This window comes from Dryobates pubescens, chromosome 34 (assembly GCF_014839835.1).
Source record: "Dryobates pubescens isolate bDryPub1 chromosome 34, bDryPub1.pri, whole genome shotgun sequence".
NCBI lineage: Eukaryota > Metazoa > Chordata > Aves > Piciformes > Picidae > Dryobates > Dryobates pubescens.
Genome location: NC_071645.1, coordinates 3,565,493 through 3,671,494, shown reverse-complemented (window position 1 = coordinate 3,671,494; position 106,002 = coordinate 3,565,493). Strand labels below are relative to the sequence as shown.

Here is a 106,002-nt window from a genome sequence, read left to right as displayed (position 1 = left end):
ACCTGTGACCTCACCGGTCCCTAAAGTGAAACTGGTGGGTGGCAGGACTGGGGGCACTTCACCCTGCACCCCCTCCAGTGCTGCCTCACTCAGTGTCTGTGAAGGGGAAAGATGTACATGGGGGGGAAGCAGACAAAGGTGGATCCCTGGTGCAGTGATGCTACAGGTGTACTGTGGGCAGGATTTAATTGCCCAGGAAGGGGAGGCACCTAGGATGGTAAAGCTTCTCTGATGGACACTGCTTTAGTGCAGTAATTGCCAAGGCTGCTTGAAGACCCAGCTGTGCAGTTTAAATCCTTGGAAAAATACTCTTGTGTGACTCTATCTTGTAGCACCAAGGGCATGGGAAGTTTGCTCTGCTCTGCATACAGGAACCCTGGCAAAACAACTAACAAGAGAAAGGTAATTCGCTGTGTGTGATTTGTGGCTCTCTGGGTAACAAAGAGCGTTGGTGAGGGGGCTGTGAAAGGTTTGCTGAGCACCATAGCATGGGACAGAGGAATGTCTACAGCAAGGAGATCTCAGAGGACTGGGGGCAGAATCTGGGTTTCTCAGATCCCCTTTCAGGTCTGATTATTTCAGGAGCAATCTGGGCAATGGCAAAGCTTTTTGTGTCTCCTGGGTGTGTGATGTCCAGCAAGATTTATCCAAGCCTGTTGTAGGCAGAGCCTCTTTTCCTGATGTAGCCTGGTGTGATGTAGCTTTGGCAGATCCTCTCTGGCACTTCTCTGCAACTGCAAGTGACTAATGCTGTCAAAATGAGCCGATGCTAACAAGAAATATGATCAGGAAACTGTGTGCATTTGCAGGACATGGGTTTGAGGGGAATGGACAAAACTCTTCTAAATAAATTAGGCAGCTCACTTCTAATTTATTAGAGCCCATTTCCACTAAACTTAGAAGTGCATCATTCTGTTAGGGTCTGTTTGATTGAGGAAAAGCCATAGGCTTTTATCCTAATATAATCAACTTGACTAGAAAACAGAGCAGAAAGTTTAATGTAGATTTGAAAGGAGAGTTTCACTGGCTGTTAAAAGCTGCTGCTGGATTAAGAAATCTAGATCAAGAGGATGTGTTGTAAGCTTGGCTTTGGTTTGGAGTTTGTGCTTGCAGCTTCATGCACCTAAGCTTGGCAGTAAAATAGCTCTAGGGATGAAAAACAAAAAGCCACCAAGCAGTAGGGAGGCTGAAACCCCCTGCTTCCGAGCAGTAGGGAGGCTGAAGCCCCCTGCCTTCAAGAAGTAGGGAAGCTGAAGTCCCCTGCCTCCAACCCAGAGGGAGAACTCCATCCCTGTACAGCAGAGAAGCAGACTCGAGAAGGTTTTGTGCCATCTGCTGTCCGAAAAATGAATTGCAGCTTGAGTGGAGGGAATTAAAAATGAGCTCAAATTCCCCTGTATTCTTGATGCTTCCGAGGCTTACACCCCATCTGTGTGGGCATCCCAAAATGGGATGTGGTGAGGGCAGCACTGCAACCCAGACTGTGGAACAGCCCTGACTCTCTTTTTAGTGGCCTTCCAGGACATGAAGGGGGTCTAGAAGAAGGTTGCAGAGGGACTGTTTATAAAGCCTTGGAGTGATAGAACAAGGGGCAATGATTTGAAATTGGAGAAGAGCAGATTTAGATTGGATTTGAGGAGTGAGTTTTACACCATGAGGGTGTTGGAACACTGCTACAGGTCGCCCAGGGAGGTAGTTGAGGTCCCTGTAGGTAGGTGAACAAAAATAACAAAACCCCAAACCAAAAAATAAGCAAAAATGACACAAAAAATTTTAACAAAACCCAAACAAAAAAAGGAGCAAAAATAACAAAACACCCCCCAAAACCCCAAAAGAAAAAATAAGCAAAAATGACAAAAAAAACCCAAAACCCTAAGCAATAAAAGGGGCAAAAGTGACAAAAAATTAACAAAACCCAAAGCAAAAAATGGGCAAAAGTTACCCCCCAAAAATTAATCAAAACCCAAAGCAAAGAATGGGCCAAAGTGACCCCAAAAAATTAACCCAAATCCAAAGCAAAAAATGGGCAAAAGTTACCCCCCAAAATTAATCAAAACCCAAAGCAAAGAATGGGCCAAAGTGACCCCAGAAAATTAACCCAAAGCAAAAAATGGGCCAAAGTGACCCCAAAAAATTAACCCAAACCCAAAGCAAAAAATGGGCCAAAGTAAACAATCAGAATACCCCATCCCAACCCCTAACATAATAAACATCATGATACAAGTTTATACTTCTAATGATTTTTGTGTTTCCTTTATAATACTCCATTGATAACATCGAGTTTGCAGAGGTGCCCACAGAGAGGAACTTCAGGCAATCCATTTTGGTGTGGGAAGTAACCGAGAGGAAGCGGCCCTGTGTTTTCTGCTCTGTAGCGTGGATGGGTCATGAAGATTCCCCAGGGAGCAAGTGCTGGAGGGAAGTGGTGAGAAGTGAGCAGCAATTTCAGTGTGTCTGCAACCAATCACACTTACTGCTTGACTTTAATCTCTGTTGTGCATTCAGTCATTCACTCTTTTACGCTCGTCTGCTATGGCTCTCATTTCAGGTTTGTTTTTAAAGCTGAAGTAGTTTCCTCTGTGCTTAGGCTCTGCACCGAAAACAAACCAAACCACAACCCAAATCTATCCGTGCCCCCTTTCTAAACAAAGAGTTTTCATGCAGCATTTAGACTTGATGGTCTTTGAGGTCTCTTCCAACCTTGGTGGTTCTGTGATTTCAATGCATTTGAGGCTGTGAAGCATCACAAAGCTCATTTCCAGCTCTGGGTTTAGACGAGGGTGAGTCAGCTGCAGCCCAACTCCACTCTCTGCTGCCCCTCTCTTTGAAACGAAGGTGAATTACAATCGGGCACTAAAAGCTCACCCTAGTTCTGCATGCATTCCTTACAGCAGGACTGGAAGGGCTCAACCCTGCCCAGATGTGAGTCCTCCAAATTCCTCAGGAAGTCAGTGGCAGGTAGTGAGGAGCAGCCTGGTTTGTGTGGTTTCATCCCATGCCTGAGTATGTAATGAGAAATCTTCCTCTTGATTTCCCTGTGCCCTGGACCCACAGGACCCAGAGGGAAGAGCTGGCAACCCTTCACATCATAGTATCATAGTATCAGTCAGGGTTGGAAGGGACCACAAGGATCATCTAGTTCCAACCCCCCTGCCATGCAGTGCAGTGCTCAGGAGCTAAGCAGAGAGGCTGAGTTTGTCACAGTGCTGTTATCCAGCTCCCTCCCCTGTTTTTTCTGTCCCAGGAGCTGCAGCTAGCACAGTCAAAGATGACAGTCCCTGAGGTATTGCTCTTGGGGTGCTCAGCACTGCAGATCCAAACTCATCTGGTGGGAAGCAGCGTTTTAGCATTCCTTCTACCCTCTTTGTTGTGCAGAATTCTTCTCTGAAGAGAATTCCTGCAGAATTCTTGTAAACAACCACAGAGTTGGGGGGATGTAAATCACCACTTTCATAGTAACACTAGAAGCTAACACCAGAGGAGGGGAGCAGGCTCCTGCCACCAGCTGACTTCTTTCTGAAAGGGTGAAAAGGGAAATATGTGGTTTGTGTGTGGGGTTTTTTTCTGTAGCTATGGCCTGGATCCTCAGTTTGAGTGTGCAGTGTCAATTTCCACTCGTGGAGAACCTCAGAGGATTTAAATGTTGGGCTGTAGCTGCCAATGTAAGGGAAATGTGTGGAACTTTAGACCTGGCACCTCTGCTAAACTGGAAAGGCAGCCCCAAGCAGAGCTTGGGCTGGGGGCATGCTGCAGCCCCTTCCCACCCACTTCAGCAGAGGGAGAGACAAAGCCCAATGATACGGACAAACTCTTGATCAAACCTGAACTTCTTCAAACACCCTGGTTTTGAGCTCTTGGTGCTCAGTATCATCCCATCAGCTGCTGCCATGTTCACATTTGCTTCTGCACTTCGATCTCTTGTATTTTTCTAGCCCAACCTTTAAGTTCTGATTTATGAAAATAGAATCATCAATAAGGTTGGAAAAGACCTCAGAGATCATCAAGTCCAACCTGTCACCCAACACCTCCTGACTAACTAAACCATGGCTTCTAGTGCTGCATCCAATCCTTTTTTGAACATCTCCAGGGACAGTGACTCCACCACCTCCCTGGGCAGCACATTCCAGTGGCAAATTACTTTCGGGGAAGCACTTTCTCCTCACCTCCAGCCTAAGCTTCTCCTGACACAGCTTGGGACTGTGTCCTCTTGTTCTGGTGCTGTTTGCCTGGGAGAAGAGACCAACCCCTTCCTGCCTACAACCTCCCTTCAGGGAGTTGTAGACAGCAAGAAGGTCTCCCCTGAGCCTCCTCTTCTCCAGGCTAAGCAACCCCAGCTCCCTCAGCCTCTCCTCACAGGGCTTTGCTCCAGACCTCTCCCCAGCCTCATTGTCCTTTTCTGGACACTCTGAAGTGTCTCCATGTCCTTCTTAAATTGAGGGGCTCAGAAAATACTGAACAAGCAACTTATTCTTGACAGATCTCCAGCTTTATTCCTTAACTGGGAAGAGAGGAGGCAGGGGGAAGCCTAGGAACTGCTTTTTACCTCCTATGCCCTAATTAAACTGTTGGGATCTGATGCAGCTCACAGTGAAGGCAAGGAAAAGACTCACACACACTTCAGATAGATCAAGTCTAATGTTCTTCTGGGACAAAACACTGATGTGACATTAAATACACACTGAGGAGCAGCAATGGGTTGAAAGTGAAGCAGCATTTGTTTTGCATTCTTGACATCTCAATTAAAAACCTTTAAAGGAACATCTTTTATTCTTTCCCTCCACCCCTACCCCCCAGTAAGCCATAGCAACATGAGACTACTTTAACACAAAACCCTTAGGAGAAACCAAAAGGCTAGAAGAAAAGAAGATATTACTTTTTCCTTTCTGAGATTCTTGACCCCTGGAAAACAAAAGAAACTCATTTGAGAGAAGACTACAATTGTCAAAATACTCTTCCCAGACATCCAAAAATAGACTTTAATTATTTTATTGGTTTGTTGTTTTTTAAAAGAAGAGAGTGTTTTAACATCTACCTTCTCCAACACAACACTCTTTTCCTGGATCACTTACTAGATGCAAAGATCAGCTAGTACAATATTCAGATTGTGCATTCAGGTTGAGTTCCCTCCCTGTTTCATGCTTCTGCCTCAATAAACTCCTTTTATGATGTTCCTTAAGTGGAGCAGGGCCTGAGCAGCCTCTGCTCTTCCCTATAGGTGGTATTTGATTACCCAACTGCATGAGCAGCCTCTGTTGTTCCCTATAGGCAGTATTTGGTGCCCCAACTGCATGAGCAGCCTCTGTTGTTCCTTATAGGCAATATTTGGTGCCCCAACTGCATGAGCAGGCTCTGTTGTTCCCTATAGGCAATATTTGGTGCCCCAACTGCATGAGCAGCCTCTGCTCTCCCCTATAGGCAATATTTGGTGCCCCAACTGCATGAGCAGCCTCTGTTGTTCCCTATAGGCAATATTTGGTGCCCCAACTGCATGAGCAGCCTCTGCTCTCCCCTATAGGCAATATTTGGGGCCACAAAGGGCATCTTGCTGACCAATAGCATGAAACAAAAAGCAGTCCAGAGTATCACACATGCATCAGGAACCACATTTGTTTTGCTGTGATTGTCATTCAGCTGTCTACTTTTAAACTCTTTGCAAAGTTGCAGTGAGTAAGCATGGAGGAACACAAGCCAGAAATGCTCTTCAGAATGTCTGTACACAGCCAAAAATAGTTTAAATTACAGTTAAAAACTAAAGTGACAGCAGTAGAACTGCATGGGAGCAGTTTCTTCTGTCAGCTCATAAGTTATTTCCCTGACTTTTCAGTATACATCCCTGGTATAATAATGCACTTATGAAGAGCCCACTGTGTATTACATAGTCATAAAGGTACAAACAATGGCCTATTGTTAGGGATCATGACAAGGGACATATTGCACAGGATGAGATCTCTGCTGACTCCAAGTATCTACAGAATCTGGTGTCCTCTCCCAGGCAAGCTCAGTAAAACCCAGAGACAAAGCTGAGCTAAAAATCCCTTCAGACTTGTGGCACTGCAGCTGCTGCTGAGTGCTTTGCCTTGTTGCTCAAGGAGGTCCTGGATGCCCCTTCCCTGGAGGTGTTCAAGGCCAGGCTGGATGAGGCCTTGAGCAGCCTGGGCTAGGGGAAGGTGTCCCTGCACATAGCAGGGAGGTTGGAATTGGATATCTTTAAAGTCCTTTGCAACCCAAAACCATTCTGTGAATTCAGGAAGAAGGGGCTGCAGTTTATCACTCCTCATTTGTTCTGACTGCTGACAGTGCAGCTCAGTCAAATCCTACTGAAGGTGAGACCAGTCCTGCCCAAGACTTGATAGGTTAGAAGAAACCAAGACAAATCCAATTGTGATCTTGCTTTGAATAATAAGCTTCTGTCATTGTTGGCCAGCTTGAAGTTCTGTGCCATACAAACACCTCAAATGAGGACATGAACACTTCCTGCAGAGGAGGAGGGGTGCCTAGGATGCCAGAATTTCTTTCCTTGCCTTTGCTGCTCTTTATGGGAATACAGACTTATGGCCCACCCAAGAAAGGAGGATGCCTTAATGTTTCTCATCCTATTCAAGTACATTTTTAAGTACCTTCTGGTAAGATCCATACAAATGCCTGCAGCAACTTCTTGACCCAAGACTGATGATTTAAGACAATATTAACCTAAAAGAAACCTGTCCTGAAGCCAGTTTATGCAATAAACTACCCATTGGGGAGGATTCTGCACTCTCCTGTGAATTGGCACCTCGCAGACTGTTGCACTAAGAGGACACTTCTTGTCATGTCAAAGGGTTTAGCTACAGGTGGAAACCCTTCTCTCCCCCTTCTCCCCAAATCCTACCCCTTCCCCAGCTGCATAAATAGCATCTTAATAGGCCAAAACTTCTTGCTCCTAAATTGAAGTGAACTGTTTTTCCCAGCTCTGCTTTGATTTTTATGATAGGTGGCACTTAGGAATTAAGGAAGCAAAGCATGCAGCAGCAGAAGTTGCATTTCAGTGTCATTTTCATGTCATCATTACCTCCTGAAGAAAGCTGCTTACTGCAGACTCTCACCAGGCATGAGGGAAAAGCTCACAAGGGACAGAAAGCCACCACTGTGTAAATGGCCAGCACAAAATGTCAGTAAAAAGAGGGAAAAGCTTTTCCCTGAAGGGAATTTAAGTGACACTTTAGGCTAGAGCTGTGCACAAGGGTGGATTGCAATAAATAAAGGGCAAAAAACCCCACCCTCCTCCCAGCTTTCTAAATCATCCAGGTTTGGTTGGAAAAGGCTTATTTCATCTCCACTTAAAAGAAACTGCTCCCCAAACTGCTTTGTTGACAATGGGATTATCTTTTTGCTGTGCAGCCTTCATCTGTAACTGATGTGACATTCAGAACCTCCTTCTGACGTGGATCAGCACCCATCAATCTTTGCATCCATGGTATGCCCAGCACATCCCCTAACACAGAACTCAAGTAGAGGAGAGGCAGAATCTGATGCTGCCCACAGAGGCAATGCTGGAATCTTGTTTCCAGCTGGTGGTGATGCACTTTATGGAAGGTGCTGAGAAGCTGGGGGTTGTGAGTGAGGTGGGGGGGAGGTGTCAACACGTGGTCCTGAACAAGCCTGCTAATGCTTTGCAAAAGTAGATGTTGAAAAAACAAAACAAAACAAAGAAAACCCCCAACCCTGTCTCCTGAATGCTCCATTTTTACACAGTGCTACTTGTTTCTAATGTGGTGCAGAAGGCAGTGAAAGATATTGGTGTTATCAGAGCTCCATTCAAGGTGGGAAAGCCTACCTGAGCTACTGACTAAACAGAAACTCCCTGCAGTGCAAGACCTTCAGTCTGTATTTTAGTATATTGTTGGGGTGGGTTTTTTCCCCCGCCCCTGAATCTCACTCCCTTTTGTATTCCCCCTTGTATCTCACTCCCTGCTTGTAGATGAGAGCTGTTGTGTGACTGTGGCTGTGTGAGAGATGCTAGGACACCTGTTTGTGTGACTTTTTCCACTGTCAATAAACACAAGAAAGAGACATTCTCCAATGCTTAGGAAGGCCATGGGTTTTCCTTGCTTTGCCTATTCCTGCAGTAAGGTTTCTCTCCAGTTAAAGCCTCCAGTTGGTCCATGTGTGAGAGGGAGGATAGGGGGGTCGGTGAGCTGCCAAACACCTGTGTCTCCCAGTTCTTCGCACGAACAAAACCCCAAGTATGGAATCTGTGTGAGGAGAGAGGGGAAATAGAATAGAACACAATTACCCAGGTTGGAAAAGACCTCTGAGATCATCAAATCCAACCTATCACCCAACACCATCTAATCAACTAAACCATGGCACCAAGCATCCCATCCAGTCTCTTCCTAAACACCTCCAGTGATGGGGACTCCACTGCCTCCCTGGGCAGCACATTCCAATGGCCAATCTCTCTTTCTGGGAAGAATTTCTTCCTAACATCCAGCCTGAACCTCCCCTGGCACAGCTTGAGACTGTGTCCTCTTATTTTGGTGCTGGTTGCCTGGGAGAAGAGATCAACCCCCACCTGGCTACAACCTCCCTTCAGGAAGCTGTAGACAGCAAGGTCTCCCCTGAGCCTCCTCTTCTCCAGGCTAAGCAACCCCAGCTCCCTCAGCCTCTCCTCACAGGGCTGTGCTCCAAACCCCTCCCCAGCTTTGTTGCCCTTCTCTGGACACCTTCCAGCAACTCAACATCTTTCCTAAACTGAGGGGCCCAGAACTGGACACAGGACTCTAGGTGTGGCCTAACCAGTGCTGAGCACAGGGCAGAATGACCTCCCTGCTCCTGCTGGCCACACTATTCCTGATACAGGCCAGGATGCCATTAGCCTTCTTGGCCACTTGGGCACACTGCTGGCTCATGTTCTGCCTACTTTCAGCCATTCCCCCCAGGTCCCTTTCTGTTTGGCTGCTCTCCAGCTACTCTGGCCCCCCAGCCTGTAGCACTGCATGGGGTTGTTGTGGCCAATGTGAAGGCAATGAACAGGGATTGAGGTGAGCTCCTCCGAGGGCTGAAGTCCTGCTGTGGCACTGAAGCAGATCTCTGTCTTCTCTCTCTCCCTCTCACCAAAGCCCATTTTCAGCAGGGTGTGACAGCCAGACTCTGTGTGCTGCTGTGCACAACAGAGGGCACCCTTGTGATGCAGGTTAAACCTGGGTCAGCTCAAATTGGAGATGTCCTGCTGGCTGTCATGATCTCAAACCCTGAAGGTCAGCACAGCTCTGGAGGGAATATATGGCTGTTAGTCTGGCTCAGGTGTCTTCAGATCAAATATGAGTTATGGATATCTCAGAGAGCTTCTGCAAGGCTGGCAGTGGGCAATGCCACCTGCTTAGCTGAAAGGCTGGTAGTGGGCAATGCCACCTCCTTAGCCTGGAAGGAATGGGTTGTCCAGGGAGGTGGTTTGGGTGCCGTCCCTGGAGGTGTTTAAGACCAGGCTGGATGAGGCTCTGGCCAGCCTGATCTAGTGTGGGGTGTCCCTGCCCATGGCAGAGGGGTTGGAACTAGATGATCCTTGTGGTCCCTTCCAACCCTGACTAATGCTATGATACTATGAAGGCTGGCAGTGGGCAATGCCACCTCCTTAGCCTGGAAGGCTGGCAGGGGACAATGCCACCTCCTTAGCCAAGGTGAGAGTATAGCAGTGAAGGCAGCAGGCTTCATAATGTCATTAAAAGCTCTTTAAAGTGAAATGAGAAGGGGAAGTGCAGAGCAGAAGTGCTCTGTTAGCTGCGGTTAGGCTCTTTTCAGCACTGGAGGGCAGTGTGGGAGCCTCTGCAGAGCCCCAGCGTGTACAAGAGCGAAGCAGAGTCCCTGCAAGCCCAGCTGTAGGTGGGCATCCGATCCCATGCTATCTGTTACAGAAGTGCCACGTTCAGATAAGCCTCTTAAACCAATCTGCTTTGCTCTCCTGACTCGCGAAATGGATGGAACTCGCTAACGGGCAGAAGGATCAGATGAGAGGAACAAAGTGTCCTCTGCCTGGTTAAGCAGCTTGCAAATTCCTTTTGCCTTTGTCCAGCCAGCCAGCCAGCTTTCCTCCTGCCTGCTAATTACCTTTCGGACCATCTGTACAAAGTCCTTGGAGTTCTGCGGCGAGAGCCCTTGGAGCTGGCAGGTACAAGCCTCCAGGGAGGACGCATGTGCCACGATCAGGATGTTGTTTCCTGAAATAAAGGGAGAAATGCAGGCTCAGGAAAGGGGGGAATGAGGCCAGCTTGTAGAGAGCACCGAGGTACTCCCCTCAGCCTCCTCATCTCTGGACTGAACAGCCTCGGTTCCCTCAGCTGCTCCTCACCAGCCCTGTTCTCCAGACCCTTGCCCAGCTTTGTTGCCCTGGTGGAATAAAAGATTCGTAAGATCATAGGATTCTATGAATCCTGCATACGATTCATAGAATCACAGAACTATTGAGGCTGGAAAAGACCCCTGAGGTCACCAAGTCCAGCCTATGACCTAACACTACCACATCAGCTAAACCAGGCCACCAAGTGCCCCATCCAATCTTAAAGACCTCCAGTGATGACGACTCCACCACCTCCCTGGGCAGTCCATCCCCATGCCTAATCAGCCTTCTGTGAGGAAGTGCTTCCTAATACCTAACCCAAAACCTCTCCTGGTGCAGCTTCATACTGTGCCCTCTTGTCCTGTCACTGGTCACCTGGGAGAAGAGCCTGACCACCACCTGACTAGAACTTCCTTTTAAGTAGTTGTAGAGAGTGATAAGGTCCCCTTTGAGTCTCCTCCAGGCTGAACAATCCCAGCTCCCTCAGCCTTTGAAGAAGGGAAGATTGGTCAGGAATATCAAAATCCACATCCCAGGGTGCCTGTCTTGTTTTTCACCCCCTCTGTGGCACTCACCTTTGCCTTTACATTCACTGATGATTTCTTTTGTTACTTGGTAGCTTCTACTTATATATGTATCATAAGATTCAGAAACCACTAACTTGCTGACAGGAATATGAGGTCTGTGAAGAGAAAAACAAGTGTGGTAGACTGGGAGAAGTCCTTAAGTTTAAAGTGCAAGTTATGCTTCATCTGCAAGGAGCTGCTTCTCTTAACTCTTTCAATTCCCCCAAACTGTGTCTCTTGTCAGGACCACCACGATGATTTTTAGCCTTCCAGATGGAGATCTTTACCATTCCTGCAGCATTAAGATTGCTCAGTTAGCTGGGGAGGGTACATGGCACTTACTGAGGCACATATCCTCTGATCAGCAGATTTCAGGGTTCACCCAGCTACCTGAAGTTAGTGAGTGGCAGGAGAACAAAATTTGTCCCCAGCAGGAGTGGGTGAGCAGGAAAGGACAGCAGGACAAGGACAGCACAGACACAGCCACCTGCAGACAGCCAAGTCAGTTCTGCTGGCTGGGAGCTGTGGTCACTGCTGCCTAAGCCTTCTGTGCCAGGCTGAGGTCTGCACTGGGCTACCACAGCCTCCAGCTCAGAGGGTGGGCTGACAACATCTGTGTCTGAGGAGTCTGGGCAGGTACAGGGTGGAAATGTGGAGTGTGGAGAAGGCAGCTGCTGGCTCTTTTCACTGCTTGTGCTTTGATGGTGAATGGCAGAGGCAAACTGCTGCTTTGGCCATCTGTAAAGATGAGTTGCTGGGAAATGTCTGGAATTAAGCAGCCCCCTCCTGGGCCCAGGGCGTTTCAGTGAATTGCCTGGCAGGGCTCTGGCCAGTTCTATCATCTGGAGTAGGCTGATGTGCAGGGAGAAGCAGAAGGCTGTATTTTTGTGCTCTGGTACAAGTAAAAGCCCTAACTTTTGCCTCCATCCAGTGATCTGATCTGTCCATAGGAATCACCCTTATAAGGGGAGAAAGAGAGCACCAGGAAGGCTGTCTCCCAGTCCCCTATTTAACCAGCTGACCACACAAGGGCAGGCTGAGTCTTCTGGTGCTGAGAATATTTGTTATGGTCTTCCCAGAAGGCATGTGTTTTCTGCAGCAGAGCCTCTCCTGTGGTCCAGCTGCTCTGCTGAGTGCCAGCAGGGATAAATACAGTGTAAAGAATTCTATTTAGGTACCCTCAGCAAGTTGGAATTTCAGCTGGAGACCAAGAGGATGCATGACAAGTCATTTATGGTATAATTAGCTATGAAAAAAACCCCAGAGAGTTCTTTTTTTCTCCTTTTCTTCCATTTTTCCTCCTTGTTTTTAATGTCTCAGCTGCTTCTGTTCCACTTGAGGGCTTTTAAACACACAAGTGCACTGGGACACCAGGCAGCACGAGTGTTTCTGGTGATCCCCTAAACCACAGAAGGCCAGCCACAAAATATTTGTCAGCAAGCCCCACGTAGGTGGAGATATGCTCTGTGTTGTTGTTTGCTGTTGATCTGACATTTCACAGCTCACACTGAGACTGAAAGTGCTGCAGGACTGCAGAGCAACGCAGAGCTCAGCAGTGAGGGGCAGTGGAGGACTAAACTGTGTGACTTGCCTGGAGTTTCCTTCTTTGTGGGAGCTCTTTTGGGTCTGGCTTGTAGAAGTGAATCACAAGTTGGGAGAGTAGGAAGCCTGAACAGATCATCTTGACTGTTCTTTGCCACATGACTGTTTCTGCTGGGTTTTATTTAGCCTTTCTCTCTGCAGCTTACAGTAAAAGGCATCTGTGTGTTAGGCTGGAGGGCATCAACTGCTGTGCTGCTGCGCTGGGGAGTCAGAAGAGTCTTGACTTTCTCTCCAGCCTCAGGCTGCAGGTTGCTCCCAGCAGCCCTGTGGAGCTTGTTGGCAATGACATTGGGAACACAGAGGTATGGACATATGGCTGGATAAAAGGAAAGCAGCAGAGGCTGGCAGCAAGGGCGTGAGGTCAGGACGTGGAGCCAAACCAGGCACCAGGGCAGATGTGGGGGTGGTTGGCAAGAAGGCCAAGCTTTGGGAAGGTCAGCTCTGTGCTTTTGGAGCAGCTGTCAGGGCCCCTGCAAGCTGAGCAAATTCTCTTTGTGCTTCCCTTTCTGCAAAGCCTGAGGACAGATCAGTGGTGCTTAGCTGTTTGCCATTCAAATGGTTTTTCCCCAGATGTTTAGTTTGTTTGCTTTCAGCAGCTGGGGTGGGTTGGTTGTTTGTTTGGGGAGTTTTTGTTGAATACCCTGGAAACCTGAGTAAAAAACCTGCTATTTTTTTTTTTCTACTAAGAAGTGATTAGCTCTTTGATAGAAAACTTCTGAATTTTGCTGTCCCAGGACTCTAAATGCCTGACAGATGTAGACAGGTTCCCCAGGGTGATGCAAAACTGAAGTTCCACCACCATGATAATAATGAGAGACAGACAAGCTTTTTTTTTCCTCTGGAGAAGGGCAGGTGGGAATGAGCCCATGGTCCAGTTCAGCCTGTGGATATGATGGTCAGGGAATTGGGTCAGCAAAATTAGTTCTGTTAGCTGAGCCCAAACTCCTAAGCTTTAGTAATTAAAGCAAAAATCTGTTGAGGGTTTCCTGGACACCTGAAACATGCAGAGGGTGGAAGGTGTAATGGAAAGAGGGCCTCCATGATCAGCAATACAGCTGCACCTTGCCAGTGACCTGGGATATCTGGTTTATAATAAACCATTCTCAGGTGATGTTCAACACAGAAGCCTCCAACCTGTTCCAAGTTTATTCTGGGAGCCTCAGCAGCTCTTTCAGTCGCTGCTTCAAGATTCAGCCAAGTGCTACTCTTCAGAAACAAAGCCAAAAAGCAATGCAAGACCCTCTCACCCCCCCCTTTCTGCTACCTGTAGGTTGTATCAACGCTTAGAGTAGCTGCAGCTAAATCCACAGGGGGTATCCAGGCAGGTAGTGTGTTCCCAGAGACCCACTTGGTCCATTCAAACAAGCCTGGCTCTACTCGAATTTTCAGGTTGTTCTCTTGCTGCATCCCTGGGAAAGGGAGAAAGGAGAGCAGATATGAGTGGAAGTAGCTGGGGAGGGAGGCAGCAAGACTTTGCAGCTTTAATACTTCAGTCTGAATGGAAATGATCTTTTCTTTTTCCCTCTCTCTGAGTAGTCAGTTGATTAACAGCAGGTATGAAAGGTGAAAGTATTTAATATAGGTCCTAGGCATAGTATATGCCAGGGAATGTAAATCCCTTGGCCAGCAGCTGTGTGCAATATACTGACTGTTTTGGAGCTGGTTTTTTGGCTGTTTCCAATGCCAGGGCATCTTGTGCCTCTTTCACTACTTCCCTTCCCAGTGCCTGCAGTAAATTATTCTTACTGATGGCAGCAATTGCTGTGGGAGCAGCTGCAGGAGCACAAGCAGGCAAGGGCACAGGGCGTGCTGAGCTGGATGTGTTCACCCATCCCAAATGCACATCTGGCTTCTGCAGGGGGGGGCAATAAATTCCACCCTGACCAGCAGCTGGTGGTGGTAGGCCCAGCATGCTGTTTGCCTAAGCACTTTTCACACCATGCAATTAGAAAAGGGCTCCTTCCAGGCAGTGCTGTGCTCAGGTAAAGTATATTCCCATGGAAATAATCCTCAGCCTGATTTATCATTTGCTTGAGTCTCCCATGCCAGGGTTCCTTTTATCTTTCCCAGAATGTGAGGAGAACTCAGCCTTTCCTACTTGTTGGGTTATAGAATTGTTAGGGACCTCAAGGATCATCTAGTTCCAATCCCCCTGCCATGGCCAGGGACACCTCACACTGGATCAGGCTGCCCAGAGCCACATCCAGCCTGGCCTTAAAAACCTTCAGGGATGAGGCTTCCACCACTTCCCTGGGCAACCTGTGCCAGTCTCTCACCACCCTCATGGGGAAAAACTTCTTCCTAACATCCAATCTGAATCTCCCCATTTCTAGTTTTGTTCCATCCCCCCCAGTCCTGTCACTCCTTGACACCCTAAAAAGTCCCTCCCCAGATTTCTTGTAGGTGCCCTTAAGATACTGGAAGGCCACAATTAGGTCTCCTCAGAGCCTTCTCTTCTCCAGACTGCACAACCCCAACTCCCTCAGTCTGTCCTCATAGGAGAGCAGCTCCAGCCCTCTGCTCATCCTCGTGCCCCTTCTCTGGACACCTTCCAGCACCTCCAGATCCTTCCTGTAATAGGGGCTCCAAAACTGGACACAGTGCTCCAAGTGGGGTCTCACTAGAGCAGAGGAGAGGGGGAGAATCACCTCCCTCGACCTGCTGGCTATGCTTCTCTTGATGCAGCCCAGGTTGTGATTTGCTTTCTGGGCTGCAAGTGCAAGTTCTTACCTTTCAGGATGTTGTGTGCTGTCTGTACACACCGCAGGGATGGGGAGCTGTAGATGTAGTCTACAATGGTATTTGTTTCTAGCAAGGCTTCACCTGCAAGCAAGTTTCAACACTCATGAATAAAACCAGACACTAACACCAACAGCAGCATGAAGGGTACCTGCCACCCAGCCAGGAGCTGAAGCAGCTTCCCAGGAGCACTGCTGGTGTTTGGGGAAAGATGCGTACCCATCAGATTGATTTCAGCAGCGTGCTGGGTGCTGTGCTGTGCACAGCTGTGGACCCAGGAGAGGTTTGTCTGTGTCTGCTGCCCTTTCCCTGCATGCTGCACGTGGAGCAGCAGCTTTGGCTCCCTTTCTGCTGCTCTTAGATTTAACCAGAGAGCAAAGGAAAACTGTAGAGAGCTTGAATTTGATTTAGTTTCATTTCTAAGCTGTAAATCAGAACGATTCAACTTGACTGGAGTTCAACTTAATGCATTAATGCTCAATTCTCCACTAGTATAAATTACCATCTCATCACACAGGTGGGAGATTGCTGGAAATGAGATAAGAATCAACTCCACCATTAAGGTTGTTAATATTCTTGCAACGCCTAAGGGAACCAAATGAGAAAAGGAATCTGCTCAGCACTGCACAGACTTGCAGCAGGGCAGAGTGATCTGTGAAGAGGCAGGACAAAGAAGTGGGAGCAAGAAGGGGGTTGTTAACCTTAACTTCATGTGTTTAACGATGGCTGTAACTATGTCAAACAGCTCCATAAATCTCTGGAGAGAAGTGGGGCCGTTTAGGAGGAGCCACACATCTCGCAGCCCTCTTCGTTTGCTTTGGTCGTCAGAGGAATTATGGCTCCAGGCAACCTCAAGGTCGAGGCTGTGCTGCAGCAGCAGTGGGCAGCAGTTGCCTGCAGATGGCCAGCGTGCCACAGCCAGCCTGGCAGGTTGATGGCTCCTGGGTCACGTAGGCAGCTGCCTACTCAGACCCATTTAATGATCTCAGCGAAGTGTGCTGTGACTGCTCCCAGATTCACCTTCTGTTCTGTGCATCCTGCGAGCCCCTGATGCCACGTGGCTGGCAGTCTGAGCAGCCCTGCTGCTGCACAGCCATTTCTGTTTGTTTCAAATGCAAGTATAATTTTAGCTGCCCCAGTTTGAGTGTGACCAACACCAAGTGCTCTGAAGGATTTGCATCTGAGAAGATGCTAAGTACTGATCTCTGAAGCTTGTGCCTTTAAGGCTCCCCTAATCAAATGCTCCATAACAATTTTCTGTCTATGCACCACCAGGCTCAGAAGGCAGAGATGAGGATGGGGGTGTGGAAATGATTTGGACTCTGTTTTTGCCACATAAATGTAAAGAAGGCAGGCTGGTAAAAGCAGACTGACAATCTGAAATTTGAGCCTGCACCTTGCTGCACCAAAGTCACAGAAGAAAGCAGATTCTGCATGAGGTCACTGCCACACTGCTGCATTTCTCGCCAGCAGCTGGTGATAACAGCATCTTCCAGTGGTGCAGATTTACAGGGTGGTAGGAAATGCTCTGCAGCCACGCTGCTGATGGCTCTGATTTCGTTCTGTGTCCTAGATTATCTGCTTTGCTGCTTCTTCAGCTGCAGCAGCTGAAGGAGACAAAGTTTCCTTTGAATCACAGAATCATAGAATGGTCTTGGTGGGAAAAGAACTCTAAGATCATTGAGTCCCACCATCAGTCTAGCACTACCATGGCCATTAAACCATGTCCCAGACTGCCATGGCCACACTTCTCTTCAACACCTCCTGGGATGGTGACTCCACCACCTCCCTGGGCAGCCTGTTCCAATCCCTGACCATGCTTTCAGTCAAGGTTATTTTTCCTAATACCCAACCTAAACATCCTGTGGCACAATTTCAGGCCCTTTCCTCTTGTTCAGTCACATATTATTAAGGGAGAAGAGACCAACCCCCACCATACTGCACCTTCCTTTGAAAGAAGGAGCTTGCTGGGGAAGGTGAAGGGACTTGGCAAAGGCTCTTGAAACATCTAAATCCTCTTAGTTCAAGGCATTTGCACTTTTTTCTTTCTCTGGCTGGGTGTGTGGGAGGGAGATATCAAAGCTTCCTGGGCAAGTTCTTGCCTGAGGAAGACTACTTACCAACCAGCCTTGCCTGTGTGCAGCCCAGCACGGTGATGGGAGCATCTTTCTCATAGTCCCTGAAGCCGCCGCTTCTCTGAGGTAAGCTGTGAGGCATATTCAGGTTACTGCGCATGTACCTCCCTGTGGGAGCAGAATCACTGCATCAGAGAGAGGCAGGCAGCACCACACCTGCCCCAGAGAATCACAGAATGGTCTACATTGGAAGGGATCTTAAACGTTATCTAGTTCCAACCCCCCTGCCATGGGCAGGGACACCTCTTGACTTGATTTGGTTGCTCAGGCTCATCCAGCCTGACCTTGAGGACCTCCAGGGAGGGGACATCCACAGCCTATTCCAGAGTCTCACCACCTTTGTACTGAAGAACTGCTTCCTAAGTTCCAGTCTAACCCTGCTCTCCCTCAGCTTCAAACCATTCCCCCTTGTCCTGTCTCTAGGCACCTCTATGAAAAGTCCCTCCCCAGCTCTCCTGTAGCCCCTTCAGGTGCTGGAAGGCAGCTCCAAGGTCCCTCCAGAGTCTTCTCTTCTCCAGACTGAACACCCCCAACTTCCTCAGCCTGTCCTCATAGCAGAGGTACTTCAGCCCTTGGATCATCTTTGTGGCCCTATTCTGGAGTTGCAAAAGTTTTCCTGATGGTAATAAATGCTTGCACTGGACACTGACCAGCAACATCATAGCTTCATTTCCAATAAAAATGCCCTTTGGCAACCTTACTTTAATGAAATCTTTCCTGCAATAGCTTCCCAAATATTAGCAGATGCATTCACTCCCTGGCTTGTTTCTGCTTCTGACTGCAGCCCTGCTCTGCCACACAGAGCTGCTCAAGGCAGTTCTTTTGTGTTAGGAGACCACAGCTCCCATCTAAGCTTTGCCCCAGGCAGTCACCACTCTCCTTCCCTCATCTAAACCTAGAGGCCAAGAGCCCTGAGGGAGCTGGCTCACCTTTGGCATCAAAACACTGTGACAACCAGTACTTCCCAAACACGACATCCATCCTCTCCCCGTGTCTGCAGACAAACAGGCAGCGTTTCTGAGGCCCTGGCTGGCTGGTTATTCTCAAGGGCTGGAAGAAAAATGACAGGATATTTGACCTCCATCAAAGTCCAAGGGTTCTGCTGAGGTCTGATTTACTAACTGGAGTCAGGACCTCCTGCTTCATCCAGATGTGAGTACAGGAAACTCTTCTGAAGTTGGTAAATTTATGCTGGTATAAAGCTGCTAAAGTGAACAGAGGATGGGGCCCTGCTGCACCATGCTAAGAGCAGGATTGAGGGCAGCAAGGTCATAGATTCATAGAATGGCTTGGCTTGGCTTGGAAGGGACCTTAAAGGTCATCTAGCCTGCAAGGACACCTCCCACCAGCCCAGGTTGCTCACAACCTCCTCCAACCTGGCCTTGAACACCTCCAGGGAGGGGACATCCACAACCTCCCTGGGTAACCTGTTCCTGTGTCTCCCCACCCTCACTGTCAAGATTTTCTTCCTAATATCCAGCCTCAGTCTCCCCTCCTCAAGCTTCAGGTCATGTCTTGTGTGCCTGTGGTTAATCGTGTCATTGGGAAGCTTGTAGAGAACTTTAACTTGTAACCTGTGCTACAGGCAGTGAAAGGACACCAGAGGGCAAGCTGGCAGGGAAAACTCTGCTGCTGGAATCTTGCCGCTAGAGCTGTGTGTGATTGATGTGTGTGTGGCCCTACCTGCACGTTCTGGCAGATGATAGTGAGTGGCCCTGCATCACCAGGTCCTTGGTCTTCCTGCTGTCTTCTTTCCAGAGCTCCATCAGTGAAGGCTTGAAGGGATGGGGAGGATGTAGTATTCAGAATTGAGTAGGACCTGCCAAAAATAGAAAGATGTTGGCTTTGGGAACGCTTTGGACTTCTTCTGCTCAGGCTGCAGTAAGGAACTGATGATAATCACTCTTGTCATGTTATTACTTCTTCATTTGCATTTTAGTGCTGCCTAGGGAGCACCTTGCTGGGTGAGGTACACACCTGAAGAGACAAACCTCATTTCAACAGACTTTCTGTCTCCTTGGAAACAGTTTGATAGAATCACAGTTCCCAAACTTTGGTTTACAAGGCTCTGTCAACCATTTCTCATGGAAAATCACAGAATGTCAGAGGCTGGAAAGAGATCATCTAGTCCAGCCCCCTGCCAAAGCAGGATCACCTCTACCAGGCCACACAGGAAAAATGCCAAGACCTTCCTCACAGCCCCAGGATGCTCACTGACATCCTCTGGGGACCAGCTGCATATTACTTACATGGTCTTGTGGACCAAAGTTTGGAAACTAATTGCTGTAGGGAGTTTTCACTCTCCTTTGTAGCATAAGCTCTTGCTTCAACAGGAAGCTGGGGCACAGTCCTGCACACAAAATAGCTTGTAGCCACTGTTGGGGACATGGCAGACTCAGTCTGGGTTGTTGTCTCTGCATTGTTCAGTTCTGTCTATTCCAATTGCCATCTACAGTGGGGATTTATTCTCACCAGTGTTTCCTCTTAAGTGAAGCCAAAGGGCTAGGATAGATCCCATTCTCCCTCTGAATAAAGCTCTCATATCCAGACCTTCAATGACTTTGACCTAGACCCTCAGGAGTAAACTCCTGACAGGCAATTACAGAAGCTGCAGTGACTCTGGTGATTCAGTGCCACTGTTTGGGTTATGTTTGCTTAGCCACTACCAAAAACCAGTTATCAGACAGTGCACGTGGTCACTCACTTTGGAAGAAAGAGCTGCCAATGCCTGCACTTTTCAGTGCCTTACATTTGTCAGAAGTTGCTTCTGACTAGTCCCTAGTTAGGATAAAATCTCAGAAGGGTGTTTCATAGCTGTTAAAAGAACACCAAGTTTCTCTACCAATGGAATGAAAAATAGGTCATCTGCATTTTTGTGGAGAACTGAAATCATATGATCTGCATCTGCTTCAAGAAGGAAAAAACACCACACTGTTGGTCCTGATGTTGGTCCCTTAGCCTGTGTGACTTGCTCTGCAAGACAGGAGTGACACCACTCCTGGTTTTATCAGGCAGGGAGCAGATTCAAACCCAGAGTCTCTCAAGGCACAGCTTTGTTTCATGGGCTATAAATCTGCCTCAAAAGCAAAGCCTTAAGCTTGTCTTCCTAGTGTGGCAGCCTGTTGGTCTGCAGGGACATCTTTTTGTTGTATGTTTGTACACACAAAGTTCTGTGTGCCAGGTAGAGCTCTTGGGGCACTGAGAAATGAGCCATAAAACCCCATGCCCTGCAAAGCTCAGCTTCTGCCTGAGCTGTGCAACAGAGAAACCTTTTTGAGATGCAATGAGCAGGATCTAGGTATCTAATTTTGCTGTATTAAATATAGAACAGTATTTTGCCTGTCATATCTCACGTGTGGTACAGCCAGGGTGCTGCAGCCCAGCCTGAGCTGTGTTTTCCTGACTCAGTAACACAGGATTTTCACTTGAAGAATGCACTCTTTTGTAATGAGGAAGGAGAGCTTCATGGCTGTTTCTCCTTTCTTTTTCATCCTCTGCAGGATGTCTACATGAAGGCAGCACAAACCAAGCCCTAGGATCACAGCATCTTTGGCCAACTGCAGCCTCAGTCCAACACAATGAGCTGGGTCCTGTCTCCTGCCCCTTGACAGCTCTCCTGCAGTCCTGGTGAGTACTGCTGTGCTTACTCTTGTGTCCATGAAATGAAGGCATCTGTGTGCTGTTCTTTTACCACAATGATCCTACTGTGAATACTGTGACCTAGGCAGCAGTGGTGCTTAGCTTGCTGTGTAGTTCTGACCAGATGACTTTCTGTAGTGCAATATTCCCTGAGGGAAGCCCTGGTGCAAAATGAGGCTGTTTCCGGCTATGTGACAATGTTGTTTGATAAATGCTCTGGATTGCAAGCTCCAATTCATGATTTATAGTCTTTAGTAGTAATCAGGGAAGGGGCATTTCCTTTCTTTGCTTGTCTGGAGGCAGAGGTGCTGGAGTTACAAAACATTTGGCTTTCCTTATAGCTGCTGCTGCTGCAATAGTAACTCCTTCCCATGCTGCTCCCTAGGCCTCAGAACTCTTCCAGGCACTGTAAGAAAAACCAGGCTGCTGCAGTGGATGTGGGCTTGAGAGCATTTTGGCTGAGCAGTTTTAGGGGAAGTAAGGATGGTCTTGCTGGATTACAGAGTGGAGGAGAGTCTGGATTAAGTCCTGCCTTCATACAAACACTCTGATTGACTTAGACCATGTGTCTTGATTTTAATTTCTTTGAGCCCTGGCTACTGGAGATCTTTTCTTTCCTTGTGCTGAAAGATGAGCTGGAGTTCAGTGGTGACAGGCTCAGTGGAGACGGGTTTGCACTCTTTGGCAAATACACAGATGAAAGCCCTTTTTATTAGTTGTGTTCATTTCTTAGAGAGCAGGCAAGACAAGAAAAGATGGTTGTGACAAGAGGGGTAAATGAGTGATCTCTTGGTATGCTAGTCCCTGCCTGACAGACTTCTGGGTTGGGGAGGACTCAGGGCTAAGCCAGGGCTGCCTTACAGAAAGGCACTGGCTGGTGGCAGTCACATCTGGAAGCCAGCCTGCAAGCTACGATTGCTCTGTGCCTGCTCTCCATCTGTCACTCACCATGCTGCATGTATTAAGCCAGAAAAGTCACAGGCAAAGAAGCAGCCTGCTGCCCTTTCTGCTCTTTTTGTTTCCTGCATTTCCTTTGATTTGAGGAGCAGCTGGATCAGTTTCTGTTCGAGTGCTGGGTTAGGTCAGTTCTGCTGGCTGGCTTGTGCTGACATGGGTTACTGAATGCTTTCCCTTTCTGCCTAGACTCTCCCTGCACAGGTCTTGCTTTCCCACTGAAATCTGAAACAGTACCTGTCTGTATTTTGTTCTGTGTCTCCATCCCTTCCCTTTGCAGCCAACCTGCTCACTGGTGTGACTGCAACCAAACTTCTGTACTTGCAACAGTGCTTAGCAGAGGGGCAGCAGACAGGAATGTGTCCCCTCTCCTTGTCATCTTCTGTTCTTGCATACCAACTATTCCCTGATTTGTCAAAGGTATTTGGGTGTTTAGAGGTGCACACAGCCCTGCATTAGTGCCCAGACTCACCCCTCAAGCACTAGGTTTTTACTGCTGTTTAACAAACTCATCAAAATCAAGAGACACAAGGCATAACCTTATTCAGAAGATGAGTCTGCATTCTCCTCGAAGCCAATGCAGGCAGGCAACTAACTGCTTCTGAAAATCCTGCTAAGTATCTTAAGAAACATTGCTTATCCCAACTCCTTTTCCCCAGGGTATTATACACAAAGGATCTTGCTTCCCAAATTAATGCTCAAATTTAAACCTTTCTGATCCCAGTCCCATCGCAGAGGTGTCTACACAGCAGTGGCTCTGCAGTGGCCATCTGCTCTGTTAACCAGCAGCAGCAACTCTGTGAGTAATAGTTGCTGTAACATCTTAGCTGAGTAAATCACATCGTCCTCTAATCCCAGGCACCGGGGACAGCATCTGCTCTCCCTTTGCTCAGGAGAGGGGACTTTGCATGCCAGTATATTCCCTGCCCAAGCAACCTTCTCGGCAGCCCCTGGGAAATTCTTCACTTACCCAAGTGAAATCACAGCTGCTCAGCCCTCTTTTTACAGCAATGGAAGCTGGCCTGAGCAGCTTTACCTACCCATGAAACACCCAGGTCCCACATTCATCCGCCTTCGTGATGTAATTTTCAGGCAGTAGCCCGGAGCAGCCAGTTGCAAGGGAAATGCCATAAATCCAGCCCTCACTTGTACTGGTTTGTTCCACTGGGGACATGAAAATAAAATCCCCTGGGACCAGCTCCAGTTCATCATCATTCTGGGGGGTGTAAGGATAGATCACTTGCAGAGTCTAGGGGAGAAACAGAAGCACAAATGAATGAAAGGTTTGTTAATGGAAGGGAACTTTCAGCAGTGAGGCAGGAGCACTCCCATAGTGCAACTTCGACTTTAGCAAGGTGTGAACACATCTCCTTGTAATGCAGCACCTTGTGCTTTATCCAGGGAAGCTTTACCTTCAGGGAATTCCTGCCACTTCTCACTCTGCTCTTGGAAAGGTTTTCTAACTATTTACTGCCCCTTACCTCTTTGATTCTTTCACAACCAGGAGGGGAAAGAGGGATGATTTTTTTCTTTTAGTGAGCAAAACCACCTGCTTAACTCTTAAGAGCCCTGTTAAAATGGAACCAAATTCTTCCTGGGACGTGGTATTTACACAGCTCTAGTGGTCAGTGAGCATTTTGGTTTACCTCTTGCTACTTGATCTGAAAGAGGAGTTGTCCTTGTTGCTATTGCCTTTGAAGACAAGACTCTGTGACATACTGCTCTCCAAACTGTTCCTGAGGATGCTCAGGAAGAAACACAGCTGATGAGAGCTGCTGGGATGTGGCCACATTATTTTCTTTGTCTTTCCTAACATGGACAAGATTAAGTTAAAGGGTAGGGGAAAGAACAGTGAGTAGAGTTCTGTAATCTTCAGTGGAGCATGAGGAATCCACATGCATTAAGTCTGTCAGTAATTTTCCTTGGCAATGGCTACAAGAGCTCCCCATTTAAAAGGAGAACAAACATGGTACTGTCCCTGGCCAAGCCTAGCTTCTGCAATGGCACTGTGCAAAATAAAACCATAATCTGCTGAGCAGCTCTGATCTCCTGATGGTCTCAGCCCATTTGTTCATTAATCCTCCTAGACTGCTTCTGGTCTCTTCAAAGGAAGATGGAAACTAGTCACCATCACCTGATACCAACACTTTCACACATGGCTGCCTGAAGTTAGATATGCAAAGATGTGAGCTGGTTTCCAGCAGCAGCTCCCTTTGCACTCAGTGAGAGTGTTGACTGCTTGCAGCTTCTAAAGAACAAGGCTCTGCGGATAGGGAAGGAGGCTGTCATGCATGGGAAGCATCACTTGGGCTGGGTCAGAGCATTATGCAGGAGAGACTTAGCTCTCCAGAAACTGTGGCATCTCTTTATTCTGTGGTGTATTACGTGCTGGACTAAAAGAACTTTTTTCCCACTCCACCACAGGTTTTGTGTCTGATTCTGAACTTTGGTGGAGTTAATCACCCCAACCTTAGGGGTCTAGTTAGCTTCTTAAGCCTGAGCAGGCACCTTGTGGATGTAGAAAGTAGAGCTCTTAGATGGGTCAGATGAGTCACTTTCTGGAGGTGCCCATTTCTCCTCAGACCAGCTCAGACTTAGAGCTTTTAACTTGGGGATATTTAGAGGGAGGTGAGATGAATCTCACATGTGGTTTCTCTACACCCAAGATCCCAATCTACAAAATGGAAATAATGTATTTTTCTTTTTCTGCATATTGTGCTGGAAAACAACATTATTAAGAAAAATATGTTAAGACATGCAGATGTGGGAGTTATGGGATCCATGTGAGTAATGGAAGTACACAGGCCAGGAGGGGAAATGCATGAAATAACATGAAGTTTAACTAAATTCTGTTATTAATAACCATCTCAAGTCTGTACAGAAGAAATGGGTAGCAGTCAGGCTAAGGTACTGGCCTGGTTCTTCAGAGGTCAGACCAGCTTATGCTGAGCTAACAGGAGAGTCATTGTTAGAATTAATTAAACCAGCAGGACATTGTTCCCACAAGAAGCAAGAAACAAGGTGGGGGGAAACAGCAAGTCTAGACAGTAGGAGTGAAAAAGCACAAAAAAGGCAGGGTGGATGTTGGTTAAGATGACTGGTGGGGTGTGGGACATCTATATTCTGGGTGTCCTCGTGGGACCTGAGGCAGATTCCTTACTGCCTGCATAGTCTGCGCTGTGTACCCATACAGCTCTCATTCATCATCTGAACGCTCTTGAGCTGCAGATGCAGCTCAAACAGCCTACAGCTCTGCTAGGTCCTCTTTTATTTTAGTTTATTTCTTCTATTTTTTTTTTTTGCAATCTTTGGACTGGAAGAAGCTCCAAAGCTTTACCTCATGGTTAACGAAGCGTATGTCCCGGGAGAATATGGCAGCGACCCAGTCGCAGCCCAGCTTGACATCAATGTTCTGTGCTAACTTCTCCAGCGTGGGCAGGTGGCTGGTCTGGAAGTGATAGGCCAGTGTCACGTGGAGCTGCTTCTTGTGGGGCTCCACATGAACATCTGCAACGAGAAGATGTCAGCTAACAGCAAGTGACTGTGGATTTGAGCAGCTTCTCAAAGTTGTAAGAGAGTCTATCGCCTCCGGGCAGCAGCTGGGAGCTGAACTTCACAAGATAGATAGCTCAAGGGGAACAAATTTTGTAGGCCAGTATCTGAAAAGGCTTTGGGAAGGCTCTCTCTCTGCCTATTGCTGCCTTCCCAAATGTGCATTTGTAAAGGTAGCAGCTGTTCCCTTCCACTTCTGGAGGAAGAAAAGTTGTAGGTTGCTGTCAGGTGGAAGCACTGCATTTCAGAGGTGTGAGGAACCCTGCTCTCAACCAGGGGCAGAGACTTGCAGCTGTCCTGCATGGTTTCCCTCAACATGAGGAGGAACAACTTCACTGTGAGGGACACAGAGTGCTCGAACAGGCTGCCCAGAGGGGTTGTGGAGTCTCCTCCTCTGGAGACTTTCAAGACCCATCTGGATGCGTTCTTGTGTGACCTGTGCTGGATTCTATGGTTCTGCTCTGGCAGGGTGTTGGACTCGATCTCTGGAGGTCCCTTCTACCCCCTAACATCCTGTGAGCCTGTTATGGGGTGACTGTCTAGCATGGAAACAGCCCAGGGACTCAGAAGTTGCTGTATCTTGATGAACTTAAAGATCAGGCTAAGGCTGTGATAATGAAGCACTAAACCAGTTGTGCTGTGATTAGTCAAGGCTGAGCACTACAGCAACAGAGTGGGAGGATTAGTCAGGGAGCTATTATAGTGCACTAATGCTGTCCTTACTCTTAAGTTTGGAGGTACTCAGAGGACACCCAGAGAATCAGTTCAACAGTGGAGACCACTGGTTCTGGTTATCTCCCCTCCCTGGTTCCTCATGGGCTCCCCCATCTGGAAGCAGCAGAGGACCAGGCGATGGAGCCATGTGTTGGTAGTGGGATTTAAAAAGGTTCCCTTCTAGGTAGCCAGAGCACTTGGGGTCTTGCCACAGAGCCCTGTTTGCATCTCAGAAATGCAGCAAAAAAAAAATGAGCACAGCCTTTATGTGGCTGAGGAAAGTTTTGTGGCAGTGGCTTGAGGTGGTGAGTAGAGCAGGAAATGCTCAGCCTTGCAGACAGAGCATCTATCGGAAAGGTTAAGGAACCACCAAATGTCAGCTTCCCTTTAAGGAGATAACACATGAGATTAAGTGCAAGGTGATCTTTGAACTGAGTAAGCACTGAAACCCAAAGCACCCTGTGAGGTGTTCCTCTTGGGCTCTCAGTCTTCAGGCCACTTCTAAAAAGTACTGACTTACTGAGCTTTGCTTCTTCCTGCCATGGAAACTTTGGTTTCTCAGAATGCCCAGGCTTTGACCAAGCCACGAGCTCTTTGAAGTCACTCACCTGCTTTAGAAGCAGCCTCTGCAGCAAAGTCTGCAGCAAACTTCTTGAGCACCTCAGCACTTTCTTCCTTGACAAAGAGCCCAATGAAGTTTGAGGATGTGTAGAGCTCCAAAGGCAGAGGGGCAGGGAATTTGCATTTCCACCGCATCACAGTGGCCTGCAGAGCTTCAGTGAGAGCATCAACCTTGCTGTCCTCACACTGCCAAAGGGAACAGGAGAAGCCTTTCTCAGATGGAGAGTCATTCCTTATGCCTCTGTTTAGCTCTTGGTATAAAAGGAGAGGGTTGGGTGTGTGGGTGTGAATGCTCTACCTTTGCTGTAATGCAGTGAGAAAAAGCACAGGGTGCTACAAAAAAGGTACATTGAGAACTCATCTGCTCCTCCCTTGTCCTCAAATCAGGATCAGCTATCCCCAAGTAACCTTCCTAACCTCCCCTTCCCTCCTCCCAACCTATTTCCATGTTATCTATTCCTTAAGGTTAGGAGAATTTGGTTTTCTGCTGCTACTCTCCCCTGGAAACAAGCTGCTTAGAGTCCAGAAACCTCCTCAACAAGCCCAGGCATCAGCAGTAGTGGTGGCAACCCTCCCTCCAGCCCCCCAGCACAACCCCTTCTGTAGCCACTGAATGAAGTGTGTCATGTCTCCAGGCTGAGCCTGGCAAGCGCTGCTCATGAATGCATGCATAAAGGCAACGGAAAGAGGAGCACTGGTTTACCATAAAGAACTGGCAGAGGGTGATGTGTGGGAAGATGTTGTGAGCTTTGTTCTTCCCACAGATCTGCTTTGACTGCTGCCAGAACTCAGAGAGCTTCTGAGCCAGGGGACCGGTGGGGCGCAGGTAGAGGACGTACTCCCGGGGCAGGGTGTCATCAAGGAATGGGTCACCCACATGGGAGAACAGCCTGAGGGGGAGAAAGAACTGTTAGATTGGCAGATAAAGACATTGTATTTTCAGCAAAATCAACTTCCCTTGCCCTCACTCCCTTTTTGCTCTCCTTTTAGGGAACAAACCAGCTCCAGCAGGTCAGGCAGAGGTGCCTTGTCTCACTTGCAGCCCATTACCACTGCTAAGTGATACAGAAAATTGGGTTTTAGTTTCAGGCTGAGGCTCTGAAGATCTAACCTGGGTCACTGCTTCTGCCTTTCAGTGTACAAAACACTGGGAGGAGAGCACTAGAAATTGCTCAACACCTCTGAAAAGGCAGCTCTCAGTTTTCTGTTCAGGTGCTAGGGCGGAGAGCAGAGTGGCTTCTTTCTCTCACCTCTTCTTTTGCTGTTACTCAGGATCACAAGCCCTCAGACAAGGCTTGTTTCTGGGTTGCTTATTTACAGCCCTTCATTTTGAGAGTGCTTTTCAGATAATGCCCCTGTTTTAAACACATCCCACACCCTAATGGCTTAATCTTTAACATGAAATTCACTGATTCCTTTTACTCTTTTTTTGTGTCTGAAACATTTACTACTTCATACCAACCAGTCGCATGCTGCTTGAACACTTCTTCCACCTGTGGATGCCAGTGCTTTTTGTCTGGAGAGAGAGCAAAACAAAAAGAGCATTTCAGTGCTGCTGGATTGGATGGCTGTGGTCACATCCACTGCTTCATCCTGGGTCCTTACTGGGACTGTGTTTGGAAACCTGTGGGATATGCTCTCCAGACTGATTCCCTCAGCCCCCGGGCTTGCTTTTCCCCATGGGGCTTGCTTTTCCCCATGGGGCTTGCTTTTCCCCATGGGGCTTGCTTTTCCCCATGGGGCTTGCTTTTCCCCATGGGGCTTGCCTGCTCACACTCTCTCCAGCACAAGGACATGAAACTGTTGGAGCAAGTCCAGAGGAGGCCACGAAGATGATCAGAGGGCTGGAGAACCTCCCCTGTGGGGACAGGCTAGGAGAGCTGGGGCTGTTCAGTCTGGAGAAGAGTAGGCTCCAGTGAGACTTCCCAGCTCTCCTGTAGCCCCCATCAGGTACTGGAAGGGGCTTGTTACAAGGGCTTATTGTGATAGGACAAGAGGGAATGGATTGATGCTTGAGGAGGGCAGATTTAAACTGGAGACTGGGAAGAAATTCTTCAGAGTCAGGCTGGTCAGACACTGGAACAGGATGCCCAGGGAACTCGTGGATGCCCCCTCCCTAAAGGTGTTCAAGGCTAGGTTGGATGAGGCCTTGAGCAACCTGGGCTGGTGGGAGGCTACCTTGCAGGCAGGTTGGAACTAGATGATCTTTAAGGTCCCTTCCAACTCAAACCACTTTATGCCACCTGCCAAATTACTTTATGCAGTCTGAGTGGCAAAGCCATGCAACCTGCCCCTTTGTGAGGCAAGGACTTTTCCCTGCTTGGCCCAGTGTTTTGCTGCCTAGTGAAGCACCAGCTATTGGCATTTAATGACCTCTTTGCTGGTCATTTGCTTAACGTGACAATTAAAACGTTTAGCTCTGGAAGTGCAGAGGCTGAGGACACGAAAAATGCAATTGCCACCAGAGGGCACAAACCAGAGGTTTTTCAGGTTACAAGAAACTGCCCACATTTGCTAGCTCCCTTCATTTCTTGCTACACTGCAAGTGCTCTTTTGCTTATTTCCCTTCAGGCTGCCTACAAATCCCTTTTCACTCCAGCTAGGAAGACTCAAGCCTTCTGTTCAGCAAGCTTCCCAGTTGCAGAACAAGCCAGCACAGTGCTGTTTGACTTGTAGACACAGAGTAGTGTTTTTTCAAATGCTTGGTGTCAGCATTGAAATGCAGCTGTGGATCAGCTCAGCTCAGACTGCCAAACTCAGGAATTCACCCAGAATCCAAGTGGCATAAGTATTTAGCAAAAAAGTATGAATGAAGGAGGCAGAAAAAGGACAGAAACCTTAGGGCCATGGGGTAGAAGTCAGCCCCTCAGGTGCCATGAAGGCAAATTCAAGATCAGTGTTCCATATAAAGAGAGGCTAAGGGAGCTGGGAATGGTTAGCCTGGAGAAGAGGAGACTCAGGGGAGACCACCTTGCTCTCTACAACTACCTGAAGGGAGGTTGTAGCCAGGAGGGGGTTGGTCTCTTCTCCCAGGCAACCAGCACCAGAACAAGAGGACACAGTCTCAAGCTGTACCGGGGTGGTTTAGGCTCTAGGTGAGGAGAAAGTTCTTCACAGAGAGAGTCATTGGAATGTGCTGCCCAGGGAGGTGGTTGAGTCACCGTCCCTGGAGGTGTTCAAGAGGGTATTGGATGTGGCACTTGGTGCCATGGTTTAGTTGTCATGAGGTGCTGGGTGACAGGTTGGACTTGCTGATCCTTGAGGTCTTTTCCAACCTTATTGATTCTATGATTTTATGCACCATGTGGGATCTGCTGCAGGAAGATGCTGCTGGCTGGTTACAGGAAGTGAGTCTAAGCAATGGAAGAGGATTGTGGCTACAGAGTCCAGCCCATGGCTTTAGGATTAGGGCAGCCAGGACCCTCCATAACTTCCTTTTTTTCTGCCCATAGTGCTGTGCAGGATGCTTGCTGCTTTCTGTCACCCTTTCTGTCTTGCAGTGATGACTTTCAAAAGCACTCTGATAACCGTGTGGGAATACTCACTGTTACCCACCACCACCGAGACATGTGTTGTTGACTCAGCTGTGTTTCAGCTCTGCCCTTGGCTTCTCCACCCCTTGAATATGCAGATTTTTGTTCATTTTGAGAGTAAGAGGAAGGTAGAAAGATAATGTTGCAAAAACAACCAAAAATCCAAAAAGGGGTGGGGGGCTGTGTTGCAAATGGGTGATTATGAAAATACTTCCTCCTGAAGCATTTTGCTGCCCTTATCTGCCAGCACTCATTTGAGATCAGCAGATTGCTAGTCCAAGCACCTGCCTTCTGGAAGGATGGATCTTGCATGGTCAAGGTTGTAGCTTGGTCTGTTCTGTCTTGCTGACCTTCCCCTAGCCTGGCTCCCATGCACGATGCAAAACAGCCACTGCTTTGCTTTGCTTTGAAGAGCAGTTCAGACAAGAGCAAAGAGCAAAAAGCTCTCCCTTGCACAGGCTGGGACCCTTTCAGGGAGGCTGCTCCTTCAGCCAGCAATGTCCAGCTGCCTCAGCTGGCTTACTGTGGATCATCCCTGCCCTGGTTTCATCATCCCTTTCTGTTAAGTTGCCTTTGCTCAGTTCACCTCCCCTCTTGCCTGGATTGTTTATGCTCTTTAAAACACAACTCAAATGTGACTCTCCTAACTATACATCTTGCTACTGAAGCCTGTGTTGCATCCTAGGCAGTGAATTTCACCCTCCCAGTAAAGCTCTGGCTTTGAAATGAGCAGTTTCTCCTGTTACAAAAAGTGAGGGCTGACAAGCTGGCTCTCACTCCTTATTTACTCTCTCCAGACCCCAGAGCAGATCTCTGAAGGAGTCATGCACAATCTAGCAGGACAGATGGTTCTGCCACCCACCCTTGTTGACTTGTTCACGTAATGAATTGATGTTTCCTTGGAACAAATCACACAATAGAGCTCTGCTGGAATTGACTGCAGCTCCTTCTCCACTGCCTTTGGACTCCTGGGACCCCAAAGAGCCTTAGAAAATATTAGACTGGGCCCCACAGACATTTGTTCATCCATGGTTTCAAAAGGTGCTTATCTCTTCCATGGGGACACTAAGCTCCCTTTTCAATTTGATTCCCAGTGCAAGGAGGAAACACTGCAGAAAACAAACAAAAGCCAGGATACATTTTGATCACAGGACCTGAAGCTGAGAGACTTTCTTCTTTTCTTTTTTCTTTTTAATGTAGTGCTGGGAATGGTGATGATCACTGATAACCTCTGCTTAGGCACAAAACAGGGCATGCATGGAGTCCCTCCCAAACACCTTCCTCTGCAGCCACCAGGGCAGAACCTGGAGAGGACCTCCAAGTGCTCCAGATCAACTCTTTAAAAGCTGAGTACTCAAAACCAGTCACACCTATGTTTGACCACCTACAAAGTGGCCTGGTTTTTCACAACTGCTGAGTGCAGGGAGAGCTGGAAGGCATATTCTGCTCCTGAGAAAATCAGGTCACTTAATTAGGTGACTAATTATGGCTTAGGTGCTCGGATTCACTCGTGCTGGGCAGCAGGTTTGGGCTGCAGTATTGTAGCTGGTGGTGATGCAGATGCACAAGAAAAGGAAAACAGAAAAGGCCAGAAAATAACTTATTTTTCAGAATCTACCAAACTGGCATGGTACACTAACCTAGCCTGGTCATGCAAAAATTGCAGCTGGATTCAGTCAGGAGGTGTAAAGCTCTGTGCAGTATTACTAGTCCCTTGAGCCACCCAATTCCTCCATCTCTGAACTTCTGCTGCCTCTGAAAATCTTTTAACAATGCACAGCAACATGCAGAAGCAATTTTGAACTGACAGCAAGGAAGAGGCTGTGTTCAACTGCAGGCCTGGAGATGGAGAGTTTAGGCAAGGGAAAAGCAGATCCTAATAGTGCTTTCAGAAAGCACTGCAGTTACTTTAGCTACCACAAAGAATCAGAGGGGTTTGACTCTTCAGCCTCCATGGCCTCCCGGTGACACTCTTCAGTATCAAGTCACAAGGAAAGTCTTTCTCCACTCAATCACTGGTTAAAGAGCATGAAAATATTTCTAAGAAGTGGCCCAGCCAAACAGCTGACCCCTTAGCCTGAAACATTGCAGCAGAACTGCTGTTGCTGCCCTGGCATACATATTCCTATGTAAGTGGTGCCCATCCCAACCCCAGCCCACTTAATAGGAGAACTCACAGCTCTGCATGCTGCAGAAGTTAACTCATTACTGCTGAAGGGTTTTTGACTTCCTGCAGTCTCAGGGTAGGGGGGAAAAAAAGAAGAAGAAGAAGGAAAAATGGCAAAGAAGAAAAAAAAGGCAACTGGGGAGAATCAATTCAGTTAGGAAATATATATCAATAAACATAAAGTGTAATGGCATAATCCCATTTACTTCAGAGGAAATGGCTGTAATGGGGAATGATGCATTGACCATAAAGAGAACCTTCTGTCTCAGAAGTACCACGCAGAAATCCTCCCTCTCTAAGAGCTCAGCTTTCTTTTCTAGTCCAGGTTAAAGAAAGGAGGCTGTGTATGGCTGCCAGAGGGACTGTAGTGTTAAGGGACTGAGGTGGGGAAAGTTAATGCAAGCAGTACAAGAGCAAGGGTTGGGGGTGAACAGCTTTGAACTGGGGTGGGAAAGAAGAGTGTGTTTGTGCACCATGGCTGGACTGCAGGGGCCAAGATGTTTCAAGGCCACACCTTGAATACTGTGTTCAGTTTTAGGCCCTTCACTAAAAGAAAGACATTGAGGTGCTGGAGTGTGTCCAGAGAAGGGCAACAAAGCTGCTGAAGGGTCTGGAGTACAGGGCTGGTGAGGGGCAGCTGAAGGAACCGGGATTGCTCAGCGTGGAGAAGAGGAAGCTGAGGGGAGACCTCATTGATCTCCTCAGCTCTCTGAAAGGAGGTTGGACTGTGGTGGGGGTTGGCCTCTTCTCCCAAGGAACTATTAATAGGACAAGGGAAAATGGCCTGAAATTGTGTCTGGGGAGGTTTAGGTTGGAGATTAGGAAAAAATGGTTTCCTGCAAGAGTGGTCAGGGATTGGAACAGGCTGCCCAGGGAGGTGGTGGAGTCCCCATCTCTGGAGGTGTTCAAGAAATGATTTGCCATGGCACTTTGGGACATGGTTTAGTGGCCATGGTGGTGGTGGGTTGATGGTTGGACTGGATGATCTTAGAGGACTTTTCCAACCAAACCAATTCTATGTTTCTATGAGTCTATGCTCAAGCCCTCAGAGCTGGACCTTCAGGCTCATACAGAGCAGAGATTGCTGCAGGCAATCTCCTCTCCGCTTCACATTCAAATAGACCAAGGCTGAGTCACACAGCTGATCTCAACCCTCGGGTCCAGAGAGCCTGTTTGTTCTCCAGAAGCAATGTCTAATTCATGAAAAGTTGGCCCCTCTGGCTGCTGCTTTAGGACTGAATTTCCCCATCTCCACTGGCTCTCCCTTTGCTATAATAAGAAGAGATTCAAACCCTGCTGTCAGCAGAGCTGGCCTCTCTGTGTGCAAGAGGGAGCTTGCTCTGCTGCCTGTTCCTGCTCACAAAGGCTGTAGAAAATGCCAGCAGCAGCCTCCACCTCTGATCCACCTACAGTTGTCTGCCTACAGAGGCACTGAGGGATTTGTGAATGAGCAATGGAAGGATGCAGGCAGGCTGTAAAAGAACGGGAATGACTAAACCTTCCCTTTTGTTTTGCACCTCAAGCCTGGGCAAACTTCTTATCTGCGAACAAAACCCCTCGGGGGGGATGAATTCATCATTTCAAGTAGCCTCTGAATCTTTGGCCCATAAAAGATTGAGCTGTGCAAATAAAGGTTTGTTGGGAGCTGCATTAAGCATGATGGAAGCACTTGGCTCTGCTCATCGTTGGGCTCAGTTTGAAGGGCTGCCTGACATGATAAGATAGGAATTGTGGATCATGATTTATGCCAAAGGAGTTTGAAAGATGAAGGCTGTCAAACAGAACATTTCCCCCTCCCCCCTCCTTAGGATTATAAAAGAGGCATTTTTATTTTGGCTTGTGTGTGTGTGTATAAAGTACAGATCTGTGTGGGACAAAAATACATTCAAATAGGCACATGGAGCTTTTTTAAGCTCAACTTTTTATAGCCTGTGTTGGGTTACAATGAAAGAATAGAAAGGGAGATGCTGGCTGGCTTCAGGGAATGGCAAAATCCACAGCTCTGGGAGAGGTGGCTGTAGCTGCTCTTTGGAGCATGCCTGTGAGCCCAGGTGTGTAGGTCAGAAGCCCTCCCCTTTATTTTACAAGTCAAACTTGGTCATGGGTGGGAGGTCCTGAATTTAAGCCCTGCTGTATGGCAGCGCTGTGTGTAGGGAAGCAGTTGTGCATTCCTTGCACAAGCAGGGGAATTCCCAGCCTTTTGTGACTGTGTGTGTTTGTTTCCACACTTCCCATCAAGTGACATTTACATAGGCCTTATTTTTTTTCCCCAGTTGTCATCAATTGTTTATATCATTAGCAGCACAGTCTGCTGCAGGCTTTCAAGGACAAATTCTACACTCGAAGCACAGTTTTGCAAGCAAAATGTCCTTCCATCTGATGGCTCTTGATGTAGGGCAAGATACCCAAATTGCAATTAATTGACCCTGTGTCTCATGAGTTGTTTTTGTTCATAGATCCATAGAATGGTTTGGGTTGGAAGGGATCTTGAAGACCACCCAGTTCCCCTGCCATGGGCAGGGACACCTCCCACCAGCCCAGGTTGCTCAAGGCCTCATCCAGCCTGGCCTTGAACACCTCCAAGGAGGGCACATCCACAACCTCCCTGGGCAACCTGTTTCCAGTGAGGGTGGGGAGACACTGAAACAGGTTGCCCAAGGAAGCCATGGATGCCCCCTCCCTGGACATGTTCACGGCCAGGTTGGATGAGGCCTTGAGCAACTTGGGCTGGTGGGAGGTGTCCCTGCCCATGGCAGGGAGTTGGGACTGGATGATCTTTAAGGTCCCTTCCAACCTAAGCCATTTTGTGAATCATAGAATTGTTAGGGTTGGAAGGCACCTCAAGGATCATCCAGTTCCAACCCCCTGCCATAGGCAGGGACATCTCACACTACATCAGGTTGCCCAGAGCCACATCCAGCCTGGCCTTAAAAATCTCCAGGGATGGATGAGGTTTCTACCACCTCCCTGGGCAACCTGTGCCAGTGTCTCCCCACCCTCACTGGAAAGAATTTCTTCCTAATCTCCAGCCTAAAATCTCCTCTCTTCAAGTTTAAATCAATTCCCTCTCATCCTACCACTACAGGCTCTTGTAGAAAGTGCCTCCCCAGCTTTCTTGTAGCCAGCTTCATGTACTGGTATTCTTTCTGAGTGTTCTACACAAAGGAATGCCCACAGGGAAGTGTTCTGGCCTGCTGAGTTTTCATGTGGGTGATTCAAATGAGTTCCTCTGAATTCTCAATATGCAGACTTACAGTTGGTCACCAAAAATCATATGATACCATTTCTGTTCTTATTTGGGTGACCTTACTACTATAAATAGGGACAGGACAGGAAGATATCACTAGGGATCAAGTTCCTGTTTAGAGTAGGGGGTTGGGTAGGTTTCTTTACTGCTGTTTAAGGAGGGGAGGGGGGGAAATCAAATAAATTTGGTGTTTTAACCCAAGTGCACAGCAGAGGAATTACTTTTTCTCCCCTTCACTGAGCTTTGGTCTCAAGTCTTTCAAGCACCATCTTCTGTTGCTTTGCACCCATGCTATTGGACATGAAGTCTTCCTGCTGTTTAACTGCATGCCTCCAACTGCAGCCACATCCCTCACCAAACGTGAGGTCACTGCTATACCCTGAGCTCCCCTTAGGAACAGGCTGTTCAGTACAACATCCCCAATTTAGGTCAGTGCATGCTGTAAGCAGATCACAGCTCTGCACAGACCCACATCTTGCCTGAGATACAGGAACTTCCAGAGGAGGACGGGGAACTGCTCGGTGGCTACGGTGACTGCAAGATTTCAAACTGTGCTATATCCTGTAGGTCACATAAATATTTATAGAAGGTGCCTGACAGCATGAGAGGGGCTCAGTAGCTCTCTTCCTCCTCCTTTCCCAAGGGCTGGCTGCTTACTCCCAGATACTGAACACCAAGCTCTGGTAAGAGGAAAGAGAGAGAGAAATGGCAAACCCTCTCAGAAGTGAGTTTGGGCAATGCACTGCTTTGTGTTTCCAGTTTCATTTAAAATGCTGGCTGATTTAGATTTCTCTTTTAATCTAGAGGCCAGTCCAGCTGGCAAACTGCAGCCTGGCCACATGATGATGATGATGATGGTTATTTTTAAGTGCAAAGAGTGACGGCCTGGGCGTGTGGCTCTCTTTTAGGTGTTTATTTTTCTAAGTTATGTAAGATTTTGCAGGCGGATTTTTTTGCTTCCCCCCCCCCCCCCCCCATTCCTCCCCTCCTTTCTTCAGCACATGTACACTAAGTCATTCCCCTCAATCCTCTGCTTAGCTGGCTTGTTACAGCAAAAGAAAAGGGAAGTACAGACTCATAAAAAGCCTCCAGGACAAAGGCAGGAATGTAGCAGCCATTTAACGTTTGTAAAGAGATAGAGGGTTTAAAAAGGAAGCAGGATATTATTTTCTGCAGAACAATAACACTACAGCTTTTTATGAGGCATGGCCTTAGATGTCCAAGCCCTGAGCTCCCAGGTGCCAGCCATTCCACCAGGTCCCCCCACGTGCTGGAGAAGCAAGGCACAGGTATTTCGGCTGGGCTGAATGGAGGTTGTAGTCCAGTGGGGGTTGGTCTCTTCTCCCAGGCAACCAGCACCCAAACAAGAGGACACAGTCTCAAGCTGTGCCAGGGGAAGTTTAGGCTTGAGGGGAGGAGAAAGTTCTTCTGAGAAAGAGGAATTGGCCATTGGAATGTGCTGCCCAGGGAGGTGGTGGAGTCACCATCCCTTGAGGTGTTTAGGAAGAGACTGGATGGGGTGCTTGGTGCCATGGTTTAGTTGATTAGATGGTGTTGGGTGATAGGTTGGACTTGATGATCTCAAAGGTCTCTTCCAACCTGGTTAATTCTATTCCATTCCAAAACTCTTCTGCCCCTTTATTCTCCTCTTCAGTTTCAGATGCAAAACCTTGCCATAGATTCAGATTCATAGAATGGTTTGGGTTGGAAGGGACCTTGAAGATCATCCAATTCCAACCCCCCTGCCATGGGAAGGGACACCTCCCACTCATCCAGCCTGACTTTGAACAACTCCAGGGAAGGGGCATCCATGACCTCCCTGGGCAACTTGTTCCAGTGTCTCATCACACTCCCTAGAAAGAATTTCTTTCTAATACCCAGTCTGAACCTACCCTCATTAGTTTTGCTTGCACACTGTTTTCCTTTTTGCTTTTTGGATGCCATTTGTTGTCTGCCTTCTTAGTTCTCTTCCTTGCCTCCTTCTGTGCAAATCAAGAAATGTTTGTTTGAGCAGGAATCCAGAAGGTGGAGATAGAAGTAGATGATGTCTCACAATTTCCTAATAAAACCATGAGAGCTGGCAGAACCTCAGCTGGCTGATTTGGAAAGGTTCACAATTTGGGGGAAAGAGTGACAGGGTTAAGGAGGAGAGGTAATAACCTGCTGCTCTTGAAGAGTTCACAGAACTCTGAATATTAGCAAAATAGCCAAATGTAGAGGATGCAAAGACACTGAAAGAGAAGGTGGTTGTAAATTGAGCACATTCATAGAATTGTAGCATTGTTTTTGGCTAGAAAAGACCTCAAACATCAGCAAGTCCAACTACTGACCCAACAATACCATGGCCATTAAACCATGGCCCCAGGTGCCATGTCCACACCTTACTGAACAACTCCAGGGATAATGACTCCACCACCTCCCTGGGTAACCTTATTCCAAAGCCTGAACAATCTTCTCATAAAGAAGTTTTCCTTAATAACCTAAACCTCCCCTGGCACAACTTCAGGCCATTTCCTTTCGTTCCATCACCTGATACTATGGAGAAGAAAACAATTCCCATCTCACCCCAACTTCTTTTCAGGGGGCTGCAGAGAGCAATGAAGTCTCCCCTCAGTCTTCTCCAGGCTAAACAACCTCAGTTCCCTCGGCTGCTCCTCACCGGCCCTGTTCTCCAGATCCTTCACCTGCTTTGTTGCCCTTGTCTGGACATGCTCCAGCAAATCAGTGCCTGTCTGTCTCTCAGCAGAGGCTTGTCCCCTTCAAATGCCTAATTTGAATACTAGCCAGAATGCTGCAGAATGATCAAGGTTCCATTATTCAAACAGTGCAGTGCAGGAGAGCAGAAGCTTTCATCCCAATGCTATTAATACATTTTCAGCTAACCAGGAAGACAATGTCTTTGCAAGGAGCCAAGTTAGAGGTTTAAGTATGCTCAAATGTACCATCTGGAGTTCCAGTGATAGCCAGGAAAGGAAGCAGTTGTCATGCTGATTGGAAATAAATAAGTTCCCTTGCAGTGTTCAAGACAAATGTGATGCTTTCTTCTTTCTACTTGCTTTTCTTCCCAGGCAGGAATGAGCTGGGATGGAAGAGAGATTTGTCATCCCTCTTTTCTGTGTTGAGGTCCTTTCAGGGCTGGCAACCTCTTCTTTTTTCTCATCATGGGTGGGTTCTAGGCAGAGTGTGGATCTGCCACATGGCTTGCCAGAGTGGGAAGCTGGGCCAGGTGGCTGCTGATGGCACGAGGTGCCTGGTGAGCACTGCTCAAAAGCTGCATCACAATTGTCTTGCTGCCCCTTCATCAGCACCTGCCTCTCCATCTGTCACCTTTCCTCTGAGTGGCACAGCTCTTTGTTTGGAGGCCACTGTTTCGGCAAGTGGCCACAGTGCTCAACACAGATCCAGCTGGTAGCACCAGGACCTGCTTCTGAAACAGAGGAGTCGCCACGGTGCTGGAGCATGTCCTGCACACCCCAAATCAGAGAGAGTGAGATAGGAGGTGGAGAGACAATGAGCTACCCAATGCCACACAGGTGATGAGAAAGGGCATGGTCTCGCTGTAGATGCTCTGGTGTGCTGTGATCTGCCTGCATTGGGGCTCCCTGGAAAGACGATCGGGAGGCTGGAGCACCTCCTCTATGGGGACAGACTGTGGTCGTTTGAGGCTGTGCCTTTAAGAACAAACACTGCTGGAACACACTGGCTAATGTTTTTGGTACTAGAACCAAAACATTCTGATATTCTAAACGAATTTCATTGGTTGATAAACAAAAATTCAGCTTTAGATTGTGAAGCGGTTGGAAAATTTTTTTTTTCCTCAGTTCAGTTCGGTTTGGGAGTTGGGGGAGTTTGGTGTTTCAGCCTGTTCTCCCTGCCTGCTTCTTCTGCGAACTGCTGGACTTGGCCTTCAGATAAGCAAACACTAATCCTGCATGGGCTTTTGAAGCTTGCTAACAACTCTTTTCCTTAGTAACTTGCCTTTCTCTCTCTCTAACCCCTTTTTGGGGAAAAAGGGAGGTAAGGGGGGGAGAGCTAAGCCCTCTCTCAACCTACCACACAGGCTATGAGAGCTGGGTCTGTTCAGCCTGGAATAAGGAAGGCTCTGGAGAGAACATACAGCAGCCTTTCAATACCTGAAGGGGGCTATAAGAAAGCTGGGGAAGGAGTTTTTGTGAAGGCTTGTAGTAATAGGATGAGAGGGAATGGATTGAAGCTTAAGGAGGGCAGGTTGAGACTGGAGATTAGGAAGAACTTCTTGACAGTGAAGGGCGGTGAGAGAGACTGGAATGGGTTGCCCAGGGAGGCTGTGGCTGCTCCCTCCTTAGAAGTGCTCAAGGCAAGGTTGGATGAGGCCTTCAGCAACCTAGTCTAGAGGAAATTGGCCCTGCCCATGGCAGGGGTGTTGGAACTAGGTGATCTTTAAAGTCTCTTCCAACCCATTCTGTGAATCTCCACTTGCTTTTCTGTGCTTAGTTCCTTAAGGCAACCCCACTTGACTTCTTTGCATGTAGCTTTTTTTTACTATCACACAGATCTTTTGGAAGGGGGCAAAAAAACCAAACAAACCAACAAACACCAACCAAACAAAAAGAAACCCTAAAGAAAAAGGCCCAAGTAGCAATTTAAAGTGCCGGTGTTAACATTTTCCAGCTTCTTGGGGTTTCAAAACAGGAAGTTTGGGGGTGGTGCAGTTGCACAACTTGCCAGCAAGCTGCAGTTCTGTGAGCTTGGTGGCACTGGACTGTACCAGGAACTTGCTTGAGTCCTGCAGGGCCAGCAAGGCCCTTTTTTTTTCCCCCTTTTCCCCCCTGTGAGGGTGACAGAGCACTGGAACAGGCTGCCCAAGGAGGTTGTGGAGTCTTCCTCTCTGGAGATATTCAGAACTCGCCTGGATGCCTTCCTGTGTGATCTGGTGTAGGTGATCCTGCTCTGGCAGGGGAGTTGGACTGGATGAGCTTTCCAGGTCACTTCCAGCCCCTGAAAACCAGGGATTGACACTCTTGAATGTGTCCAGAGAAGAGCAACGAGGCTGGGGAGAGGCCTCGAGCACATCCCTGTGAGGATAGGCTGAGGGTGCTGGGGCTGTTTAGCCTGGAGAAGAGGAGGCTCAGGGGAGACCTTATTGCTCTCTACAACTCCCTGAAGGGAGGTTGTAGCCAGGTTGGTCTCTTCTCCCAGGCAACCAGCACCAGAACAAGAGGACACAGTCTCAAGCTGCACCAGGGGAAGTTTAGGCTGGAAGTGAGGAGAAAGCTCGTCACAGAGAGTTTTTAGCCATTGGGATGAGCTGCCCAGGGAGGTGGTGGAGTCACCATCCCTAGTGGTGCTCAAAAAGGCTTGGATATGGTGCTTGGGATCATGAGATCTGTGGTGACAGGTTGATGATCTTTGACGTCTTTTCCAACCTTATTGATTCTATGATGCTGGGACTAATTCTTAGTGTGACACAAGGAGGTTTGGATGTACTGCTGCTATTAGTAGGAGCATTGTGGGTTTAGCTCCTTTTGACTGCCTGTGGAGAGTTTTCTTGTTCTCCAGAGGGAGCAAACACCACAGCTATGGGAAAAGTTTTCCCAGCCCCACAGAGAGGAAGCTTTTAGAGATAACATAGATCAATGTCAACAGGGTATAGCTAAAGACTGAAAACAGAGCATTGAGCTACTCAAGTGTGGATCTCATGGTGAAACTTGTGATGCAAACTTCCTTCCAGGTTAGAGTCCAGGTCTTTGTATGATACACATCCTCAGAGGGAGTGTTTAAATGTTTGCCTGAACCTGCTCAGACTTGACTGCAATGAGATTTGGGCCACACCATCCACTTAATGCAAACAAGCAGCACTCCTGAAGCTTTGTTCAAAGAGGGTGAAGCATCAGGTTTGGGCTTGCATAGCTAAATCCACTCACTGTCTCCATCCTTTTCCATCTAGCAGAATATATTACAACTAAATCTCACTACAGCCTCCTAATTTACTCAATTTAACATCAGACTTGGTCAGTGCATGAGTTGGAATTGCCTCCTGCCACGAGAGAAGGTGATGGTTGATACCAAAGCAATGCTATTTTGTGGCTAGTCTGAATATCTGTTTGCTAGGGATGGAAGAGTTAAATCATAGAATCATAGAATCAGGGTTGGAAGGGACCACAAGGATCATCTAGTTCCAACCCTCCTGCCATGTGCAGGGACACCTCACACTAGATCAGGCTGGCCAGAGCCTCATCCAGCCTGGGCTTAAACACCTCCAGGGATAGGGCCTCAACCACCTCCCTGGACAACCCATTCCAGGGCTTCACCACTCTCATGGTGAAGAACTTCCTCCTCACATCCAGTCTGAATCTCCTCACCTCCAGCTTCATTCCATTCCCCTTAGTCCTATCACTACCTGACACCCTAAAAAGTCCGTCGCCAGCCTTCTTGTAGGCCCCCTTCAGATAGTGGAAGACACCCCTGTCCTGACAGCTGGACAGCAAGCTTGATTTGGTATTCTTGGCACTAGTCAGGTTTTGCAGTATTTCCTGCATTTGGAAGAGCCTGGTTGTGTTCATTCTGACATTTTATTCTCTTCTCAAGCCATCGTTTTCTCCTCTTTATGGGCAATGACTGTTTAGCAGGAGGAATCTTACATGTTGCATACAGCAGTGGACTCTCATCTTTGCTGAAAAGGCAAACCCCAGAGACAGAAAATGGGAAGTAGATGCCCAGCAAGAAGCTAACCACAATCTCACACCTAAAATAGACTCACGCAAAGCAACAAGAAGGAAGTCTAAGAAACTAAGGAAGGTGGAAGGAAGAAGGGTGGAGTGCTGAGATAGTTGGGTTAAAGGGAAAAAGAGACACTCAAAATAGCCTCCTGCTCTAGACAGCTCTGTTCAGGAAATCTTTCAAGCCTTGCTTGTTTTCAATAATCTAAATACTTAATGGTATTTCAGATAATTATTCCTCACTTACTGTTTCTTGCCCTCCAGGTAGGAGCAAATTATGTCAATATTTGTATGGGAGACCTGGGCAAGAACCCTGAAGGGCTGTAAAAAATGGGGGAAAGAAGCAGTAATGCAGTAGATGATGAGGCACACACGGCTAAAACACAACCCCTGAACAGTCTTGGGGTTGGGAGGGCCACAGTATCCCATCTTGGGGTGAGAAATTGCACACAGACCTCAGCCTCTAGCCTGAGAGGTTCTGCAGTGTGTGGTTAAACCAGTAAACTAAAGCTAACGATGTCAGAGTTTCCATTAGGGGGAAAAAAGGTTAGTAGCAGCTGAAATTCAATTTGGGTCTGCATTTGGTCTTTTGAGATCATTCTGTGGTCTTCAGCTGACACAAGCCTTTGCTAGTAAACCCCCAGCCCAGGGCAAAAGGAAAACTGCAGTTAGATGAAGCTGTAACAAAAACTCAGGTGGAAATATTAAGGGTAACTCAGCTTTGGCTTGCTGCTTCCAATTCCTGTTGCAAGAGGAGGGAAATTTAGGATAGGATAGAATAGGATAGGATAGGATAGAATAGAATAGAATAGACCAGACCAGGTTGGAAGAGACCTTCAAGATCATCGTATCCAACCTATCATCCAACACCATCTAATCAACTAAACCATAGCACCAAGCCCCCCATCAAGTTTCCTCCTATTTAGGCTGATGTGGATGCTTTTGAGAGCTCTGTACATAAAAGGGAGGTGGGATATACACTAAAGTGAGATGGGATACCAAAACTGGAATGAAGAATTGCTGTGTTGGTATCTGTCCCTTACCAGCCTCAAGTGGCAGAAGCTATAGAAGCAGAGTACAACAATTTTGCTGCCACACCATTAATACCAATGAGAAGGGCAGAAACTCTTGGTCAGACTTGAAATCCTAATACCAGGTTATATACTACAAATACCAGGTTATGTATTACAAATTACACCCAGCTCTGGAGATGTTTAAGACCAGGCTGGATGAGGCTCTGGCCAGTCTGAGCTAGTGTGAGGTGTCCCTGCCCATGGCAGGTGGGTTGGAACTACATGATCCTTGTGGTCCCTTCCAACCCTGACTGATTCTATGATTCTACCTAGCCAAAAGTGTCTGGCAGGGTTTAGGTATGGAAGGGTTAAAAAGAAAAAAGCCACATTAAAAATATGTTTGAAGCCTAAAAGGGAACAGGAAATGAAGAATTGTGATAAAATGAGAAACAATAAGATAAAGAAGGATCTGAGAATGTAATGAGAAAATGTTACCACAGAGTGGGAATGTTTCCCTGCATACTTAACTGATTTTACTTTCCAGTCACTATGGTTTGGTTTGGGTTTTTTCTTGACACAGTCTCAAGCTGTGCCAGGGGAGGTTCAGACTGGATGCTAGGAAGAAATTCTACACAGAGAGAGTGATTGGCCATTGGAATGTGCTGCCTGGGGAGGTGGTGGAGTCACCATCATTGGAGGTGTTTAGGAGGAGAGTTGATAGGGTGCTTGGTTGCATGGTTTAGTTGATTAGGTGGTGCTGGATGATGGGTTGGATGCGATGATCTTGAAGGTCTCTTCCAACCTGGTCTGGTCTATTCTACTCCACTCCATTCCATTCTATTCTACTCCATTCCATTCTACTCTATTCTATCTGCTCATATTCTTGCAGAATATGTGAGGGAATTGCAAAAACTCAAAAAGAAAATAGGAAGACCTTAATGAGACCTGGATTTAGTAATTATCCCTGCACCAAAGAGTCCTTATGCATCTATTTAACTTCAAGCATGTACTTAAAGACTTCAGTGAGGCAGAAGCAGATGCCAACTGCTCTTCTGCAAAGCATGTGCTGGAAGGCTATTGCAAATCAAAGCTTTGAGTCTGTTCTTTCTTCTAGCAGAATTTCTAAGGATTTAAACCAAGAGTTTGCCTTGATAAAAGTAATTAAGTTTTTTTTCCCTGTTCACTGCAAACCTGGGGATTTGATGCTAGCAAAGAACAAATGGATCTGCATTTGCTGCAGCAAGAATGTATTTATAGTTCCCACTCCCTCACAAAGGGTTCCAAAGCAGCACACCTGACCCAGGGACTGTCACTGCCTTCAGCACATCACTCCTTCAGCTTCATCCTCTCTCCACAGGATTCTCCTTGACCCAGTTCATAGTCTGTAGTTAAGGGCTTGCAGATCTAGCAGGTGTCATGATGCATTGGTTATTCTAGTGCTTAGTTCTCATGTTTACTGAGGAATAACTTCACCCTTCTGTGCTCCAGGATGGCTCTTTCTTCATAGATTCATAGAATGCTTTGGGTTGGAAGGGACTTTAAAAATCATCCAGTTTTAACCCCTCTGCCATGGACAAAGACACCTTCCACCAGCCCAGGTTGCTCAAGGCCTCATCCAACCTGGCCTTGAACACCTCCACGGAGGGGGCATCCACGACCTTCCTGGGCAACCTGTTTCAGTGTCTCCCCACCCTCACTGTCAAGAATTTCCTGCAGTGCTCTCTGCAGCTGCATCACTCTCTAGGACCTGGCACAACAGGGTTCAGGGACCTCAGCAAGGGCATCACCACAGAAGATCATAGAAGATGAGCTTGCCAGGTCTCTCCCCCAATCATTCAGTCTCTTCTGAGCCATATGAGTGAATGCAAGCAGCACTAGGTCTTAAAAAGTGCTCAGCACACAGTTTCATGTGGCCTCAAGGGATGGCAGCTCCCAGGGGCTAAGCACTGCTGAAAACCTGCAAGCTTTCCAGCACAGAGCAGAGTGGTGCTCAGCTCCTGTGTTCTTCACATCAAGAACTGACGTGAAGTGGGTCCCACAGCTGGGTTATGTTACATAACTACTCCTCCCTTCTCCTCTCACCATCATCACTTTAATTTCTGACGCTGAACAAGTCAGGCACTGGGAGCAGTGGACTAGAAGCAAGGAAGGAGATAGATCCTACTCCTTTTGTCTCAGAAAAGCTTGTAGTGTATGAGGCTCAGAGACATAACCTGGCCTCTCCTCTGCCTCTTCTACTCACATGCTTGGCCAATGTGACTACTGATGTTTTGTGACTGCTCAGGTACCTAAATAGTGAGAGATCTGGGGCTTCCATTTAGTTAGGTTTGGACCATAAGGCTTCTCAAGTGAGCTGTGCTGTCTGAACACAAAATGTTAAGGTTTTGTTTTGTCCTGATTTTTCCTTTGCCACTCACCAAAGGCAGCCAGCACCTTGCCTCAGTGCTTGCATCCCCCATGTGGAGGCACACTCCATCCTATTGCCAGGGCTGTGTAGGAGCCCAAGCCTTGGATGCTTGCCTTGGAGACCTTGTTATCCAGATTGATCTTTTCAGGCAGGTATTGCCAGCCAGCCATGCACACTAGTATCACCTCATTCCCATGGCATAGCTCTCCCCCACACTGGAGTATCACTACTGGTGTGGGGGTGTGCTTCTAAAATTATTCATGCTGCAAATCTTCTACAACTGATCCCCATCTTATCTGGGGCTTTTTTTTTTGTCTGTGTCTGATATCTTGAAAGCATACTCAGAAGTACAATTGATTTTTATTTTCTTTTTCCTTAAATGCAGAAGGAAGGGCAAGGTTTTGAGATGTTTACAGTTCTGCATAGATTCCTGCTTGGACAGACAAAGCTGCATAGAAATTACTCCAACCTGCAAGACAGAAAAACATTCACTGTGCTAAACTGTATCGAGACCATGAGGCTTTCAGAAGAGCTCAGCATTAGCCTAATTTTCCTCCCAGTGGTATTGAAAGAAGCAGAATTAGGCTAGAGCTGAGCTTCTGAAAGCTGTACCCTATCTTCCTCGTGCTACAGTTGTCTAAAAATAAGGAGTCCAATTAAGTCAACAGCAGTGCAAAGTATGAGGGAATGTATAATTAATTAAAAAACCCAAAGGCTGTCTTACAGCACTGATCAGCATTTAGCAATCCTGCCACCAGCTCTTACTCTTCTCATTCTTCCTTTTTAATCAGTGATTATTGTCGAATCTCCTTACATTATGATCACAGATTCCGGTAGGATTTCAATCTGACTGTGGCCCCTGGGAGCAGTAAACCTAGCCCCAAGAGACAAAGGAGAAACTCCACTAAGGGAGGAAGGGAAACATCTGTTAGCAGCTCCAGCCATGGTCCTGATACCTAACTGGAGCCCTGGTGAAAGATAATAATTTGTTTATTGTAAAGTCCTGATGACAAACTAAAGCCTGAGAGATAGGAAACTGCATATCCAAAGTCACTTCTTAGAGCTCTTGCTCTCCTTGGTGCTATTATTCTGTATCCAGCACACCCAAAACCAAATGGGGTTTGCTGGTCCATCAGGGAGAGAAGGCTGAGGGGACACCTCATTGCTCTCTACAGCTCACTGAAGAGAGATGGGGGTTGGTCTCTTCTCCTAGTAAGAATCATAGAATCAATAAGGTTGGAAAAGACCTCAAAGATCATCAACACCTGTCACCCAACACCTCATGACTACCAAACCATGGCCACATCCAATCCCCTCTTGAACGCCTCTGGGGACAGTGACTCCACAACCTCCCTGGGCAGCACATTCCAGTGGCCAACAACTTTCTCTGGGAAGAACTTTCTCCTCACCTAAAATTCCCCTGGTGCAGCTTGAGCCTATGTCCTCTTGTTCTGGTGCTGATTGCCTGGGAGAAGAGACCAACCCCCACCTGGCTACAACCTCCCTTCAGGGAGGTGATAGAAGAGGAGGAAATTGCCTGAAATTGAGCCAGGGGAGGTTTAGGTTGGAGATTAGGAACAACTTATTTGCTGCCAGAGTGGTCAGGCATTGGAACAGGCTGCCCAGGGAGGTGGTGAAGTCACCATCTCTGGAGCTGTTCAAGAAACCTGTGGGCATGGCACTTTGGGACATGGTTTAATGGCCATAGTGGTTTGGGGTCAGTGGTTGGACTCAGGGATCTCAGAAGGCTTTCCCAGCCAAAACAATTCCAGGATTCTTTGTACTCTTCCCGTGCAGTGTGAAGGGAGCTGGAGAGGATGTGCTCTTCTCAGTTATCCTGGCAGGAATCCCCAGAAAGTGTGCTGGATTCACAGCAAATCTGGAGGGACTCCATCTGGGTTGCTGGGAACAGAATCTGGCTTAGGAGTGCCAGCTGTTAATGGGAAACTGTAAGACAACATGGAACGAGGATCCACATCATGCTGCTCTAGTGGCTCTTCCGTGGTCTGTGCCTACATTTCTGTCTCTTTCCTCTACCTTGTTACATTTCAAGTTGGTTCAGTTCCTTTGGGGTAGCAAAGATGGACAGTTTAAAAGCCTTACAATAGGACAGCAGTGTCAGGATAAACTTTTGCCTCAAGGAAAGGTTGAGGGAGATTCTCCAGCAAACCAGCAGTGGTGGCACCAATTGCTCACCCTGTGGGTAGTCTGAGTGAAGTGAATGAATCTTGTGGTGGTGGCAACTTCCCCTTTAAACACAGTCATTGACACCATAGATACCTGCATCTACAGGAGGCACTTGTAGGGCATGTTTACTTTTGGAGAGGGCAGGCATTTAAAACAGGTCAGATGAGAGTAGAGTAGAGTAGAATAGAATAGAATAAGCCAGGTTGGAAAACACCTTTGAGATCATCGAGTCCAACCTCTCACCCAGCACCACCTAATCAACTAAACCCTGGCACCAAGCACCCCATCCAGTCTCTTCCTAAACACCTCCAGTGATGGGGACTCCACCACCTCCCTGGGCAGCACATTCCCATGGCCAATCTCTCTTTCTATGAAGAACTTCTTCCTAACCTCCAGCCTAAACTTCCCCTGGCACAACTTGAGACTGTGCCATCTTCTTCTGGTGCTGCTTGCCTGGGAGAAGAGACCAACCCCCACCTGGCTACAACCTCCCTTCAGATAGTTGTAGGCAGCAAGAAGGTCTCCCCTGAGCCTCCTTTTCTCCAGGCTAAGCAACCCCAGCTCCCTCAGCCTCTCCTCACAGGGCTGTGCTCCAAAGCCCTCTCCACCTTTGTTGCCCTTCTCTGGACATGTTCCAGCAAGTCATCATTTTTCCTAAACTGAGGGGTCCAGAACTGGACACAGGACTCAAGGTGTGGCCTAACCAGTGCTGAGTACAGGGCAGAATGACCTCCCTGCTCCTGCTGGCCACACTATTCCTGATGCAGGCCAGGATGCCATTGGCGTTCTTGGCCACCTGGGCACACTGCTGGCTCATGTTCAGACTCATGCTCTCTAAGTGCCTGTTTCTCCTCCTTGCCTGGAAAAGGAGTGAGGTGCCTATTCCAGACATGGACATCACCTACTGACATGTAAAAGCTCTCCTGCCCTTTGTTGTTCGCTGCTTTTACTGTGACTCTGCTTGCTGCACTCTCTCCTTTTCTCCTGTGCATATGGATCACAAATTCCCCATGGCACTGTAAACTCCTGGAGTGTGTGATGCCAATGTGATAGTCTCTTGGGACCTTTCAGCAGTACTGTCACCTAAATAACACTACAATACTTTTCAGCTAGTACATACAGAGAGTTGGGGGGGAAGAGATCAGTTGTGAGACAGAAACTACTCATAGTGCATTTATACCCTTGCAAAAGAGCTGAGGGGGAAGATCTTTTACCTTAAGCCATGCAAGCAGCTTTTATGTGTGATTCACAGTTTCTTTATCCCCAACTAAATAGCCCTTTCTCCAAAGCATGACAGAAATTGCTAGTAAAAGCTCACCCATCTCCAGCTTTCAGTGTAGCAAGTTTAGATCCCTGCTGCAGAAGGGTGTAGAACAGCTCAAGGAGGGTAGATTTAAGAATAGATTTAGACTCCTAGCTTGAGGAGGGCACATTTAGACTCAATATTAGAGAGAAATTCTTGACAGTGAGCATGGGGAGACACTGGAACAGGTTGCCCAGGGAGGTTGTGGCTGCCCCCTCCCTGGAGGTGTTCAAGGCCAGGTTGGATGAAGCCTTGAGCAACCTGGGCTGATGGGAGGTGTCCCTGGCCATGGCAAGGGGGTTGGAACTGGGTGATCTCTAAGGTCCCTTCCATCCCAAATCATTCTCTGAAAGAGGGGTAAAAAGGACTGTATTCCTTCAGGGCTCTCTGAGATTTCAAAATGGCTTTCAGGCTTGTATTTGCACAAACACCTGCCCTGGGCTCTGTCAGAGTGGTGTGTCTGGAAAGCAGAAGGGATTCTTTTTGGTTTGAAAGGCAATTTCACATAGCTCCTGCCTTGTTGATTTGCAACATCCATTTTGGATCTCCAGGCATGTGGGAAGGAACTGTTCAGCGCTGCAAACCTGACTGCCCTGCATGCAAGACTTGTCTAGTTTGTTTAGTGTCCACCTGAAGGATTAGCCCCTCAGATAAGTCCTTCAAATAGATTCAGGATTCTAGGATGCAGCCCTCCTGCTGCCAGATTTAAACATAAAGATCTCCACCAGGGGTTTTTTTTGTGTGTGTGTGTGTGTTGGAAAGAGTCATTTTCACTCTTCTGCTGCCTTTGCTGCCTGGACACTGGTTTCCAGCTATAGGCTGCTGCTCTGAACTAACTCATTTGAAGTTATTTTTGAGATGAATTATTACCCTGGAGTTGCAGCTTTCCCTCTTTCTCTCTTTTTTTTTATTGATGCATAATTTAGATTTTAGCCTCTTACAAATTCCATGCCTCAAGGAACTGCTGATGCTTCTGAGAAAGAACCAACAATAACAAAGCTGTACAAAGTATTCTTGGTGGGGACTGTTCTGGATGCAAACACATTTCTGCTTCTCTTGACTCTTCCCTGGTTTTATCCCTGGGGTGCTGACATCCAGACAGAACCTCTACTGTTACTGTGTCCAGTTCTGGGCCCCTCAGTTTAGGAAAGATGTTGAGTTGCTGGAAGGTGTCCAGAGAAGGGCAACAAAGCTGGGGAGGGGTTTGGAACACAAGCCCTATGAGGAGAGGCTGAGGGAGCTGGGGTTGCTTAGCCTGGAGAAGAGGAGGCTCAGGGGAGACCTTATTGCTCTCTACAGCTACCTGAAGAGAGGTTGTAGCCAGGTGGAAGTTGGTCTCTTCTCCCAGGCAAGTAGCACCAGAACAAGAGGACAGAGTCTCAAGCTGTGCCAGGAGAGGTTTAGGCTGGAGGTGAGGAAAAAGTTCTTTCCAGAGAGAGAGTTGTTAGCCATTGGAATGTGCTGCTCAGGGAGGTGGTGGAGTCCCCATCCCTGGAGGTGTTCAAGAGGGGATTGGACGTGGCACTTGATGCCATGGTTTATTCATGAGGTCTGTGGTGACAGGTTGGACTTGGTAATCTTTGAGGTCTCTTCCAACCTTGGTGATTCTGTGATTTGATAATTCACCAGATTTAGACTGGAAATGAGGAAGAAATTCTTTCCAGTGAGGGTGGGGAGGTTGCCCAGGGAAGTCATGGATGCCCTCTCCCTGGAGGTATTCAAGACCAGGTTAGATGAGACCTTGAGCAAGCTGGTCTGGTGGGAGGTGTCCCTGCCCATAGCAGGGATTTGGAACTGGATGATCTTTAAGGTCCCTTCCAACCTAAACCATTTTGGGAATCATGCAGTCCTATCTGCCATGCTTCTGAACCTGCAAGCCATTCCATGCTGTACCCTTGGTGGCAGTACTTAGTTGTTCTGTTTTACTTCTGCTTTCCTTATCTGTGTTTTAACGATGAATTATTTGCAGTATTTCCAGCAGTTTGGAATAGGGACACTAATTGCTATTTCAGATCAGGAAAGTGGCCTCCTTCCAGCAGACAGCAGAGTTAGTGATATTGCAGTGTCTTGAATTTAATCTCAAGTCAATTTTCATAGACTCAGAATGGTTTGGGTTGGAAGGAACCTCAAGGATCAGCCAGTTCCAACCCTCCTGCCATAGGCAGGGAAACCTCACACTACATCAGGTTGCCCAGAACCACATCCAGCCTGGCCTTAAAAACCTCCAGGGATGAGGCTTGCACCACCTCCCTGGGCAACCTGTTCAAGTGTCTCACCACCCTCCTGGGGAAGAGCTTCTTCCTCACATCCAATCTGAATCTACCCACTTCTATTTTTTTCCCCATTCCCCCTAGTCCTGTCGTTACCTGACAGCCTCTATGAATCTACAACTGAATTCCTTTTGTGCTGCTCCTCAGGTTAGAATAAAATAAGGATTGGCTGCAAACATCTAAAATGGGATGTTTTTCTAAGTATTGAAGAGCACATCAGCAGGTTTTTAAGCATGCAATTTATAGGGGAAGTGACTCAACTGAAATGATGCACTTTAAAAAATCAGCAACGTGTTGAGGGCATAATAAACTTAGAAGAATTTTTATAGCCCTTGCATAATTTGTATTATTATTATTACAGAGTTCCCCAATCCTGTAATTTTACTTCCTTTATTTTTGCTCTTTTTAATGGCACAGCTCCTAATATCAAGTGATGGCTTCAGAATCAATGAGTCTCATCAGAAAGAGCCAAGTCAATCCACATCTTTCCTGGCTGGGGTGAAAGGCTTAAGGAAACAGCTGAAGTCTATCCTAAAACCTTAGAGACCACAACAGACTCAAGTTTTAATGTCCTGGTTATTAAATCTTGCTGTCTTTATGCCACCCTCATCAGCTTCTATCCTTAGTCATAAGCCCTAATTTTCACAGTCTTCTGTTGGAGTAGGTACAAGAAGGAGGGGAAAAGGGATTACAAACTCCAGTGCTTCCATCTCTCAAACTTTGTGGCAGTTCCCCACAGGAGTTAAAAATGCCTGGCAGTTTATGCTGAGTTGATGGCTAATTTTCTGTGTATCTCCAGCCCATGAACAGGGAGAGCTGCAAGAGCATTTTGCGGTGCAATCCACTACTACTTAGAAGTCCTCATCATTTTCCTCCTCTCTTCTCTTAGCTCAAGATGCCTTGAAGACACTACTCATACAGAAAAGTCTTTTGTTGCCTGTTCTTGCTGACAGAACCTTTTCTGTGAGCATTCTGGTTCACTGGTTCTCCTCATAGGCACAGGCCCTATGAGGAGAGGCTGGGGGAGCTGGGGTTGCTTAGCCTGGAGAAGAGGAGGCTCAGGGGAGACCTTATTGCTCTCTACAACTACCTGAAGGGAGGTTGTAGCCAGGTGGGGGCTGGTCTCTTCTCCCAGGCAACCAGCACCAGAACAAGAGGACAGTGTCTCAAGCTCTGCCAGGACAGGTTTAGGCTGGAGGTGTGGAGAAAATTCTTCCCAGAGAGAGTTGTTTGCCACTGGAATGTGCTGCCCAGGGAGGTGGTGGAGTCACCATCCCTGGAGGTGTTCATGAAAGGACTGGATGTGGCACATGAAGCCATGGTTTAGTTGTCAGGAGGTGTTGGGTGATAGGTTGGATTTGATGATCTCCGAGGTCTTTTCCAGTCTTATTGACTCTATGCTTCTATGATTTGGGACCTGCTCTATTAGATCAGATAGAAATCCTATGCAGACCATTCTTTTTTCCTCTTCTGTGACCAGCACTGAGCACTCAAAGCCAGTATAAAAGCAAGCACTCAGACATCATCTTCATCTGCCCATACCCTTTGCACCTTCCTAGCATTCAGCAACTGGCAGTTTAAGTCAATGACTGTAAAGGATTTTAAAGGTCCCTTCCCACCCAAAGCATTCTATGATCCTGTGCAGTATTTCTTGAGCCAAAAAGTGCATCTGAATGCCTGTGAGATGATCTCTGGCCACACATTCATTCTCCCCCTTTACAACATCCTGACCCTGTAACTTACACCCTGTGCTTATTTGCTGCTTGGAAAAGTTTTACCTTGAGGTTGTTTTAAGCCTCCTGCACCAGCTGTAGGATCCAGGCAGACTCTTCCCATTGCTTGCAGCCAAAGCAATGTGTAAAATGGTAACTGAGACCATCAGGCTAATGCACTAGGGAGTTACAGACCAAGTGATGGAGGACCTTTACTAAGACCAGAACACATGATCCTGGGTAAAAGCCAAGTAAATGACAGCCTCACACCTCGTCCATTTCCATCAGGATTAAGCTTTTTATGTAGCCTGGAAATCAACTTTCTTCCTGTCTGGGAACTGCAGGATTGCAAACAGAACCTGCATTTCTTTTGGTCATTGTTGAAAAGGGCTGCAAATGTTCCTCTTGCAAACTTGAGGCTGTTGTTAGGGAGTGGGGTTTCTGATGGGAAGAGGAAATTCTGATCAACTCTTCTGCTTAACATCTCAGCCTCTCCTTGCCTTTGTAATGGAAACTACCTTTTGGTAGGGGTGTCTGAAGGGTCACCTGGAGGCAGGTTGATCTTGTTACCACCCCCCCCACCCCCAGCCTGTCTCTGGAGGAAGAAAGGTAACACCACTGAATAAACTCCCTTCTGCCTTTGACCCAAAGGCTGCAAACACCCTTCACAAAGGGGCTGGAATTTGCTCCAGGAGGAGTCAAACAATAACCTTTCCATGGATTCCATCACTTCCCTAATAAACAAAACACGATTCCCTTTCAAGCTTATCTGTGTGCCAAGTTCTGTGGTTCCAGTACAATAGCTGCATTGTTCTTCTATGCTAGGGGCTAAAATGTATTTTGGTAACTGCTGCTCTTTATAACACAGTTGTCTGGTGACAGTTACTCCAGCAAACCATTAACTCCTTCAGGACCTCTTCCAAGCAGGCTGAGGAAGCCTCAGGACCCAGGCAACCAGCACCAGAATGAGAGGACAGTCTCAAGCTGCACCAGGGGAAGTTTAGACTCGAGGTGAGGAGAAAGTTCTTCCCAGATAGAGTTGTTAGGCATTGGAATGTGCTGCCCAGGGAGGTGGTGGAGTCACCATCCCTGGAAGTGTTCAAGAGGAGACTGGATGTGGCACTTGGTGCCATGGTTTAGTCATGAGGTCTTGGATGACAGGTTGGACTTGATGACCTTTGAGGTCTTTTCCAACCTTATTGATTCTGTGATTCTATGAAGTTGGTTTCTCCCACTGAGCAGAAGAGAAAATAAGATAAACTTGGGGCTCTCAGTGTTAGATAACATGTAAATTGTGGTGACTCAGAGAGGGAAATCAGAGATAAAAATGACACAAGGACTTATTTAACCACCGTCTTATGATTCTTCCCCTGTACATGAGTGTAGGAGATACACTCACACATAGTTCAGAATAATGCTACTATTTGGCCATCCCCCCCACCCTGCAGCTGTCTTGGAGGATATGAGAGAGAGAAGAAAAATGTACATGCATATTCATATTTGCTGCACATTCCCCACTGAGGCATGAATGAACCCTGCAACACTTTCAATCACTGGTGCAGTGGTGACAACTACACCAATCCCCACAGTCACTATGCTCTCATGAAAAACCTTGCTGGTTTTTGCTAGAGTGCCTGGGCTGCTAATGAGAGAGTCCCATTTTTTCAGCTTGGTTTAAAAGAATCATAGGGTGAGACCTCACCTGGAGTACTGTGTACAGGTCTGGAGCCCTCAGTACAGGAAGGACATGAACCTGATGGAGTGGGTCCAGAGGAGGGCCACAAAAATGATAGGATAGAATAGAATTAACCAGGTTGGAAAAGACCTCTGAGATCATCCAGTCCAACCTATCACCCAACACCACCTAATCAACTAAACCATGGCACCAAGTGCCTCATCCAGTCTCTTCTTAAACACTTCCAGTGATGGTGACTCCACCACCTCCCTGGGCAGCACATTCCAATGGCCAATCTCTCTTGCTGGGAAGAACTTCTTCCTAACAGCCAGCCTAAACCTCCCTTGGCACAGCTTGAGACTGTGTCCTCTTGTTCTGGTGCTGCTTGCCTGGGAGAAGACACCTCCTGGCTACAACCTCCCTTCAGGGAGTTGTAGAGAGCAATAAGGTCTCCCCTGAACTGCCTCTTGTCTAGGCTAAGCAACCCCAGCTCCCTCAGCCTCTCCTCATAGGGCTGTGCTCCAAACCCCTCCCCAGCTTTGTTGCCCTTTTCTGGACACCTCTGCTATGAGGACAGGCTGAGGGAGCTGAGGGTGTTCAGCCTGGAGAAGAGGAGGCTCCAAGGAGACCTACTAGCAACCTTCCAGTACCTGAAGGAGGCTACAAGAAGGATGGAGAGAGACTGTTTACACAGGCCAGGAGTGACAGGTTGAGGGGCAATGGCTTCAAACTGGAGAAGAGCAGATTTAGATTGGATTTTAGGAATAAGTTCTTTACTGTGAGGGTGGTGGAACACTGGAACAGGTTTCCTAGGGAGGTGGTTGAGGCCCCAGCCCTGGAGATATTCAAGGTGAGGATTGACAAGTCTCTGAACAACCTGCTCTAGATGAGGATGTCCCTGACTGACGATTGCAAGGAGCTTGGACTGGATGACCATTGGAGGTCCCTTCTGGCCCAGACCAAGAAGTCAGTGGGCGATTCTATGCAGTGGAAAGACTGGAGACACAGAGTCAAGGTGATGGTTTCCCAGGCTTCCCTCCTTCAATGAAACTACAAGAACCACATGAATCTACGAGAGCTGCTTGGCAAGAAGGCCAAAATAGGCAGAATATCTGGCTCCTCATGGCAGGAAACACTGAGAACAAGGTTGGGTTGGGGCTTTTTTCAGTGTGTGCATGTGGTATTTTTGTAATTCAAGCTCAAGGCATAGCCAAACTCTGAAAACAACCCAAAGAGAAGAGCCAAATATGTTAACATGAGCTGGGGAGTGATTCCAGCAGTGACTTGAGAGTTTAAGGACAGGAGATATTTCTTCCTCCTCAATTCCATGCCCACATCCTAAACTAGGTTAAGGATCTTGGGAGGGGAAAAATAGCTGGGGGTGGGGTGGGTGGGAAAGAGTTTCATTACTGAAGGACAGAGGTTCATCAATAAGTACCAAAAGCTGTGGCTGGATTTCTAATAAAAGTGCATCACAGTCTAAAGGAGTTTCCACGTTACTCATCCTGCCCACCTCCCCCAACAGCACAGAATTGGTCCCTGTAGTATCCTTTCATTTGCTTCCTGCAGCTCAGCATCCAGAGGCTCAAGAAATGAGGCCAGGCAACCTGGCAATTAGAAATGTTCTTCCTAATATTCTGCCCTGATTTGTCTTTGCTCGTTTTCATGCATTAGCCTTTATGAACTTCGGGAGGCAACCTTAATTGCATTCCCTGCTGGCAGCCTAGGGAAGGGCTTTTATGGATTGAAAGCAGGGTTTGAAGGCACAGCCTTTGGCAGTCACATCAAGGGAGCATGGCCACTAACTGGTAAACAGCACTGGGCTGCTAGTCTTGTCCCAGCTCCTTCCCCCAGTGCATGATGCTCCAGCAAGGGCATAAGATTCATGTCCCTGTCACTGAGCCAATGTACATTTTATTATTCCACTGTATGCACAGTGCTTACTGGCTTGTGACCTTGATGTCAGAAGGAGGCTTTATGGTTCTACCAGCACATGCATTATTAATGTAAATATCATAACAACTAGTTGTGGCCTGAAAATTGTGCCAGGGGAGGTTTAGGTTGGAGACCAGGGGAAATTTCTTTATGGAAAGAGTGGTCAGGCATTGGAACAGGCTGTCCAGGCAGGTGGTGGAGTCTCCATCTCTGGAGGTGTGAATGGAGTGGAGTGGAATGGAATGGAATGGAATTAACCAGGTTGGAAAAGACCTTTGAGATCATCAAGTCCAACCTATCATCCAACACCATCTAATCAACTAAACCATGGCACCAAGCATCCCATCCAGTCTTTTCCTAAACATCCCCAGGGATGGTGACTCCAGCACCTCCCTGGGCAGCTCATCCCAATGGCTAAAAACTCTCTGTGAAGAGCTTTCTCCTCACTTCCAGCCTAAACTTCCCCTGGTGCAGCTTGAGACTGTGTCCTCTTGTTCTGGTGCTGGTTGCCTGGGAGAAGAGACCAACCTGGCTACAACCTCCCTTCAGGGAGTTGTAGACAGCAATAAGGTCTCCCCTGAGCCTCCTCTTCTCCAGGCTAAGCAACCCCAGCTCCCTCAGCCTCTCCTCACAGGGATGTGCTCCAAATCCCTCCCCAACTTTGTTGTCCAACATCTGGACACCTTCCAGCAAGTCAACATCTTTCCTAAATACATGGACACGGCACTTTGGGACATGGTTTAGTGCTCATGGTGGTTAGGATGACAGCTGGACTAGATCTTAGAGGTCTTTTCCAACCTAAACCATCCTATGATGAAAAGCCAGGAAGGACTTCTCACTGTCTCATTTGGAAGAGGAAAAAAGAACCCAAAAAAATCAACAAAGCTTGGTTGGTGATTTCTTTGCTCACAACTTGCTAGGGGACAGCACACCCCCAGAAAAGGCAGAAAACTTCTGCCATTGCTTTCCCCATCCTGCTGAAAGAACTCAGTGCCCTTATGGTGGGATGCTGCATTCCAAGGCAGTGAGGCACCACAGAGTTATCACGGCACAGATAAAAGTCCCCAGCGCAGTGCCACAAATGTGACCTTGAGTTTTCAGCTACGGCTGGAGTTTGGCAACCCTCTGTGGAAATGCTACAAGGAATCACAGTCTAAATGCACAGCTAGTTAAGAATTCATGCAAAGTTCCCCAACTCCTGTGAAATTCCTCTTTCCTTTATCCAAATGCTGCCCCTGCTCACATCAGTCCCTTTCTATGCCTTTACAGGGACCAAGGTGTCTCATCTTTCTGCCAGCAGTGAGTCCATCTGACTGGTGTAACATCAACTGGTTCTGTCCCCTTCTTCTGCCTCCATGCTTAGATGAATGCAGATTCACAGATTGCATCAGGTTGGAAAGGACACCCCCAAAGGTCATTTTGTCCAACCCCCCTGCAGTCAGCAGGGACACCTCCAACTAGATCAGGATGCCCAGGGACACAGCAAGTCTGATCTTGAATGTCTCCAGGGACAGGACCTCAACCACATCCCTGGGCAGGCAGTTCCAGTGTTTCACCACTCTCATTGTGCAGAACTTCCTCTTGATGTCCAACCTACATTTCCCTTTTTCCAGTTTCAAACCATTGTCCAGTTAAAATACCATTGCAGAAGAGGTGCTGCCCTTGTCTGCAGGCTGGGATGTATGGTGGGTGTCACCATATAACATAATTTCTGTTGGCCTTTTGGTCTGGCCCCAGAATGTGACATGTGGGGAGTCTTGCTCTAGCAAGTACCTGGTGAGTTGTCTAGGAAATATTCAGAGAACCACTTCCTGTGCTATTGCCAGGGTGTGATGAGCAGTACTGCTCACTTTGCATTCATCTGAGCCCTGAAGGACTCAGCAAAGAGCAAACAGCATGTGGTACAACCATTTTGTTAAGAGAGGGAAAAATCCTGATCTTTAAAGCACCATTTTCCCCTGTTATAAATACATGGTACAGAAAAGCTAATTATAGCCCCAAGGCTGACAATTATCAGTGACAAACACAAACCTCCCAAACAAACCCAAGAGTTTCTCATTTTCAGGAAGTTCTAGAAATGCTCTTTTAATGGCACACCACCTGATCTGCCTGTCAGCTTGCTCTCCTGCTGATGCTCACCTAGAATGAATCACTGCTTAGAGGGGAAGCAGAAAGCGAGGGAGAAGTTAAGCCCTGGCAGCCATCTGAATCCCAGGCATCTTGCTTTACTTTCCCTTTCTTGGTGGCAGATGGTAGCTCTGCAGAGGTGTTAAATCTGCTCATAACTAATAGGGTGTTGTTTCTTTGAGTGCTCCAGCTATTTCCCCCTGGAAGAATCCATCAGCTCTCACTGTAGCATGGCACCACCCAATAGCTAATGTGACTGGGGAAAAAAAAGAATCCCACCACCTAGGTCCCCAAAACCCCTATCAAATACAGAGTAACAAATCAAAGCTGTTTGCTATACTTTCTCCCATCTCATGCATTGTTAGTTTAAGAGCTGAACCCACTCTGCCATTCCCCAGGGCTTTCACAGGCAGGCTCCTCAGGCATGCTAAAATATGCAGGCTGAGAGAGATGCTTTGGTTCCTTCAGGCCCAGAGCTGCTGTTTGCTCAAAGGATAAGACACAATCCCTGCCCTGAAGTACTCATGGCTTAAAGAGAGAATGGAGTAAACAGTGCATCATCCTCGGGACCTCCTAGCATCAAAGGGCACAGGTCAGATGCGTTATATAGGTCTCAGTCCCTGTTCTACTAAGCTTTCCTTTCACAAAGCAGTGTCACTTCTGCAGCAGCACTGACATTTTGGTTATTTCCCTTTCACATAAATAGCACAGCCTTTGGCTACATCTGAGAGTGTTCAGCCACCAATTAGGTAACTCTGTATTGGCTCAAGCTGCTGTAAGGGATTGAAAGCAAAGCTAAAATTCTTTCCCTTCAGTATTTCCCCAGATTGTAATCCCATAGACTCTGGCAACCCCTCACAGTCTCAGATGAGTGCAGGATGTGATGAGGGGCAGGTGGTGGTTATAAAACTGCTCAGTACTTGGCCATTTACATGACTTTCAGTTTCACTTCAGAACTGAAAAGTAATCTGTTTGCGTGAAGCTTTTTCCTTACCATCAGCAGCTGAATCTCCTCTCTACTACTGCCACTGCACCTGCTAAGAGAAGAACCACCAGAGATCACAGCAAGGCAGATTTTGAATGCTGCTGAGCTTTGAAGTGGCCCAGGTTTAGACTTTCCTCTACCTTCCCAGGACTGCAGGGAAGAGTTTCAGTTTTAATCCCAGCATCTGGTGTGCATTTGGTTGCAGAATACAAAGGTTCATTCATTCTACACATGCAGATTTCAGCCTTCACTGTCAAAGTGCTTCCACTCAAACTCATCTGGGTAGAGTCCTTATCTTATCTTGATAGCCCTGCAAATGTCCCTGAACATTTTGGCCTCTCCTGTTTTGCCAAGGGTCTTGTAAACTATTTGAAGTGACCTTGTTGTTAAGAAAGAGGGGTAAAAGTGCAGCTAGCAGGAAGCCTCTGGTGGTCACAGTGTGATTTTGTGGCCTTTTGTTGTCCTCACCTGCACGCCCAGCTCAGCCTGCACACTGCCTGCTGCTCAGGGGACAAGCCCCAGCTCCTCCAACAAGCTCTGTTGTCAGGCGTGCAGGATGAAATGAATAGACAAAAGGGACACCAACTAGAAGCAAGGAGTTTTCCCACCCACAGGGCAGATACAATGACACTTTTTTTCTGCTACCAGAAAGATAGCCCAGCTGTTTATTAGTCTTAGTTACTTTTAAAACGTAGGGGCTGTGACCTTTCCATTCAGGTCGAAGGAAATCAGATGGCAGGGATCCCAGGGATTTCACAAGCTGGCTCCTGTTCAGGCTCTAGACTCTGTTAACTGCAGGACAAATTCTGAAGGCCTTCCAGTTTCTTGGTTGTGCAGACGTAAGCTCACGTGGGGGTACTCTCTGCTGGATCAAACTGCACAGACCAAAGGGGCAGGCTTGGCTTCCAGCTATGCCAGCGTCGTTTCAATTAACCTTTATCATCCATCAAATAATAAGCTCAGCTCAGAATCAAAGGAATCAGGTGCTGGAATTTGCTTATCCCACACTTTTACGTGATGCTGCAAACCGGTTTAGAGCTCTGTTCATCCCAGAGATGGCTCAGAGACAGAACACATGACTGGCTTGCCTGATAATGGCTCACTCCTGTGCTTGCTGACTGGGTTTTGGGATGTTCAAGCTAAGCTGAGTTCAGAAAACTTTAATACTTGAAGTATGGCACAGCTCTCATTACAGCCTGGGAAACAGTGAGCAGCACGCAGGAGACAAGATTCTTAGGCTGAAGCATTGTGCTGATTTTCTTTTGTTTTGTCTAAAAGGGGAAAGGAGGATTTCCCACTTTTACTGAATCACAGAAATCACAAAATGGTTTGAGTTGGAAGAGACCTTAAAGATCATCTAATTCCAACCCCTCACCATGGGCAGGGACACCTCCCGCTAGACCAAGTTACTCAAGGCTTCATCCAACCCCTGGGCAACCTGTTGCAGTGTCTCACCACCCTCACTGTCAAGAATCTCTTAATCTCAGTCTAAATCTGCCCTCCTCAAGCTTCAGTCCACTCCTTCTTGACCTACCAGAACAAGCCCTTGTAAAGAGTCCCTCCCCAGAGCCCTTCAGGTTCTGCAAGGCTGCTCTAAGGTGTCCCTGGAGCCTTCTCTTCTCCAGGCTGAACAGCCCCAGCTCTCACAGCCTGTCCCCATAAGGGAGGTGCTCCAGCCCTCTGATATCTTTGTGGCCTCCTCTCCAACAGTTCAATGCCCTTCTTGTGCTGGGGGCACCAGAACTGGATACAGTTCTCTGGGTGGGGTCTCATGAGACCTTTTTGCTTCCCTTTAAAAGCCAATGCAGCTATATGATAGCCACCAATCTCTTGTTTGTCTGGACTCTTGCAGTAGCTTGCCTCCTCAGTTCTCTCCATTTCCTTCAAAAATCATTAAGATCAGACTCTTCTAAACTGCATTCACAATGATTTGATTACAAGTCAGGACTGTGCTCCCATTGATTTTCATGTGGCTTTGCAGCATTGTCTTTGAAATCACTCCATAATATGCTCATGGCCTCAGCACAGTACTTGATGGAGTTACAGCAAGCAGAAGCCCAGCTCAGATGAACTATGGATTTGTTAATAACCATTGAAGGCCAGGATTAAAATGCATCTGACCCAATACTTCTTGTGCTGTCAAAACTTATACAAAGATTAATAACTTAGCTTCTGTCAAATGCACTTAAAAAATCAAGGGCATGCCCTGTCCATGCTTTTACCCAGGTCTATCCATCTAAAAAAACAGAGAAGCAGCATTCACAGGAGTGGCTGAGGAATAAAGGGCTTGGGTATCTTTGGGAAGAGTGGGATTGAAGATCACAGAATCATAGAATGGTTTGGGTTGGAAGAGACCTTAAGGATAACCTAGTTCCAACCCCCTGCCATGGGCAGGGACACCTTCTACCAGCCCAGGTTGCTTAAAGCCTCACCCAACTTGGCCTTGAACACCTCCAGGGAAGGGGCAGCCACAACCTCCCTGGACAAGCCGCTCCAGTGTCTCCCCTCTCCCCTGCTGCCACTGTAAAGAATTTCTTCCTAATCTCCAGTCTAAATCTATCAGGGAATGATAGACAACCTCCCTTCCTCAACCAGTAAAATTCAGTCCTCTTTGCTGAATCTTTGCTACACTCAGGTTTGGATGCTTCTCACGTAACTGTGTTTGACTGAGTCACCTAAAATAAAAGCTTAGGAGACTTGGGGATCCTCTGGAGTTGACTTAAATGGTTTAAACATGAGCAATCTCAAGTACTTTTCAGATAATGCATTACTGAGTGGTGGAAATTACTGGCATACAGTGTTGTGGAGGTTAAAGTATAAATGCATTAAAGAAAGGCAATTTAAATTAGGCCTGGCTTAATGGTGGCTTTCAAGCATTGGGGCCAAATGCAAAGTTTAGCTCAGGAAATTTCCAAGTTGCTGACTGGCACAGACTTAAGAACAGAAGAACTGCTTGGTGGTATATTAAGCTAAATGAACCTTTCATCTACCAGGCTGTGCAAGTCTTATCTTTTTATGCATGCACATTAAAGGAAGGGCAAACCATTCTTCTTTACAGCCTGGCTGAATGATTTCTGACATCCCTCGTATCACAGCGGGCCAGGACTGATGGCTGAGTTCAGTGTGACAGCCGTGGCAGAGCCCCACTGGCAGCAGGGGATTTGGACTGCTCATTTATCTCAGGGCAAACGAGATCAGAATTAAGCCCATTCATTTCCTGAAACTACTGGCTCACATCCTGTATGTGCTCAGCCATGCAATGGTGTGCATCTCTGAGATGAAACCACAGAAAAGGAGGCCTCAGAAGACAATGCAGACACACCACTTTCCCCCAAGCACTGCCCATCTTAATAACAGCCTGGGGATTGTTTTTAAGCCCTGTCCTATATATTGTTTGCCATCCAGGCCACAACTTGCAAAGCAGGGGTGAAACAGTAATTACAGAGTCATGCAGAATGCCAGGTTAGAAGGGACCCCAAGGACCATCTGGTCCAGCCTTTCTAGCTGATAGTAGAGTTGCAGTGAGCTGCCCCAGCACCCTGGCAAGCTGAGGCTTAAAACTATTCAGTGTAGGGGGAATCCACTGCTGCCCTAGGGAGATGATTCCAATCTCTAACTGTTCTCATGGGGGAAAATTGTCTTCTGGAGTCCAGTGGGAATCTCCCCAGCAGTAACTTGTCCTCATCACCCCTTGTTTTTGTTCCATGGGACTCCTTGTCAAAAGGGAGTCTCCATCCTCCTGGTAGCCACTCTTTAAGTATAGGTCCATGGTAGTAAGGTCTCTCCTAGGGTTTTTTTTTTCTCAAGGCTGAACAACCCCAGCCCTCTCAGCCTTTCCTCATATGGCAGGTCATGTATCTTGCTGTGCAAAAGTAAGGCTATATTAATCAGGCATCAAGTTCCTATGAGTGTGGTCAGGAAGAGATCCCTCATCAGAACAAACATGCTGTAGGACAAGTTTGTGTTTCTGCTGCTAGCCCTTGCACAAACTTTGCTTTTGGTCTGCATTGCTTAGCACTGCAGACCCTCCCCTGTGGTCCACATGGCTGGCATGTGTTTGTTATTCAGCTTTTGTAAGTGGTGTTTGTCCATCAGTCTCCAGGTTGTCTGCTGAACCAACAAGTTCTCATGGCTTCTACTGCTAATTCTGATGGTTTGGTTTGTGTTGTGGAGAGGAAAAGGGAGGGGGGTGGGGAAAGAAAGAAATCCACACACTGGCCACGAATTGCTGCCAAACTTCAACTGTATATACTTCATTGTATATAATGTACAGACATATGCTTGTGTATGGGAATAGAAACCTGTGCAGATGCCTGCTATCTATAGTAAGTAGCCATAGTGCTGTGTATTTTCACAGCTTACTAGCCCTAAGTAATCTTGGGGATTTCCAGCATTATAGATATGTTGTATGTGAAGAGAGATAAAATTGCCTTAAGGTGTTTTGGGGTGAGCTATACAGTTGCAGAAGGGTTGCAGAGATGGAAGAAACTCTTTCCTTCCCTCATTCAGAAATACACACAGGAGACAAAATGCCCTTGTGTGGTACCATCACAATGTCCAAAGGGTGATAGGGGAGGCAGAGCAGGGAGCACACTCAAGTACAAGTGTTAGGGTGGAAAAGGAGGCCTCCACTATCTTCTAGATACTCTTGTGCTTCTGTTATGCCTTGGAAATGGGTGAAAGACAAAAGTGCCCCAGGGGCTGCTCTGACTTTGGCAAGGAACCATGAGAAGTCACAGCAGTGTTAAAACTTGCAGAGCTCAGAGGGGAGAATTCTTGTTTCTCTCCTTTGAGTGTGTCACAAAGAGGAAGAAAGAGGAAGACACAAAAATCCTGTATTTCAACATTTCTTTTCTTCTAAGGTGGGCCAGCTGTCACCAGAGCATATTTCTATAACCAGAGGTAAAAGCAGAAACAGCCACTTGTGGCAGATTTCCAGCTCCAGACTTATGACCTTTGTTTCCTGCCCAGAGCAAGGACAGTTGTGTGCTGGGCTCTGTCCGGCACGCTCCCGGGAGAGGGAAGGGATGGAGAGGAAGCCAAGGACTGTGTTTCTGGGACAGATTCAAAGCTACTTTGCTGGGAGCTATCACGTCCTGGAAGCACAACATTCTGCAGAAGCAGAGACCCTGAGAAGGGCAAAAAAAACCAGCAGTGCACTAGCCCAGGCAGAAGCTGCTTGTGGAGCATGCCTGGAAAGCATTAGCACCGGGGAGGAAAGGTTGGCCACATGCTTACACTGATGCTGATTGACTTCTGTAGGGAGGGAAGGTGGTGAGGGATGTGCTCTGCAGCTGGATGGGAGGTCACAGTGCTTATAGCCTTCTTCACATCTGCTCATCACGTTTCTCCCAACGCCACTCAGAGCCAAACCTCTGCAAACACATCAGCTGGCCCTGGAAGCACAGCGAGGCAAAAAGGGCATGGGGCTGGATGCTCGCAGTGATTCTGCTTGACCTCCTGAAAGTCAACCCCTAGTCCCTTCAGTGCTTTCTGGGAAAAAAAAACCTGCCTCAGTAAAGCACATCCCTCTCTGAAACCCAGAGGGTTGGGTTTCCTCCTGCCTTTTGCTCTCTGTAGCCATTTTGCAGGCATGCAAAGTGGGAGCAGGGCTGCTGCTGTTCTGCCAGGCTGCCTGCTCCGCTCAGCTTGCACAGGGAAGGAGAGAGCAAAATATTTCCCTTCCTCGGTCCATCCCATTCACTGAAATCAATGGCATGTAAACATGTGTTTAGGGCTTTCTTGAATGGGAACTTAAATGTCCTTCCCTGCATGTCTTAATAGATCCCATTCAGCCATCAGCATAAAAGCTTCATTGTCACCCATTACTGCAAACATTTTCACCACCTCTGCTCAGCCTGCTCTCCTGACCAGCTGAAGCCAGGCCAATCTCGCCAGCCGGGCTAATCACATTTCCTGGCCGAAGCTGGTTTATGGATGGCTTGGATATCACTAGCACACGAGGGAGGGAGGAAAATCAATGCTTACAACCCGATTCAAAGGGCTGCTGAATTCAAGGGAACGATTCCTATTCAAGCCAGCACACTCTGAATGAGGCTGGACAAAAGGAAGCTTTGATAGCCATTGATTTTTGAAGGGAAAGGAGCTGCATCTTTTGCTAGGTTTGAAAATGAGTTGTTTAAAGGTAAAGGCAAAATCCATGCTAGCTTGGAGAAGGTGATTATGGCTGTGCAGAGGCTGCAGTGAAGAGACACAGGCAGGCTCCAGTCTCTAATGAAGAGAATTGAGAGGAGCTGTGCTGGATGTACAGAAGTACTCTGCTGTGAGAAATGAGACAGTGAGAACTGATAATGAGAACGAAGAACTTCCTTTGATTATTGCTTCTCATTTCCTATAATGCAATCTACATCTTTAAAGAAAGCTCTTCTGTTACATGTTAGATCCCCTTGCCTCCTCCACGTGGTTAGGAGATCTTAGGCACTGGTATTGAAACAGAAAGGTTAACCTGGATAAAGTAGAAGATAAGCCTATTTCCTTTTTTTTTCTGCTTTATATGCTACATTAATGCATTGTAACACCACAGGTATGAGTGGAGCCATTTCAGAGGTACAACAAAATTTGGCAGGCAGAAATGTGCAGAATGGTACAGGGTAGCAGCCAAGAGAGAGAATTGCTGAGAAGGAACAGAAGGTGATGGCTGAACCCATCCTGAGCTGGTCCTGGGGACTAGGGCAGAACTGTTACCTGTGGTTTCTTTTAAAAAAGCTAGCTGGAAAGAATTCTTGTTTGGCTGGGTGCTGAAAATGTAGCCCCAAATCTCCTTTGAGAACAGCTATTGAATTTGTAGGTTGTTAGACATGCCATCCCAGCTTGTAGATACAGACTGGATATATAGATTTGGCTTTGGAGTAATTGCACAGCCTTGATCTGTCACAAGGAGGTACTGATTTTGGAGCTACCATTTGAGTTGAGCAGGGATTTTCAAAGACAGGGAGCATAATGCATCAGGGCTGGATGTTTGAGCACTCACACAGTGCCTGCTTTTACCTGTTTAAAACTGAAGCCAGGTTTGAAAACATAAGAAGCTTAAGCTTTCTGTACTTGCACTTTCTGTGTCTGTGAAATGGGGATGGTGATAACACTTGCTGATGGCAAGTGATGCCTGCTGATGGCAAAGAAAGCTGCCAGAAATTTCTCTGCCATCCTCACACTGCAGTGGATGGCACAACACTCATGGTTATTACAGGGCAATGTGTCTACTTGAAACCCTCTTCCTTTGCAAGTGGTAGACTTAAGCCCATGCTGTTGGCCATGTCCCTAGGTACAGCACTAATTCATAGAATCAAGAATGGTTTGGGTTGGAAGGGACCTTAAAGTCTACAACTACCTGAAGGGAGGTTGTAGCCAGGAGGGGGTTGGTCTCTTCTCCCAGGCAAGCAGCACCAGAACAAGAGGACACAGTCTCAAGCTGCGCCAGGGGAAGTTTAGGCTGGAGGTGAGGAGAAAGTTCTTCCCAGAGAGAGTTGTTAACCATTGGAATGTGCTGCCCAGGGAGGTGGTGGAGTCACCATCCCCGGAGGTGTTCAAGGGGAGATTGAACGTGGCACTTGGTGCCATGGTTTAGTAGTCATGAGGTGTTGGGTGACAGGTTGGACTTGATGATCTTTGAGGTCTTTTCCAACCTTATTGATTCTATGATTCTAAAGATCATCCAGTTCCAACCTCCCTGCTATGAGTAGGGACATCTTCCACTAAATGAGGTTGCTCAAGGCTCATCCAACCTGCCCTTGAACACCCAGGGAGGGAGCATCCACACCTTCCCTGGGCAACCTGTGTCTCCCCACCCTCACTGTGAAGAATTTCTTCCTAATCTCCAGTCTAAATCTGCCCTCCTCAAGCTTCAATCCATTCCCTCTCATCCTATCACTACTTGTAAAATCAGTGCCAAGTAATGGAGTTGTACATTTCAGAACAAACAGGATGCACATAGACACATAACAGGAAAAAAAAACCCAACACAAACCTTCTTGATTAACACCCAAGGGGAAATGAAAATTAGAGATACTAATCCAGATAACCAAATCAAGTGGCTCTAATGTGGAATGGCAGTTAACTAATGGTAACAACAGCAGAGAGCTAAGAACAAAACTCCACCCTGAGCCACAGTATTTAAGCCCAGAATTGTTTCAAAGGCCACAAGCTAGCTGTGAATTTATGTGCCTGAGTAGCTCAATTAGAGCCAATGGAACTATTCATCTGTTTGAACTTGAGCAACTGTGTTTGAATCCTTTGCCAGATTGGCACCTCAATCCATCCCAGTTTCCTCCTTGAATGTAGGGCCTTGCAGGGGAGCCTGTGGAAACCTGTGTGAGTCCTCAGAGCATGCTGTTCAAAGGATGATGTTCCCCCTGCCCAGCATGCTGCTGCAAAGCTCGACTTGGCCTTCAACTTTGCAAGCCACAGGGATTTTTCTACCCAAGGTCTACCTTAAACCTACTCTTCAGCAGCAGAAACAACTCTGTCCAAACCGTGCAGGGTGTAGATGAGCTGCTGCAAGGATTTTTCTACCCAAGGTATACCTTAAACCTACTCTTCAGCAGCAGAAACAACTCTGTCCAAACCATGCAGGGTGTAGATGAGCTGCTGCTAGGATTTGCCAGGGTTGGTTTGGGTTTTTTTAAGAATAAGAATAAAACAGAATTAACCAGGTTGGAAAGGACCTTTGAGATCATTGAGTCCAACCTATCACCCAACACCATCTGATCAACTAAACCATGGCACCAATCACCCCATCCTGTCTCTTCTTAAACACCTTCCTGGGCAGCACATTCCAATGGCCAATTCCTCTTTCTGGGAAGAATTTCTTCCTCACCTCCAGCCTGAACCTCCCCTGGCACAGCTTGAGACTGTGTCCTCTTGTGCTGGTGCTGGTTGCCTGGGAGAAGAGACCAACCCCCACCTGTCTGCAACCTCCCTTCAGGTAGCTGTAGAGAGCAAGAAGGTCTCCCCTGAGCCTCCTCTTCTCCAGGCTAAGCAACCCCAGCTCCCTCAGCCTCTCCTCACAGGGCTGTGCTCCAAATCTCTCCCCAGCTTTGTTGCCCTTCTCTGGACACCTTCCAGCAACTCAACATCTTTCCTAAACTGAGGGATAAGGGAAACAAAAAGCCATAGTTTTCAGGAATTTGCATTCAATGGCAAACTTGTCTCTGCTTTGACACATCCCTTAGGGCAAAGAGACAATTATTTAGTCACAACACTCAATCCCATTCGTGTAATCTCCTCTCAATTGTTCAACTGCTTCAAATACTTCTGTGATTAGAGAAGATACTCCACAAATAAACCGGCGGCGTGCTCTCGACGCTCGCAGCGAACGTGTCGCAAGTAAGGGAAAGATAAAGCAGCGTGGCAAAAGGATTCCTTCCTCACCATTACTTACCCAACCTATGAAACCACAAGATTTCATGTCTCCTATTGAAAGTCACATCAAAGGTCCTGCAAGACTTGGGGGATATGCTGCAATCCCCCTGAAATAATATTTAGTAGGTGGAAAGTTGAGCTGGATGCCTGGGACAGCGTCTAATTGCCACATGAGAGCACATTCTTGTGTTATTTATGGCCTGAGATCTGAACCCAGTACTGCAAGACTTTCTTTGTGCCCTCAGGCCAATACCTTATGATGCTTTCATGCTTGTTGGGAGGTGTTTAACTTGCAGAGATCTTTCCAAAGTGGTTGCTGACTTTAGGTAATCCGTTTTGGCTCTCTGAAAGGGGCTTCGTTTCCAGACACAGCAAAGCACTCTGCTCTCATAGCTACGTTTCTTTTGGTGAATCAACTCTCATTTCCTGCCTGTCATCACATTTGAGCTGGGTGGCCTTGGCTCTACCCATTTAAAGTTCATTTTGCAGCAGATGGGCCTATCTAAACACCAAGTGCAAGCAAAGCAATCAGCAGTTGGTCAGAGGAGTTTCCTAGGGGAATATGAGAACATGAGCCTGCCCTGTGCTCTTGGTTGGGCTGACTCACACAATAAGCCTGGTGAGATGTCTCTTGGGCACAACAGTCCCTTGGACACAGCCTGGGCTGGAATCACAGGGGTGATGTGCTGGCAGAGGGCCCTCTGCAATGCACTTTCAGAGGGGTCAGATGACATGGTAATAAGGTCTCCCCTAAGCCTTCTCTTCTCAAGGCTGAACAAACCCAGGGAGAGCCATGAAATTCAGGCTCATGTGGTGTAGAGTAGGGGAAGCAAGTGTCTGAATTACCATTTCTGAACACAGGAGGTTCCACTTAAAAATGAGGAGGCACTCCTTTATGGTGAGGGGATGGAGTTCTGGAACAAGCTGCCCAGAGAGGTTGTGGAGTCTCCTTTGGAGACTTTCAAAACCTACCTGGATGCATTCCTGTGCAGCCTGCCCTAGGTGACCCTTCTTTGGCTGGGGAGTTGGACTCAATGATGTCTAGGGGTCCCTTCCAACTCCTAACATTCTAGGATTCTGTGACTCTCTCAGCCTTTTTTCATATGGCAGGTTTTACAGTCCTCTGGTCATTCATGTCCCAAAAGGCAAAGCCTCCTGATAGTGCACATCAGCACAGCACCATTTACTTTGTTGGAGCACAACTAGTACACACCAGCTGAGGATCTCACCTACAAATAACCCAACTTACACTGCTGTGAAAGCTTCCTCTAGAGAAATAAGGACCTTAAGGACCTTTTTTTACATCATCCAGGTAATGCAAAGAGCCTGTGTGTAAATATGAATCTCCCAGAGCTTCTGGGAGAAAAATACAAAGCTCAGGAGCTTCTTGCCTATTCACAGCACATAGACAAATGGTGAGTCCAGCTCTGTGCCACAGCACAGCTACAGCTGCCATGTGCTGGGGAGCACCACGGCCCCTCCACACCTAATCACAGAATGTTAGGGGCTCCAAGGGACCTCAAGAGATCAACCAGTCCAACCCCCCTGCCAGAGCAGGATCACCTAGAGCAGATCACACAGGAACTCATCCAGGCAGGTCTTGAATATCTCCGTAGAGGAAGACTCCACAGCCCCCCTGGGCAGCCAGGCAGCACGGGTGCAGTTCTCTCCCCAGGTGCCCTGCTTGTTTGGGTCTGAAACACGTCAGCCAAGCACAGCAGGCTGGGGAGAGGATGAGTCAGGATGAGTCCACAGAGACTCAAATCATGCAGGCTTCCCGCAGCGGGCAGATAGGTTGTGCTGCGATGGCAGCTGATGCTGTTTCCTTCCAACATTGCACTGATTACAGGCTCAGTGCTCCAGCAGCACGGCCATGGGCTAGGCTGATTAATGCACTCTCTGCTCTGAGTTAGCCCTGATGTGTGCAAGAGGCCTCCTGTGTGGGGTGAGCTGCACAACTGGGACCTCTAACACCAACCTGAAACCAGCTGTATGAGGGGATATTAGGGCTTGTTTACTCACTCCTCAGTGGTATTTCCTCCTTTCTCCCCCTAAGGTAAAATCTTTCCCTGCAAATGGTAAGGCCAGCCTGCATGAGAACTATCCATTTCATCACCCAGCTCCCCAAAGCTCATCAAATGCAATCTCTGAGGCAGGATTTAACTCTCCTGACTTTGGGGGTTAGTGTTTATTCCTCCAATTCCTGCCCCAATGCTGCTGATCCTCATCAGGATCAAAGGGCTTTAACCAATACTTAAGGAGTGGCTATCAGGAGGATAGGAACTCCCTTTTTACAAGGAGTCCCATGGCAAAAAAACAAGGGGGGATGAGGACAAGTTGCTGCTGGGGAGATTCCCACTGGACTCCAGAAGACAATTTTCCCCCATGAGAACAGTTAGAGATTGGAATCATCTCCCAAGGGCAGCAGTGGATTCACCTACATTGGACAGTTGGAAGCCTCAGCTTGTCAGGGTGCTGGGGCAGCTCATTGCAACTCTACCATCAGCTAGAAAGGCTGGATCAGATGATCCTTGGGGTCCCTTCCAACCTGGCATTCTGTGAGTCTATGATTTATGGTGCAGGAGGGGGTTGAAGAGGCTGTAAAGGGAATATCAATGTGTGTCTGGTAAGGTGTAAGTTACATTTACTTGAGGGCTTGCTTCCATTTCCCCCAGACTACTGTGAATATGAACCTGACCCAATCTTTAGTTTGAGATCTCTTTGAGCAGTGCCTGGGAGAACTGACTGCATCTTATCCATGAGTACTGTATTGTGACTTGACACTTGCTAGGACTTGGCAGCTACTCTCAGAAGGAAATATTGATTGTGAAGAATAAATTCAATGCAATAGTAGAACAAGGGAGCAGGACATCATTGACACCATTTGCAACCTCCAGTTCTGAAGTGCCTTTTGTTTTGAGTGGATGGCAGATGTTAATTAAGGTGCTCTCTGTGGCATCAACAGACTTGGTGGATCATCTCATTGTACATTTTTCTGCTTGTAAGATGGGAATGACATTTATTTCAAAGTAGCTGCTCATACCAGTGCCAGTCCCACACAGCTGTGAATTTCACCCAGAAGGCTAACTCTGTGTAGCTGTGGGTAACAACTGGGAGTAAAGGCTTTTGGAGGCAATGCTGGGATCAATGCCTGTCAGCAGGAGATGATACTGTCTGCTTCTTCATAGAATTATAGAATCAACAAGGCTGGAAAAGACCTCAAAGACCATCAAATCCAACCTATCACCCAAGACCTCATGACTACTAAACCATGGCACCAAGTGCCATGTCCAATCCCCTCTTGAACACCTCCAGGGATGGGGACTCCACCACCTCCCTGGGCAGCACATTCCAAAGGCTAACAACTCTCTCTGGGAAGAACTTTCTCCTCACCTCCAGCCTAATCTTCCCCTGGCGCAGCTTGAGACTGTGTCCTCTTGTTCTGGTGCTGCTTGCCTGGGAGAAGAGACCAACCCCCACCTGGCTACCACCTCCCTTCAGGTAGTTGTAGAGAGCAATAACGTTTACCCTGAGCCTCCTCTTCTCCAGGCTAAGCAACCCCAACTCCCTCAGCCTCTCCTCACAGGGCTGTGCTCCAGACCCCTCCCCAGCCTCGTTGCCCTTCTCTGGACACGTTCAAGAGTCTCGATGTCCTTCTTAAATTGAGGGGCCCAGAACTGGACACAGGACTCAAGGTGTAGCCTAACCAGTGCTGAGTACAGGGGCGCAATGACTTCCCTGCTCCTCTGGCCACACTATTTTTGATGCAGGCCTCTCCCTAGAGACATTTGCTCTTTCTGACTCCTATTTAGATCGCCAGCTCTTGGAGCAGGGGAGGCTGTTTTACTTTTCTTTTTGCACACTGGCAGCACAACAGGGTTGTGGTGTACAAAGATCAGCTGCTTCTTACCGGTGCCACGGAAGGGAAAAGCGCTGCTGCTGCTGCATCTCAGTACAAACTCAGGGCTTGACATTTGGGCTGTGAAACTTTAATTTAATCACTCTCAGCAAAATGAGGAAATGCTTAGAAGAACAACTGCTACTGGAAGCAGCCTTCCAGTACTTGAAGGGGGCCTACAAAAAAAAAGCTGGGGAGGGACTTTTTACAAAGCTTGTTGTGATAGGATGAGAGGGAATGGATTGAAGCTTGAGAAGGGCAGATTTAGACCAGAGATTAGGAAGAAATTCTTCCAAGTGAGGGTGGGGAGAGACTAGAACAGGTTGCCCAGGGAGGTCATGGATGCCCCTTCCCTGGAGGTGTTCAAGGGCAGGTTGGATAAAGCCTTGAGCAACTTGGTCTAGTGGAAGGTGTCCCTGCCCATGGTGGGGGGGTTGGAATTAGATGATCTTTGAGGTCTCTTTCAACCCAAGCCATTCTTGACTTTATCTATGCCCCATATTTCCAATGCCATGCCATGTAATTCATCCTCCTTCATGTTCTGTAGGAATGCAGCAGACATCTTGCTCTCAGCCATTCAAGCAGCACGTGGTCAAGGGCTTTGCTGAATCAGGCCATTAATGAGATTTGTGCCACGTAAGAACTTGCTCTATTTCATTAGGTAGAGGAGAAAGAAAAAGGGAGAAAAAAGAGACATTTATACAAATCAGGAGATGAAAAAGTCTGAAACACACCTGCCTCTACCCTGGCAATTATCTGACCGTCCCCAACAAGGACTGATTAATTCTGCACTATGGTGAGCTGCAGAGCCCAGCTCCAACACTGCAGGAAAGGGAGAAAGTGCCACTTGCCGTGCGTTTGATAATAGCAGGGGGGTGAGGGGTGTGAGTGAAACACAGTTAAAAGCCCTTTTGATGTCAGGCTATGGAATGCCAGGGGTGTTTCTGAGTTGCCTATCTTTGGGAATGCTTTTGTGTTCCTGGTGCAGAAGGCAGCTATCCCAGCTTTGCTCAGGACTGCTGTTTGCTCAGCCACCTGCATATCCCTTCACTAGCACTCTCCTGCTGACCTGCTGACAGGGACTGGCCTGCAAGCTATTCAGGCTGGCAAGGACAGGAGACTTCAGCCTCAAGGACTTGAATTTGGTGTCTGGGGAAAGCAAAGACATCAGACACATCTCCTGTCATTCATTCCGGGTTCCAGTGTATAATTGCTTGCTTTCTGTTGCAATTTTATGCTGCTGCTTGGTGGGTGACAGAAACCACTCAGGTATTGACAATATCTGTCAGGATATTGTCACATCTACACATTCAGCTCTGCTTTCTGTGCTGATCTTTATTCTTTTGGGAATTCCTGTAGAAAAAACAACAACCACTAAACAGGAAGGCTGAGGCTCCCCAGGGAATGGAGGAGCAGTGGCTCCTACTCCCTATGTGTGCAAGATCAACATCTCCTCGCTGCATTTCATGAGCTGAGGATATTTGGGAGGGCCTTAAAAAGTGCTGCTTTTTTTTGCTGCTAGGACTTGTAAAATTGAGGAGAAATATTGGGAGAGTGGATTTGAAAGGGCAGCACCTGTTGTCTTAAGAACACAGACAAGGGGTACAAGATGTCTAAGCCACTGTTTATGTAGATTGTCAGCTGCTTTGTCGTGGGGACTTCAGCAATTCCCTTAACCCATCCTATTCTTTCTTACTGGCTTTTTTCCTCCCTTCCACTTTGCCCTGCTCTCTAGACTCACTCTTTGTGCACGACTGGGCACCATAGGATGTGGTAGGGGCAGAATAATGCCAAGCAAAGCCAAAGCCTATTCTTTTCAGGTCTGTTTATACAGGGAGTGAGTAAGACATAGGCGCCACGGAGCACCCCATTGTAATGCACAATGCCTGCAGCGAGTCTTGGTGATGGAATCCAAAACACTGTCAGCTGCTAAACTACAGCTCTTTTGATGACTCTGCTTGTTGAGGATAATTAGACTGGTGCAGTACAGACACACACACACGGATGTCTCTATTCTTTTTGCAATTGCAGAGCACATGCTGTGAATCCACTACGAGCACCAGTTAAAACCTAGGGCAACGTTTTCAAGTGTGAGCAGGACTTGGGAGTCTAAGATTCATGTTCAAAGGTGACTTGAAAACACAAGTTCCATCAGGAGCCAGCAGGCTTAGCACTTGACATTTACAAGCACCAATTTTTTTCCTCTCTTTGCATTATATTTGAAACTTGTGCTCACGATCTTTCAAAGAGTGGAATTCCCCTCTGACTTTCTGACAGCCTGTTTATTCAGGAGGTCCCAAGGGTTGGCAGCACCCTTTGAGAGGCTCTTGCATAGCAAAGTGACAGCAGTAATCTAGGGGTAAACTTCCAGAGGGCTCTACAAGGAAATGATCCAGAATCCTGCAGAACCAGGCCGTCATGCTGCCACTGTCACCAAGTCCTCAAGGCGGGGAAATAAGCAGCTTCTTATACAAACAAGGCTCCATTCAAATGGTCCATGCTGGCTGGCTGAAATCAGGAGTTTCTCTAGTGAGTCTTTGTCTTGAGAATCTCATCTGTAAATTTAAACTGGCTTCTGACAGTAGTATCAGGTCTGTGGAGTGAGAGACTAAAAGGGACAGCGTAGGAAAAGATAACGCTGGTATCAGTAGCACTCAAAACTGATAGGTAGCTTGAAAGGGAGTTGCATACCAAGGATCACGTTATTAACTACTTGAGTTTTTGACACAGGAGGCACAAAGCAATTTTTCAGGCTCTGGCAGTGACATATTGGCTCTGACTGTGCTTTTTGAAGGTCCTTTCCTTCGCAGTATAGAGGGTAGGATCAGGAGCTTTGCTCCAAGACAAAAATAACTCAGAGAGAAGCATGAGCAAGTGTTTTCTTGTCACCATGTCATTTTAATACCAAAATGAATGAAGTACTCAGGGACCAGGAAACTTCCTGACATCTCTTAATAGTGTTTGCCAAAGTTTGCCCTGAAGAAAACATCTCAGAAATCCAGGGATTGCTGTCTTCTGACTAACTTGCCACTGAACAAGGAACTCATTGCATGTGGTGATGCTGCTTAGACATTTAAACATGTCAACAAAGAATGGTTTGTGAAGGCACTCTAGAGGTAGGATTTTTTTTCTCCTCTGAACATGTGCAACCATTCCTTCTGGGCAGCTAGCACTTCTGCAGCAAGCACTGCAGTGACTTGCTGACCTTGGCTTTGCTGTGAGCACTCTGTGCAGGGATGCTCTGTGCACAAGGATGCTCTGTCCTTAAAGTGCTTTCTTGATGTTTGTGGCAAAGACTTTTCCTTTGTCCGTATCAGACCTGAATATCTGCTTGCTCCACTTCTCCCAGCTATCAGATATGATTAATGGCAGTTATGTATACAGCATCCTGAATCACTGAGGTAATATGGAGAGCTCCCGCTGCCATTATCATTTTAGAGTGGGATCTTATCACAGGAATGACTTCTTCAGCCTCTGATAAGGTCTCTCCGTTTGAAAATTTTAGACAATGTCATGGAAATAGAGGTTTTCTTTAGACCTCATATCTAAAGCTTGTGATTAAGCTAATAGGCTGAAACTCTACAGATTTAGGTGCCAAGCACCGGCCCAACTACAGATCTGACAAATATATCTAAGCTTCTCTGTGCCTCAGTTTCCAGACTAGACAGTGGAAATAAAGAGCCCTCTATGACTTATCACTTTAGATCTTTTAAAAAAGGAACTAATTGATAGAGATCTTCCCCACAGCAGTGGAACCAATGGCACATCACAGTCTGCAGCAATCATCTCTTGGTCTCACAGCAGAAATCTGCAATGAAGCCAATGAAAAGAAAATCCATATGCAGAGCAGCCATGGGACTCAGTCCCAAATGTAGGCTCGCTCAAGTCTTTCTGCAGTGCACCTTCCTGGCAGCTGCTAACTCAATTGCAGTATCCATGTTCAGTTGCACAGTGCAGACCTGTTGGATCCCTTCCAGCACAGATGTACAAAATTGTTCAGAGGCCTCAGTGCTGAACCTAGGAATTGCAATACATGAACTAGACTGGTTAATTGCTCTGACTGTTGCTCAGGTTACAATGCCTTAAACCCCAGCATGGCCAAAGAGCTGCGTACCTCATCACTGCTGACAAAAGGTTAAGCAGGCACAAAGAAAGGAAAGGTCACAGTAGGGAAAGTAGGTCGTGTCCAAGTGATCTGCCAAGGAGTGCACCTCCAGCAAGTTCTTCCTCTTTCACTATCTGTAGACTGCAAACAGATCACAAACACTTCTTAGGGAGCTGCTACCTAAATTTGTGCCTTGGTCTGACGGCTGATATGCAATAGATGCATCTTGCTTACTTTCTTTATTGCACAGTCCAGTGGTTCAATTCAAGCCCAAACCTCACTGTCTTAAATGACGAGCACAGAAAGAGCATTAGAGGAAGCTTTTTGCCTAAGCCCCTGCAGCTACACCACCTGAATTTTCTATTCAGCAGCTGTAGATTTTCTCCAGTGCTGTTAACAAACTGGGAAATGCACTGTCAGTGTAGCTTTCTAAACTGTTGCTTCTAGAAACATTTCTGTTCATAGACTTCTTCACTTGGGATGGGGTTTCACTCACACACTGGGCCAACACGAGTCTATGTGAATCATGAAAACCCTTCTTAAGCTTGGGCTCAAGTGAGGCTTGGGGGATACCTATGTTTCGGGCTGTTCCTTCGTAGTAGAGTGCATTTCAGCCAAGAATATTTGCAGAAAACTATTACCTTGAAGGCAAAACTGTGAAGGAACAGAAACCACTTCAAAATCTAAAGACTATCTGCAGCACTTTTTTCCCCCATGCAGTTATTTTCCCCAATCCAATTCAAAGCCTAGAGGACTGAGAGACTCTGCAGCCTTTCTGTGCTGAAATACTGCTGTGTTGCTAAGTCTGTTACTAGGCAAAACATGTTTTAGCAGCCTAGAAAACATTTTCAAAACACAAGAAAAGATTTTGCTGTTTGTAAACTGGATCTGAGCTTCTTTTCTCTGAGAATAATGAAACTCTTCATACTCCAAAACTCTCACAGTTACTGAGAAACAAAATCGAAATCCAACTGGCTTGGTTCTATTCAGGAGCAGGGGAAATGTGCTACAGGTTTGTGAATTAAGTCCTCTTCAGAAAGGGATCCAGGGGTACTGCATGACAGCTGGCTGAACATGAGCCAGCAGTGTGCCCAGGTGGCCAAGAAGGCCAATGGCATCCTGGCCTGCATCAGGAATAGTGTGGCCAGCAGGAGCAGGGAAGTCATTGTTTCCCTGTACTCAGCACTGGTTAGGCCACACCTTGAGTCCTGTGTCCAGTTCTGGGCCCCTCAATTTAAGAAGGACATTGAGATACTTGAACAAGTCCAGAGAAGGGCAACGAGGCTGGGGAGGGGTTTGGAGCACAGCCCTGTAAGGAGAGGCTGAGGGAGCTGGGGTTGCTTAGCCTGGAGAAGAGGAGGCAACCAGCCTCCCAGGCAACCAGCACCAGAACAAGAGGACACAGTCTCAAGCTGCACCAGGGGAAGTTTAGGCTGGAGGTGAGGAGAAAGTTCTTCCCAGAGAGAGTTGTTAGCCATTGGAATGTGCTGCCCAGGGAGGTGGTGGAGTCCCCATCCCTGGAGGTGTTCAAGAGGGGACTGGACATGGCACTTGGTGCCGTGGTTTAGTTAGTCATGAGGTGTTGGGTGCCAGGTTGGACTCGATGATCTTTGAGGCCTTTTCCAACCTTATTGATTCTGTGATTCTGTGGTTCATGTCCATGAACACAGAGTGAAACCTAGCTGGTCTTTTGTGGGAGGGAGGAAAGAATAAATGTGTAGTATAGGAAAAGCAGTGAGGTTGATTCATGGTAAACTATACAATATTCCTGTGTATCCTATTTTTATGAGGGGGAAGTGTTTGCAATCATGTATAGTGTCAGCAGATTCACCCAGGAGCACAACATTACACACTGAACCAAGACTGTGGACCTGTCTGTAGAAGATGGTGCCCCTTTTTCAGGCTGAGATGATAGGAAGGAATATCAGGTCAGTTTTGGAAAGCTTTGCCACCTGTGCTGAGCCACAGCTCATCTCTTACACTTCTCACTGAGAGCATGGCAAAAAAACCCCAGCAGGATGACTGTAATTTAAGTGGTGTGTTTATGGGCAGTGTTTTACCCAGCTTGAGTAATGACAGGGGCCAGAGAATTATCTTCATTTTTCTAGGTCTGGATCTCTTTTGAACCAGTAGCTTGGAGCTGTGGGTTTGAATGCAGAATTGTATGCAGAAACTCAGGGAACATCTTTCAGTTTTGTAGGTTTATCTATTCATGCACATATGTGCAGCCAGCATTAAAAGAAAGCAAGCAGACATTTGGTTTTTTCATAGCAGAATTTTAACTTCCTGGTTTGGAGAATATTTTGGAGGAGCTTGAATTCTGACAAGAAACTTTTAAAAGCTGTGAACCCCTCACAGATTCTGGGGCCACACTGATTTCTGCACCATAGAGGCCACAGGATTCCAACTGCTTATCTCTGTGTTAGCTCCAATAGTTTAATTATGGGGCAAATATCTTCTTCCATAGAATCAATAAGGTTGGAAAAGACCTCAAAGATCATCAAGTCCAACCTGTCACCCAAGACCTCATGACTACTAAACCATGGCTTCAAGTTCCACGCCAATCCCCTCTTGAACACCTCCAGGGATGGGGACTCCACCACCTCCCTGGGCAGCACATTCCAATGGTAAATTACTGTTTCTGGGAAGAACTTTCTCCTCACCTCCAGCCTAAACTTCCCCAGTGCTGGTTGCCTGGGAGAAGAGACCAATCCCCAGCTGGCTACAACCTCCCTTCAGGTAGCTGTAGACAGCAATAAGGTCTCCCCTGAGCCTCCTCTTCTCCAGGCCCATCACTAATTTTGTATGGTAGGGAGATTTTTAAGTTGCTTGTACATACAGAGTGGTTGGAAGGGATCCCCTGTGGTTTCAATGGTGTTTAAACTACACTGTGCTCCCCTTCCATTTACTCTCAGGAAGACTATCAACACCTGTGTAGGGATTGCCACACAATAGCAAGAGGTGCTGGCAGTCAGATTAGACCTGTGTGTGCAACCACTGACTGCGCCTCATCTTCTTATGGATCTGCTATATTTCAGGGCACCTGGGAAATAATAGCTGTGTGAAATCTCTGTCTTCTCTATCTAGAGGAAACTTGTTCTTGTGTTTAGGGTCTTGAGACACTGGAGATCTGGTTAGACTTTTGTGTGACCCTGGGTAAAATGCTTGTCTCAGTGCTTGCATTGCAAAGAGGCAATCATAACATCACCTTTGCCTTCCTTCCTTGTTTAAATCAGATGCTACCTGAGATAGGGACAGCCTCCTCCTGTGTGACTAGACAGCATGTAACGTAATGGGCTAATTGCAAAGAGAAAAATATAATGTTTGTGTGCTGGCAAGACCCCCAACAAAGCACAACAGCTCTTCACACTAAAAGTCCAAAGTGATGACATCTTCCAGTGGTTTGAGCAAGTGGCATCCACAGGTGAAGACATCCAAAGGTGGTTTGTACATCACTGCATCACCACTGTCATTTAGAGTAGCTGAACTGGGGCAAAGAGGCAGACAGCCACAACAGAGCTGCTCTTCTGCTTGTGCCAGCAAAGATTTCAGTGGGGGAGTGGGGATGTTGCCATCAGTGGAGCCTGTTAACTTCAATACCTGCTCTCAGCTTATCTTAGCTCACAAAGGAAGGATATGTCCTTTGGTGGAGCTTTTATCCCTACTCCCCCATAAAGCATATGCAGGACGGACAGATAAAGGCTATTATAATAATGCCTTAGTTCGAACAAAGGATCCATGGGCAGTTTTGCATAAACCCTTATGACATTCTCTCCAGGTTTCAGCCTGGCTTATACCTTCTACTAACCATCCAGTAATACCTGGAAATCATATTTTGCCTTTTGATTATTCAAGCCCACATAGGGTAAAAGTGGCTTGCTCCAATTAATACAGAACCAGGAAAATAAAATGAACATGAGAATCCTCAGCTCTGAGCTCTACCTGCTGTAATGAACTCTAAGCATGGAGAAGTATTATCAAATAATTAACTGTTCCAGTTTTGAAGAGACAAAAGCTGACCTGGCCACTGGTAGGGGCGTGAGGTACATGAAGTTACTCGAGCTGAATTAGAAGCTGAAAGTTAGGCAATGTGAGTACAGGTTGGACTTGATGATCTTTGAGGTCTTTTCCAACCTTGTTGATTCTATGATTCTACTTCCCAAGATGTCAGTACTGTCTTGATACTGTATCTGAAAACAGCACTCTTGTGATCTCAGGTAGCTCCTGTGTCTCTTTACCCTGGCTTCAGCAGTCCTCCCTGTCAGTCCCCCTGGCTCTAACAAGAAGCCAGGAGGCCACTGAAGGCATTTTGTGACGTGCCTGACAGACTAGTCTGACAACTTGGGAGCTTTGTTTTGCATAAACCATCCAAACAGATGGCCACCACTTCTAAGTATCAGCCTGGCTTGTATTTGTATGCAGCATCTACAGGCACATAGCTGCAGTCCCCTGTTTTGCTGAACTCTCTGCTTCTATATCTATGGCTTTGGGATAGAAAACAGGGCTGTGGGTTCTGAGAGGAGGCTCAAAGGGGCTTTACTGTAAGGCTAGTTCTCAATACCAGCTTTGGGAAGCAAAGGTGTTTTCACATCCCTGGCAACTTGGTCATCTCTTTCATTCACACTTGCAAAGTAATATGCTGCCAGTTGAAGAGCAGCTCTGTGAAGCAGTGACCTTTGGGCAATGTCCTTTTGCCATGCAGTCCTATCTGCCATGCAGTCCTATCTGCCATGCTTCTGAACCTGCAGGCCATTCCATGCTGTACCCTTGGTGGCAGTACTTAGTTGCTCTGTTTTACTTCTGCTTTACTTATCTGTGCTTTAACAATTAATTATTTGCAGTATTTCCAGCAGTTTGGAATAGGGGCACTAATTGCTATTTCAGATCAGGGAAGTGGCCTCCTTCCAGCAGACAGCAGAGTTAGTGATATTGCAGTGTCTTGAATTTAATATCAAGTCAACTTGCATAGACTCAGAATGGTTTGGGTTGGAAGGAACCTTGAAGGTCATCTAGTTCCAACCCCCCCCTGCTACCATGGGCAGGGACACTTTCCACTAGACCAGATGGCTCATGGCCTCATCCAACCTGCCCTTGAATACCTCCAGGGAAGGGGCATCCATGACCTCCCTGAGCAACCTGTTCCAGTGTCTCACCCCCCTCACTGTAAAGAATTTTACCTCAAATTATATTTACAATAAGTACTCTGTGCAGCTGGGGATATTTTACCCCTTTCTCTGCCTTGTTCTCTGGGTTTAACTTTCCCTATCTCGTATGCTGAAGCTTTGGGTCTATTTTTTGTCAAATATTATAGTTTTCTTGGGCAAGTCTTTGAACCATAGACAGCTCCTCAGCTAGCAGTTAGGTAAGACCAGGGCTGTCAGCCTTGATGGCACTGTTGTAACTAGTTTCATTCAGAGATCCAAGCTGTTTTTATCTCTAGCTCCACTGAAAGATGCACATCTGGGTTTTGAAGCGAGCAGAGCATGAAGTCACCAGTCCCCTACTATCTACATTTGCATTCACTGTACATAACTGCTGTATGTTGCTTTCAATAGATATCTACAGATCACTGGCAGACAAAGCACAAGCAGGACAATGGAAAACATACATCAGATTCTCTGTGTGTGCTAGGGCAATCTCATGAATCCACAGATAACATATGTCCTCATGCATATTTATTTCAAAAAATGCCCAAAGACAGGCTGCAAAACCTCTGCTTTCTGACTAGCATCAACAATAAAAGGAAAACTTAAGCAGATCAAGGAATCATCCAAATCCCCACTGGGTTCATTTGCACCCTGAAGTGCAAAGTCCCACTTCAGGAGTCACTACGTTTAAACCTGGGGAGTCATTATTAAGTTAGCATTAGGTTGCTGCCTAATTAATTTTAAGCATAAGCACATGCAGGGAGATTACACCAGGGCATTGCTAAATTGGGTAAGAAAAACCTACCACTTTGGACTAGGGCAATCTTCTTCTATTGCTCCCTTCCCCTTTTTTGTTGGCTTGTACACGGATTAAAGGAAATTTCCCGGGTGACCGAGTGAGCCAAAGCAGTTGTGCCAAGGGCTCCTCATTTTCAAAGTGCAGGAGCGATGGGCTCTGATTGCAACTGCCGAGGCAAAAATTGCCTCCCCGGCCATCCCAAACTTTCCAGGGTTGCCTGCGCCGTGCAGTGCAATCTGGCTACTCCGGGCAGCGCCCAGGCCCTTCAGCACCCTGCGGGACGGGACAGGGGGGGGACGCGCCCCGGGACAGTACCTTCCACCCCCCTAACGCCACCACCTCACCATTTCCCTCGCCCCCCGGAGCCGGGCCAGCGCTCTTGCTTGGCTGCGGCGGCCGCCGGGAGAGGGGACCCGGCGCATCCTTCGGCCCGTACAGCATCCCCGGGCCGCTCCGGCAGCGCATCCCCGGGCCGCTGCCGGCGGCACAATCCCGGCCGCGCCGAGCCGCTCCCGGCAGCGCATCCGTCCACTACCCGGGCCGCTCCCGGCAGCGCATCCCGTGGCTGCCCTGCATCCCCGGTGGCCGGAGCTCCCTCCCGCGGTCTCGGCGCGGCGCCGGCCGCCGGTGGCGGTCTGGAGCAGCGAAGCAGAAAGGCGCCCGTCGCTTCTCGCCGCCGTAAAACGAAAGGGGGAAGAGCCGCGGGGGGAAGGGGGCCGTGCGGCGACTTACGCCCGAGCTTTGGGGAAGCCCATTGACAGCAGGATCTCCAGCGACGAGCCATGTTTGATGGTCCCCGCGCGGTGCTGCCGGTTCCGCCGGGGGATGACTTTGCTGTACAGCTCCTCTTTGGCAGCCATGGCGTGCGGTGCGGGCTGCCCGCGCTGGGCCATCACGCAGCCATCGCCGCCCGCGCAGGGCCATGCACACCCGCAGCGCCCAGCGCCCCGCCGGGGGCCGCGGCCGGGCCCTGCCTCCCTCCCCGCTCCGCGCCCAGCCCAGCCCAGCCGCTCGGCCCCCGCCGCCACACGTGCGCGCCCCACGCAGCCCCACGCCGGCACCGGAGCGCCGAGGAGCAGCCGCCCGCCCCCGTGCTTAGAGCCGCCTCCGGGCGGGCGGGGGCAGCCCTGGCCCCGCTCCGGCCCCCCGAGGGGTTGCGGCGCTCACCCGCTGCCGGCCGCTACTCTGGAGATGAGCCGCAGCAGGGGGAGAAGGAGGCGCGGAGTGAAGCGAGGGACGGGGGCCGCACGGAACGAGGGATGGGGATGTGCGGAGTGAGGCACGGGGGATGCGCGGGGCAGCGCCGCTGCTGGAGCGGATGGGAGAAGCGAAGGCGTGCTTTAGGAAGCTAATACTACTGCACAGACGAACGTTTGTTGTAATTTATTTTTCTTGTCTTTTGGAGGAAAAGCTCAGTGCAATATGGACCAAACTGCACAGGGCAGAGAGCAGAAGGCAGGCAGGGTGCTCTGCATGACAGTGCTTGAGAGGCTCTCTCCATCACTCGGCATTGCTTTGGTTTGGTAGCACTAGTGGTTAATCCAGATGTAGTCGGATGCTCCCAAAATTTCCCCTTGGTTCGCGTGTTTCTGCATCCTTCTCAGCCCTCTCCAGGCTGTCACTTGAAGTTCGGGCCTCGGAGCGTGTCAGCTCCAGGGCAGTCCCTGCCCCTCCCGGTGTCAGGTCTGCTCCCACGCAAAAGCTGCATGTTCCTACGGGCAGGGTGAGACAAACATCGCTATTTTCTTCCCTGTTGTATTTCAGTTCAGACTTCGCTTTGGTATCTTTGGGGTTGTAAACCAAGGGGTTTATTTGTGACAACGGGGCTCCTTCTTCCCTCTTTTATTTTTTTTTTTCCTTGAGGTCCTCCTCTTCCCTCCTTTACCATGCACCCCACAGCCTCTCTGCTTTCCCCTCATTGTTAAGGACAAGATATCAATACTGATCTTCCCAGAGCAGGCTCAGCTCAAGGGTTATAGAGAGCAGTATGAAGTTACAACCCTGTAAACAAACAAAACCCACTAAGAAATATTTTTTTTTAAGGTACAGCAGTTTACATTGGGGAAGGAAAGCAATGCTGGCAGAGACAAATCTGTCACTACAGTTATTAGCGTTAGAGAAAACAAACAGCCCATTTCCATTTTGTTGTCTCAATGAAGCCAGAGAAGGGGAAAGCTCCCAACTATCTACTCCTTCCCCTCCCATGCCAGTTTATTTTCTGCTGCTTTAGCCAGAGGCATGAAGAGAAAGGAGCACATGCTGCAGCCAGCGCTCCCATGCCACACTGGGGGCTGTGTTCCCACCAGGACAACAGGCCAGCAAGTCATCCTCACACTGCCTGAACTAACAAGCACCATGAAAATTCAAGCTCCAGAAGGACATTGCACAAAGCACTGCTTGTTCATTTCTTGAAGTCACTTTCAAGCCCTTTGATGTTGCGGAGGCCCTGAGTCTTTCGTTTACCCCCACTATTAATTGGCAAGTCCTTCGTTAGAGTCTGTGTGTGAATCCAAGAAGCGTTTAATCACGGATTTCAGCCATGGCAGACATTTTGCAGCTGTGAAATCGGGATCAGGCACCTAATCTATTCTCTTTTAATGGAGGAGGAGAGTTTAGGATCGTTGTTAACAATATTTGTGCTGAAACATACATTGTCAGAGCCCCCAGAAGTGTTGATCACTGATGAACTCCTGTTTATCACTGATGAACTCACGTCCAGCCATGCTAGGGGCACCACAAAGGCACAGCTAGTTGTGGACCTGTGAAAGCACAAGATGGAAATACCAAGGTAACACTGACCCCCACCTCCCTAACAAGCACTTGCAGACAATTCCCAGGAGAATGTGATCAATGTAGAGGGATTTGCAGCCAGCAGAAACCCATGAGGGGTGTTGTGTTTTGACTTCACTCGCTATGCTTCACTCATGCATGGATTTTTGCTCCAGCTGGATTACTCAATCAGGAAATAACCACAGAAATGTAGTTTGCTATGGAAGTAGCTTCCAGGGGCTTTGCCCAGATGAGAATCTCTTTCCTTGAGCTGTGACAGGTTCATAGCATCCATATAAAAAATAATCAAATATCCACATTATAGAAGTTATAATACTGAAGTTTTGATGGTTGGATGAACTGCTGTAGCTAACTCCACTGGAAACATCAGAGGTGTTAGAGCAAGCAAGAAGGAACACAACTGGGATGTTACGTATCATTTGTAGTCCATCAATGGGGCTGGCTGCACACTGGCTTGAAAAAGCATCTCAAGGCAGCAGCAGCACTTCAAGGTCCACTGCTAAGAGAAGTGCCTCATGTCCTTGGAACTTTGGGGAGTGCCTCTGCATCTGATCTGGCTGTGCTTTATTACTTGGAAACCCTTTCACTGGGAAGCAGTCCCTGTATTTTCCCCCAGCATTTAAATATGTGCCTTGAAATAATGCTTCCTCCCACTTTCCCCTTTTTTTTCTCCCAGCTAAAAATGGGAGCTGTCAGAGTGATCACATGAGGAAAAGGAGAGAAAATAAAAGTAGAAAGAAAATTTGTTAAACACACAGAAAATGGTGTTTGAGTCCCCAGATTAGCAATAATTGGGGGGAGGAAGGAAATATATGAAATGATTGTGCCTGAATGAAATCTGTGCCATGCAGTTGATTTAAAAATGCTGAGAGAGATTCACCTAAAATCTTCCTGATATTTTTTGCTGCTTCTCCCCACCCCCCTCCCCCTTGCTGTCATCCTAGACATTTCTGTGTGCTTAAATAACTACTGCTACCCTTTCTCCTGACTCCAGAGCAACAACTTCCAGGTGCCCAAAGCCAGGCAAGTGTGTGAGTTCCTGTAGCAAGAGGCTTGCCTCTGCTCTTGGTGCTCCTCTAACTTTTTTCCTGAGTGAAACTCCAATGTGATCTCTTTTACCTACAGGAAAATGCATCCTTAGGGGGGTTATTTATATCATTTCCTTCAATGCAACACAGAAATAATAGGGGGGGGGGGGGGGGGGGGGGGGGGGGGGGGGGGGGGGAGGGGAGTGATGTATTTAAAACTGCCCCACTAGACAGTGAGTGGGAGTGTTGCTGTATACTTCAATAGGAAGAGGTCAGGCTCCTGAGGAATTGGAGCCAAATTTAGCCATCTTCCCAGCCTGATACAACCTCCTCTCATTTGCATGCAAAGGGTTGAGTCTAACAATGGCAGCACTCTGAAATATACCAGCACAACAGCAGGAAACAGAACAAGGAGTTTGCTTTCCTCCTTCCTCACCTCCCTGCCTTAAAAAAGGGGTCAGATGCTTTCAGAAAGTCCTTGTTCAAGGCTCTGCTTTTGAATTATGACCAATTGAAATGCATTATTGCCCCCAGAACGGGGGAAGGAGGGACAGGGAAAGGGAAAGGAACAGGATGTGGAGGTCTTCCTGGGCCAGCACCTCTTTTGTAGGAGCAGCAAGGCAAAGACTTGTCCCTTCTTCCTCCTTCCCCCAGCGAAGAGAAAATCTGCCCTAGGGCAAAGCCTGAGCAAATGCTGAGCAGTGAAGGACACAGCAAGATTGCAGTTTCCTAGACTTGGAGCCTGGTCTTGCAATGATTCCCACACTTCAACCTTTTTACACACACAGTTATTCCGCAGGGCAACTTCAGGCCCATCAGCAGATGGGAGGAAGGCTTCTCCCTCACCTTGCTTTGGCAAGTCCATCCTTCAGTTATTTGCCTGCACATTGAAGTGTGCACACAAACCTTTGGGACAGAGCATCAGAATGTGCAAAATAATTAAAAGTGGAATTGAGTCCCTCCTCAGCACTTTCCCTCCTCTTCTTCTTGTTTCTTCTTATTGTTTTGTCTCCTGAGTTCCCCAACAGCAAGAAAAGATGATTTATCACCGAGAAAAACGAACAGCTGCCTCACACTTGATTCAGAACAGCATGCAAATTGAGTACAAAAAAAAGTAATATTAATCAGAGTTTTTACAGAGCTAAGACCAAAGAATCTTCAGCAGACTTCAGCCCTTTTCCTCTGCTGTTGATCATTGCTCTGTGGGCAGTGTTTTGTGACTGCTTGGGTTTCTGTGTTTTAACACCCATCTGAGCATGTTTGGAAGAACTGCTGAGCCTTGGTGAAAGTGGAAGGACAACATTCCTGTGAGCAGCTTAATCTTAAAGCCTAAAACACCTTTGTCCAGCTATTTTACCTGTCTGGGCTTTGATAATTGAGCTGGAATGAGCATTTCTCTGTGGTTCTGTTCCACAGGGATAGTTTCCTTCCTTTGCTAAGCATCCATCTGCATAGGTACTTACATGAGCCTCCTCTTCTCTCATCACTGCAATATTTGAGTCCCTCCAGAGCATTTAAAAATAGAAAGAGCATCTGGTTTATAGGAGAACAGGGTTCTGTACTTTATGCAGAAGGCTGTGAAAGGACTTTCTCACCTTTCACTGTATCTACCTCACCTCAAACTTCTGTCATGAGATTTGGGCTCTGGGAGGATTCATGAGGGCTGCAGAGCACCCCCTAAGGACCAGAGAATTTTTAGCCATCTTCAGCTTTTATTGCCTTGAGGCTGTAACTCCACACTCTGCTGCAAACCTGGAGGTGTGGGGGTGGATTTGGGCCCAGGGTTGGTCACAGCACTTTTGGCTTCATTAGAGAGCAGCTGTGGCTTGGAGGATCCAAGCTGGTCACAGGCACAGGAGAATTTGCTTTTCTAGCTTGGATTTCCTTCCAATTTGGAGTGTATTCTCCTCCTTACAGACAAAATTTCATCATAATCTCTTTCTTTGTGCATAGAGCTGTGGAGTCAAGCAGGACCATCAGGTATGTCAAGAGGCAAAGTGTCCTTCAGGTATTTCACTTTGAGAGCAGAGGGCAGGAGATGACGTCTGGTGCAGCTTGATTAACTTCCAAGCCCAGATTTCAATGTAAAAGAAAAATAAAATAACAGATGTATTTTTAAATGCTTTGAGCATTGAGGGAGGATTCTGTGTGAGGGAGGAGTCCTGACTTTCTTGCTGGATGTGCCTAGGAAATGATTTACTGTGCCAACTCTTCTCCTCTGGAGCCCAGTTCTCTCAGTTCAGTGGCCCCACGGAGGGAGGATACTCAGGGTACATAAGAGCAGAATTTGCCTCCTGGGAGGGGTTGGTAGCTTCATTTGGCAGACTCAGCAAAATGACCTTTGAGGGGTCATTGAAACATGAACAAGCCACAGGAGAAGGAGCAGTGCAAAGATGGAGTTCACCTTCTCTTAACCTGTGCAGCACTGCATCCTTTCACATCTTCAGCAAATAGCTGCACGTTTTGAGTTTCTCCTTACAGAGCTGCTTGCTGCAGCAGTGCAGCTGGCCAGAGGGAAGTGAGTTCAGTGTGCTGTGGAAAATGCTTGCAGCCCCTCTTCAGTCACATAGGTGGGACTTGCAAAGGGAACTGAAGCCACCAGTGAGTGGTGGTGAATTCACAGCACTTCACTGGCATGAAATCCACCAATTCGGGGCTTGAGATGCATGGTTAACTAGTTTCTGCCACAGTCTGCTCACTGTAATCCTGGTCCCTGTGAGAGGAAGAACAGTTGAGCAAACAAGATGAATAGACTCCCAACTTCTAGCCCATGTGCAAGAAACATCTTGAGCATTGGCTATCTTATCTGTTGGATTTCATGTCTGTTTCTGCTATGCTTGTATGAATCTCCTGTATCGTGATGATTATTTATTCGCCTGGGAAGGAGCCAAGAAATAACAAGATACAATAGAAAGCTGCTGGGATTTCCCCAACTCCCACACACAGTAAATATGCTGAGCTGCAGGAGCTTGTACAAAGTCTGCAGCATTTCTGCAGAGGCCTTCCTTTCTTTTTTGACTTTTGCTTTTGTTGTAATTGTTCTTGTTTGTTGCTGGGATTTGTTTGGCTGCATTCCTGTCCTCGTGAATGGGACCACTGTCAGATTACGTGAAGAAAACCACATTTGTTTGACATAAGGCTGAAAAAAAAAGGAAAGGGAAGGAGGTGTTTATGGCCACTTGAAATCTTCCTGATTATTTTGTAGAACTGTTTGAAAAGATCTGAAGATTGGTGATTTGCTTTTGTCTCCAAGAGAGGCAATAAGAAGCTAAAAGCAGTGGAGTGATGCTGAGGACTGGTTTGATTCCTTTTCTCATTTTTCTTTCTCTCTTTTTAACTTTCATTGAGTCATAGCATTGTTTTGGTTGGAAAAGACCTCTAAGATCATCAAGTCCTAAGATCATGGTGGCCATTAAACCATGTCCCAAAGTGGCTTGTCCACACAAATTGGATCCTCTGTTTGGAGTTTTTTAGAGGGCTGGAACACCTCTCCTATGAGGACAGACTGAGGGAGTTCGGACTATTCAGTCTGGAGAAGAGAAGGTTCCCAGGAGACCTAGTTGTGGCCTTCCAGAATCTGAAGGGGGCTACAAGAAAGCTGGGGAGGGAGTTTTAAGGGTGTCAGGGAGTGATAGGACTGGGGGGAATGGAGCAGAAATGGGAGTACATTCAGACTGGATGTTAGGAAGAAGTTCTTCCCCATGAGGGTGGTGAGAGCCTGGCACAGGCTGCCCAGGGAGGTGGTGGAAGCCTCATGCCTGGAGGTGTTTGCAGCCAGGCTGGATGTGGCTGTGAGCAACCTGCTGTAGTGTGAGGCATCCCTGCCCATGACAGGAGGGTTGGAACTGGATGATCCTTGAGGTCCCTTCCAGCGTTAACAATTCCATGATTCTATGGTATGAGCAACAGCTTTTGGGTGGAGAAGAGAGTGAAAGTGCTTACAAGCAAAAGTGAAAGTGATTAATCATGTTTCACGAAGTTCATTGAAACAGAAATAATAGAAGTGCAGTAAAGCAGGAGTGGCATTGATAAGCAAAATTAGGGGGAAAAAATACTTCTAATGTAGTCATCAAACCTGCTTAGGAGCATAAAGGGCAATGAGGCTGCAGAGAGGCATCGAGCACAAGCCCTGCAAGGAGAGGCTGAGGGAACTGGGATAGTTTAGCCTGGAGAAGAGGAGGCTCAGGGGAGACCTTATTGCCAGCTACCTGAAGGGAGGTTGTAGCCAGGTGGGGGTTGGTCTCTTCTCCCAGGCAAGCAGCACCAGAATAAGAGGACACAGCCTCAAGCTGTGCCAGGGGAGGTTTAGGCTGGAGGTGAGGAGAAAGTTCTTCCCAGAAAGAGCTGTTAGCCATTGGGATGTGCTGCCCAGGGAGGTGGTGGAGTCCCCATCCCTGGAGGTGTTCAAAAAGGGATTGGATGTGGCACTTGAAGCCATGGTTTAATAGTCATGAGGTGTTGGGTGACAGGTTGGGACTTGATGATCTCTGAGGTCTTTTCCAACCTTATTGATTCTATGATTCTACGATAAAAGACCCATTTTGGTTTATTTCGGTTTTTTTTCCTGTTTATGCTAATAATTTAAGCTGGAAACCAGCACTTGAATAATGCAGATCTTTTAATGAGAGGGGAGGATTACTTTCCATGTAGGTGTATGGCCGTTACAGATACATTTCTGGAGCTGGAGAGGAGCTTCAAGCTGCAATTTCAATATGAATGAACATCATCCAACATCCTGCTTCAGCTGCGAGCACTTGCAATTTATTTCCTATTTAGATCTTCATTAGAGGAAGGGCTAAAAGCTAGAGGCTGTTCTCTGCAAATTAAATTCTCCCCCTCTCCCCCCCCCCCCCCCCCCCCCCCATGTGGCTCCACGTGGAACTCTTTGCAGTCATTTACTTGAAACGCTGCAATCAGAGCATAAATTTCCATGGTGCTTTGATTTCAGCTGTCTTCATCTGACTGAACGATGCAGCAAATTAAATATGCTTAGTCAAAACTCTAATCTCTGCTAATAACACTTAGCATAAACCTTGCTCTTGTCATCCACCACAAAAAAAAAAAAGGAGGAGTAATTAAGATTTACTGGGTAAGGCTGGCTGCAGCCCTAGAAGCCTACACACATGTTTAACTTCACCACCCAGCACAGCCTCGTTGGACTCCCAGTGATAAAATTAAGTCCATGCATCAATGTCTGCTGGACTGGGGGCCAAGGTAAGACTCGGTGCCCTACTCAACACATCACATAAAAAGGAATGTGGTGCTTTGTCAGTGCTTTGTAGCTTTGCTTGTTCTCCCCTGCTCGTATGAAGTAGCTTGCAGTTGTGTGATCCTACTTGTGTTTCTTGTTAGGCTTTTGAGGGATAAACAAAACAAGGCAAGCAAACAAGGAAAGAAAAGAGTTCCTGTTTGCAAATCATTGCCCATCTGTTTCTCATTCCATTTGACTCCAGGGAACATTTCCACACTGTATACACCTCATTTTAAAGAACACAGAGTCTGGATGAAGGCTTTGAGCTTCCTACTTCTAATGTGGACTCCTATTTCACTTGAATCTGTGTAGATGGCCCTTAGCCTTGTAGGAATCCTTGGTGTTATGCTGAGTTAGAAGTAACCCCAGAGTAATTCAGGACATAGTTTAGACTAGACTAGACCAGACCAGGTTGGAAGAGACCTTCAAGATCATCGCATCCAACCCATCATCCAACACCATCTAATCAACTAAACCATGGCACCAAGCACCTCATCAAGTCTCCTCCTAAACACTTCCAGTGATGGTGACTCTACCACTTCCCTGGGCAGCACATTCCAATTGGCAATCGCTCTCTCTGTGAAGAACTTCTTCCTAACATCCAACCTAAACCTCCCCTGGTGCAGCTTGAGACTGTGTCCTCTTGTTCTGCTGCTGGGTGCCTGGGAGAAGAGACAAGCCCCCAGCTGGGTACAACCTCCCTTCAGGTAGTTGTAGGGAGCAAGAAGGTCTGCCCTGAGCCTCTTCTTCTCGAGGCTAAGCAACCCCATCTGCCTCAGCCTCTCCTCATAGGGCTTGTGCTCCAAACCCCCTAGTTTAGTGGCCATAGTGGTGTTAGGTTGGTAGTTGGACTTCATGGTCTTAGAGGTCTTTTCCCACTGAAACAATTCTGTGATTCTATGAATGACAACCATGCTGTGTGCTGCTGACTAACGGAGGGGACAGTCCCTGGTGCAGGGGCCGATACTGCACACCCAGTGATGCACAGACCTGCTCAGAAATGGGAAAGGGTAGGAAATGGAAGTGTTATTGCCTGGTGGTCTCTGTGGCCAGTTCAGGAGCCAGGGGTGGGAGAGAGCTGAGGGGCCACTGAGAAACATGAACCAGAGCCACTGATGCTGCTGCTCAGGTGTGTTCAGCCCAAGCAAACTGATCAGCTACTTCAGAGAAAACATAGTAATGAAGCATCAGAGACTTTCATCATCTGAGAAAGGGTCTTTGGAGAACTTCTAGGGGTCCTAAAGTACAGCTGTCCTTTGGGTGTTCTGGAAATGCAAAGGGATCCTGCAGGAATCCTCTTTACAACCTAAAAATCATTTTTGAAACAGGGTGTGCTTGACACAGGGACTTGGAATCCTTCTGTAGCATCATTAAGATGGAGAATTGTTGTGGCTGTGTTCAAAGTACAGTCTGAAAGCTCATTATCTCCATTAAACCTGGTAGGATTTCCTGTATTGACCTCTGAAATACTGGATACAGAGTCCAGTGTGGCTGGATTCAGATTCCTGCTCTAGGGTCTAGTGACATTGTCTTTTTAGAGGCATCTGTCAGAGAGTACCTATTGAAACAGTTTGCTTTAGACAAGAAAAACTTTGGATAATTGCAGAAGTACCTTCCTGCAGTCCAGCTGAACTTAACCTTGGGTTTAAATGGCAACACTTGTTTAAGTAGTTGGAAACTGTGGCTACCACACATCCTGTACTCAGCTGCAGCTTGCAGTGTTGTTCAGGAAAATGGCCCCCTTCGAGACATGTAAAGTAAATTAGATTGTTCATGGCTCCAGGCATAAGCACAAGGGGAGGGAGGAAAGGCTCTACCATGCAATGACCTATCTCTTCTATGCCCTTGTCCCCAGTGTGTGAGCACAGAGCTTTAAGCCCAGCCTGAAAGCCTGTTGCTCTTTCCCATGCAGCAGGTTGGATTTTGGTGCTGCACTTCCCTCTTGTGTTTGCTGATAATACTGAATTTCCTCTCTGCCTGCTTGCAAGGCATGCAGAGAGCCTCAGGGGTGTCCTCTCAACTCCTGCAGAACGGTGAGCTGTTTACCCTTGCTTGATTGTCACCTTCCTTAAGAGCTGCTGGAATAATTCCCTATGCCCTTTTGGACAGGTTCCTGAGGTGAGAGCCCTGGCTTTGTGCACTGACTGTAGCATGAGATGGTCCTGGCCAGCTTGTTTAGCACATGGCTGAGGTCACAAGCAGATGAGCTGTCCCTGGGACAGTGCTGTTTTGACTTGTTTATGAAAGAAAAGGCCCTGTAAGGGAGCAGAGATTTCTTTCCTGTCCTTTCATATTCCAGTCCACAGAGTTTAACAATGCCTGTAAGCAGTGGCAAAGTCAAGGCCTGGTCCTAGAGCTCTTAAATCTGAAGTAAGGTTGTATAATCTTTTTAAGGCAAGAGTTGAAGCAATGAGATTTGCTATCACCAGTTGTGCTCCTGCACATTTGTCTACTTTTTGCTGTAAAGAAAAAACTGTGTGGTCAGTGAAAACCCCAGAACTGAAGTGACTCCAGTGCATTTCTCACCAGCATGAATAAGGAGGTTGGAGCTGCTTAATTACAGGGTGACTGAAAGTGGTCTTTTTTCCCTAGCTTTGCTGTTCCCAAGCTGTTTGCTGGAGGTTGAAGTCTTTGACACACTCACAGAGATATTTCAAAGCAGGGAGCTACCGTGGTCATGGAGGTGTTGGGTAGGAGGTTGGACTTGATGATCCTAGCAGGTCTTTTCCAACCTTTATGATTCTAGGATGTATGGAAGTTCTGCTTTATTTCTGAAAGATTTCACTGCATTCTCCACAATATTTGGCTCCCCAACAAATCCAAACACAGAGTTTCACAGCAGATGGGGCTCACAAGATCAGGCATCCTTACAGGATATACAGACAGATGTCTGTCTTCCTCCCTCAGCTCTGGATTTGACACCATAAGGAAGGCAGACATATGAGCTGGGATCAGCTTCCCTTACTTAACTGTGCTGAAAGGAACTTTTAACACTGAATATTGTATAGAAATATTTTCCAGCCATGTCTTCAATAGATTGGGAGTTGCTCCACTGAAATTTATCTGTCTCTGTGGTGAGATGCAGTTACTTGTGAGGCAAAAGTTTCCCAAGGGCATTTAAGTATGGACTTTCTCTCTGTTCTTCCCATACAAAGTAGGTTTGCTTGATGCTATTTAGCAGGCACCATGCTGCTCTCAGCTATTGATTTGGAGCAGGGCCGAAAAGGAAGTTTCCAGCAGGTCAGGTAAAGAGAGATGAGAGCACTTGATTTTAATGCAGGCCTCAAATGACTTGTTTCCATTTATCCTCCTCCTTGAAAGCCTGGCAATTATTTATTACAAACCAAGGAGGTTGGGGGGCAAAGAATGAAATGAATGGAGGTACAGTATCTGCAGGCCAAGAGTGTGATTGAAGATGAGGTTTTGAGCCATGACATGAGACCTTTAATGGGACTGCATTAGGATATTTAGCTCGAATGGGATCCTGAGCCACAGGCTGCCTCTCAGAGTACTGCAAGGTGCTTTGGTAGTGGTGGAGAAAAGGGTGGTGGCTTGTTAGCGATGAATTGCCGTCCTTGGAGGTACAGGAGAGCTTTCAGGGTGGAAATCAGAAACCCAGGCCAGCCTGAGCCACGGGCAAGGCAAACTAAATTAACTGGCTACATTCATATGTGCTCTGATTCAGTCTGGGAGTCAGCATTCAGCCTGCTCATTAGTCTGACGGAGACTGGACTGAAGATTTTATACTGCCTGCCTTAAACTTATCCCTGTCAAAACAGCAGCATGATTCTGACCAGGAGCAGCTGCCTTTTGGTAGTGAGGCATACAGGATGACAATGAGCTGACTTGTTCCATTTGGGTGCTGAATCTGGATTCTCTTTGTGTGAGAAGTCTGCTGGAAGTCTGTTCTTCTTCTGTGTGAGAAGTTGCCAGAAGTCTGTTGGAAGCGAGGAGGCGCTGCAGGAGGGGCAAGAAGGCAGGAAACAGGTTGAAGGATGCAAAAAGTTAACTTCTGTGCCAAGTTCTGCAGAGGGGTCCAGTTTAACAAGACATGGGGAAGCAGGCACACAGCAGAGACCAGTGCTGTGCTATGGAAAGAGCTACAGGGACACAGCAACTCTTTGGGTGAATCAGCTCTTCCTGGCTTCAGAGGTTGGAAGTTCACAGTAATTCAATTGTTGTTTTTTTCTTTGTGGAGCTTCCCCAAGTCTTATTAAAGTTCCTGTAACGTGGTCTTACTAAAGCATAAAGAAGAGGAGAAGCCTTTTGAGGTGGGAAAATTTCATTAATCAGCTGGTAATTCTGGGTGTGGGTTGATGGTCCTTCCATTGGGGAGGAGACTGTGGTGTTTAGAAAGCTCATTTGAAGTCTGTGGTTATAGCAAATGCTGATACTGTTCTGGTAGGCACAGATGAGGGTCTAATGGCCACTCCACTTGTTGCAGAAATTGCTAGGAGTAGAGATGTGGGCTGAGTGTGCCTGTAAATGCCTTGGGTTTTCGGTGCTGAACGGGCTGCTGGGCTGAGTTTGGGATTACAGTGTAATTAGTGTGGTGGGTTTGGGGATTTCAGCCTGCAAAACCTACCTGATACCTGAATTTCATCCTCCAAGAGTTTTCCAGGTAGGTTTGGGAAGTTTCTAGATGGCCCATGAGAGATAGAATCATAGAATCAATAAGGCTGGAAAAGACCTCAAAGATCATCAAGTCCAACCTGTCACCCAACACCTCCTGACTACCAAACCATGGCACGAAGTGCCACATCCAATCCCCTCTTGAGCACCTGCAGTGGAAGCTTCTCTGTAGTTTCTACTCATGTCTAATGGGCTTTGGATCAGGATTCTGTGCTCTGTCCTGGGGTCATCAAGTCAGTGTCTGGTTTGTCAGCATTGCTGTGTGTAAATCCCTGCATCCTAGAAGCATAAAACCAGAAGGCTGCTTACTTGGGCAGTTTGTGAGTGCAGTACTAGAGAATACATGTAATTAGTTCCTGTGCCACACCTGAAATCACTCAGACTGGAATATGTTCATCCTGTGAAAGGCAAATACTGGACATAGTTGTGATGCTGAAGGGGGAGAGATGCAGTTTTCAGAACAACTGCTTCTGAAGGAAGTGTCCTGATCCCCCCAGCAGGCTCATCAGTTTGAAGCTAGTGTAATTCCATGGGGAGTGAAGAGATTTACTCTGTACACTCTGCCTCCAAGTTCAGAGCCCAGCCTAAAACACCTCCTGACACCAGCACTGCCTAGACAAAAGGCTCTGGTGTGACCAAAGTAGAAGGGCCTTAAAATGAAGGCAGAGGTCCAAGGTCAGCAAGTAGATTGACACAGTAAGTTTGTAAAATGTTTGTGCAGGAGGAGAATTATTGGCAAGGGAAGAGTTAAGTTCCTTTCCTCTTTCAACTTAGAATCATAGAATTGATCATAGAATTGGTTTGGTTTGCAAAGGCTCCTAAGATCATGAAGTCCAACCATAGGTCTAAGACCACCATGGCCATTAAACCATGTTCTGAAGTGCCATGGCCACAGGTTTCCTGAACCCCTCCAGGGACAGGGACTCCACCACCTCCCTGGGCAGCCTGTGCCAATCCCTGACCACTCTTGCAGGCAATAATGTTTTTCCTAACATCCAGTCTAAATTCTTTGGAGCTGTGAGTTGGCATGGGGTTCATTGCACTTACAAAGTGCTGCTCTTTGCTTTGTAACATCAGGGCAGCCCACAGGAGCCCCTGCACATCCTCCTCAGCAGAGGACCCCCTTTCCAAGTGACAGCTCTGCTGCAGAGGCTGCATTTGGCTGGGCTGTTCAATTCCTGGCACATCAGTGTGGATGTGAGGAAAATGGGAGCACAGCCAAGGCACTGGGCTGCTCCAGCCTGGAGCAGTTTGGGAAGTGACGGAAGAAAGCAGTTTAGCACTTACAGCTCTTTCTGCTGTGGCCTTCTCCCTGATTATATGAACCAGGTGAATCTATAGTGAAAGGAGCACCTGGAGAATTACATTGCTTTTTAAGGAGACTATAGCTTTTTGCCCCATCTAGTGGGTACACGATGTATAGAGCCTGCAGATCCTCCTGGTGTTTTAATTGCAGCATTCAACTTGTCTAATGCAGCTCTCAGTCCCCTGTTTTAGCTTTACCTGCTGGCTGTTTAAGCAATACTTGTGCATGTTAAATGCACAGAGAGAGTTCTCACACAGAGAAATAGCTCAAGCAGTAGTTACTGAAGGAAGTGGTGAGAGGTGAGAGTTGGTCTCTTCTCCCTGGTATCAGGTGATAAGACAAGAGGAAATAGCCTGAAATGGTGCCAGGGGATGTTTAGGTTGGAGATTAAGAAGCATTTGTTTCCTGCAAGAGTGGTCAGGCATTGGAACAGGCTGCCCAGGGAGGTGGTGGAGTCACTGCCCCTGGAGGTGTTAAAGAAATGTGTGGCCATGGCACTTTGGGACATAGTTTAATGGCCGTGGTGGTGTTGTGTTGATGGTTGGACTTGATGATCTTAGAGGGCTTTGCCAACCAAACCAGTTCTATAATTCTATGACTAGGGCACATTTTTTTAGAGTAGCTGGTTTTGTATTGGGTCTGGATGTTCATAGAATCATAGAATCACCAAGGTTGGAAGAGACCTCAAAGATCATCAAGTCCAACCTGTCACCCAACACCTCATGTCTAACTAAACCATGGCACCAAGTGCCATGTCCAATCCCCTCTTGAACACCTCCAGGGATGGTGACTGCACCACCTCCCTGGGCAGCCCATTCCAAAGGCTGACAACTCCCTCTGTGAAGAACTTTCTCCTCTGAGGCTCCTCTGTGCCACTGACTCCTTCCAAAATTTGCTATGCAGCTCCAATGATCCTGTGCTCCAGAAAACTCCTGGCAGGACAGCCTGTAGCTGTGCCAAGATGTGAACTGTATGGCAGCTCTGCCATCTGCCAGGAGGGGAAAATCATTTTCAGACCTCAGCAGAGAGAAGGATATTTCTTGCAAGAAATGTTGTTAACAAGTTTAGCTTCTGGGCCAAGGAGGTCACTTTGGACCTAAGGGCCATTTGGCCTGAGGATCAGTAGAAGGTTTTAGATGGAAGAATCTGCATGAGCAGTGTGATGCAGGGGTTGAGGGCAGTCTTATTAGTGGCTGTGGGGTTAGGGTTAGTACAGCTTCACTTTCTAAAGTGTGTTAAGGACCATGGTTTAGTCATGAGGTCTGTGGTGACAGGTTGGACTTGATGATCTTTGGGGTCTCTTCCAGCCTTGGTGGTTCTGTGATTCTGTGTGATTCTGTGACCCTGCTGTCACTCAAGAGTGACATGAGCTGCAAGGTCTTGAGATGCTTCTGAGAACAGAAGTAAAGCTCTTAGTTCAGCTGTGTGCTTTCCAGAGCTTCTCTGCTCTGCTATTGCCTCAGTAACACTTGCAAATCAACCTTCCTACCCAGCAGCATGCATAGAGGCTGTGGTATTACACACAGTGGCCAATTCTTTGTCTCTTGGTTCCACCAAGTGGGAGTATTTCCTACCTTACAGAGACTGAGTCTTAATTTAATACATGTAAAATATCATTACAGCTCTTGGATTACAAAGAAAAAAATCAGAGTGGTGAGGGAACAATAATTATTTCATTTACTCTAATATGCTAAAGGAGGTAGTCTTCTTTCAGGCATCCTTTCAATCTGGTTAAGTATTGGACACAATACACCATGAGGGTAATAGCTGTGTTTCAAGTAGGAAAGAGCTAAAGCAGTGAGGATTTGCTATTATAAAGTGCAGTAACTCTGAATTTGTTCTGGTTATGCTAATCCTTCCTTGCTGCTTAGGTTAGGGCCTCCTCATCCAAAAGAAAGCAGTAATTTGCTGACAGTGACCTGTGCTGAGGGTGGCATTTTCAATTGTTGCCTCTAGGTTTAGGAAACAGATACAACAACATTAGGCCTTTAGAGGATGAGACAATTTTATACACAGACCCTGGGTACATCCTGCCTTTCCTTTCTCAGATCCTGTGTTCATTATTTCAGTTGTCCAAAGGCTGGATGTTGGAAGCTGTGTTGAACACACAGCCAGAGCATCCAGCTTTCTGGTGTATGGAGTGAGGAGCAGGATCAGATGAGAGATGAGCAGCACAGAGAAAATGGCTTTGTTTTACAAGGACATTAGGAGCAGCTTTGCAAAACTGTTCTCAGGGATGCTGAGGCTTGGACCACCCCCTGAGCAGCTCCAGCCTGGAGAGGAGGGACATGCAAAAGTGTTCTCAGGGATGCTGGGGCTTGGACCACCCCCTGAGCAGCTCCAGCCTGGAGAGGAGGGACATGCAAAAGTGTTCTCAGGGATGCTGGGGCTTGGACCACCCCCTGAGCAGCTCCAGCCTGGAAGGAAGGATTAGCATAACCAGGACAAATTTCAGTTGTCCAAAGGCTGGTTGTTGGAAGGTGTGCTGAACACACAGCCAGGGCATCCAGCTTTCTAGTCTATGGGGTAGAGAGCAGGATCAGATGAGAGATGAGCAGCACAGAGAAAACCAAACTGTTTTCCTGCTTTGGAACATTGAGGAGGGGAAGCAAACTTGGCCTGTCTGAAGGTTGTTTAGCAGTAGCTGCTGGCCTTTCTGTGCTAGGATGTGTCAATAAACTGTTCACACGTGGGTGGAATTGCAAACCATCATCTACTGGAAAAAGTGGTAGACATCTCTGGCTGGCTGGAATTCAGAAATGACAGGCTGCCTAAAAAAGCCAGAGATTTTACCACTTTCTATTTATTTGTTTCTTCATCCAGTTGTGAGGCTAAGCCATGGTTTTTAGAAGACTTTTGTAGGGCAAGCAGACTCCTTGAAGAGAGCAGCTGCTGGCACAGTGGGCCAAGTTCTCACCTGGGATGGGAAAGGCTCCAGGCTAAGTCTGGGCCAGCACAACAAAAAAAAAGATCAGAACCTAAATATGGCATTTTCCAAATAACAGACCCAATTACAAGGTTATTTAGCTGGATTTAGAGGTCAGGGTCTCTCTGAGGCTATGACCCAGAGGACACAGTCTCAAACTGCGCCGGGGGAAGTTTAGGCTGGAGGTGAGGAGAAAGTTCTTCCCAGAGGGAGTTGTTAGCCTTTGGAATGTGCTGCCCAGGGAGGTCCAGGGAGTCACCATCCCTGGAGGTGTCCAAGAAGGGATTGGATGTGGCACTTGGTGCTATGGTTTAGTAGTCATGAGGTATTGGGTGCCAGGTTGGACTTGATGATCCTTGAGGTCTCTTCCAACCTTATTGATCCTTCTGATTCTATGATCCATCCTGTGGCTTGGTTCCAACACAGAATATCCAATCCAGCACCCTTCACACCTGTTACCTGTGCAGGCAGCTATATCAGAAGTCTGCAAACCTGGAGAAAACAACAGAACCAGTGGAAAGAAATGAACTCTGTGCCTCAGAGCACCACAGACTGGGCCACCTCTCTTGGAGGTCCTTTCTTGTGTTTGTGGCCAGCACGAAGCAGCCTTAGAAATGTCCGCAGGAGGTATCTGCAAAATTGGTGGAAGCAGCCACAAATCCTTTTGTCACAGATGCTGCAGGTTGTCTTTGGGTCTGTCACCTGAGATTGGAGATCTGTTGGAACAGGTTTGCTTGCAGCAGTGTAACAAGAGATAGTGTCTGTTCTCGGGAAGCTGAATATAAATAGCTCAGAGTGGATGGCGCAGAGGAAGCAAGTTGCTGGTGGATAGATGAGGAGCACAGAGGTGGCTGAGGGTTGCCACTTGAAGGGTAGAATGGTGGATATCTTTAAAGCCTGGTCCTCTGGGATTTACTCAAGGTCATGCAGGGAGTTTGTAGCAGAGCCAGGGCCTGCATCCAGATCTGCTGACTCTCGGTGTGGTGCCTTGAGAATAAAGGCTATCTTTCATCTAAATTAAACCCCTACAATTTTAGAGAAGCTTCAGGGCCTCTGTCTAATCTATTCACACAGCATTCATCACCATGGCATCTAGGTGCCACTCTCCTCATCTCTTAACCTTGCCAGAGTCTATCATGAATATTCTGAGCACCTCTCCGTGTTTCCAAACGAGACGAAAACAGCCTCTTCCACTCTCTGCCTCCCCTTGCGCTGCACGCCTGATGAACAGCCCCATCCGTTACAGCCTCCACACCAAGAGGAAGACAAAGCACCAAGAGGCTGTGCAATTAGCAACTACCTCACTTGGCCCACGTTTTGGAGCTTCTCTTCTCCCTTCCCCGTTAGAACTTAGGCAGGCTAACGGCGCGCAGCCCGCCAGCTGCGGAAAATGAAGGCATCAGGCTTTCTTAATTGAATGCATAATGAGTTGACTGGCAGGTTTAATTAACAAAACTCATCCTGTCTGTGCACCTGGAGGTGAAAATAAGTTTAATCAAGAGGAGTTGGCAAGTGCCAACAGCTCTGTCATGGGTTTGGGTGTTGTGTTTTCTTCACCACCCCCCTCTCCGCTCTCCCGGTTTGGTTTGTTTCAACCAGGCTTTGTATTTGCAAAAGCGGCTCTGGGTGCTGATTAATTATCTTTTGCCCAAGATTGATGAGCTGTTGCAGCCTGCCTTGTAATGAGAAATGCTGCTCCTGGAAAAGCTGCACTGAAAGCTTTAATAAGCAGGCTGCCTTTAGATAAACTATTTATGGCAAACGTTCAAGGTGCCTGAACGTGGCCCTAGCGCTGTAACCCTTGAGGACCTCATCCTTGGGAGGAAAACGTGTTCTTAAAGTGTGTTGGCTGCTGTATTATTGGTAAGAGAAGCTGGATTCCTGCTGAAGGCAGTGGTGTGTAGCTTGCTTAGATGTTACAAGATTAAGGCAGAAACCACAAGCTACTTTAGGCTGAATTGCTTGAAATCAAATTGAAATGCAGTTCTGGGCCTCTCAGTTTAAGAAGGACATCGAGACACTTGAAGGTGTCCAGAGAAGAGCAGGAAGGCTGGGGAGAGGCCTTGAGCACAAGCCCTATGAGGAAAGGCTGAGGGAGCTGGGGTTGCTTAGCCTGCAGAAGAGGAGGCTCAGGGGAGACATTCTTGCTCTCTACAACTACCTGAAGGGAGGTTGCAGACAGGTGGGGGTTGGTCTCTTCTCCCAGGCAAGCAGCACCAGCACAAGAGGACACAGTCTCAAGCTGTGCCAGGGGAAGTTGAAGCTGGAGGTGAGGAGAAAGTTCTTCACTGAGAGAGTTGTTAGCCCTTGGAATGTGCTGCCCAGGGGAGGTGTGGGTGTCACTGTCCCTGGAGGTGTTTAAGAGGGGATTGGACGTGGCACTGGGTGCCATGGTTCAGTCATGAGGTCTGTGGTGACAGGTTGGACTTGATGACCTTTGAGGTCTCTTCCAACCTTGGCGATTCTGTGAAATGCCAATTATGGCATCTTTGGTGAGACATTTGTGTTGAGGAACAGTCATAGGTAGAAGGTAAAGAATGCCTGCCTTCCTCCTGGAGACAGGGCTAGTGGATATATTCTCATAAGGGCAACCTGTGCTGTTATTCCCTCTGCCTACAAGACAGGACTCCACACTATGTCAGACATCCACTTTGATCCATCTGAACCCAAGCTGAAAGTGCAAACCTGGGAAGATAGAGATGGAGAGACACATCTCAGAGATGACAATTCATAGCCTCATAGATTCATAGAATGATTTAGGTTGGAAAGGACCCTAAAGATCACCTACTTCAAACCCCCTGCTGTGGGCAGGGACACTTTCCACTAGCCCAGGTTGCTCAAAGTCTCATCCGACCTGTCCCTGAACACCTCCAGGGAGCAGGCATCAACAACCTCCCTGGGCAATCTGTTCCAGTGTCTTACCACCCTCACTGGAACAGGTTGCCTACGGGCAAATTCATCTCCCTTGCCTACCAAAATGGGCCCCTGGACAGCTGAGGCCTCTGGGTGTGCCTGCAATGGAGCTTCTGGATTCCCTCGTTCCTCACCCAGCATGTGGAAGGTATCTACCAAGCCAAGTTCTAGCTAAGGTTGTGGGCGTTCTCCAGGGAGGTTAATGCATTCAAGCTGTCAAAATATTCTTCCTGCTATTCACCCAGTTAACATGCCCTCTCTTTCTTTTGCCTGAAAAGGCATTTGCTATGGTATTCTAATAGATGGTCTGTGTTCAAGATGTTAGTGACAGCTGTTGTATGACTACAGGAAGGAAATTATGACTCCCTAATGATAACATGTCACGGCACGTCTCTTGCTTTTCTCTTCCTTTAGATGTACACTTCTTCTGCCAATGGCTCCGTCACTGCACACATGCAGCTAATTGTGTATCAGTGACATGTGTACCATGTGTTGAGAGCAGGGCTTTTAAAAAGGATCTTCTGAATGCTTCTACCTCCTCTTTAAACAATGGGGAGCTGGCGGTGAAGATGCCCCGTGTGGGAGCCTGATCCCTTGAACCTTGGGATGCTTCGTATCTGAGCATCACTGGCTGGCTACAGGATGCTCAGTCAAGGAGGCAGCATTCAGGGTGATGAATGTGTGCATTCAGATGTACTGTCACTTAAATCATAGAATCATAGAATTTTCAGGGCTGGAAGGGACCTCAAGGATCATCTAATTCCACCCTCCCTGCCATGGTCAGGGACACCTCACACCAGATCAGGTTGCTCAGAGCCGCATCCAGCCTGGCCTTCAAAACCTCCAGGGATGAGGCTTCTATCACCTCCCTGGGCAACCTGTGCCAGTGTCTCACCATCCTCTTGATGAAGACTTTCTTCCTAACATCCAATCTGAATCTACCCATTTCTATTTTTGTTCCATCCCCCTAGTCTTATCATTACCCTAGAAAGTCCCTCCCCAGCTTTGTTGTAGGTGCCTTACAATGACTTCTAACCTTACCCTGATAACTTTTGGAAGGACTGTTGGTGTTGCAGAATGAGCCTGTTAAACACAGAAGTGGCTGTCTGGCCACCACAAGCCTCTCCCAGCTGTGACCTAACACCTCCAGCCTTTGAAGGGAATCTTGTCACAAAACTCTGATGAGAAGTGACCAAAAAAACCCAAGTGTTTTGCATCTGCTTTAAGGAACTTACTGGAGTGACAAGGATGTTTAACCTAGTTTTTAATTCCCTTGGTAGGGGAAAATTTCTGTGCCTGGGCAGAAGGCCCAGAAGGGTTATGCATCATTTACAACCTGATGTTCAAAATGAGGGGTAGGCTGAGGGTGGGAGGGAGTGAAAATGTAGGTTTTTAATTCTCAGCTCAGCAGGAGCCCCTGCTCTGCACAGGGGCAAAACCCAACTGATTAACTGCTTCTGGCAAGAGCAGCAGTTCTTGGTTCCTCATGCTTTGGGTTGGCATGGCAGAGAGAGTGTCTCTTCACTATGGCAAATTGCTGCTATCAGCTGAGCATACCCTCTGTATCTGCAGGACCTTGTCAGGTTTGGGGGTCACCCAGAGCAACACAACAGCTGTGATTTTGCTCTGTGAGACACAGTGGTTCCTGTTCATTTCCCATTACATCTAGGAGGCATCTGTTTGTCTTTGAGTGGGGTGTTGCTTCTGTTCAATATAGAAGTTTTCTAATACCAGGC

At 47.4% G+C, this 106,002-nt stretch overlaps 1 protein-coding gene across 2 annotated transcripts; it reads right to left on the bottom strand.

Moving 5' to 3' along the window:
- Positions 1 to 6,933: 6,933 nt before the first annotated feature.
- UBASH3B (ubiquitin associated and SH3 domain containing B) lies at positions 6,934 to 84,599 on the bottom strand. Of its 2 annotated transcripts, none has more exons than XM_054176033.1 (14): positions 84,153 to 84,599; positions 28,297 to 28,350; positions 27,538 to 27,724; positions 26,822 to 27,020; positions 25,285 to 25,454; positions 22,988 to 23,196; positions 19,038 to 19,173; positions 18,284 to 18,404; positions 17,340 to 17,462; positions 15,211 to 15,303; positions 13,745 to 13,889; positions 10,888 to 10,994; positions 10,084 to 10,193; positions 6,934 to 8,231 (listed from the first exon to the last, which is right to left on the bottom strand). In XM_054176033.1, exons 1-14 carry the CDS (start codon positions 84,311 to 84,313, stop codon positions 8,094 to 8,096), a joined length of 1,953 nt encoding a protein of 650 aa, XP_054032008.1. In that variant the 5' UTR covers positions 84,314 to 84,599; the 3' UTR covers positions 6,934 to 8,093. The 2 variants fall into 2 exon arrangements, with proteins under 2 accessions (XP_054032008.1, XP_054032010.1); XM_054176035.1 differs by having other exon boundaries at positions 28,293 to 28,350; positions 84,153 to 84,313.
- Positions 84,600 to 106,002: the final 21,403 nt, after the last annotated feature.

Coding starts and splice junctions, on each gene's coding strand:
- UBASH3B (XM_054176033.1), bottom strand. CDS start 84,313: ATGGCCCAGCGCGGGCAGCCCGCACCGCACGCCATGGCTGCCAAAGAG. Junction 28,351..84,152: donor GGCTTCCCCAAAGCTCGGGC/GTAAGTCGCCGC, acceptor CTCTCTCTCCAG/ACAAAAAGCACTGGCATCCA. Junction 27,725..28,296: donor GTTCAAGCAGCATGCGACTG/GTTGGTATGAAG, acceptor TCTCCCCCTCAG/GCTGTTCTCCCATGTGGGTG.